The sequence below is a fragment of the Gorilla gorilla genome, chromosome 10, assembly GCF_029281585.2.
Source record: "Gorilla gorilla gorilla isolate KB3781 chromosome 10, NHGRI_mGorGor1-v2.1_pri, whole genome shotgun sequence".
In the NCBI taxonomy this organism is placed as follows: domain Eukaryota; kingdom Metazoa; phylum Chordata; class Mammalia; order Primates; family Hominidae; genus Gorilla; species Gorilla gorilla.
This window is the reverse complement of record NC_073234.2, coordinates 110,792,078-110,903,109: the sequence shown is the minus strand read 5'-3', so window position 1 is coordinate 110,903,109 and position 111,032 is coordinate 110,792,078. Positions and strand designations below refer to the sequence as shown.

General features: G+C 43.7%; 2 long non-coding RNA genes and 2 pseudogenes across 2 annotated transcripts; all 4 read left to right on the top strand.

Moving 5' to 3' along the window:
- Window positions 1-3,335: 3,335 nt before the first annotated feature.
- LOC101151629 (large ribosomal subunit protein eL29-like) lies at window positions 3,336-3,952 on the top strand (annotated as a pseudogene).
- Window positions 3,953-29,144: 25,192 nt separating this feature from the next.
- On the top strand, window positions 29,145-76,414 carry LOC115930228 (uncharacterized). Its single transcript, XR_008670224.1, has 7 exons — window positions 29,145-29,208; window positions 34,833-34,905; window positions 35,017-35,100; window positions 53,853-54,360; window positions 63,953-64,051; window positions 68,549-68,648; window positions 76,184-76,414. It is a non-coding gene; the product is annotated as an uncharacterized lncRNA (long non-coding RNA).
- LOC129526075 (uncharacterized) lies at window positions 32,810-32,910 on the top strand (annotated as a pseudogene).
- Window positions 76,415-78,850: 2,436 nt separating the features above from the next.
- Window positions 78,851-86,167, top strand: LOC129525759 (uncharacterized). Its single transcript, XR_008670223.2, has 3 exons — window positions 78,851-78,985; window positions 84,537-84,668; window positions 86,073-86,167. It is a non-coding gene; the product is annotated as an uncharacterized lncRNA (long non-coding RNA).
- The last annotated feature ends 24,865 nt before the right edge of the window (window positions 86,168-111,032 follow it).

The window sequence follows — 111,032 nt, the reverse complement described above, 5'->3', positions numbered from 1 at the left end:
GAGATGGAGTCTTGCTCTGTCACCCAGGCTGGAGTGCAGTGGTATGATCTCGGCTCACTGCAACCTCCGCCTCCCAGATTCAAGCAATTCTTCCACCTCAGCCTCCCGAGTAGCTGGGACTACAGGCACGTGCCACCACACCCAGTTAATTTTTGTATTTTTAGTAGAGATGGGGTTTCACCATGTTGGCCAGGCTGGTCTCAAACTCCTGGCCTCAGGTGATCCGCCCTCCTCAGCCTCCCAAAGTGCTGGGATTATAGGCATGAGCCACTGTGTCCAGCCCCCTTAAGTATTTTAATGGTGAGGAGACAGTTAACCTGATGAGATCTGCAATTAACATGATTAGATTTTTGAAAAGATCACCATGGCTGCAGTGTACAGAGTAGAGTTGAGGGTGGCCAGAATGAAAGCAGGGAGATCAGTTTAGAGGCTATTACATTCAATAGGTTATAGTGGCTTGAAAGGGAATGATGATGGGTATGACCAAAAAAAATGAATAGATTTAAGAGATATGTGGGAGATAAAATGGGCAAGACTTGGTGATGAATTGTATAAGGGATTTGAGAGAGAAGAAGATATCAAGGAAGCCCCTTCGGTGTGTGCTGGTGAAACTGGATTGACTGGTAATGTAATGTAAATAACAGAGATAGAAAAACATTTCAGATTTGAAAGGGAAGATTATGAGTTAGATGTGAGACATGCTGAGTCTGAGGTGTCTTGGGGCATTAAAGTGGAGCGTTGAAGAAGGTGGATAACTATAAGGAACTGGAGATCAAAAGAATAGTTGGAGCAGATATAAAAATTTGAGTCATCAACTAATAGATGGGAATTGGAACTTTGACACAGATAAGATCATCCAGCAAGTGGATCTAGACATGAGAGTCTACCTGTACTGCACAGCATGGTGGCCACCTACCACGTTGCCACTGAGCACTTAAAATGCTGCTAGTTCAGGCCGGGCGCGGTGGCTCACGTCTGTAATCCCAGCACTTTGGGAGGCCGAGGTGGGCGGAGCATGAGGTCAGGAGATCGAGACCATCCCAGCTAACAAGGTGAAACCCTGTCTCTACTAAAAATACAAAAAATTAGCCAGGCGTGGTGGTGTGCACCTGTAGTCCCAGCTACTCAGGAGGCTGAGGCAGGAGAATGGTGTGAACCCAGGAGATGGAGCTTGCAGTGAGCGGAAATGGTGCCACTGCACTCCAGCCTGGGCGACAGAGCAACACTCCATCTCAAAAAAAAAAAAAAAAAAAAAATGCTGCTAGTCCAAATTGAGTTATGCCATAATTTAGAATACGCACTGAATTACAAAAACTTAATACAAAAATACTAAAGTTTCTCAATGATGTTATATTTATTACTTGTTGAAATGATAATTTTTATATAGAGTTAAACAAAAACATCATTAAGATTGATTGTTACCTGTTTCTTTTTACTTTTTAAAAGGTGGCTACTAGAAAATTTAAAATTACGTGAGTGACTATTGGAAATGTAAATTGTCAACCTTAAAAAAAAGACACTAGAGGCTAGGCATGGTTTCTCACACCTGCAATCCCAGCACTCAAGGAAGATCACTTGAAGCCAGGAGTCAGAGACCAGCCTGGGTTACCAAGCAAGACCCCCTCTCTACAAGGAATTAAAAAATTATCTGGGCGTGGTGGCATGTGCCTGTAGTCCCAGCTACTTGGAGGCTAAGGTGGGAGGATTGCTTGACCCAGGGGAAGTCAAGGCTGCTATGAATTATGATCCCACTGTTACAGAAGGGCTGGGCTCCCAGCTAAGCCCCACCCTTAAGCCTGGAACCATGGCCCTAAGTGAAAACAGCTGACCCCATTTTTCTGCCCAAATGTTGCTTTTTTGGCCTGCCCCACCCCTATCCTGTGCCCATGAAAGACTTAAGCTGGCAAAGCAACATAAGCGGCTAAGCGTCGGGAACACGAGCGGCTGAGTGGCAAGCAAAGAAACAACTAAGTGTTAGAGAGTAGATGCAGCTAATTTTGGACGTGCAGCTTCCGAGAGGGGCCTAGCCAGAGATGGGTGGGCTTCAGGGAAAGATCACCTTCCCACCCCCTTTCCAGCCTCCCTTTCCGCTGAGAGCCACCCACCGCTCAATAAAGTTGTCTGAATTCATTACCTTTCAACCTGTTCATGTGACCTGATTCTTCCTGAACGCCAGACAAGAACCAGGAAGCCCCTGAGAGTATAGGGGCTGCCACCCTGACCCTCCACTGAGCTGGTTGGCACTTGGCCATCCCTGGAAGGCAGAGCGGACAGAGCATTGGCTGTAATATGCTTGGATGCTGCTGCAGGGCCCACATAGAGCCTGCTCCCACCAGAAAGGAGCAACTGGCTGGTTCCAGAATTCGTTCACTCCAATTCCCACACTCGCTCTCTCGCACACTCCCTCCCGTGAGGAGTGGCCAGCAGTGGGCTTAGTGAAACCAGTCACTCCACTTCCCACCCACCAAGGGGGTCAAGGGAACTATCCCATCTCATCACCACTGCACTCCAGTCTCGATGACAGAGTGAGAACTTGTCTCAAAAAAAAGAAAAAACGGCCAGGTGTGGTGGCTCACACCTGTAATCCTAGCAATTTAGGAGGCCGAGGCAGGTGGATCATTTGAGATCAGGAGTTCGAGACCAGCCTGGCCAACGTGGTGAAACCCTGTCTCTACTAAAAATACAAAAAATTAGCCGGGTGTGGTGGCACGTGCTTGTAGCTCCAGCTACTCGGGAGGCTGAGGCAGGAGAATCGCTTGAACCCGCAAGGCAGAGATTGCAGAGGGCCGAGATTGTACCACTGCACTCCAGCCTGGGTGGCAGAGTGAGACTGTGTCTCAAAAAAAAAAGCAAGAGAAAATTATCTCTAAACATGTTGGGTTTACTTGGGAATAGAAATAAGGATTATAATCCAGAATGCAGGAAATGGCAAGCCTCCAGTGCACTCAGTGAGGGAAGGGGAACTTTTATTAACAAAAAAGAGATTTATATAAGCTGCTTAGAAACAGATCATTGTTTCTAGAGGCTCAAAGCCAGAGTTGTCATTTCATTGGTGGAGACACCTTACTGGGTAAGTGTTCTGAGAACATTTTACCTGAATTACAGCAGTCCTAAAAAATGTCTAGTGATAAACCTTATCAAATCAGGAAATGCTTGAAGGATGCAGAGGAGCTTTTTGAACGTCCTTGGAAACAATTCTTAGACATATAAGCATAGGCCTCCTCTCCTTTCAACCTTCCTGGCCCTTTTTTGTCTGTGTCTGACAAAACCGATTTCATTTTGGCATCTGCAACCTTCACAAAGTCTAGAGTAAGAAGTATGGAAGTTGTCGGCTTAAGGTGCAGACATGGCCAAGTCCACAAACCACACCACACACAACCAGTCCCGAAAATGGCACAGAAATGGTATCAAGAAACCCTGATCACAAAGATACGAATCTCTTAAGGGAGTGGACCCCAAGTTCCTGAGGAACACGTGCTTTGCCAAGAAGCACAACAAGAAGGGCCTAAAGACGATGCAGGCCAACAATGCCAAGGCCATGAGTGCACGTGCCGAGGCTATCAAGGCCCTCGTAAAGCCCAAGGAGGTTAAGCCCAAGATCCCAAAGGGTGTCAGCCACAAGCCCGATTGACTTGCCTACATTGCCCACCCCAAGCTTGGGAAGCGTGCTTGTGCCCGTATTGCCAAAGGGCTCAGGCTGTGCCGGCCAAAGGCCAAGGCCAAGGATCAAACCAAGGCCCAGGCTGCAGCTCCAGCTTCAGTTCCAGCTCAGGCTCCCAAAGGTGCCCAGGCCCCTACAAAGGCTTCAGAGTAGATATCTCTGCCAACGTGAGGACAGAAGGACTGGTGCGACCCCCCACCCCCGCCCCTGGGCTACCATCTGCATGGGGCTGGAGTCCTCCTGTGCTATTTGTACAAATAAACCTGAGGCAGGAAAAAAAAAAAACAAGAAGTATGGAAGTTGTCAAAATCAAAATGGAGTCACTAGTGTTAGAAAACTCACACAAAAAGAGCTGAGGAAGGCTATAAAAAGAGGGTTCTCACACTTGTATGCCTAATAACAAAAACTATCACAAAAGACTCTGCAAAAACCACAACCTTGCATAAAGGCCATCCCAACTGTACACAAACAATACTTCTACAAGGACATCTACCCAGCAACTGCCTGTATGACTCTGGACTGGCATCACTTTTTTTATTGATCTTTGTAGCCAAGGATAATTATCTCAAAACAATGATCCTTCTCATTTTTCCTTTAAATACCTTTATCTTTTTTTAAACCTCCCTGGATATGCACATAATTTACCACATATCTTTTTCTTTTACAGAGACTGTCTCTGTTATTTAGGCTGACAGAAAAAAAGCGAACCTGAGACTAAGCCTTGGGGAACATTTAATGAATGAGTGGGGTAGATGAACCTTCAAAGAGGACTGACGAGGTAACCAGAGAGGGAGGAAATGATCAGGAGGCATTTATTATTAGAGAAGCCAAGGGAAGACCTTCTCAAGAAGGAGGGCATGATTAACTGTGTTAAGTGTAGCTATGAGGTCACGCAAGAGGACTGATGTACATAGTAATATGGATGCCATTGGTGACCTTAGCAAGAGCTATTTAGGTAGAGAGATGGAAACCAGACTAAAGAGTGTTGAGGAGGCTGGGCGCCGTGGCTCACGCCTGTAATCCCAGCATTTTGGGAGGCCAAGGTGGGTGGATCATGAGGTCAGGAGTTCAAGACCAGTCTGGCCAACATGGTGAAACCCCGCCTCTACTAAAAATACAAAAATTAGCCAGGCATGGTGGTGGGTGCCTGTAATCCCAGCTACTCGGGAGGCTGAGGCAGAGAATTGCTTGAACCCGGGAGGCGGAGGTTGCAGTGAGCCAGGATTGTGCCAAGGCACTATAGCCTGGGCAACAGAGCGAGACTCCATCACAAAAAAAAAAAAAAAAAAAAAAAGTGTTGAGGAATGAGTTGGAGGGGTGGGGAAATAGAGAACCTCCCCATCCTTTAAGTTTCAGCTTCAGTGCCACTTTTTCAGGGAATCCTTCCATAATTTTCTAAATCAGGTCCTCCTCTCACAACCTTTCATTGAATTCTTAACTTTTTTTCATGGTACTTATCACAATGTGTAATGAATTTATTTATGTGGTTATTTGTTTTATGGCTGTCTCCCCAGGAGCCCTGCATATTACATTTCCCTTTCCTTTTCTTTCTTTCTTTTTTTTTTTTTTTTTTTTTTGAGACAGGTAGTCTCACTCTGTCATCCAGGCTGCAGTGTAGTGGTACAATCACAGCTCACTACAGCCTCAACCTCCTAGGCTCAAGTGATTCCCACCTCAGCGTCCTGAGTACTGGGACTATAGGTACATGCCATCACACTTGGCTAATTTTTTTTTTTTTTTGTATTTGAGATGATGTTTCAACACATTGCCCAGGCTGGTATTGAACCCCTGAACTCAAGCAATCTGCCCACCTCGGCCTCCAAGTACTGGGATTACAGGTATGAGCCACTGCACCCAGCCCCTGTATATTTTCTACACTATCGCCAGCACCTGCCTCAAACCTAAGGCATAGTAGGAGCTCAGTAAATACTCACTATATAAATAGCACTCAAGCACCCAGCATATTACATTCATTATCTCATTTAATCCATTTTTGAGTTGAGGAAATTACAGAGAGAGTTTAGGCAACTTGCCCCAGGTCATACAGCAAGTGAATAGTGGAGTCAGAATCCAAAGCCAGGTTATCAGATACCAAAAGTTTAATGATTTTGAATTCTACCTTCCCAGTTGAAATTTCAAATCAATTCAGTAAATATTTATTGAGGTTGCAGTGAGCCGACATCACACCACTGCATTCCAGCCTGGGTGACAGAAACTCCATCTCAAAAAAAAAAAAAAAAAAAAATGCCAGGCGCGGTGGCTCACACCTGTAATCCCAGAAGTTCGGGAGGCCGAGGAGGGCGGATCACGAGGTCAGGAGATCGAGACCATCCTGGCTAACACAGCAAAACCCCGTCTCTACTAACAATACAAAAAATTAGCCGGGCATGGTGGCGGGCGCCTGTAGTCCCAGCTACTCGGGAGGCTGAGGCGGGAGAATGGCGTGAACCCGGGAGGCGGAGCTTGCGGTGAGCCGAGATCATGCCACTGCACTCCAGCCTGGGCGACAGAGCAAGACTCTGTCTCAAAAAAAAAAAAAAAAAAAAAAATGTTTCTTGCCTGTAGTCCCAGCTACTCAGGAGGCTGAAGCAGGAGAATTGCAGACTGGGAGTAATTTTGCTTGGTGAAAAACACAAAACTGAATAAGACAGAAATCTGTACGCTCAAGAAAGTTTAGAATTCAATGAGACTGATGTGTAAACAAATGAAATAAGATGCTAACACTTTCCTTATTTATTAATTCTTTTTTATTCTAAGATAGTCTATCACAAAGCTGAGGGATTTTTCCTTCCTTTTTTTTTTTTTTTTTTTTTGAGACGGAGTCTCGCATTGTCACCCAGGCTGGAGTGCAGTGGGTGCGATCTCAGCTCACTGCAACCTCTGCCTCCCAGGTTCAAGCAATTCTCATGCCTCAGCCTCCCAAGTAGCTGGGATTACAGACGTGAGCCATCGTGCCCGGTCAGCTGAGGAATTTCTCAAGGGATCTAAAAGATCTTTAGACTCAGGGCAAGGATGTGTCTGGTCAGCCTCAGGACAAATCTCAAAACTTTGGGGGGCTGAGGCAGGAGGATCACTTGAGCTCAAGAGTTCCAAACCAGGCTGGGCAACATAGTAGAGACCACATCTCTACTAAAAAAAAAAAAAGAAGAAGATGATGAAATTAACTAGGCATAGTGGTGGGTGCCTGTAGTCCCAGCTACTTGGGAGGCTGAGCTGGGAGAATGGCTTGAGCCTAGGAGATAGAGGCTGCAGTGAGCTATGATCATGCCACTGCACTCCAGCCTAGGCGATCCTGTCTCAAAAATAAAAGAAATAAAATAAAAAGGCAAATATATTTAAAGAACTGTCTTCTGAGAGTATGGTATTTTTTTATTTTTTGAAGTTAAACAGTCATTTTACATTATTATTATAAAATGACCGTGATAATAGATACTGTTTTTCAGTGCCTTGACAACATTTTTTAAAAGGCAAAACTATGTTAGTTCTCAAAACCACTTTTTAAACATTTCTTAATAGTGACATCCCTAAGTCCGATGGTCTCTATTCTAAAGAAATAATTGGAGATGGGAGAGCCTAGTGTTATGGGAGAACTGCCAAATTATTACTGATAACAATATTGATGGGAACTTATGCAAAGGCTGTGGTTAGGGGTCTAAGAGGAGAGGCTGCATCACAGAAACTTTTTTTTTTTTTTTTTGAGACAGAGTCTTGCTCTGTCGCCCAGGCTGGAGTACAGTGGCGTGATCTCAGCTCACTGCAACCTCTGCCTCCCGGGTTCAAGCAATTCTCCTGCCTCAGCCTCCTGAGTAGCTGGGACTACAGGCGAGAAACTTTTTTTTTTTTTTTTGAGATGGAGTCTCACTCTCTTGCCCAGGCCAGAGTGCAGTGCAGTGCAGTGCAGTGCTGCGATCTCAGCTCACTGCAACCTCTGCCTCCCGGGTTCAAGTGATTCTCCTGCCTCAGCCTCCCAAGTAGCTGGGATTACAGGCGCCCACCACCACGCATGGCTGATTTTTGTATTTTTAGTAGAGACAGGGTTTCACCATGTTGGCCAGGCTGGTCTGGAATTCCTGACTTCAAGTGATCCACTTGCCTTGGCCTCCCAAAGTGCTGGGATTATAGGCGTTAGCCACCGCACCCGGCCTCCACAGAAACATTTCTAAAGAGATATTAAGAGAACTTAATAGTGCATTGAGCACAGAGAGAGAGGAGTTGAGCATGAGACCCAGGTTTCTGGCTTGGGTTCCTGGGTGGAGACGGGTACCGCTCCCTAAGATAGAGAATGAAGGAGGAGGGGTAGGTTTTGGAAGAAGTGGAATGGAAGATAAGCTTTGGGTATTCTAAATTTGAGATGCCTGCAGGGCACCCAGGCAAAGATATCTGGTAGTCAGTTAGAAATATGCATCTAGAGATACAGACACGGGAGTAATTAGGCCCTCCGTGTGGCAGAGGCTATGAATGAGACCATTCAGGAAGACAGGAAGGGCACCAAAAAACAAAACACAACCCACAAGGACACTAATGTTTTGGAGATTTTGTTTGTTTGTGGGGAGAGTGGGACACTACAAGGGAATGGTAAGACAAGAAGGAGAAGATGCTGTAGAGAAAAATCACGTGAAGGTAAGGAGAGAAAACGTTTCATGAAATAGTTTGATCACCTATGTCAACTGTTGTAGAAAGATCAAGTAGTACAAAGTCTCACAATAGACTGTTAACTTCAGATACAGCAATTTTGTTAGGGGGCATCAAAACAGGCTACATAGGAGAGATTGTGATGTACTTTCCTGGACACCAACTCAAGGGACAAAGTGTGAAAGTTGTCAGAATCATAATGGAGTCACTTGTGTTAAAAACCCTTACAAGGCCGGGGATAGTGGTGCACATCTGTAATCCCAGCACTTTGGGAGGCCAAGGCGGGCATAACGTTTGAATCCAGGAGTTCAAGACCAGCCTAGGTAGCATGGTGAAACCCTATCTGTACAAAACATACAAAAATTAGCGGGCATGGTGGCCCATGCCTGTAGTCTCAGCTACTTGGGAGGCTGAGGAGGATGGTTTGAGCCTAGGAAGTGAAAGCTACAATGAGCTATGATCGTGCCACTGCACTTCAGCCTTGGGGACAAAGTAAGACTCTGTCTCAAAAAAAAAAAAAAAGCCAAACAACAAAACCCTGAAAAATAGAGCCTCAGAAAGCCATGAAGGGAGGATTCTCATGCCCAAAGTCTGATAACAAGAATTACGGTAAAAGACTGCAAAAATGACAGCCTTGCACAAAGGCCATAGCAATCTTGCAAAACTAAACAAAACAAAACATTTCTGTGAGGACACCTGCCCAGCAACTGCTTGTCCATACTCTGACTGGCTCCACCCTCGTTATTGATCCTTTTAGCCAGTGATCCTCCTCATTTTTCCTTTAAAAAACTTGTCTTCCTAGGCTGGGCACAGTGGCTCACACCTTAATCCCAGCACTTTGAGAGGCCAAGGCAGATGGATCACCTGAGGTCAGGAGTTCGAGACCAGCCTGGCCAACCTGGTGAAACCCCCGTCTCTACTAAAAATACAAAAAATAGCTGGGTGTGGTGGTGGGCACCTGTAATCCCAGCTTCTCGGGAGGCTGAGACAGGAGATTTGCTTGAACCCCAGAGGTGAAGTTTGCAGTGAGCTGAGATCGCGCCATTGCACTCCAGCCTGGGCAACAGAGCAAGACTGCGTGTCAAATAATAATAATAATAAAATAAAAAGTTTGTCTTCTTTTACTTCCTTGAAATACACATTCTTTCTCAATCATAGTTGTATCCAATAACATCCTAAATTACTTATTTTTTTTCTTTTCCATTCAAGGTGACAGAAGTGGAACTAAATTACTTATTAATCTTATAATTTATCTCCTTTTGTAGTTGGAATAAAGTTAGATACCTAATAGTAGAAATTTACCTTCTGTGGTGTCCACATATTGAGGCTTAGGCTTTGGGGAAAACATATATGGTTCAAAGCAGTATTCTTTTTTTTTTTTTTTTTTTAGTAGAGGCGGGGTTTCACCATGTTGGCCAGGCTTGTCTCGAACTCCTGATCTCAGGTGATCCACCCACCTTGGCCTCCCAAAGTGCTGCAATTACAGGCGTGAGTCACCGCGCCCAGCCCAAAGCAATATTCTTATGCCCAAGATGTCAGGAGTATCGTTACCCACATGAAAGTTTTCTTTTTTTCTTTTTCTTTTTTTTTTTTTTCTGAGACAAGCTCTTGCTCTGTTACCCAGGCTGAAGTGCAGTGGCACGATCTTGGCTCACTGCAGCCTCCACCTCTAGGTTTCAAGTGATCCTCATGCCTCAGCCTCCCAAGTAGCTAGTATTACAGGCATGTGCCACCACACCCAGTTAATTTTAGTATTTTTAGTAGAGACAGGGTTTCACCATGTTAGCCAGGCTAGTCTCTAACTGCTGACTTCAAGCGATCCTCCAGCCTCTGCCTCACAAGTTGCTGGGATTACAGGCGTGAGCCACCACACCCAGCCCTCATGCAAATTTTCAAGTGCTTATTGGCCAGGGCCGTGTAGGATTTAATATCAAGAGTTCATGAAAGAAAGCTTAGAGCTAGATGAAATACTTTGCCTAGACTCATGGAGTCTTTCCCCGAGCAGATTTCTGGAGTTCCTTCTCTCTATTTTTTTTTTTTTTTGAGACAGAATCTCACTCTATCACTCACTCTGTCACTGTAGTGCAGTAGCACAATCTTGACTCACTGCAGCCTCAGCCTCCCGGGCTCAAGCAATCTTCCCACCTCAGCCTCCTGAGTAGCTGGGATTACAGGCGCATGCCACTGCAATCGGCTACTTTTTTTTTTTTTTTTTGAGACGGAGTCTCACTCTGTCACCCAGGCTGGAGTACAGTGGTGTGATCTCAGCTCACTGCAACCTCCACCTCCCCGGTTCAAGCAATTCTCCGCCTTAGCCTTCTGAGTAGCTGGGATTACAGGTGAATGCTACCACACCTGGCTTATTTTCCTATTTTTAGTAGAGATGGGATTTCACTATGTTGGTCAGGTTGGTCTTGAACTCCTGACCTCAAGCAATGTGCCTGCCTTGACCTGCCAAAGTTCTGGGATTACAGGTGTGAGCCACTTCACCTGGCCTGGAGTTTCTTTTCTGTGCAGCTTCTTTCTCTCTGATATGTCTCCTCAGTTCAGAGATACCACCATGCAGGAAAGTGTTTCCACACAAAGAGCCGGGGTGATTGTGAATCTTGCGTCATTTCCCTGTCATCTGGTATCACAGTTCTGTGTTTCCTATTGATGGATGTCTAAAAGGACTTATTTCTTTTTCCAACTTTGACAGCTGCGTATAATGGGAAGTCTTGTCCGGTATCAGTCCTTTTCCTACATCAAGGCTGAAAGTGGAAGCACTTCCACATTGCAGGCTTTCTGTCAACATCTGATGGGCTTTGCTTGCCAGTTTTTATTTATATTTATTTATTTATTTATTTAGTGAGATGAAGTCTCACTCGGTCACCCAGGCTGCAGTGCAGTGGCACGATCTCAGCTCACTTCAACCTCTGCCTCCCGGGTTCAAGTGTTTCTCCCACCTCAGCCTCCCGAGTAGCTGGGACTACAGGTGCCCACCACCATGCCTGGCTAATTTTTCTATTTTTAGTAAAGACGTGGTTTCATCATCTTGGCCAGGCTGGTCTCAAACTCCTGACCTCAAGTGATCCACCCCTGCTTCAGCCTCCCAAAGTGCTGGGATTACAAGCACGAGTCACTACACCCAGCCCAGTTTTTTTGTTTTTAAATGATGCAGTAAAAAAACTGACTGGGAACTCAGTATTTTTAGGTAGAGCTTTGTCAATTAGGAGGCTTGCTTTAGTGTCAATGGATGAAAAGCAGACCATGTACTTTGGAAAATAGACATTGTTGGATGCTTACCCAGAATTCATTTTTAGTTTTTCCCTTGCTAACATAATCCTTCTTGGGTTCAGGTGTCCACGCTTTTCTGCCTAGCTAGGTGAACCTGTCCTTAACTCAAGGGTAAATCCTGATTTGGCTAAACTAATACATGAGAATTCCAATTCCTCTTGCCAGTGGTTTGTTTAGGCATCGGCTTGTGTTGCAATTTTGGTCAATGAAACATGGAGGGCCAGGCGTGGTGGCTCACACCTGTAATCCCAGTGCTTTGGGAGGCTGAGGTGGGAGGATCTCTTGAGCTCAGGCATTCGAGACCAGCCTGGGCAATATAGCGAGACCCAGGCTCTGCAAAAAAATACTTAAAAAATTAGCTGGGTAGTGGCACAAACCTGTAATCCCAGCTACTCAGGAGGCTGAGATGGGACGATCACTTGCACTCAGGAGGTAGAGGTTGCAGTGAGCCAAGATTGCACCACTGCACTCCGGCCTGGGTGACAAAGCGAGACACCCTGTCTCAAAAAACAAAAACAAAAACAAAAACAAAAACATGGAGGTAAAACCATTGGGAACTTCTGGAAAAAGTGCTTCAAATTAAAAAAAGAGACCAAAATATCCTTTCTTTTCTTCTTTAGATGTTTTCAAGTCTATGAATAATCCCTGGGGATATGAAGAGCACAGGACAGAGAGGTGGAATGATGCTGGGCCCTTGATGGTGTCATTCAGCCATTGAATTGGAAAATCCTAGTCACTCTACATTCAAACATGTAAGATATCACATCTCCACATTTTTAGAATTAGAGATTTCTGATACCTATAAATAAAGTCATCCTAAGTGATGCAAACTCCAGAATACACAGGACTTGGTGCTTAAATGTGAACTTCCTTTCTAATTTCCATAATGCTTCCAGATTATTTGTTAAATTTCTTAGAAGAGAACACTCTATTTTTTTTAGCTTTGTTGCTGTTGTTGTATTTTTTCCTAGAAGATGGAGAAACACCTAAACTGCAGACATTATGCTTGTAAGAGTAGACTTGCTGACTTAATTCTTGATATAAACTTTAAGTTAATTCTTCCTTTTTAAGCCCCAGGTCCCACTCTCTGGCCTGCTTAGTGTTTCCAAGTCCTGAATTTCTCAGAGGTTTTGCAGGGCTAATTGGGTCCCTTTTCAAAGCATCTTATTCTACTGACTTCTTGGCTGTGCTTCCTCCACACTATTTCATGACTTTTCTCTCCTTCATCAAATTTCAGTCAGAACTTTTATAACTCTCATCCCCGGAAGCCCTGCTCCTATCTTATGTGTTGTGGATTGATTTAAAAAAAAATTCCTTTAGTATCATTTTAATAAGGTCCTGGTGAGAGGTGAGGCCAGCTGGACTTCCTGGGTCGAGTGGGGACTTGGGGAACTTTCCTGTATTACAAGAGGTTTGTAAAATGCACCAATCAGCACTTTGTAAAATGCACCAATCAACGTTCTGTAAAACGCACCAATCAACATTCTGTAAAATGCACCAATCAGTGCTCTGTAAAATGCACCAATCAGCGCTCTGTAAAACACACCAATCAACAGGAGTCTAAAAGTAGCCAATCACGAGGAGGATTGAAAAAAGGGCACTCTGATAGGACAGAAATGGAACATGGGAGGTGACAAATAAAGGAATAAAAGCTGGCCACCCCAGCCAGCAGCAGCAACCTGCTCAGTTCCCCTTTCATGCTGTGGAAGCTTTGTCCTTTTGCTCTTCACAATAAATCTTGCTACCACTCACTGTTTGGGTCCATGCCATCTTTAAGAGCTGTAACACTCACCGCAAAGGTCCATGGCTTCATTACTGAAGTCAGCAAGACCACGAACCCACCGGCAGGAACCAGTTCCTTTCACATCTTGTGGGCTCGTCCAGGATATTGCCACGTGGTGAGTACCATCGGACCCCTTTCACTTGCTATTCTGTCCTATTTTTCCTTAGAATTCAGGGACTAAACACTGTGCATCTGTAGGCCAGTTAAAAGCAACTAGTGTGGCTGCTGGACTAAAGACACGGGTGTCAGGCTTTCTGGGAAAGGGCTCTCTAACAACCTCTGACTGTTTGGAATCGGAAGTGTTGGTTTGCCTGCAACCAGCTTCTGCTTTTCCTGCACTTCTGGGCTGAGCCAAGGGTCAACAGAGAGGAAAGCCATTCAGCTCCAGGGTCCTGACAAAAAGTGGTTGACCCTGCAGCCATGAGAGGAACTCTCAAAGTTATGTCACCCAAGCGAGACTTGCCCACCTATCCTATCTATCCTGACCCTTGCCTCCTGGGTCCTAATGCCTGTCAGACAAACTTCCTCCCACCTCTCTTTTCTGAGGCTAGCCCTGAGTCTAAAAACCACTCCCTGTCCTTGGTGCTCTTCTAGTTTCTCCTATAAGGATGATTTATAATATAAATTTCGGGATTCTGCTCCCTTCTTTAGGCACCTGGGCTCACCAATCAGAAAGACATAATTTTTGCCTGAAGCCCCGTCAGTGGGGGCACTATCTGGAATTTTAGGATCCCTCGTCAGACTAGCAGGCCTAACAAAGCCTATTCCCGAAGCTAGGATATGGGGAGCCTCAGAAATTACAGACTCCAAATTTGGGGGGATATCCTTCCTATTCATATGATGAGAAGTGAGGACAAAAGGCGTCACTCTTCCAACCCTGGAGATCCCTTCTCTCCCTCAGGGTATGGCCCTCCACTTCATTTTGAGGCATATCATCTTTATAGGACAAGGGTAAGGTCCCAATACCAACAGGAGAAATCGCTTAGGACTTTAACTAACAGGTTTTTGAGAATACATTGGTAAGGGCCACTAAATCCAAACTTTCTCAGTCCTCTTTGTGGTCTAAGAGGAAAGGCAAGGGTGCAGGTTTTCAAGATTGCATCAGTAAGGGCCACTAAATCCGACCTTCGTCAGTCCTCTTTGTGGTCTAGGAGGAAAACTAGTGTTTCCACTGCTGCTTTGGTGAGCACAACTACTCTGAATAGCAGGGTCTAGGGACTGTTGTGGGTTCTTGGGCGGGGAAAAAAAAGGCAGACCAAAACAGGGCAGTTTTTTCTTTCAGATGGGAAACACTCAGGCATCAACAAGCTCACCCTTGAGATGCATCCTAAGCCATTGGGACCAATTTGACCCGCAAACCTTGAAAAAGAAGGGCTTCTTTTTTTCTGCACTACGGTCTGGCCCCAACATTCTCTCTCTGATGGGGAAAAATGGCCACCTGAGGGAAATATAAATTACAATACTTTCCAACGAGAAACAAGCCACCCCCTCGCTCATGCCCACTATGCAAAGGCAATCACTGGAAGGCACACTGCCCCAGAGGACAAAGGTTCTCTGGGCTAGAAGCCCCCAGCCAGATGATCCAACAACAGGAATGAGGGTGCCTGGGGCAAGTGCCAGCTCATGCCGTCACCCTCACTGAGCCCCAGGTAAGCTTAACCACTGAGGGCCAGGAAATTGACTTCCTCCTGGACACTGGCGTGACCTTCTCAGTTTTAATCTCCTGCCCTGGATGGCTGTCCCCAAGGTCCGTTACCATCTGAGGAATCCTGGGACAGCCTGTAACCAGGTATTTCTCCTACCTCCTCAGCTTGACCTTTTCTGTAAGAGGGAAGGCAAATGGAGTGAAATACCTTACGTCCAAGCTTTCTTTTCATAGAAGGATAATCCAAAACTATGCAAAGCTTGCAATTTACGTTCCACAGGAGGGCCTCTCAGCTTACCTCCATATCCTAGCCTCCCTACAGCTCCCCTTCCTATTAATTGTAAGCCTCCTCTAACTTCCCCCACCCAGAAGGAAACAACCAAAGAAATCTCTAAGGGGCTACAAAACCCCTCAGGCTATCGGTTATGTCCCTTTCAAGCTGTAGGGGGAGGGGAATTTGGCCCAACCAGGGTACACATCTCCTTCTCTCTCTCTGATTTAAAGCAGATCAAGGTAGACCTGGGGAAGTTTTCAGGTGATCCTGATAGGTATATAGATGTCCTACAGGATCTAGGGCAAACCTTCAACCTCACTTGGAGAGATGTCATGCTATTGTTAGATCAAACCCTGGCCTTTAATGAAAAGAATGTGGCTTTAGCTGCAGCCCGAGAGTTTGGAGATATCTGGTATCTTAGCCAAGTAAATGATAGAATGACAGCTGAAGAAAGGGACAAATTCCCTACTGGTCAGCAAGCCATCCATAGTATGGATCCCCACTGGGACCTAGACTCAGATCATGGGGACTGGAGTTGCAAACATCTGTTGACCTGTGTTCTAGAAGGACTAAGGAGAATTAGGAAAGCCCATGAATTATTCAATGATGTCCTCAGGAAAAGGAAGAAAATCCTTCCGCCTTCCTCGAGTGACTACAGGAGGACTTAAGAAAATATACTCCCCTGTCACCCAACTCCCTCAAGGGTCAATTGATCCTAAAAGAGAAGTTTATTAACCAATCAGCCACAGATATCAGGAGAAAGCTCCAAAAGTTAGCCCTGGGCCCTGAACAAAATTTGGAGGCATTATTAAATCTGGCAACCTCAGTGTTCTATAATAGGCACCAAGAGGAACAGGCCGAAAAGGAAAAGCGAGATAAGAGAAAGGCCACAGCCTTAGTCATGGCCCTCAGGCAAACAAACCTTGGTGGTTCATAGAGGCCAGAAAATGGAGCAGGCCAATCACCTGGTAGGGCTTGTTATCAGTGTGGTTTGCAAGGACAATTTAAAAAAGATTGTCCAACGAGAAACAAGCTGCCCCCCCACCCCCGTCCACTATGCCAAGGCAATCACTGGAAGGTGCACTGCCCCAGAGGACAAAGGTTCTCTGGGCCAGGAGCCCCCAACCAGATGATCCAACAACAGGACTGAGGGTGCCTGGGGCAAGCGCCAGCTCATGCCATCACCCTCACTGAGCCCCAGGTAAGTTTAACCACTGAGGGCCAGGAAATTGACTTCCTCCTGGACACTGGCGTGACCTTCTCAGTTTTAATCTCCTGCCCCGGACGGCTGTCCCCAAGGTCCGTTACCACCTGAGGAATCCTGGGACAGCCTGTAACCAGGTATTTCTCCCACCTCCTCAGTTGTAATTGGGAGACTTTGCTCTTTTCACTTGCCTTTCTTGTTATGCCTGAAAGTCTTACACTCTTATTAGGGAGGGACATATTGGCCAAAGCTGGAGCTATTATCTATATGAATATGGGGAACAAGTTACCCATTTGTTGTCCCCTACTTGAGGAGGGAATTAACCCTGAAGTCTGGGCATTGGAAGGACAATTCAAAAGGGCAGAAAAATGCCCACTCAGTCCAAATCAGGCTACAAGACCCTACCACTTTTCCTTATCAAAGGCAATATCCCTTAAGGCCTGAAGCTCATAAAGGATTACAGGACATTGTTAGACATTTAAAAGTTCAAGGCTTAGTAAGGAAATGCTGCAGTCCCTGCCACACCTCAATTCTAGGAGTACAAAAACTGAACAGTCAGTGGAGACTAGTGCAAGATCTTAGACTCATCAATGAGGCAGTAATTCCTCTATATCCAGTTGTACCCAACCCTTATACCCTGCTCTCTCAAATACCAGAGGAAGCAGAATGATTCACTGTTCTGGACCTCAAGGATGCCATCTTCTGCATTTCCCTGCACTCTGACTCCCAGTTTCTGTTTCCCTTTGAGGATCCCATAGACCACACATCCCAATTTACATTGTCAGTCTTGCCTCAAGGGTTTAGGGATAGCCCTCATCTGTTTCGTCAGGCACTGGCCCAAGATTTAGGCCACTTCTCAAGTCCAGGCACTCTGGTCCTTCAGTATGTGGATGATTTACTTTTGGCGACCAGTTCAGAAGCCTCATGCCAGCAGGCTACTCTAGATCTCTTGAACTTTCTAGCTAAGCAAGGGTACAAGGCATCTAAATCGAAGGCCCAGATCTGCCTACAATAAGTCAAAAATCTAGGCCTAATCTTAGCCAGAGGAAGCCAGGGCCCTCAGCAAAGAACGAATACAGCCTATACTGGCTTGTCCTTGCCCTAAGACATTAAAACTGTTGCAGGGGTTCCTTGGGATCACCAGCTTTTGCTGACTATGGATCCCTGGATACAGTGAGATGGCCAGGCCACTCTATACTCTAATCAAGGAGACTCAGAAGGCAAATACTCATCTAATAGAATGGGAACCAGAGGCAGAAACAGCCTTCAAAACCTTAAAGTAGGCCCTAACACAAGCTCCAGCCTTAAGCTTTCCCACAAGACAAAACTTCTCTTTATACGTTACAGAGAGAGCAGGAATCACTCTTGGAGTCCTTACTCAGACTCATGGGACAACCTCACAACCAGTGGCCTACCTAAGTAAGGAAATTGATATACTAGCAAAAGGCTGGCCTCACTTTTTACAGGTAGTTGTGGCAGTGGCCAGCTTAGTATCAGAGGCTGTCAAAATAATACAAGGAAAGGATCTCACCGTCTGGACTACTCATAATGTAAATGGCATACTAGGTGCCAAAGGAAATTTATGGCTATCAGACAACTGCCTGCTTAGATACCAGGAGCTACTCCTTGAGGGACTGGTGCTTCAAATATGCATGTGTGCGGCCCTCAACCCTTTTCTCCCAGAGGATGGGGAACCAATCGGGCATGACTGCCAACAAATTGTAGCCCAGACTTATGCCACCCGAGAGGATCTCTTAGAAGTCCCCTTAGCCTATCCTGACCTTAACCTACATACCAATGAAAGTTCATTTGGGGAGAATGGGATAAAAAGGGCAGGTTATGCCACAGTTAGTGACAGTACTTGAAAGTAAGCCTCTTCCCCCAGGGACCAGCACCCAGTTAGCAGAACTAGTGGCACTTACCCAAGCCTTAGAACTGGGAAAGGAAAAAAGAATAAATGTGTATACAGATATCAAGTATGCATATCTAATCCTACATGCCCATGCTGCAATATGGAAAGAAAGGGAGTTCCTAACCTATGGGGGAACCCCCATTAAATACCACAAAGAAATCATGGAGTTATTGCATGCAATGCAAAAACCCAAGGATGTCACAATCTTACACTGCTGAAGCCATCAAAAAGATGAAGGAGAAAAGGCAGAAGGAAACTGTCAGGCAGATGCTGAGGCCAAAATTGCTGCCAGGCAGAACCTCCCATTAGAAATACCTATGGAAGGACCCTTGGTATGGAACAACCCTCTCCAAGAGATTAAGCCCTAGTATTCCCCAACCAAAACAGAATGGGGACTTTCACATGGGGCACTTTCATCGTTTTCTCCCCTTGGGGTGCTTAATGACAGAAGAGGGAAAGGTACTCATACCCAAAGCCAGCCAGTGGAAAATACTTAAGACCCTCCACCAAACTTTTCATATGGGTATTGCGAACACTCATCAAATGGCCAAATCCCTATTTACAGGGCCAAATCTCCTCTGGACCATCCGACAAGTAGTCAAAGCCTGTGAGGTGTGCCAAACGAATAATCCCTTGGTCCATTGTAAGGCCCCTCTTGGGGAACAAAGAATAGGGCACTATCCCAGAGAGGACTAGCAGTTAGACTTGACCCATATGCCTAAGTCAAGGGGATTTCAATACTTGTTGGTCTGTGTTGATACCTTTACAAATTGGACAGAAGCCTTCCCCTGCAAGACAGAGAAGGCTCAGGAAGTGGTTACAGTCCTAATTCATGAAATATAGATTTGGGCTTCCCTAAAGCTTACAAAGCAACAATGGTCTGACTTTTAAACCCATGGTAACTCAGGGAATTTCCAGGGTGCTAGGGATACAATATCACCTTCACTGCTCCTGGAGGCCACAACCCTCAGGGAAGGTCAAGAAGGCAAATGAAACACTCAAGAGGCACTTAAGGAAACTAATACAAGAAACTCAACTCCCATGGCCTACTCTTTTTCCCATGGCCTTGCTGAGAATCCGAAATTCTTCTCACAAAATATGGCTCAGTCCATATGAAATGCTGTATGGACGACCTTTTCTCACAGATGACCTCCTACTTGATCAGGAAACGGCCAGCTAGGTCAAGGATATAACTTCCTTGGCAAAATATCAACAAAACCCTAAAAACCTACCCGAAGGATGTCACAGAGACAGGGGAACAGAATTGTTCCAACCGGGAGATCTAGTGTTGGTCAAGTCTCTCTCCTCTACCTCCCCATCCATGAATTCCTTGTGGGAAGGACCAAACTCAGTAATCCTCTGTACCCCCACTGCAGTTAAGGTGGCAGGAGTGGAATCTTGGATTCACCACACCCAAGTTAAACTTTGGACACCCCCTGAAGAACCTGCGGGACCATCAGCTCAGGCGTCCCAAGTTCAGCCAGACCAGCCTCGATACACCTGTGAACCATGGAAGGATTTGCGTCTCCTATTTTGGAAGGAAACGTCCCAGATTAAAAAGGCTCCCTCAGCTGATCCTGAGGAAAAACCCCTTCCTACTTAAAAAGATAAGTGAAAACCTACATAATCTTTAACATCTCTCCTTTCCCCTTTAATGGAATCCTTTTACTGTTTCATCACGTTATTAAGCAGTATATTAACCATACTCTTTGCAGCAGGACTATATACTGTAGCTCCTGCTGGGACAAAAATCCTAATCACATCAATCTTCTTTCTATCGTCCTTCCCTCTAACAGCAATTTACTCCTACCTTTAACTCAGACTGAATAAAATGACCTCATCTTCCAGGGGACCCTCTTTATCTTCCTACTTACTCTTTGCCTATCTATCCCTCCTGCTTCCTTGGATACCCCACATAGTCGCCCCTCCCCTTCCACTAGCTCCTAATTACCTCTACAAGACTCTCAACTTAACCCACTCTCTGTTAAACCAGTCCAATCCTTCCCTGGCAAATTACTGTCAGCTTTGTATCTCTCTATCAGCCACTGCTTATGTTACCAGTCCATTCCTTCCCTGGCAAATTACTGTCAGCTTTGTATCTCTCTATCAGCCACTGCTTATGTTGCCACTCCCATTCCCGCAAAAAAAAAAAAAAAAGGGTTTTTACTAACATAACCTACCACCCCCATGAAAGAAGACATCCTTTCCAACTTCTAAATATATAATCATTAGCCGACTTCCTCATCTTTGATAGGACCAAAAATACCCTAACAGGATGCGTAATCCAGCTTTTATGTTCTTACGTTGCCAACCTCACATATTACACGAGCAATGAAAAGCCCATACACAGCCCTGTAACCACGAATATGTCTTAACTTTCCAAGCCCCCTTATGCATCCAACGCAACCCGTTATCAGGCCTGCCCCTGGAGCATCTACTATCCCATCAGTGTAATTACACCCTACAACTTCAAGCCCCAACTGATCATAGTAACTTCCGAGTCACCCAAACAGCTCCATTCAGATGGCTTGTCCGCTTCTCAGGGCCTCCAAAAATCATCACCTCCTCCCTGCTTAACAAACAGTCCAGGTTTTATAACGGCAAACATACTCCCTGCACGACCATTCACCCTTGGACCCCCTGCAGCAGCGCCCCCACCACTAGTGAATGTCTTCTCATCCCCTCTTTCAGCTACTCTCTTGAATGGTTCCTAGTAGATAACAAAATGGTTTTTTCTCCAATGGGAAAATAGAACACAGGGAGCCACTCAGTTTGCTCCCAACACCTCTTTCCAGCCGCTCACCAGAGCTACCTTGGCAAGTACTCTATGAGTATGGGAAAATGAAAACAACAAACTCACACACCTTTTTAACATACACAGTCATTTCTGTCTCCCCAGCCAAGGCATATTCTTCTTATGTGGAACTTCAACCTATATCTGCGTCCCCACCAGCTGGACAGACACCTGCACCTTAGTCTTCCTAAGTCCCAACATTGACATTGTCCCAGGAAATCAGACCCTATCTGTGCCCCTCAAAGCTCTAGTCTGTCAGCACAGGGTCATACAACTAATACCCCTACTTACAGGGTTAGAAATGGCCACAGCTACAGGAACTGGAATAGCCAGTTTATCTACTTCATTATCCTACTACCATACACTCTCAAAGGATTTCTCAGACAGTTGGCAAGAAATAACAAAATCTATCCTTACTCTACAATCCCAAATAGACTCTTTGGCAGCAGTGACTCTCCAAAACCACCGAGGTCTAGACCTCCTCACTACTGAGAAATGAGGACTTTGCATCTTCTTTTTTTTTTTTTTTTTTTTTTTTTGAGACGGAGTCTGGCTCTGTCGCCCAGGCTGGAGTGCAGTGGCGCAATCTCAGCTCACTGCAAGCTCCGCCTCCCGGGTTCACACCATTCTCCTGCCTCAGCCTCCCGAGTAGCTGGGACTACAGGCGCCCGCCACCACGCCCGGCTAATTTTTTTGTATTTTTAGTAGAGACGGGGTTTCACCATGTTAGCCAGGATGGTCTCGATCTCCTGACCTCGTGATCCGCCCGCCTCGGCCTCCCAAAGTGCTGGGATTACAGGCGTGAGCCACCGCGCCCGGCCGACTTTGCATCTTCTTAGGGGAAGAGTGTTGTTTTTACACTAATCAGTCAGGGATAGTATGAGACGCTGCCCAGTGTTTATAGGAAAAGGCTTCTGAAATCAGACAACGCCTTTCAAACTCTTATACCAACCTCTGGAGTTGGGTGACATGGCTTCTCCCCTTTTTAGGTCTCGTGACAGCCATCTTGCTTGGGTCCCGTATTTTTAACCTCCTTGTCAAAATTTGTCTCCTCCAGGATTGAGGCCATCAAACTATAGATGGTCTGACAAATGGAACCCCAAATAAGCTCAACTCACAGCTTCTACCAAGGACCCCTGTACTGACCCACTGGCTCTTTGACTGGCCTAGAGAGTTCCCCTCTGGAGGACACTACAAGTGCAGGGCCCCTTCTTTGCCCCTATCCAGCGGAAAGTAGCTAGAGCGGTCATTGCCCATTTCCCAACAGCAGTTGGGGTGTCCTGTTTAGAGGGGGCATTGAGAGGTGAGGCCAGCTGGACTTCCTGGGTCGAGTGGGGACTTCGGGAACTTTCCTGTCTTTTTTTTCTCTTTTTTTTTTTTTTTTGAGACAGAGTCTAACTGTCCCCCAGGCTGGAGTGCAGTGGCGCAAACTCGGCTCACTGCAACCTCCACCTCCTGGGTTCAAGCCATTCTCCTGCCTCAGGCTCCCAAGTAGCTGGGATTATAGGCACCCTTCACCACGCCCAGCTAATTTTTGTATTTTTAGTTAGAGATGGGGTTTCACTATGTTGGCCAGGCTGTTCTCAAACTCCTGACCTCAGGTAATCCGCCCACCTCAGCCTCCCTAAGTGTTGGGATTACAGGTGTGAGCCACCATGCCCGGCCATGAACTTTCCTGTCTTACAAGAGGTTTGCAAAACGCACCAATCAGGAACTTTCCTGTCTTATGAGAGGTTTGTAAAATGCACCAATCAGTGCTCTGTGAAACGCACCAATCAGCGCTCTGTAAAATGCACCAATCAGCAGGATTCTAAAAGTAGCCAATCATGGGGAGGACTGAAAAAAAGCACACTCTGATAGGACAGAAACGGAACATGGGAGGGGACAAATAACGGAATAAAAGCTGGCCACCCCAGCCAGTAGGAGCAACCCGCTCAGGTCCCCTTCCACAGTGTGGAAGCTTTGTCCTTTTGCTCTTCACAATAAATCTTGCTACCACTCACTCTTTGGGGCCACGCCATCATTAAGAGCTGTAACACTCACTGCAAAGGTCCGCAGCTTCATTCTTGAAGTCAGCAAGACCACGAACCCACTGGCAGGAACCAACTCTGGACACACTGGGAGCAACAAGAAAGTTACGTGTGCTCAGTTCAAGTTTCTCTCTCTCTCTTTTTGTAGAGATTGGGGTCTCGCTATATTGTCCAGGATGGTCTTGAACTCCTCACCTCAAGCAATCCTCCCCCCTTGGCCTCCCAAAGAGTTGGAATTACAAGCATGAGCCATGGCACCCGGCCTTCAAGTTTCTTTTTTTTTTTCTGAGATGGAGTCCTGTTGGGATTCGATCAGGCTAGTTGGGAAAATATTAGTTATGATAGCCACAAAATCCTTTTGGAAGGCCTGAGGGTTTTCATATGACTTTGGTAATAGACCAGGCTGAAGGCGGCCTGGTCCCATTACCTTTAGTTAAATAAATTAGAGTAGTCAACAACGGGATGTGGGGAAGTTATCTAGTTAACTTGTTTACTCACGTGGTCTTAAGCCTTAAGCCTTTGATGTATGCTTTTCACTCAGGAAGTCCACAATGTCAATTACCCTCTAATGGTGTTGACTCAAGTATTTGTTAACTATTCTTAATGAATTAATGCAAGCCTGCCCAGCTGAGGCCGGCCGCAGTGACAAACCTCTCTTGGTGTGCAGGTGGGTCGGACACTCAGCAGGACTGGCAACACAGAATATCTGTGTGTCAATGTACATGTTGTTCATCCATCGTTTGGGTCAGGGTCTACCCCCGCAGCTAACGCCCTCTTGTGAGGAGCAATACCTCAATTGGTGCCCCGTGTGAGGAAAGTCAGGGGTCTGCAGAAACAGACCCCCCACAGTTGGAGCCCCTCGTGAGGCAAGCTGTGAAGGAAGTGTGAAGAACGCGACAGACCCCCGAAAACGAAGGTGAAGAAGGACCACGTGGTCAAGTCAGTGAGTAATCAGTAAGTCGTCGGTGCCCACTCGAGGTTACTAAGTTCTGGGGGAAGTTGGTTGAAGCTGAGTTTTCATTATGAGACAACAGTTATCAGCGCAACAGAAACAGTATATAGAAGTGTTAAAACATTGTTGCTTAAGGCTAGTGGAGCATCAGTTTCGCAGGCTCAATTAAGGGACATAATAATACAAACTGCTGTAATCCCAAGACCATGGTTCCCAGAAGAAGAAACGAAAGATGTAGAACTCTGGAACAAGTGGGGAGAAATCTTAAGCAACATCATGCGCAAAGGCAACAGGTCCCAGTAAAATCTCTATAACGTTATGGGCTTTAATTAGAGCAACCCTGGCTCAGTTACCCACAGAAGAGCCTAAAAACGGGAAGGAGGAGGAAATGTCACCTGCCTTATCACCTCCTCTTCTTTCGGCCCTAGTATCACCCGGCCGGCCGAAATAACAAAGAGGAAACGGAGTAAAGTCTCCCTTTACCTGAGCCTCCTCCTCCAATAGACAAGAAAAAAAAAAAAAAAAAACCAGGGATACGCTACAGCTATCAGTCCCTATCTTAAGCAGGCGGAATTAAAAGGAGAGCTTTTAGCCCGCCCGGTAATGCAACATTAACGAGGTAATCAGGTACATAAAGAAATAAGAAAAAGCATTAGAGGCTGGAGCCGCGCGGCCAAGCGAGCAGTAGAGGGAAGGAAAGGCTCAGCAGCAAGGAAGCTCCCAAACATTGAGCTGGCGGATCCTCCTGGGAACTAGGCCTGTGCCTAGGCAGTAGTAGCGGGGAGCCAGGCCCAGTGCACCAGTGTTAGCCTGCTGGGGTGGGGCAGGAGGCGCGCACGCGCGCGAGTCCACCCAGCCGGGGACAGCCGCGCGTCGGCAGTGGGAGGGGGCGGCACAGGCGAAAGAAGTAGCACAAGCTGAAAGTGGCCGCTGCCCCAGGGCCCGCCCTCTCAGCTCTCTAGCTTCGCAGGCGGCCCAGGACAAAATTCTGTGTGTCCCTTGTATACAAAGGATGTCCCAGATTATAACTCTCTGCTAAGATTTAAGTAAAACGTAAGAATTTGAAAAACCTCTTTCTGATCATGGCAACTGTTATCTCTCTCCTACCCTTAACGTGATTTTCTCAAAAACCAATTTAAGTAAAACAGTAACCCCTAAAGGGAGAGACATTACAAAAGGCCCATGAGTTAGTTTAGGAGCAATTAAAAGCAAACTTTGCTCCCCAGTAGAAAAAAAGTTTTGTAATTTCAAGGTTATTCATTTTACAGGTAATATTCTACTACCAGCCCTTGGAATTTACCTATTTTCATAATTCCCAAAAAGTCTGGTAAATGTTTTACCTACAAAAATAGTTCAGTCCCCCATACCTAATGCTTTAACACTGTTGACTGATAGGTCTGGGAAACATGGAAAAGCGGCAATCTGGTGGAGACCACACAATTCAATCACTCTATTTGGATGTACTAGCACTCAGAGAGCTACGATTGGGGCTCTGATTTTGGCCTTAGAAACGTTTTCCACTCAGCCCATAAATATAGTTAGCGATTCTGCATACTCTATTTAATTTATTACAAAACTTTGAAATAGCTTTAATTAAGTCCACTTTGGAGCCAGCCCTGTTTACTCTTTTTCTCCGACTTCAGTAATTGCTAGATCAATGTACACATCCTATTTTTATTACACACATTCGAGCCCACAGCTCTGCCTGGCCCATTGGCTTATGGCAATGATCAAGCATACCTTCAGGTTATGACATCACTGCTAGACCAAGCCACCCAATCTCATCAATTTTTCCACCAAAATTAGAGAAACTTACCTAACAATTTTAACTCACCCAGAGGCTGGCTAAACAAATTATCCTACAATGTGCCCGGATTGCCAGCTCACAGGGATGTCCCCTCCTTCAACAGGTGTTAACCCTAGAGGATCAGAACCTAATCATTTGTGGCAAACAGATGTTACACACATCTCTGAATTTAGAAAACTAAGATATGTGCATGTATCCATTGATACTGAGAGGTGAAGCCAGCTGGACTTCCTGGGTCAAGTGGGGACTTAGAGAACTTTTCTGTCTTACAAGAGGATTGTAAAATGCACCAATCAGCACTCTGCAGCTAGGATTGTAAAACGCACCAATCAGTGCTCTGTAGCTAGCAAGAGGATTGTAAAATGCACCGATCAGTGCTCTGTAAAATGCACCAATCAGCACTCTGTAAAATGCACCAATCAGCAGGAGTCTAAAAGTAGCTAATCACGGGGAGGATTGAAGAAAGGGCACTCTGATGGGACAGAAACGGAACATGGGAGGGGACAAATAAGGGAATAAAGCTGGCTACCCCAGCCAGCAGTGGTAACCCACTCGGGTTCCCTTCCATGCCGTGGAAGCTTTGTTCTTTTGCTGTACGCGATAAACCTTGCTGCTGCTCACTCTTTGGGTCTGTGCCACCTTTAAGAGCTGTAACACTCACCGTGAAGGTCCGCAGCTTCATTCTTGAAGTCAGTGAGACCACCAACCCACCAGCAGGAATCAACTCCCGACACAATACCAACACTCATTTAATTAGTGCACATGCTTTGCCTAGAGAGTCTACTCGATATGTCACTAAACATCTTCTTTTAACTTTTGCATTTATGGGGCAACCCACAAAAATTAAGACTGATAATGGTCCAGCTTATACCAGCTCACAATTTCAACAATTTTGTCACGTGTGGAATATCCAGCATTCCACAGGCATCCCATATAACCCCCAAGGACAGGCCATAGTAGAATGAGCACATTTCACCCTTAAAAATATGCTCAAAAAAATGGAAAAAAGGAAATATAGGTAAGTACCCTGCAACACTACTGGCATAAGCTTTGTTTAACCTTAATTTTTAAAATTTATATGACAAATTTCAATCAGCTGCAGAAAAGCACTTTGCTAAAACTTCTCGAGGCATAAAACCTGCAATTTTATGGAAAGATGTGAACAGTAATAAATGGCGTGGTCCAAGTGAATTATTAACATGCGGAAGAAAGTATGCTTGTGTCCACAGCTAGAGAGAGAAATAAAAGGAAAGAATGAGTAAGAAAGAGACTAGAAAAGACAGAGATCAGAGAAAAACACAAAAAGAAGGACTAAGGACAGAAATAAAGCAGGAAGAAGGGAAAGGAAATATTAGGAAAGTTATAAGAATGCACCTTTAGTAAGGAAAGTTATAAAACATAGAAAGGTAAGGCACGTTGAAGACTGTCTGTGAAAGTCATGAAAAATGTTTTAAAAAGGAATTTATGCAGGAAATGTACGATTTTTGTTTTGAAGGTCTAAACAAGTTTTAAAATGTTAATTGTAAAAAAAATTCTGTGTGTAAACATATTGGCTAAAGTTTAAAAAGTATCATCCAGTTTTTCTGTAAACTAGACATTAAAATAAAGCACAACTAGTTTTTTTAAAGCACTAAACCTGCTCTTTAAAGAACGTAAAAGGTCTGTTAGCACAGGCACCACCCCTAGAATTTCCAGCACCAGCCTGGAGACTATGTCCTCATCAAGGGATGGAAAGAAGAAAACACTCAAGCCAGCCTAAGAAAAAGTCTACAGGACCCACAGCCTCAACAATGAGGCTTCCACGAACAACACAGGCCCCAGACATTATGCTGAAGAAGCAGAAAGCTAAACCAGATAATTTACTCATTTTTAATTCTCTCACTTTGCCTACTACCTATAGCTGCTACACTCTATTAAGCTCATCTCTTAAATCTGCCTTTTTTCAGCCCTGTTATCTAAGCAGACACTCCCTTTCCAGCTTCTAACAATGTAACTGCCTGGCTGGAAGGAGTTAACATACCCCCAGTGGGGTTCCTTAGTAATGGCACACATCAAACTAAGATGCCAAGTAACACTACATGTCACTCTTTGACTAGAAAAGAATGTTGCTAATTGTACTCATGATTGTTTTGTGTTATTTGCTAATCCTAGGATGCAAAGCCGGAATAAGAGCAGTGACCACCTCACCTGACAAACCTGTGGCTGCACATATCTGCGCTCTCCAATCAAAAAACTTGATGTAGCAAACAAAAAAGTGGGAGATGTTGGGATTCGATCAGGCTGGTGGGAAAAATATTAGTTATGATAGCCACAAAACCCTTTTGGAAGGCCTGAGGGTTTTCATATGACTTCAGTAATAGACCGGGCTGAAGGTGGCCTGGTCTCATTACCTTTAGTTAAATAAATTAGAGTAGTCAACAACGGGATGTGGGGAAGTTATCTAGTTAACTTGTTTACTAGATAAACTTGTTTACTAGATAAGCCTTAAGCCTTTGATGTATGCTTTTTACTCAGGAAGTCGACAATGTCAGTTACCCTCTAATGTTGTTGTCTCAAGTTTTTGTTAACTAATCTTAATGAATTAATGCAAGCCTCCAGAGCTGATCGAGGCTGGCCACAGTGACAAACCTCTCTTGGTGTGCAGGCGGTCAGACACTCAGCAGGATTGGCAACACAGAATATCTGTGTGTCAATGCTCGTGTTATTCATCTGTTGTTTGGGTCAGGGTCTGCAGGCAGACCCCCAGAGCTAATGCCCTCTTGTGAGGAGCAATACCTCAGAGTCTTGCTTTGTCACCCAGGCTGGAGTGCAGTGGTGGCATCTTAGCTCACTACAACCTCTGCCTCCCAGTTCAAGTGATTCTCCTGCCTCAGGCTCCTGAGTGCCTGGGATTACAGGCGTCTGCCACCATGCCTGGCTAATTTTTGTATTTTCAGTAGAGACAGGGTTTCACTATATTGGTCAGGCTGGTCTCGAACTCCTGACCTCAAGTGATCCACCCACCTTGGCCTTCCAAAGTGCTTGGATTACAGGTGTGAGCTACCACACCCTATCAAGTTTCTCTTGATCCAGAAATTCCAAGCTTACACTTTTGGATCACTAAGACAAAAGGCATGAACGGAATCAACTGGTCTTGAGGTTCTGCATGGAACTCTGGTATAAAGCAGTTTTGGGGTCAGAACCAACAGATCTCTAATATTCTTTGGTCTGAAAACTGGCAGCAGCTGGTGATCCAGAGGTAGGTAATTTTTAAGGTGCTCAGATGTTTTCGAGGAGCTGATCTTTGGCAGTTCATATCTCTAGATGGGTATGGGTGGAAGCTGGAACTGGCTGAGATTCTTCAGTACTCCTTTAAAACAATTATGATAATTCGCATGTAAGATTCACCATTTTAAAGTTTACATTTCTGTGGTTTCAGTATATTACAGGTCATACAACCGTCACTACTACTTAATTACACAACATTTTCATCAACCCAAAAAGAAACCCTTTACTGATTAGCAGTCATTCTCCATTTCTCCCTCCCTCAATCCCTGGAAACCACTTATTTACTTTCTGTCTCAATAGATTTGCCTATTCTGTATATTTCATATAAATGGAGCCATGCAATTTGTGGCTTTATGTCTGCTTCCTTTCACTTAGCATAATGTTTTCAAAGTTCATCTACATTGTAGCATATATCAATACTTCTTTCTGTTTTGAGGCTGAATATATTCTGCTGTGGCCAGGCATGGTGGCTCACGCCTATAATCCCAGCACCTTGGGAGGCCAAGGCAGGCAGATTGCTTGAGCTCAGGAGTTCAAGACCAGCATGGACAACATGGTGAGATCCTGTGTCTACAAAAAAAACACAAAAATTACCTGGGCATGGTGGCGCACGCCTATAGTTACAGCTACTCGGAGGGCTGAGTTGGGAGGATCACTTGAGGCTGGGAAATCGAGGCTGCAGTGAGCCGAGATTGTGCCACCACACTACAGCCTGGGGGACAGAGTGAGACCATATCTCAAAAAGAATTAAAAATATATATATTCAATTGTATGGATATGCCACATTTTGCTTATCCACTCATCAATTGGTGGACATTTGGGTTGTTTCTACTTTTTGACTGTTATGAATGATACTCCTGTGAACATTCCTGTGCAATTTTGTTGTGGACATCTTTTCATTTCTCTTGGATATCTATATAAGAGTACCATTGCTAGGTATCTTCGTCTGTTTGGGCTGCTGTTAACAAAATGCCTTAGACTGGGTAATATATAAAGAACAGAAATTCATTTTTTCACAGTTCTGGAAACTGGGAAGTCCACGGTCAATTCACCAGCAGATTCAATGTTTGATGAGGGCCGGGCACAGTGGCTCACACCTGTAATCCCAGCACTTTGGAAGGCTGAGGCGGGAGTTTGAAACCAGGCTGACCAACATGGTGAAACCCCATCTCTACCAAAAATACAAAAATTAGCCAGGAGTGGTGGTGCATGACTGTAATCTCAGCTACTCGGGAGGCTGAGGCAAGAGAATCGCTTGAATCCGGGAAGCAGAGGTTGCAGTGAGCTGAGATTGTGCCACTGCACTCCAGCCTGGTTGACAAAGTGAGACTCCAGCTCAAAAAAAAAAAAAAAGTTTGACGAGGGCTTACTCTGCTTCAAACGTGACACCTCTTGCTGTGTCCTCACATGGCAGAAAAGGCAAGGGGGATCCCCCAAGCCTCTTTTATAAGGCACTGATCCCCCTCATGATGGCTCTGCCCTAATGATTTAATCACCTCCTTAAGGCTCCAATCATACTATGACATTGGCAGTTAAATTTCAACATATGAATTTTGAAGGAACACATTCAGACTATAGCACAGTTGATAAACTGCCAGACTGTTTTCAAAAGGAACTGCACGATAACTACATTCTCACCAGCAGTGTATGAGGCTTCTAATTTCTCCATATCCTCATCAACACTGTTTCTTGTCTTTTTCATTATAACTATCCTACTGGATATGAAGTGGTATCTCATTGTGGTTTTGATTTGCATTTATCTGATGACTCATGCCATTGAGCATCTCTTCATGTGTTAGTGACCATTTGTATATATTCTTTTTTTTTTTTTTTTTTTTTTTTTGAGACAGAGTTTCACTCTTTTACCCAGGCTGGAGTGAAGTGATACGACCTCAGTTCACTGCAAACTCCGCCCTCCAGATTCAAGCAATTCTCCTGCCTCAGCCTCATGAGGAGATGGGATTACAGGCACCCACCAACATGACTGGCTGATTTTTGTACTTTTAGTAGAGACGGGGTTTCGCCCTGTTGACCAGGCTGGTCTTGAACTCCTGACCTCAGGTGATCTGGTCCACCCGCCTCGGCCTTTCAAAGTGCTAGGATTACAGGCGTGAGCCACCGTGCCTGGCCCATTTGTATATATTCTTGGTAGAAGTGTCTATCCAAATCATTTGCCCATTTTTACATTTTACATTGGCTTGTCTTTTTTTTTTTTTTTTTTTTTTTTTTGAGACAGGGTCTCATTCTGTTGCCCAGGCTGGAGTGCAGTGGTGCACACTGCTCACTGCAGCCTCTACGTCCCAAGGCTTAAGAGATCCTCCCACCTCAGCCTCCTGAGGAGCTGGGACAATAGGCATGCGCCACTATGCCTGGCTAATTTTTAATTTTTTTGTAGAGACAGGTGGTGGGAGGATGGGGGAGCTCTCACTATGTTTCCTAGGCTGATCTTGAACTCCTGGGCTCAAGTGATCCTCCCACTTCATCCTCCCAAAGTGCTGGGAGTAGAGACATGCACCATGGGGTCAACTCTTTTTTAAAAACTCAAACATTAAAAATGAGCACTAGTAGCAAAGCCTCCCTCCCCAGAATGGTGCACTCCCAGTCTTCCACGGCTCTCTGATTCTGGCAGGTTTCACTTCCTTCCCTGCCCACCTTAAAGCTGACCTCACTGGCAAGGAGCTCCACTTCCATCCACATTATCTCAGTACCCATCAGTTTGCATTTATACTCTGTTGATTTTTTTTTTTCGTATCTCCTGAAGCGGTCTCTGGCCACAACCGGCTGCCTGGACTATCTAAGTTTCTCCTGCCATACCAATTATTATTTTCCTTTTGTGCTCTGGTTACAAAGTGGCATAGGTTTTCCGTGGTCTGCCCTAACACTACTTTTCCTATAAGTCCTATTAATTTCAGTGCACACAATTTTGCAGGATGTGACGTTTTTCATGAATGCATACAGCATATTATAGCATAAATGCCTAAATTTACATTTTAATCAGGGATTTTGGAGATATGGGATTCATGCAAAGTGGAATCTTCAGTTACAGTGGCAAGACAATGAGATAGGGAACTTATTTATTTATTTGAGACAGTCTGGTTCTGTCACCCAGAGTGTAGTGCAGTGGTGCTATCTTGGCTCACTGCAACCTCTGCCTCCCAGGCTCAAGCCATCCTCCCATCTCAGCATCCTGAGTAGCTGAGACTACAGACATGTGCCACCATGCCTGTCTAATTTTTGTATTTTTTTTGTAGAGATGGGGTTTCACCATGTTGCTCAGGCTGGTTTTGAACTCCTGAACTCAAGTGATTTGCCCCCACTTGGCCTTCCAAAATGTTGGGATTACAGGTGTGAGCCACAGTGCCTGGCTGAGAAATTTATTTTTCCCTCTCTAGAGAGAAAAATTTAGATAAACAGAAGCTTTAGGTGTCCCTTAAATTTCATTTTAAAGCTCTTCCCAGGCCAGGCATGGTGGCTCATGTCTGTAATCACAGCATTTTGGGAGGCCAAGGCAGGAGGATAGCTTCAGGCCAAGATTTTGAGACCAGCCTGGGGAACAAATAGAGATTCTGTCTGTACAATGAGCACATATACTAAAATTGGAATGATACAGAGAAGATTAGCATGGGCCCTGCACAAGGATGACACACAAATTCATGAAGCGTTCCATTAAAAAATAAATAAATAAAAGAAAAAAATAAAGGTGTTCTCCTACTCCTCTTTAAGGAAGGGCTAGTTTAGTCTGAGCCTTAAAATTTTCTTTTTTTCTTTTTTTAAACTTTTTTGGTATATTCACAGGAAATGATTATTATTAATAATCAAATAATTATTTTTGGTTTGTTTCGTTTTTTGTTTTTGTTTTTGTTTTTGCTTTTTTGAGACAGATTCTTGCTCTGTTGCCCAGACTGGAGCGCAGTGGTGCGATCTTGGCTCACCACAGCCTCCACCTCCCAGGTTCAATCGATTTTCATACCTCAGCTTCCCGAATAGCTTACAGGCACGCACCACCATACCTGGTTAATTTTTTGTATTTTTAGTAGAGACGGGATTTCGCCATGTTGTCCAGGCTGGTCTCGAACTCCTGAGCTCAGGCGATCCGCCCACCTCAGCCTCCCAAAGTGCTAGGATTACAGGCATGAGCCACCACGCCTGGCCAATAATCACAATAGTTAATAAGCCTCAGTCCACCATGTGTCCCAGTCCTCATGTTGTTGCCGGTGCCCTGTCCTCCACTGTGTGGTCACTGCAAATCCCTGAGGCCATTTAGCTCTGGTTTAGCCAGCCCCGCAGTTCCTCTCCAATCACAGTCATGTGCTTTTCACAACCTGCTTAGTAAAATGTGTCCCTTTTTATTGTCTTTTTCATTATAACTATGCCAGTGGCTATGAAGTGCTTAGTAAAATGTGTCCCTTTGGTTAGGACTTTGCAAACTTGAGTGTTCTCAGAATCCCACGGAGGGCTTGCCCACACATAGATTCCAGGTGCCACCTGCAGAGATTCTAACATTAGGTCAGGGTAAGGCCTGAGGATTTGCATCTCTAACAAGGTCCCAGGTGATGCTGATGTTGCTGGTCCAGGGACCACATTTTGAGTGTCACTGCTTTAATGACCCTGCCATCATCAGTGCCACCCATCCTCACAGACAACAGTTCCTCTTTTCACAAACCTTTTTTTTTTTTTTTTTTTTTTTTTTGGCCATTGCGCAGTGTTCTCAACCAGGGGTGATTTTGACCCCCAGGGAACCATCGGCAATGTCAGGAGACATTTTTTGTTGTCACAACTGGGTGAGAGGTTATATTATGGCATCTGACGAGGTAAAAGATAAGGTTGCTGCTAAACATTCTGCAATGCACAAAGCAGCTCTTTGCCACAGAGAATTATCTGGTCCAAATGGCAGTAGTGCTGAGGTTGAGAAAGTCTCTATTAATACGCCATTATTGCTTTGTTTGCCAATAGCTTTCAGTTCTGATTGTATCTATGTCAAGTCAATAGCGTATGAAACAAAGATGGAGATAAAGGAACAGTGGCGTCCCTCTCCCCCCAGTGTTTTTATACTTCGATGAAAATAAAACATCTGTCTGGACATGGTGGCTCATGCCTGTAATCCCAGTGTTTGGGAGGCTGAGGTGGGAGGATTGTTTGAGGCCAGAAATTTGAGATCAGCCTGGGCAACATAGTGAGACCTCATTTTTTTTGAGACAGGGTCTCACTCTGTCACCCAGGCTGGAGTGCAGTGGCACAATCGCAGCTCACTGAAGCCTCGGCAACCTCCCAGGCTCAATTGATCCCCCACCTCAGTCTCATGAGTAGCTGGGAATACAGGTGTGCGCCACCACGTCAGGCTAATTTTTGTATTTTTTGTGGAGACAGGGTCTCACTGTGTTGCCCAGGCTGGTCTTGAACTCCTGGTGTCAAGCAATCAGCCTGCCTTAGCCTCCCAAAATGCTGAGATTACAGGCATGAGCCTTGGCACCTGCTGAGACCTCATCTATATTTTAAAAAAAAATGAAGAGTTAAACTTTAAAACCATAAAGTACTTTGAAATATCATCCACGAACGTGATCATTTGTCTTCAGATTTTTAATTGCTCTGTCTCAGGTCTCATGGCAGAATGAAGGAATTTACCAAAGCTAAGCCCTTGGACACTGGGCCTATCTATTTCTTTGATCAGGTAATAATACTGCTCCTTCTCATCAAATTATAATTTACTTTTTAAAAATCAATTCACTTTTGACCAGTGTTTCCCGCTACATTTTACTCAGAACATTTTATTTTATTTTAGTTGAAACCTGAATGGAAAGATGGGAAAAGATAACCTGTGAAGAAAGTTATCCCACCCAAAATGCACCTCAAGAGCTAAGTATAGGTAAAACATTTGGAATTTTTCTTTAATTGTTGGTGTCACTTTACATCTTTAGAGGCTCGTAAGATGCTCAAGACCAATGGTTTCCCATTCCCTCATCCGCTGAAAAACTATACCAAGGAGTTGCCATTTCAGATTTGACCATGCAGTCATTCAGAGAGCTTTATTTAAGTCAGGCCAGTGGTTACTTTAAACATAATTGTTCATATTAACCAGTCATCCTGGTTTCCCAGCTATTTTGCAACAAACCCAGCTCTGCTCATGCCTTAGGGAGTTTGCACTAATGTTCCTTCTGCTTTCTGCACAACTTTCTCCCTATTCCCTTTAACTCTTTTCTTAAATATTACTGTTGCAGTAAGACTCTATTTTAGATTTCTTTTTTTTGAGACAGAGTCTTGTTCTGTCACCCCAGCTAGAGTGCAGTGGTGCGATCTCGGCTCACTGTAGCCTCCGTCTCCTGGGTTCAAGGAATTCTCCTGCCTCAGCCTCCCGAGTAGCTGGGACTACAGGTGCACACCACCACGCCTGGCTAATTTTTTGCATTTTTAGTAGAGATGGGGTTTCACCATGTTGGCCAGGCTGGTCTCAAACTCCTGGCCTCAAGTGATCCACCCACCTCAGCCTCCCAAAGTGCTGGAATTACAGGCGTGAGCCACTGCACCTGGCCTCTATTTTAGATTTCCATCCTGCTCCATCGTGGCACTCCCATCTCTCTTCCCAACTTAATTTTTCTATTGCACTTATCACTTTCTAGTATTCTAAATGATATACGCATTTATTTGTTTACCCTCTCTCCTCTTATGAGAGTATAAGTTCCACAAGGGCAGGATATATATATACTTTTAATGTACTTGATCACTTCTCTATCCCTAGTCCCCAAAAACAGTGCTTGGCATATAGAATGCGCTTAATAAAGATTCTTTATTAACCACCATAGAATTGTGTCAAGCGCACAAAAATGAATGAAATAGTGAGTCATTCCACATTTTTTTAACCCTCTAGTTACTATTAGGTTGGTGCAAAAGTAATTGCAGTTTCAGACCATGAATTTTAAAACATTATAACTAGGCTCACACACATCTTTATTAATCAAAATAGGAACCATTACAATGAACACATTTTTGCCAACAAGAAATAAGTTTGTTTAATCTTGTAGCGTAAAAATCTGTGCTTTGGGATTTGATGAACTCTTGGAAAGCATTTTCTGCATCCTGCTGGTTGTGAAAGCATTTTCCCTGCAAAAAGTTCTCGAGATGCTTGAAGAAGTCTGTTGGCTAGAGGTCAGGTGAATATGGCGGATGAGGCAAAACTTCCGTAGCCCAGTTCATTCAACTTTTGAAGCATTGGTTGTACAACATGCGGTCGGGTGCTGTCGTGAAGAAGAATTGGGCCCTTTCAGTTGACCAGTGCCGGCTGCAGGCACTGCAGTTTTCTGTGCATCACATCGATTTGCTGAGAATACTTCTCGAATGTAACGATTTCGCCAGGATTCAGAAAGCTGTAGTGGATCAGACCGGCAGCAGACCACCAAACAGTGACCATGACGTTTTCTCGGTGCAAATTTGGCTTTGGGAAGTGCTTTGGAGCTTCTTTGTGGTCCAACCACTGACCTGGTCATCGCCGGTTGCCGTATACAATCCACTTTTCATCGCATATCTCAATCCGATCTAGAAATGGTTTGTCGTTGTTGTGTAGAATAAGAGAATGCGACACTTCAAAACGATGATTTTTAAATTTTCACTCAGCTCATGAGACATCTACTTATCAAAGCTTTTTCACCTTTCCAATCTGCTTCAAAAGCTGAACAACCATAGAATCGTAGACACTGAGTTTTTTGGCAATTTCTCGTGTACTTGCAAGAGGACCAGCTTCATTGATTTTTCTCAGTTAGTCGCTGTCAGCTTCCAATGGCTGGCCGCTATACTCCTCATCCTTAAGGCTCTCTTCTCCTTTGCAAAGCTTCTTGAACCCTCGCTGCACTATATATTCATTAGCGTTCCTGGGCTAAATGCATTGTTGATATTTCAAGTTGTCTCCGCTGCTTTAGGACCCACTTTGAACTTGAATATGAAAATCACTCAAATTTGCTTTTTGTGTAACTTCATTTCCATAGTCTAAAATAAACATAAAATAAATGGCAAGTAATAAGTCATTAGCAAAAAAAAACAAAAACAAAAAGCAAGAAATACCCATTAAAATGATGTATAACATAACCACATTTATTTAAGAATGTATTCCAATGTGAAATGGTAATTTCCAACTGCCAACACTGCAATTACTTTTGCACTCACTCATACAATTTCTTTTTCTTTTCGGTTTTTTTTTTTTTTTTTGAGGCAAGTCTCGCTCTGTCGCCCAGGCTGGAGTGCAGTGGCCTGATCTCAGCTCACTGCAAGCTCCGTCTCCCGGGTTCACGCCATTCTCCTGTCTCAGCCTCCCGAGGAGCTGGGACTACAGGCGCCCGCCACCACGCCCGGCTAATTTTTTTGTATTTTTAGTAGAGACGGGGTTTCACCGCGTTAGGCAGGATGGTTTCGAGCTCCTGACCTTATGATCCTCCCGCCTCGGCCTCCCAAAGTGTTGGGATTACAGGCGTGAGCCACCGCGCCCAGCCCACTCATAGAATTTCTTTGCTTGTGAAGGGAAAATTAAAATACTCAAGCCTGTCTTAGAACATATATCACAAAAGTATATTAGATTAAATGTTGTCGATTGTATCAGTGAATTATCCAACAGAGGCGATTTTGCCCCACAAGGGACATTTGGCAATGCCTGCAGACATTTTTGGTAGTCACAACTGCTGGTTGCTATTGTCATCATAGGTAGAGACCAAGGATGCTGCTACACATCCTACAATGCACAGGATAGCACCCCACAATTGTGTGGTCCAAATGTCAATAGTGCCAGGGTTGACAAACCCTGCTTTACACTAATCTGTATTTGGGTTTTTTGGAACCTGCCATACCTTTCCTCAACATCACTGCAAGGATGGGCATGGTGGCTCGTACCCGTAGTCCCAGTGCTTTGGGAAGCTGAGACAGGAGGATGGCTTGAGACCAGCCTGAGTAACATAGAAAGACCCCATCACTATTAAAAAAAAAAATGAAAACCACTGCAATTTGCTTCTGTTTTTATTTTCATTTATTTTTTTGAGATGCAGTCTCCCTCTTTCGCCCAGCCTGGACTGAGGTGGCGCGATCTCAGCTCACTGCAAACTCTCTCCCCTGGGTTCAAGTGATTCTCCTGCCTCAACCTCCTGAGTAGCTGAGATTACAGGTGCCCGCCACCCTGCCGGGCTAATTTTTATATTTTTAGTAAAGACAGGGTTTCGCCGTGTTGGCCAGGCTGGTCTCTAACTCCTGACCTCAGGTGATCCACCCGCCTCGGCCTCTCAAAGTGCAAGGATTATAGGCATGAGCCACTGCACCCAGCCTGCTTCTGTTTTTAAAAGTCCACTATCTCCTTTCCCACTTTCTTTTTCATGTCTGTTTGTTTGTTTGTTTGTTTGTTTGTTTTGAGATCAAGTCACACTCTGTCATCCAGACTGGAGTGCAATGGCATGATCTCAGCTCACTACAACCTCCACCTCCTGGGTTCAAGCGATTCTCCTGCCTCAGCCTCCCGAGTAACTGGGATTACAGGTGCTTGCCACCACATCTTGCTAATTTTTGTATTTTTAGTAGAGACAGGGTATTGCCATGTTGACCAGGCTGGTCTTGAACTCCTGACCTCAAGTGATCTGCCGGACTCAGCCTCCCAAAGTGCTGGGATTACAGGCATGAGCCGCCATGCCCAGCCCCCAATTTCTTTTTAAAAAACAATTCAGCATAATTATCTCCATCATTTTGTGTTTACATTGCTTGGCTTATCATTGGCCCTCAATCAATGGGGTCCGCTTATAATATGAGCAGTATGCAGCTATGTGTATCCTAGAGCTCCAGGGGCGTGCTGGCTGCCACGTTTCTCATTTGATGCCCTCCTTAGGTCTTGAGCGTTGCTTCTGCCCGCTCTGCTTGGAGACACCCCATTTCTTGCACCGATTGTCCTGCCGTTGCTATTGCACCGAGAATAAAATCCACACTTTTTTTTTTTTTTTTTTTTTTGAGACGGAGTCTCGCTCTGTCGCCCAGGCCAGAGTGCAGTGGAGCTATCTCGGCTCACTGCAAGCTCCGCCTCCCGGGTTTACGCCATTCTCCTGCCTCAGCCTCTCGAGTAGCTGGGACTATAGGCGCCCGCCACCGCGCCTGGCTAATTTTTTGTATTTTTAGTAGAGACGGGGTTTCACCATGTTTGCCAGGATGGTCTTGATCTCCTGACCTTGTGATCCGCCCGCCTCGGCCTCCCAAAGTGCTGGGATTACAGGCGTGAGCCACCGCGCCCTGCCAAATCCACACTTCTTACCTTGATCTGCAAGCCCTTCTTAGATTTCCTCTCCGTGCCTGCCTTCTGACTTCCTCGCAGGCAGTTTTCCCTTCCACTCCCTGCTCCCCAGCTGTTCTGGCCTCTCTGTTTTTTTTGTTTTGTTTTGTTTTTTTAACCAACCAAGCTCATTGCTGCCTCAGATTCTTCTTCTTCTTCTTCTTCTTCTTCTTCTTCTTCTTCTTCTTCTTCTTCTTCTTCTTCTTCTTCTTCTTCTTCTTCTTTCTTCTCCTCCTCCTCCTCCCCCTCCCCCTCCTCCTCCCCCTCCCCCCCTCCTCCTCCTCCTCCTCCTTCTTCTTCTTCTTTTTTTTTTTTTTATAATAGAGACAGGGTCTCACTATGTTGCCCAAGTTGGTCTCAAACTCCTGGGCTTAAGTGATCCTCCAGCCTCGGCCTCCCAAAGTGTTGGGATTATAGGTGTGAGCCACCATGCCCAGGCTGCTTCACGTTCTTTACATTTGCTGTGCACTCTGCTTTGGATGTTTTCCACTGTTTTATGGTTGGCTTCTCCTCATCATCATCATTTGGGTCTCAGCTCAAATGTGGGCTCCTCAGAGAGGGTGTCCCTGACCCCCAGTCCAAAGAAGCCCGACATTCATACCCCCATCACTGTTACGGTGGCCTGTTTTATTTTCATCATTGCAGTTATCACTATCTGTAATTTTTTATTTTCCTTTCTTTTCTTCTCCCTCTCTCTCCCTCCATGCTTTTCTTCCTGTCTTTCCCTAACTGGTCCATGTAGGCAGAGATCTGCCCTCTTCACTCTGTCTCCACAAAAGCTAGAACTGTGCCTGATGAATATTCGTGGAATGAATGAATCATTCCTCTATATGTGCTAAGCCTAGAGAAGTGAGGCTACTTTAAGACTGGGCCAGTCTTCGTTCTTCTTCAAGTCCTTCATTGGTGATTATCTCTTGTTAAGATTGTTAAGTCTGGTTTTGAACTGGACAGTCCATTATTTGAGCACCCTATCTGAAAAAGTAGCCGGCATATAAATATTATTTTTAAAAGTGCACATTAAATTTCCTAACCTTAAAACCCTCTGAAGGAGGTATACTTATTGGCCCCATTTTACATATGATAAAAGTAAGGCAATTGGCCAGACACAGTGGCTCATGCCTGTAATTCTAGCACTTTGGTAAGCCAAAGAGGAAGGATTGCTTGAGCCCAGGAGTTCAAGACCAGCCTGGGCAACATAGTGAGACCTTGTCTCTACCAAAAATAAGAATTAAAAATAAAAAAAATTAGCCAGGCATGATGGTGCCCGCCTGTAGTCCCAGCTATTTGGGAGGATCACTTGAGCCCAGGAGGTCGAGGCTGCAGTGATCTGAGATCACACCACTGCACTCCGGCCTGGATGACAGTGAGACCGTGTCTCAAAAAACAAACAAACAACAAAAAGAAAACAAGACAGAGGCAATTAATAAATAGTATCTGTTACTATTACTATTGTAAAAAGCACAGCCTTTATCATTGTATCTGAGTAATAGTTATACATGCATATTTTCAGAATGTTACAAAGAATATACCATAAAATGGAGATAACACAATAAATGCCACATGGCATTAGCATTAGGGTTTGGTGAAATGATATTCATGAGGGCAACTTTCTAACCTATAAAGAGATATACAGGCTGGGTGCAGTGGCTCATGCCTGTAATCCCAGCACTTTGGGAGGCCAAGGTGGGTGGATCATATATGGCATGTGGCCAGGAGTCCGAGACCAGCCTGGCCAACGTGGTGAAACCTCGTCTCTACTAAAAATACAAAAATTAGCGTGTAATCCTAGCTACTGGTGTGGCTGAGGCACGAGAATCACTTGAACCCAGGAGGCAGAGGTTGCAATGAGCCATGATCATGCCACTGCACACCAGCCTGCACAACAGACCTAGGCCCAGTCTCAAAAAAAAAAAAAAAAAAAAAAAGAGACAGCAAGAATTTTTCATCTCTATAAATTTTTCATCTCTATAAAAAATTTTAAAACTTAGCCAGGTGTGGTGGCATGCACCTGTAGTCCAACTAGTCTGGAGGCTGAGATGGAAGGATCACTTGAGCCCCAGAGTCTGAGGTTACAGTGAGCTATGATTGCACCACTGCACTCCAGCCTGGGCAGCAGAGCAAGAGCCTGTCTCTAAATAAATAAATAAATAAATAAGTACAAATAAATAAATATTTCTTAAATGGGCTTTCTGTCTTTTAAATGTCAACATGAATATATAACCAATGCCCAATTGTCAAAGATTTGAGATTTACATTTAGAATTCCTTTTTTTATTTTAGAGATGGGGTCTTGCTATGTTCCCCAGGCTGAATTCAAACTCTGGGGCTCAAGCAGTCCTCCTACCTCAGCCTCCTGAATAGCTGGGACTACAGGCACATGCCACTGCACCCAGCTGTCATTTAGACTTCTTATGCTAACTCAAATACTTTTTGTTCTTTAAAAATGTTCTCTTTTATTTCACATTAAACACTTACTGGAAAACCAGTGTTATTTTTCAAAATATGCTAATGGAGCCATCATTTAGAAGAAAAAGACAAGTAGCTCTTTAGTGGTGTGTGCCATTTTATAAAAATTTTATTCAGGTGAAACTCCATCAAATTTCTATATGTTTCACCACATTGGCTTGTGAAAGAAAACACTGAAATAGTGATGACGGGGGCAGCTGCCTTACTTAGAATTCTTTGAACAACTGGTTTGGAGAACATTTCAGAGGAGAGTTCATTTAAAGTTCTCTTGTTCATGCCTCGGGCAGCGCAGTGAAATCTGTTTTGGTTCCTTGTGCAATAGACATTTGTTGAATGAATGAATGATGACAGTCATCAGATTATGAATTTTAAGCTCCAGATAGAGAAGGACTGGCCGGGCGCGGTGGCACATGCCTGTAATCTCAGCACTTTGGGAGGCCGAGGTAGGCAGATCACTTGAAGTCAGGAGTTTGAGACCAGCCTGGCCAATACGGTGAAACCTCATCTCTACTAAAAATACAAAAATTAGCTGGGCGAGCTGGCCCATGCCTGTAGTCCCAGCTACTCGGGAGGCTGAGGCAGGAGACTCGCTTGAGCCTGGAAGGCGGAGATTGCAGTGAGCTAAGATTGCGCCACTGCACTCCAGCCTGGGTGACAGAGCTAGACTCTATCTCAAAAATAAATAAATAAATAAAAGAGAGAAGGACTGTGTTGTCCTCTCCTTGTAATCCATGTAGTGCAGTGCCCCCACCATGCTATCTTGATGACCGCTATAGTTTAGATATTTGTCCCCTCCAAACTTCATGTTAAAATTGATCTCCAGTGTCAGAGATGGGACCTAATGGGAGGTGTTTGGGTCATGGGGGCAGATCCTTCATGAATAGACTAATGCCCTCCCTCGGGGATGAGTGTGTTCTCACCCGATTAGTTCCTAGGAGAGCTGGCTGTTAAAAACAGCCTGACACCTCCCCACTCTCTCTCTCTCTCTCTCTCTCTCTCTCTCTCTCTCTCGCTTCCTCTCTCATCATGTGATCTCTGCGTACACAGGCTTCCCTTTGCCTTCTGCCAGGAGAGGAAGCAGCCTTCGGTTCTCACCAGATGAAAGTGCCCAATTGTAAACTTTCCAGCCATCAGAATTATGAGCAAATAAACCTTTATTCTATATAAATTACCCAGCCTCTGGTATTCCTTTATAGCAACACAAAATGAACTAAGATGATTACCTTCCTAGATTTTATTTATTCATTTATTTATTGAGACAGAGTCACTCTGTCACGCAGGCTGGAGTGCAGTGGTGCTATCTCAGCTCACTGCAACCTCCGCCTCCTGGGTTCAAGCAATTGTCTTGCCTCAGCCTACCGAGTAGCTGGGATTACAGGTGCCTGCCACCATGCCTGGCTAATTTTTGTGTTTTTTGTAGAGACAGGGTTTTGCCACGTTGGCCAGGCTGGTCTCGAACTCCTGACCTCAAGCGATCTTCCCACCTTGACCTCCCAAAGTGCTGGGATTACAGGTGTGAGCTACCGTGCCCGGCACCTTCCTAGATTTTATTGTGTCAACTATCTACAGGCTTGGAGACACCATTGATGCTGTTCAGTAAAATATATGCTTGGGATATAAATGTTCTGTATCCAACTCATGGCTCTTGTCTTGAAGGAGAATTCTATCAGAGCAAGGCTTGAACTCACTCAATTCAGCTATCTGGTCCTAAATGATTCATTCTTTCCAATACTTTTTTTTTTTCTGCCAACACTTGAAAATGTAAGACTATTCTACTACTTGTTGAGCAAATATGTACTAGAGAAACAGCAGTGAACAAGATAAAGTCTCTGCTTCGTGGAGACTTCATTGGAGTAGAGGGAAACAAATAAAAAAGTAAATATAGGACAACAAATAATGGTATGTGCAGTGCAATAAAGCAGGATTAAGGAAATGGGACTGATGCTTTTTTATATACAGTGTTCAAATGGCCTTATTCTACAGTAATATTTGAATGAAACTTGGTGGATATGAGGGCCTATGGGATGTGTAGGAAGGACATATCCTTGGTATGTTTGAGGACAGCAAGGGGGCCAAGTGTGACTGAAGCATAATGTATTGAGAGAGGATAGTAGGATATATAATAAAAATCAGAGGAAGGGGAGAGGGTCAGATTATGAAAGACCTCGGAGGCCACTGTTATACAAGTTTTTTTTTGTTGTTTTTTGAGACAGAGTCTCACTCTGTCACCCAGGCTGGAGTGCAGTGACAGTCTCGGCTCACTGCAACTTCCACCTCCCAGGTTCAAGCGATTCTCCTGCCTCAGCCTCCTGAGTAGCTGGGATTACAGGCACATGCCACCATGCCCGGCTAATTTTTGTATTTTTAGTGGAGATGAGGTTTCACCATGATGGCCGGGCTGGTCTTGAACTCCTGACCTCAAGTGATCCACCCACCTCAGCCTCCCAAAATGCTGGGATTACAAGCTTTTACACTGAGTGGGATTAGAGTCTGAGCAAAGAGGGGCATGACTTAATCTGAGTAAAGACCTGGCTCCTGTGTTGAGATTCCATTTTAAAGAGTGGAGAAATGGTCAGAAAAAAGACCAGGTATGAGGTTATCTATAGTAATGATCCTTGAGGGATGATGGTAGGTCAGCCAATAGTGAAAGAAGGTAATGAGATTGCATTTCAGATATAGTTTACTGATTTGACTAGGGGATGGATACAGGGTGTGAGAAAGAGAGGAGTCAAAGAAAACTCCAGAGCTTTTGGCCTGAGCAATTGGAAGAATGGAGATTCCATTTATTGAAATAAATAAGAACTAAAGGAAAACTCATTTGGAGAGGAAAACCAAGAGTTCAGTTTTGAACATGTTGGATTATTTAAATATGAGATACCTATAAGATACATTATATAGGAAGTAAGATATTTAAGTCTGGAGTGCAGATGAGATGTCAAAGCTGGAAATACACATTTGTGAGTTGTCAGATGGTTTTTAAAACCAGTGAATTGGCTGGGCACAGTGATTCATGCCCATAATCCCAGCACTTTGGGAGGCCGAGGCGGGTGGATGGCTTGAGGCCAGGATGCCGAGACCAGTCTGACCAACATGGTGAAACCCTGTCTCTACTAAAAATACAAAAATTACCCAGGCGTGGTGGTGCACATCTGTAATCCCAGCTACTCGGGAGGCTGAGACAGGAGAATCGCTTGAACCTGGGAGGTGAAGGTTGCAGTGAGCCAAGATCACGCCACTGCACTCAAACCTGGTTGACAGAGTGAGACTCCATCTCAAAAAAAAAAAAAAAAAAAAAACACCACTGAATTGGAGAAGATCATCCAGGGAGTATAGGTAGAGAAGAAAACAAAAGAGGCCTGACAGGGAGATGTCGACCCATGGGTGAAACCAGTGAAGAGCTGGAGAAGGAATAACCAGTGAGGGAAGAAAAACAAGAGAAAGTGGTGTCCCGGAAACCAAGTGAGGAAAGAATTTCGATTGTGTCAAATGCTATATGGGGATTGTATTATGAGTTGGGGGCTGAATAGTGACCTTTGGATGATGCGTTATGAAAGACTCCAGTGACCTTAAAAGAGGTTTATCTGTGAAGTGGTAGAAAAGTAGACTGGGTTGAATAGAGAAGGAAATCAACTTTCAGAGTTTTCTCGTATACCACTTCACACTCGTTAGGATGGCTATTATTTTAAAACAAAACAAAACAACAAGTATTGGTGAGGATGTGGGGAAGTTGGAACGCTTGAGCATTGCTGGTGGGAATTTAAAATGGTGCAGATGATGTGGAAAATGATATGGCAGACCCTCAAAAAATTCAACATAGAGGCTGGGCACAGTGGCTCACGCCTGTAATGCCAGCACTTTGGGAGGCCAAGGCGGGCATCACTTGAGGTCAGGAGTTTGAGACCAGCCTGGTCAACATGGCAAAACTCTGTCTCCACTAAAAATTAAAAATACAAAAATTAGCCAGGTGTGGTGGTGGACATCGATAATCCCAGCTACTCGGGAGGCTGAGGCAAGAGAATTGCTTGAACCCGGGAAGCAGAGGTTCCAGTGAGCCAAGATCATGCCACTGCACTCAAGCCTGGGCAAAAGAGTGAGACTCCATCTCAAAAAGAAAAAAAAAAATTAAACATAGAATTACCATATGATCTATCAACTTCACTTCTAGGTATAAACTCAAAAGAAGTGAAAGCAAAGACTCAAAACAGATGTTGTACACCCATGTTCACAGCAGCTTATTCACAGTAGCCAAAAGGTGGAAGCAACCCAGGGTCCATTGACAGTTGAATAGATAAACAAAATGTGGTATATCCATACAATGGATGATTACTCACTTTTAAAAAGGAAGGAAATTTTACAGCATGCTACAACATGGGTGAACCTTGAAGACATGCTAAGCAAAATAAGCCAGTCACAAATGGACAAATATCATATGATTCCTCTTATATGAAGTCCATAGAGTAGTTAAATTCATAGAGACAGGAAGTAGAATGGCGATTGTCAGAGAGGCTGGAGGAAGCGAGGAATGGAGAGTTAGTATTTAATGGGTGCAGAGTTTACATTTCACAAGATGAAAATGGTCTGGGGGTGGATGGCAGTGATGGTTGTTCAACAATATGGATGGACTTAATGCTATAGAAATGTGTATTTTAAAATGGTTAACATGGTAAACTTACTGTTGTGTATATTTGACCACAATTTTTTTTTTTTTAAAAAAAGAGTTTTAAAAAAGAGGGAGCAAACAGCCTGGCCAACATGGTGAAACCCCATCTCTACCAGAAGTACAAAAATTAGCTGGGTGTGGTGGCAGGTGCCTGTAATTCCAGCTACTCGGGAGGCCGAGGCATGAGAGTCACTTGAACTCGGGAGGCGGAGGTTGCAGTGAGCCGAGATCGTGCCACTGCACTCCAGCCTGGGCCACAAGAGTGAGACTCTGTCTCAAAAAAAAAAAAAAAAAAAAAAAAAAGGTCCTAAAAGGTTATGGAGGAAGGAACTGAAGAAATTTGTAGAAGGAGATTGCTGGTAACGCATCTAAGGGAGGGTCAGCTGGAGTCTCACCTTCCTTTAGCCTCTGCATTCCAGATTCACACGCTGTGCTTCCAAGGGCCCAGAGATGGCTCTTATCAAAGACTAAGGTAATCAGGACCTGAGATATGGACTCGAGCCAAGCAAAATATTTGTGAGACTGGGAAGGCCTGTGGGTGCCAAGTCATGAATTAATTTCTAATTGTTTTGAAAAAAGTCTCTAGGGAGGCACAGTACTTACATACTCCTGGGTCAGCAGCGCATTCTATCTCCCGGAGTAGGCCAGATCTTCATTGCAATCACTTTGGTAGCAGAGTTAAACATTCAGAATTCAGTGGGCCATATCAAAAGTGAACCGCTTTGGCACAAGGAGCGCCAAAACAATCCCTTGACTGGAACTCTCAGGATAGCAGTGGCCATGGAGTCTGTTCCCTTTTATAGAAATTTCACACTCGTATAAATACTAGTGTGAAGTACTAGTATAGATACAGCATAGCTCTTTATCTCTCTAGATGTGTTAATACCACTGCCCTGTCACAGCCTTAACATAATGACGGGAGGAACCAACTTAAATGATATTTCTACTGTACAGCAATGCAGCCCATCCTTTTTTTTTTTTTTTTTTTGAGACAGAGTCTCACTCTGTCACCCAGGCTGGAGTGGAGTGGCATGATCTCCACTCACTGCAACCTCTGCCTCCTGGGTTCAAGCGATTCTCCTGTCTCAGCCTCTCGAGTAGCTGGGACTACAGGCCCACGCTGCCACGCCCAGCTAATTTTTTTATTTTTAGTAGAGATGAGGTTTCACCATGTTGGCCAGGATTATCTCGATCTCTTGACCTAGTGATCCACCCATCTCGGCCCCCCAAAGTGCTGGGATTACAGGTGCAGCCCATACTTTTTAAAAATAAAACCTTCTTTAAAAATTTTTTTGAGACAAGGTATTGCTCTGTCACCCAGGCTGGAGTACAGTGGCATGATCATAGTTCACTGTAACCTAGAACTCCTGGGCTCAAGCAATCCTCCCACCTCAGCCTCCCCAGTAGCTGAGACTACAGGCGCACACCACCACACCCAGCTAATTAAAAAAATTTTTTTTTGTAGAGATGAGATCTTGCTATGTTGCCCAGGCTGGTCTTGAACTCCTGGGCTCAAGCAATCCTCCCACTTCAGCCTCCTAAAGTGCTAGAATTACAGGCATGAGCCACTACGCCCGGACCCATTTTTTAAGAGAAACCTGGAATATAAATGTTTGCAGCATACTCCTAGTCCTCAAATGCTGGCAATAAATCCAATTTTTTTTTTTTTTTTTTTTTTTGAGACAGACTCTTGCTCTGTTGCCCAGGCTGGAGAGCAGTGGCTCGATCTCGGCTCACTGCAAGCTCTGCCTTCGGGGTTCACGCCATTCTCCTGCCTCAGCCTCCCTAGTAGCTGGGACTACAGGCACCCACCACCGTGCCCAGCTAATTTTTTGTATTTTTAGTAGAGACGGGGTTTCACCGTGGTCTCAATCTCCTGACCTCGTGATTCACCCGCCTCGGCCTCCCAAAGTGCTAGGATTATAGGCATGCACCACAGCACCCTGCCCTAAATCCAATTTTTAAAAAAATACTGTGTACACTTCACTAGACAGGCCAAACAAAATATACCTCAAGCGCCAGGTGTAGTAGCTCATGCCTGTAATCACAGTACTTTGGGAGGCCAAGGCAGGAGGATTGCTTGAGCCCAGGAGCTTAAGACCAGCCTGTGCAATGCAGTGAGCTTTTCTCTCTATGAAAAAGTAAAAATTAGCTGGGCATGGTGGCCTGTGCCTTTAGTCCCAGCTACTCAAGAGGCTGAGGTGGGAGGATCGCTTGAGCCCAGGAGTTTGAGGCTATGAGTCATGATCTCACTACTGCACTCCAGCCTGGGCGACAGAGCCAGATCCTGTTTCGAATATGTCCAATTATATATATAAAAAATATCAGGGATGGGTCTTGCCCTGGGGCTACCAGTTGCTGAACTCTGGCCTAGAGCTACCCAGTTGATAGGATAGACAAAAACCTGTCTACTGTCACAAGACCCTAGTGTTTAGGCTGGTATTTTTCTAAATTCATTTGACAACCTGAGTCCATTTTTCATATTTAACTACGCTCTAGAAAAATGCTAAGAAAATTGAAGAGGCCCAGATCAGTGTCCCTCACTGAGATGGTATTTTTTTTTAAATTAGTTTTGCTGAAAGTGAAAAGTCTTTATCCTAGAAATAAATATAACATTTCCTCTTCAATAAAAAGAGAGATCAAAAGATTTACCATATGGGTTTGTTGAAACACCTTGTCCAATGACAAACAGTCGTTATTAAACATTTTAGATCAATCACAGTTATTTAAGTAATACACAACTGAGTTTTGCACTCACATATATAGAATACTATGTAATGGAGATAATGCAATACTATCTAAAAGGGTTATTTGGAGGGTTAGATAAGGTAGTATATGTGAAAATTCTTTGTAAGTATAAAGTGATAAATACATTTACTGTGTTATTATGGTGGTTAACAAGGATTGCCTGTCTTTTAAAAACCAGTATATAGCCAGGTTTGGTGGCTCATACCTATAATCCTAGCACTTTAGGAGGCTGAGGCAGGAGGATCGCTTGAGGCCAGGAGTTCAAGACAGCATGAGTAACGTAGTGAGGTCCTGTCTCTACAAAAAAAGTTTTTTTTCAATCAGCCAGGTGTGGTGGCACGTGCCTGTAGTTCCAGCTTCTTGGGCGGCTGAGGTGGGAGGATTGCTTGAGCCTGAGAGGTCAAGGCTGCAGTGAGCTATGATCACGCCACTGCACTCCAGCCTGGGTGAAAGGGCAAGACCTTGTTTCAAAAAAAACAAAACAAACAAAAAAAAAACCCAAACGGTATATAAAATTATATATGCGCACATACAGATGTATAACATCTATATGAATGTGTGTGTGTATGAATATATGGAGTAGGTCAAATAATATGTATATTTTAATTCATCAGAATGATTTTCCTTCATTTTGTCCTTTTATCATTTTAAATTAATAGTGAGTTTTGAAAGCAATAAACAGATGATATGTTATAACCTCACTTCTGCTCAATTTTTCTTTCCATTCTTCATTATAAAGATTTTCTTCTGACTTTCTTTTCTTTTCTTTTTTTTTTGAGGCAGGGTCTCACTCTGTCGTCCAGGCTGGAGTACAGTGGTACAATCATGGCTCCCTGCAGCCTTAACCTCCCAGGCTCAGTTGATCCTCCCACCTCAGCCTCCTGAGTAGCTGGGGCTACAGGTATGTGCCAGCACACCCTGTAGATTCTCCTGCCTCAGCCTCCCAAGTAGCTGGGATTACAGGCACCCACTGCCACACCTGGCTAATTTTTTTTGTATTTTAGTAGAGATGGGGTTTTACCATGTTGGTCAGGCTGAGGTCTGGAACTCCTGACCTCAGGTAATCCACCTGCCTCAGCCTCCCAAAGTGCTGGGATTATAGGGGTGAGCCACCACACCTGGCCAATTTTTTATTTTGTATAGAGACAGGATCTCACTATATTGCCCAGGCTGATCTTGAACTCCTGGACTCAAGTGATCCTCCCACCTTGGCCTCTCAAAGTGCTAGGATTACAAGCGTGAGCCACCACACCAGACAAACACACGTATTTTGAATTCTGTGTCTGAAAGGTCACATATCTCTGTCTCTCTAGGATTGGTCCCTGGTGCATTCTTTAGTTTAGGTAGTGAGGTCAAGTTTTCCTGGATGGCCTTGATGCTTGTGGATATTTGTTGTCTGGGCATTAAAGAGTTGGGTATTTATTTCAGTATTCTCAGTCTGGGCTTATTTGTACTCGTCCTCCTTCTTGGGAAGGCTTTCCAGGTATTCAAAGGGACTTGGGTGTTGTGATCTAAGTTTTTGGTCACTGCAGCCATATCTGCTTTAGGGGGCACTCCATGCCCAGTAACACTGTGGCTCTTGCAGACTTATAGAGGTACCACCTTGGTGGTCTTGGATAAGATCTGGGAGAATTATCTGGGTTACCAGGCAGACACTCTTGTTCTCTTGCCTTACTTTCTCCCAAACAAATGGAGTCTCTCTCTCTCTATGCTGAGCTTCCTAGAGCTTGGGGAGGGGTAAACACAATCATCCCTGTGGCCACCACCACTGAGACTGTGCTGGGTCAGACCTGAAGCCAGCACAGCACTGGGTCTTGACTAAGACCCACTGTAATCACTACCTGGCTACCATCTATGTTCACTCAAGGCCCTAGGGCTCTATAATCAGCAGGTGGCAAAGCCAGCTAAGCGTGTGTCCTTCCTTTCAGGGCAGTAAATTTCCCTGGGCCCCAGGTGGCTCCAGAAATGCCATCTAGTAGACAGTGCCTGGAGTTGAAAATCTTAGAAATCTACCTGGTGCTCAAGTCTACTGCAGCTGGGCTGGCACCAAAACCACAAGACAAAGTCCTTCTCACTCTACCCTCCCCTTTCCATGGTCAGAAGAGTCTCTCTCTGTAGCCACCACTGTCACAGGCTGCGGGGAGTAGTGCCAGGTTACCACCAGTATTCGCTTAAGGCCCAGAGGCTCTTCAGTCAGCTTATGGTGAATGCTGCCAGGCGTGGGACTCACCCTTCAGGGCAGTGGGCTTCCCTCTGGCCCACAGCAGGTTCAGCAATGCTGTCTAAGAGCCAAGGCCTAGAATCAGGGACCCCAAGAGCCCAGTTGGTGCTCTACCCGACTGTGGCCAAGCTGGTACCTAAGCTGCAAGACAAAGTTCTGTTTCCTCTTCCCTCTGCTTTTCTTAAGTAGAGTCTGGTCTCATAGCCACCACAACTGGGAATGTGCTGGGTCACACCTGAAGACAGCATTTCTCAGAATCTCACCCAATGCCCATGGTGTGTACTATCTGGCTACTGCTATTGATTATTCAGGGCCCTAGGGCTCTTTAGTCAGCAGGTGATGAATCTTGCAAGGACTGGGTCCTTCCCTTTAAGGCAGTAGGTTCCCTTCTGGCTCAGGATGTGTCTAGAAATGTCACCCAGTAGCTAGGGCCTGGAATGGGGCCCTCGTTACCCTGTCTGGTGCCCTCTCCTACTGTGGCTGAGATGGTATCCAAGTTGCATGGCAAAGTCTTCCTTACTCTTCTCTTTCCTCTCAGATGGAAAGAGGGAGTCTCTCCTGGAGCTGTAAGCTGTGCTGCCTGGGTTTGGGGTAGGGGTGGTACAAGCACTCCCCTGGCTACCCTGGCTATCGTCTCACTAGATCGAGTGCCCCCCAATTCCACTGGCTATGAGACCAGCACAGCACTAGGATTTGCCTAGGAGTTGCAGTCCTTGTGGTCTAGACTGCATTTCAAATTTATTTAGTACCCCAGAGAACTTTAGCCTGTAGTAGTGAGCCTTGCCAGAATTCAAATTCCACCTGCTGGGATGGACAATTCCTCTCTCGCTAGGGCTGGTCTAAATGCTCCCTCCATGGTCATTGGCTGAGGTCTGCCCAATGTTGTATTCAGCTATGACAGGGCAGCACTAAGTTCCAATGCAAAGTCCCACAGTCATTGCACTCTCCCTCCCCCAAGTGCACAGGTTCTCTGGGCCACATGACCACTGCCAGGGGATGGAGTAGGGGCAGCATTGGTGATTCGACTCTTTCTGATGCTCTTTAGTGTCTCTTTCAGTGATATGAAGTTAAAACCAGGTACTGTGATTGCTCATCTGATTTTTTGATTCTTACGAAGGTGCTTTTTTTTTTTTTTTTTTTTTTTTTTTGACAGAGTCTCACTCTGTTGCCAGGCTGGAGCACAGTGGTGAGATCTTGGCTCACTACAACCCTCACCTCCTGGGTTCAGGTGATTCTCCTGCCTCAGCCTCCAGCGTAGCTGGAACTACAGGCACATGCCACCACGCCCAGCTAATTTTTGTATTTTTAGTAGAGATGGGGTTTCACCATGTTGACCAGGATGGTCTTGATCTCTTGACCTCATGATCCACCCACCTCTGCCTCCCAGAGTGCTGGGATTACAGGCATGAGCCATAGGCACGAGCCACCACGCCCAGCCTGAAGGTGCTTTTTTATTTAGATAGTCGTTAAATATGGTGTTCCTGTGGGGAAGACAATCAGTGGAGATTTCTATTTGGCCATCCTTCTTCACCTCCTAGCCAAGTTAGCTTTTTGGTAGACATTTGCTTAGTATTTTTACTACCAGGTATACATATATATCATTTGAGATCATTCCACATACACAATTGTGTCTACTTTTTTTTTTGAGATGGAGTCTCACTCTGTTGCCCAAGCTAAAGTGCAATGGCACAATTTTGGCTCACTGCAACCTCCACTTTTCTGGGTTCAAGCAATTCTCCTGCCTCAGCCTCCAGAGCAGCTAGGATTAAGGATTACAGGCACATGCCACCATGCCCGGCTAATTTTTGTATTTTTAGTAGAGATGGGGTTTCACCATGTTGGCCAAGCTGGTCTTGAACTCCTGACCTCAAGTGATCCACCCACCTCAGCCTCCCAAAGTGCTGGGATTACAGGCGTGAGCCACCATGCTCAGTTGTAATTGTGTATACTTTTTATATAATATTATAACATGAACATGTTCTCGAATTATTAAAAGCAATTTTTTAAATAATTTTTTATGACTACCCATTGTATGGGTATGGTATTATTTACTTAACTATATCCCTATGCACTATTAGGTTCTTTTAAATTTTTTCTCATATCAAAATATAATGTTACAGTAAGCAATTTTATGCATAGATGTTATAAATCTTTTTGTTATATTTTAAGATGAATTCCTAGAAGTTGCATTACTAGGTTAAAGAGTATAAAATATCTTTAAAGCTCATATTTTGTTTTACAGTAATAAAAAGAAAACAGAGTTAAAAGAACTAAAGAAAGCAAGACTAACTACAGTAGCCGCATCTATGAAAGAAGATGAATTCCACTCACCAAGCATCTCACAACCTCCTAGTGTGTCCAAGCTTCCTTCAAAACTTAGATTCTCCAAAAGATGCCTGTAAAAATAACCTATTTTAAGAATACGAACTCATTGCTCCCAAAACACTGTGTGAACCTGGGGAGACATTGCAGCAATGCTGAGCTTGACTTTACTTTCCCTGAGGGAATTGTAAATCTCATAAATAACAGTTGGAAAGATCTTACTGAAGATGCTTATATGCATGCATCCAAAAATTCAATGTGGATGCAAGACCATGCTCTGCAAGGAGGTTGCAATTCCATGACCATAGTTAACTTACTAGAACACAAAATGAGCAGGGGTTCAAGAGAAGAATGTCATCAGCAAAATCATCTAGTTAAAGCAAAAGAAGACCACCATGTTGCATCAACTAAATCTATGGAAAAAATAGGTAAGTAGAAGTTACTGGTTAGATTTATAAATAAGGCTTCAGGATGAATGAATAAAAGCAGCAAGTAAGTGAGATATTGATAAAACATTATATTAGTGCTATTTGGCTTGTGTTGATCACTTTATTAAGTCATTCGTGAATATTAGAAGAAAGATACCAGAATTCATAGTGCTTTCAGTTAGATAAAGCATCAGTTAGGCTTTTACTAGATTCCATGTGGTATGAAGTTTCTGCCTCAGGGTATCCTTGAGATTGTCTTACAGTAGTATGGTCCAACAGAAATACAATGCTGGCTATGTATATATATTTTTTTGAGGCAGGGTCTTGCTCTGTTGCCCAGTCTGGAGTGAAGTGACCTGATCACAGGTCACTGCAGCCTCAACCCCCAGGCTCAAGTGATCCTCCCACCTCAGCCTTCTGAGTAGCTGGGACCACAAGAGCATGTCACCACACCTGGTTAATTTTTGTATTTTTAGTAGAGACACGAGTTTACCATGTTGCCCAGGCTGGTCTCAAACTCCTGGACTCAAGCAATCCTCCCACTTCAGCCTCCCAAAGTGCTGGGATTACAGGCATGCACCACCATGCTTGGTCTCTATATAATTTTTTTAATTAAGCTTTTTAATTTTAAAATAATTGTAGATCCACATGAAGTTGTAAGAAGTAATAGAGAGAGAAAAATGGACATTTTACCCATTTTCTCTATATGGCAACATCATATCTCACAAAGCTGTAGTAAAACATCACAACCAGGATATTGACACTGATACAGTCAAGATTCGAAACACTTCCACCACCACAGGGATCCCTCGTGGTATCCTTCTGCAGCCTGACCCACTTCCTTCCTGCCCCTACCTTCTCTTTAACCCTAGCAACACCAAGGTGTTCTCCATTTCTATATTTCTATCATTTCAAGAGTTTTATATAAATGGAATCATATAATATGGAACTTTTGATGACTGCCTTTTCAGTCAGTTTCATTCTCTACAGATTCATCCAGACTGTTGTGTATATCAGTAGTTTCTTCCTTTTTGTTGTTGAGTAGTGTTCCATGGTATGGATGTACCACAGTTTGACTACTCACCTTTGGGAAGACATCTGGGTTTTTGTTGTTGTTGTTGTTGTTTTGTTTTGTTTCAGTGTTTGGCTATTATGAAAGTTGCTAAAGGCCAGGTGCAGTGGCTCACGCCTGTAATCCCAGCACTTTGGGAGGCCAAGGCGGGTGGATCACGAGGTCAGGGGATGGAGACCATCCTGGCTAACACGGTGAAACCCCGTCTCTACTAAAAAAAAAATACAAAAAATTAGCCAGGCATGGTGGTGGGCACCTGTAGTCCCAGCTACTCGGGAGGCTGAGAAAGGAAAATGGCATCAACCTGGGAGGTGGAGCTTGCAGTGAGCTGAGATCGCACCACTGCACTCCAGCCTGGGTGACAGAGTGAGACTCCGTCTCAAAAAAAAAAAAAAAAGAGAAAGTTGCTAAAACATTCAGGTATAGGTTTTTCTTTCCTTTTCTCCGCCTCTTCCTCCTCCTCCTCCTTCTTCTTCTTTTTCTTCTTGTTTTTTGTTTTTTATTTTTTGTAGAAATGCAGTCTTGCTATGTTGCCCAGGCTGGTCTCAAACTCCCGGGCTTGAGTGTTTCTCTTGCTTGGCCTCCTAAAATGCTGAGATTATAAGCATGAGGCACTGCACCTGGTCAATCTTGAAGGTTTTAATTTACATTTTTTTCTAAAAGTTTTACAGTTCTAGAAGAGGCCTAGGATGAAGTTAATTTCAACTGAAGTAGATTGAAAGCAGGGGCTCAGATATTTGTACACCAATGTTTATAGTAGCATTATTCACAATAGGCAAAAGGTGGAAACAACCCAAATGTCCATCAATGAATGAATGGATAAACAAAGTGTGGCGTATATATACAGTGGAATACTATTCAGCCCTAAAAAGAATTGATGTTTTGATACATGCTACAACATAGATGAATCCTGAAGACATTATTCTAAGTGAAATAAGCCAGACACAAAAGGACAAATATTACACTGAGAACTCCAATTATATAATTCTGCTTATAGAATAGTGGCTCACAGGGGCTGAGGAAGGGGGAATAAGAAGTTGTTGTTAAATGGGCACAGAGGTTCAATTGGGGAACTACTGATATTCACAACAGTCTGGATGAATCTGCAGAGAAGGAAACTGACTGAAAAAGGCAGTCATCAAAAGTTACATGTTATATGATTCCATTTATATAAAACTCTTGAAATGATAGAAATATGGAAATGGAGAACACATTGAAAAAGTTCTGGCGATGGTGGTAGTGTTTGTACAAGGTGCGTGAACTTAATACTACAGAACTATACACTTAAAAATAATTGAAATAGTAAATTTTGTTATGGATATTTAACCACAATAAAAAATACTGTCTGGGTGTGGTGGCTCACACTTGTAATGCCAGCACTTTGGGAGGCCAAAGGGGGAAGATTGCTTGAGCCTAGGAGTTCAAGACCCACCTGGGCAACAGAGCAAGACCCTATCTCAATTAAAAACAATTTCTTTTTGAAAGAAACATTTTCCCGGGCCCCTGGAAGTATCACAGACCCTATACACTATGCCTAATGGAGAAGTCGGCTCTGTAGTCTTCTTCCCTTGCCTCTAATGTCTGTTCTTCTCTCTCAAAATGTTCCATCCTTTTAAATGTGTGTGATCTTTGCCTGATCTTAGCCTCTAGGTGTTTGTTGTTGTTGTTGTTTGTTGTTTTGTTGTTGTTATTACTGTTTTCAGACAGAGTCTTGCTCTATCACCCAGGCTGGAGTGCAGTGGCATGATCTCGGCTCACTGAAACCTCTGCCTCCCAGGTTCAAGTGATTCTCCTGCCTCAGCCTCCTGAGTAGCTGGGATTACAGGCTCCCACCACCACACCTGGCTAATTTTTGTATTTTTTTTAGTAGTGACGGGGCTTCACCATGTTGGCCAGGTTGGTCTCGAACTCCTGACCTCAAGTGATACACCGCCTTGGACTCCCAAAGTGCTGGGATTACAGGACAGAGCCACTGCTCCTGGCTGCCTCTAGGTTTTTTACAGTTAAAATTAAGTTTACTATTTTTCTCTCCAAAAATTGATGCCATTCTCAGATGCTAGAAACATTTGCAAATACCAACCCCAGGAATATAAATAAAGGCTTAGTAATCTGAAATCTTTACTGATTGTAACTTCAGAAAACTTGATAGTTTCCAGGAAAAATGAGTGAGTGAAGCAGCTCTGTGCAATTAAAGAAGGATGAAGAACCTCATATGAGATTAGCACTATGCAATGAAGAGCCCTGGGAGACCCAGCTTTTCTCCCAAGAATGAAACTTTATATTCAGGACTTGAAGATTAAAAGAACTGACATTTTCAATAATAAAATCATATTCACTTATAGTATTCCACAGATCATAGGGAGCTTTCTAGCTATTGTCTAGTTTAGTCATCCTGATATCACTGTGGGATGATAATAGAATTTAGAATTTCTTTTCTTTTTTTTTTTTTTTTGAGACAGTCTTGCTCTGTTGGCCAAGCTGGAGTGCAGTGGTGCAACCCCAGCTCATTGCAACCTTCGCCTCCCAAGTTCAACCAATTCTTGTGCCTTAGCCTCCCAAGTAGCTGGGATTACAGGCATGAGCCACTATGCCTGGCTTTTTTTTTTTTTATTCCAGGCTGGAGTGCAGTAGCACAATCTTGGCTCACTGCAGCCTCGAACTCCTGGGCTCAAGTGATCCTCCCACCTCAGCCTCCCAAGGAGCTGGGACCAGAGATATGTGCCACCATGTCTGGCTAATTTTTAAATGTTTTGTAGAAACAGTGTCTTGCCATGTTGCCTAGGCTGGATTTCCATTTCATTGAGGAAGAAAACTGAGATTCCAAGGGGCTGAGTAACTTTCCCAAAGTCATATGATTGCTGATAGAGCCACGACCTCAACCCTGGTCTCCTGACTCCCGGGATAATGTTCTTTCTGTAACTTTATCCCTAATTCTCATTCTGCTTGCATATAATGAAAATAATATTAGCAATAATAAATGGTAGTTGTAGTTTTCCCTACAACAACCCCTCTGAGATATGGAAGTAACCTCATCAGTGGTTAAGCCTTTGCTTTTAGAATTCCTGGACTCAAATCCTGGCCTTGGCACTTGCTAGTGATACAATTTTGAACATGTTACTTAGCCTTTCTTTGTCCCAGTGTCATTGTCTGTAACATGGTGCTACGAATGGTGCTTCCTCCAGGGTTGTTCTGAATATTAAGTAAGTCAACACTAAGGCATTTGCAAAAGTATGTGAACATAGCGGATATTACATGTGTTTATTGTTACTATTATCCCCATTGTCTCATATGACCCTCATTGTTACCCTTGGTTATATAGGTATTAATATTGGTTCCTGACGGCTCATGAGGCCCATTACATTTGCTTTTACAAGATAATTTCAGCAATAAGTTTTTTACTTTAAAGAACAAGCTGGCCAGGCGTGGTGGCTCACGTCTGTAATCCCAACACTCTGGGAGGTTGAGGCAGGCAGATGGCTTGAGGTCAGGAGTTTGAAACAAGCCTGGGCAACATGGTGAAACTCCATCTCTACAAAAAATACAAAAATTAGCTGGGCATGGTGGTGTGCACCTGTAGTCCCAGCTACTCAGGAGGCTGAGGCAAGAGGATCAGTTGAGTCCAGGAGATTGAGGCTACAGTGAGCTATAATTGTGCCACTGCACTCCAGCCTCGATGACAGAGAGAGACTCTGTCTCAAAAAATAAAAAAATAAAAATAAAACAATTTTACTGTCACAGAAAGTTTTAGGAGATAACATATTTGTAAAACAGTTAGGTCCACCGTCAAATAACTAGTAGATAAATTAAGCTTAAAAATTAAGACACATTTACTAGAATGGCTATAATTGGAAAGATAGGCAATAATAAGTGTTAGACAAGATATGGAGAAATTGGGGCCCTCATACATTGCTGATAGGAATGTAAAATAGTACAGCTGTTTTGGAAAACAGTTTGGCAGTTCCTCAGAAAATTAAACAGAGAGCACATGACCTAGCAATTCTGCTTCCAGGTTCATATCCAAGAAAATTAAAAACATGTCCAGATGAAATCTTTTTTTTTTTTTTTTTTTTGAGATAGAGTTTCGCTCTTGTTGCCCAGGCTGGAGTGCAATGGCTCGATCTCAGCTCACTGCAACCTCTGCCTCCCGGGTTCAAGCAGTTCTCCTGCCTCAGCCTCCCAAGTACCTGGGATTAACGGGTATGCACTACAACGCCCAGCTAATTTTGTATTTTTAGTAGAGACAGAGTTTCTCCATGTTGGTCAGGCTGGTCTTGAACTCCTGGACTCAGGTGATCCGCCAGCCTTGGCCTCCCTAAGTGCTAGGATTACAGGCGTGAGCTACTGTATCTGGCCACATGAAATCTTATAAACAAATGTTTATAACACCATCATTCATGGTAACCAAAATGTGGAAATAACCAAAATGCCTGTCAATTGAAAAATGGATAAACAAAATGTGGTATACCCATGCAATAGAATATTATTCGCTCATAAAAGGGAATGAATGAGGCCAGGCACAGTGGCTCATGCCTATAATTTCAGTACTTTGGGAGCCCAAGATGGGAAGATTGCTTGAGACCAGGAATTCAGGACTAACCTGGGAAACATGGTCAGATCCTGTCTCTACAAAAAAAAAAAAAAAAGCCAGGTGTGGTGGCATTGCCTGTAGTCGCAGATACTCAGGAGGCTGAGGTGGGAGGATCAATTGAGCCCAGGAGTTTAAGGCTACAATGAGCCATGATCATGCAACTGCACTCCAGCATTGGCCACAGAGTGAGACCCTTTCTCAAAAAACGAAAAGGAATGAATGAAATACTGATATATGCTACAACATAGATGAACATTGAAAACATTATGCTAAGTGGAAAAGGCAAGTCACAAAAGGACACATATTGTATGATTGCATTTCTTTTTTCTTTTCTTTTCTTTTTTTTTTTTTGAGACGGAGTCCCGCTCCGTCTCCCAGGCTGGAGTGCAGTGGCGCAATCTCAGCTCACTGCAACCTCTACCTCCCAGGTTCAAGCGATTCTCTTGCCTCAGCCTCCCAAGTAACTGGGACTACAGGCACCTACCACTATGCCTGGCTAATTTTGTATTTTTAGTAGAGAAGGGGTTTTGCCATGTTGGCTAGGCTGGTCTCGAACTCCTGACCTCAGGTGATCCGCCTGCCCCAGCCTCCCAAAGTGCTGGGATTACAGGCACGAGCCACCACGCCCAGCGTATGATTGCATTTCTATGAACTTTCCAAAAAAGGCAAATCCATAGAAACAGAATGTGGATTAGTGGTTTCTAGGATTTGGGGTGAGAGGGAATTGAGGAGTTACTGCTAATAGGTATGGGGTTTATTTGGGGGGTAATAGAAATATTCTGGAATTAGATAGTGGTGATGGTTATACAACTTTGTGAATGTACTAAAAAACCACTGAATACTTTAAAAGGGTGACTGTCAGGCAGGCACAGTGGCTCATGCCTGTAATCTCAGTACTTTGGCAGACAGAGGTAGGAGGATTGCTTGAATCTAGGAGTTTGAGACCAGCCTGGGCAACATAGTGAGACCCTGTCTCTATAAATAAATCAATAAAAATAAATAAGTAACGGATGCCATGGCTCACACATATAATCCCAGCAGTTTGGGAGGCCAAGATGGGAGGATCACTTGAGCCCAGGAGTTAGAGACCAGTCTGGGCAACATAGTGAGACCCCTGTCTCTCTTTAAAAAAAAAAAATTAATTAAAAAAAAGTGGAGAAGCTCTGTAATCCTTAAAATAAATAAATAAATAAATAAATAAATAAATAAATAAATAAATAAAATGGTGAGCTTACAGTATGTGAATTATAACCCAAGTTTTAAAGTATGAGAAAAAAAGGAAAAAGAATAAAAGCCTATGAAAACAAAATAAACTGTGGTATTCCAATTCAAATAGACAGCATTTATAATAAAAACTTTTTCCATCCTGGCTAACATAGTGAAACCTTGTCTCTACCAAAATACAAAAATTAGCCGGGTGTGGTGGCGGGTGCCTGTAGTCCCAGCTACTCAGGAGGCTGAGGCAGGAGAATGGCCTGAACCCGGGAGGCGGAGCTTGTAGTGAGCCGAGATCGCGCCACTGCACTCCAGCCTGGGCGACAGAGCGAGACTCTGTCTCAAAATAAATAAATAAATAAAAATAAAAACTTTTTAAGCCAAGAGACAGAATTCATAATCTCTAAAACTCCAGGCTCTGGAGGTGTTTTGGAATCTGTAGCGAGCATATAAGGGGGTGGCTGTTCCAGCCTGACCAACATGGAGAAACCCCGTCTCTACTAAAAATACAAAATTAGCCCGGTGTGGTGGCACATGCCTGTAATCCCAGCTACTCGGGAGGCTGAGGCAGGAATCGCTTGAACCAGGGAGGCGGAGGTTGCAGTGAGCCGAGATCGTGCCATTGCACTCCAGCCTGGGCAACAAGAGCGAAACTCCGTCTCAAAAAAAAAAAAAAAAGGGGCGGGGGGTGGTGGCTGTTGCTTAAACCAAGAACCTTAGTGATTCTTGCAGAGTTTGAATGGAACATGGGCTTTTAGACTCCAAACCCTAGGCTAAATATATTCCATTCTTTTTGCTTCCCTTTATCCAGTGTGTGTGATTACAACAGCTGGCGATGGTTTAGGTTTCTGTAAAAGGGGAGCGAGGGAGAGAAAGAGAAAAACAGCCTTCCTGGAGGAATAGTCTTACCCCGCCTGTTGAGTTTTCTGTGGCCAGCTCTGCCCCTGCAACAATACTGTGACTGTGAGTTGGGAGAGGAGTTTATTTTTGTCCTCATGATCTCTCAGGACCTGGCTTCTTGGCATTCTATCAGTGACTAAAAACAGGCTCAGCAGTGCATAAGAAGTCCCAGGAATAGGAAATTTAGATGTTTTTGTTTGTTTGTTTTATTGGTTGGCTGGTGCTTTCTTACATTTCTAATTTAGTGTTTTCCTTTTATAGATCCATGCTCTCTTTCTTCTCTCTGTCTCTCTTTTTTTCTGTTTGTTTGTTTTTTTGGGACAGTCTCGCTCTGTTGCCCAGGTTGTAATGCAGAGGCACCATCTCGGCTCACTGCAACCTCCACCTTCCGGGTTCAAGCAATTCCCCTGCTTCAGCCTCACAAGTAGCTGGGATTACAGCACACACCACCATGCCCTGCTAATTTTTGTATTTTTGTAAAGACGGGGTTTCACCATGTTGGCCTGGCTGGTCTCAAACTGCTGACCTCGAATAATCTACCTGACTCAGCCTCCCAGAGTGCTGGGATTACAGGCATGGGCCACTGTGCCCGGCCGACTAATCACTTTCTTCATGGCAATGATGAACTTGATAGTTATGAGCACCAGGGGGCTAAGGAAGCACTGAATATTGTCTCTGGGTATATTTTTAACTTTTATAACAGCCAGTATAGAGGGCATGGTGGGTAGAACCACATTATTGGAGCTAGAAAGACTCTAAAAGTTTTCGAATGTCAGCTCTACTGCCAACCAGTTCTGTGAATGTGGGGAAATCTAAAACTTGATTTCATCATCTGTAAAGTAAGGATGACTAAGGGTAGAATGTTGTTGGGAGAATTAAATGATATCATGCGTATAATTTTCTTGTATTATTTCTTTTGATGCAACCTATTTGTTATGGGAATCTGGACTTATGGACCTCCTAATTCATTTCTAAACTTTAAGAGGCTCTCACGAGTTTTGCTTTCTCTTCAAATGTGTCTTTTTTTTCTTTTATACAGCTTATAAAATATTTTTTTTCTCCATAGGATGAACTCGTTCTACTTCATAGATTTAATATAGTTTCTTGCTTTAGATTTATAGTTTAGCACAAAACTTAATAATGACACAGAGGGGCATTGTGCCCTGGAAGCCTTTATGTGGGTGTGTGTGTGTGCTTTTACTGTTACTCAATTGCTAAAAGAAGGAATGAAAATAATACATGAATCCTTTATGAGTAGCGTCATGTGGAAGGGCAGTTCTTAGAACAAAAGCATAAACAAACAGTCTTTTAATAAATCAAGAAATTATGCAGCCAAGTTTTTAGTTTAGAAGGCAGATTCATTTCCAGAGCAAATAATACACATTTTTTCTTTTTGAGATGGAGATATGCTGTGTCGCCAGGCTGGAGTGCAGTGGCATGATCTAAGCTCACTGCAGGCTCCGCCTCCTGGGTTCAAGTGATTCTCCTGCCTCGGCCTCCCAAGTAGCTGGGACTATGGGCACGTGCCACCACATCCAGCTAATTTTTGTATTTTTAGTAGAGACGGGGTTTAACCATGTTGGCTGGGTGGTCTCAATCTCCTGAAATTGTGATCTGCCCGCCTCAGCCTCCCAAAGTGCTAGGATTACAAGCATGAGCCACCAGACCTGGCCAATACACATATTTCATGGGTTATTGTTGATATTTATGGAAAACTTTGCTGATGCCCTGATAAGAATATTAAACTACTGGCAATTGGAGTTTCTGTTGATGATGCTCTTTTTCTCTCTTTGTTCATGTTCCTCCTTTTTGCCTAGCTCTTGTCAACCACAACCACAGTTCCCAGATCTCCCAGGAGAGCAGTTTACCTGTTGTCACCCACTTTTCACTGTCATCCAAGATCTGTTTAGAAAATGGTAAGATCCCTTTACCCACCCAAATCAGGCACCACTCTGATGAGTAAACCAGAGTGAGAGTCACTTCCCTTCCCTGAATTTGGAATCTTCCCCCAGCCATCCTCTTGCTGTAACCTCAATCAGAGCCAGACATTCAAGCTCATGGATTCCAAGTCATACTTTTCAAAGGCATCTCCCTCTGACCCAGCCCTCCCTCATTTCTCCATTGTATACCTTCTCAAGGTCTTGAGAAGCCAGGACCATGGCTTTGGTGACAATGACATTCCTGTGCTTGGAAGAGGGTCCCAGGGCCCTTCTATCACAAAAACAACCCACTGTGTTTTGGGAACCGAGGTTTCTGTGTTCAAAGGCAAAAATATGTTCTTATATTTTTAAAATGTTATAAAGGAGACTTCCTAGGGAAGATTATGGTTGCACAAATCTAGAAAGAATATTGTCTATCCCTGAATGAGGTAATAAAGGTAATAATATATGGGCTTGTAGAAAAAGAGAACCTTGCCCTCCTTTGGAGCACGGGCATAAGAGAGCTAACTGCTGTATGGCTCAGGGAATGAGTGGGAGGTAGGGCTAACTGCTGTGGGTCTCATGGACTTGCTTTTCAGGACCTTTTCATCATAGATCTAACACTTTAAGAACTGTTGAAGGGTTCTTGCTTTTAGAGAATGTGCTTGGGTGTCAAGTGTTCCTTCCATACCTCCCCATCCCCAACATATACTTTTGGACTTGATGTAATGAGGGATCAGAATTTAGGACTGGATCTGTCTCACTGGGGCGGGCCAGATATTGAGGAAATAGACCCAGGTGCATATGCTAAGAACAAGCCCGGTAGACACAGCAAAATAGCAAGTAGGAGTGAAGTAAACCAGAAGGTATCCAGAGGACCCAGCATGCAAATGCCCGGGAACTTAAATAGGTGGTCCGGGGACAGGAAGTCTCTTAGCAGCCAATCAAGTGGCAAGCAGCTGGTTGGCCCAGCAGGTAGTCTGTGAGCAATGAGGCAGGCCTTTGTCATTGACAGGCAGGACTCACTCCCAGGCTGGGAGGTTGGGAACAATTAGGACATTATCCAATTCTAAGGAAACCAGGATGGACCTTGTTCAGTCTTCCAGTCTAAGGCTAGGATGGTTCTCATGATCCAGTGGGAGTGAGCCTGAATGTGATCAGGATCGTTAGCCAGGGTTCTCTTGGTGGTAAGTAACAAGAACTCAACTCACATTAGCTGAAGTGACAGGATAATTATTTGTTCATGTCCTGTGGGATGGATTACAAGATTAAAAGAAGAACTGCAGCCCGGCCAGCCACCCCATCCGGGAGGGAGGTCGGGGGCAGCCCCCACCCGGCCACTGCCCCGTCTGGGAGGTGGGGGGCGCCTCTGCCCCGCCGCCCCGTCTGGGAAGTGAGGAGCCCCTCTGCCCGGCCGCCACCCCGTCTGGGAGGTGTACCCAACAGCTCATTGAGAACGGGCCATGATGACGATGGCGGTTTTGTCGAATAGAAAAGGGGGAAATGTGGGGAAAAGAAAGAGAGATCAGATTGTTACTGTGTCTGTGTAGAAAGAAGTAGACATGGGAGACTCCATTTTGTTCTGTACTAAGAAAAATTCTTCTGCCTTGGGATGCTGTTAATCTATAACTTTACCCCCAACCCCGTGCTCTCTAAAACATGTGCTGTGTCCACTCAGGGTTAAATGGATTAAGGGCGGTGAAAGATGTGCTTTGTTAAACAGATGCTTGAAGGCAGCATGCTCGTTAAGAGTCATCACCACTCCCTAATCTCAAGTACCCAGGGACACAAACACTGCGGAAGGCCGCAGGGTCCTCTGCGTAGGAAAACCAGAGACCCTTGTTCACATGTTTATCTGCTGACCTTCCCTCCACTATCGTCCTATGACCATGCCAAATCCCCCTCTCCGAGAAACACCCAAGAATGATCAATAAATACTAAAATAAAATAAATAAAATAAAATAAAATAAAATAAAATAAAGAAGAACTGCAAGTACAGGGTCCAGGGCAGGATGTGGGGACTAAAGACTGCAGGGTCTCTTCTCTGTCCATCTCCGTGTGGCTGCATGCTGCAGACAGGCTCTCTCCACATGTTGAAGAGATGGTCACTGCCATCCCCAGATTTGTGTGTCCCTTTCTTAGGAGGAAAGCGATTATTTTCTCCCAAAGTCATGTGTCAATCCCAGCTAATGACTGATTATGATTAGCTTTCTTTGAATTAAGTACTGACTCTAGGCTGGGTGCAGTGGCTCATGCCTGTAATCTCAGCACTTTGGGAGGCCCAGGTGGGTGGATCACTTGAGGCCAGGAGTTTGAGACCAGCCTGGGCAATATGGTGAAACCCCATCTCTACAAAAAATACAAAAATTAGACAGGCATGATGGCATTTGCCTGCAGTCCCAGCTACTTGGGAGGCTGAGGTGGGAGGATCACCTAAGCTTGGTGAGGTCAAGGCTGTAGTGAGCTGTGATCACGCCACTACACTCCAGCCTGGGTGACAAACCACGGTCGTGTCTCAAAACAACAAGAAAACAATAGTAAGTACCCACTGTATGGGCCAATAATGGTTGCCTGGAAGATGGGTGATGGGTAATATTAGTCAAACCTGGGCCATTGGCTGATGGACGCAAGGGAGTGTAATTATCAGCTCAACGTGAGCCACATGGAATGGGGTGTGATAATACCCCAAAGGAAGGGAAGTCAAGTATTTCCATAGTTTCAGAAATGAAGATAAAGCCTGGTTTGTTTTTTTTTTTGGAGACAAGGTCTTACCTTGTTGCCCAGGCTGGAGTACATTGGCGCAAACACAGCTCACCGCAGCCTCAACCTCTTGTGCTCAAGCAATTCTCCTGCCTCAGCCCCTCAAGTAGCTGGAACTACAGGTGCACAACACCACACCTATCTAATTTTTCTGGTTTTTGTAAAGACAGGGTTTTACCACCTTGCCCAGGCTGCTCTCAAACTCCTGAGCCTAAGGGATCTATCCACCTTGGCCTCCCAAAGTGCTGAGATTACAGGTGTGAGCCACCACACCCAGCCAAAGCCTGTTCTTAATCTAGGGCTAAGGTGGGAAATAGAGGTAAGAAAAAAAGAGAGGAGCCACAATGCCCTGATTTAAAGCTTCACCTGGAGTTGTGGCTAAAATGAAGAGCTTATGGCAAAGGCAAAAGACCTGGACATGGAATACCAGTTACCCTTTGTAATTACAACTAATGTTTTCCCTGCACATAGGGCAAAAATTCCGGAAGGAGATACCTCAAAATATTAACAGTGTTTGTGTGGTAGGATTCCATATTCTTTTTTCTGTGTTTCATTTCATTATCTTCCAAATTTTCTTCTATATGTAACTTACTGGTTTATTGAATGGACTAGACTAGATGGGATGAAATAAAGAAATAGCAGGTTTTCCTCTTCTCCTAAATTCCTGAAAGCTGTCTTTGGATCTTTCCATATGTTCACTATAAGGTAGGATTCTTACAAGAGAAGAATGTGAAAGCTGAGAGGGCCTTATAGATCATCTTGTTTAGTTCGCTTATTTTACAGATGAGAAAACTGAAGCCCAGAGATGATGTTCTTTTTTTATTTTTTTGTTTTTTGTGTTTTTTTTTTTTTGACAGGGTCTCCCTCTGTCGCCCAGGCTGGAGTTCAGTAGCATGATCTTGGCTCACTACAGTCGCCGCCTCCCAGGTGTGATCCTCCCACCACAGCCTCCTGAGTAGCTGGGGCTACAGATGTGTGCCACCACGCCTGGCTAATTTTTGTATTTTTGTAGAGACAGGGTTTCATCATGTTGGCCAGGCTGGTCTCAAACTCCTGACCTCAAGTGATCCTCCTGCCTCGGCCTCCCAAAGTGCTGGGATTACAGGCATGAGCCACTGTGCCCGGCCTCAGAGATGCTAAGTACTCAGGCTGGTTAATGGGAGAGTCAAAAACAGAACTCAAGTCTATTGACTGCTGAGAAAGTGTTTTCTCTGGTAGATGGGAATCTGTCTGAAACTGGGAGAAGCTGAAGAGCCTTATCTGTAGGTCCACACGGTACGTAGGGATTCTTGAAAGGCCTCCAGTACTTGAGATGCCATCATAAAGTTGTTTTTTTTATTCTAAGAGATGGGATCTCACTATGTTGCCCAGGCTGGTCTCAAACTCCTGGGCTCAAGCAATCTGCCACCTTGGCCTCTTGAAGTGCTGGGATTACAGGCGTGAGCCACTGGGCTCAGCCCACCATCATAGAGACTTAATTACTTAAGGTTAAAGCTTCGATCCCATTTCAGTGCAAATCCCCTTGAGAAGAGGTTATTCTTAGGCTGATGATTTGCATACTTTGACACAAATGGATTTTGGTTCCTTTTACACATAGGCTTTGGTAGACTGATGGCTGGGCAGGATTTACACAGTGAGTACTGAACTGGTATAAATTTTGAAATATCCCTTTTCTGTTTGTTTGTTTGTTTATTTTTTTTTTTTGTATTTAATATGTGTGTCTTCTTTTTTAAGGTTGGATCTTTCAACATCCTTACTCAAAATGGGAAATTTTGAAGTGGAAGACAGTCCCCAGTATAGCTGTGAAGAGACTACAAGTAGCCATAATTCAAATGTAGGAAGCCCTCCAGAGTCTTTATAATCATAGACTTTTATAAAGCATATGGTTTGATGGGCAAGAAGAAACTTAGAGCATGTGGCCCCCCAGACAAGTCACCTTAACGTGAAACCTGCCTATTGTATCTGTAATATGAAAACATATATACACAGCTGCACGCACAAACTCTTGTCTTCCTGGTAACTTATGGGAAATTCACTATATGGCACATGAACTTATCAGTGCATCAGCCTTGTTAGGTGACTGGTACAGGATTATATGTGAAAATAGTGGGGAGTAAAAACAAACAAACAAAAAAGGAAAGTAGTGGGGAGGAGGGAAGGAAGAAAAGAGGAAGCCAGGGAAAGAAAAGTCAGTTGTAGGCAAAGCACCATTCTAAGAAAACATAAATCCAGTCCCTATATTCAAGGAACTTATCTCCTAGAATGGGAAACTAAGCATTTCAGCAAGCTAACAATCAACAGAGGACAAATCAAATAATCAGGAGGTAACAATAGAAACCACTGACAAAATATCTAGTCTGTGCTAGACAGCAGACCTGATGCTTTAAATAGGTCATCTATACTCCTCACAAAAACTCCATGAGACAGGTATGATGACCCCACTTTACAGATGGTACCGATGTACCATAAAGTGTGGCCATTTGTTCACAGTGATACAGCTAGAAAAAGGCAGAGCCAGGGGTAAAACCCAGCTTTATATGACTCCTAAGTCCATTTATTTATTTTTCTTTTTTATTTATATTATTATTTTTAGAAACAGAGTCCTGCTCTGTCCCCCAGGCTGGAGTGCAGTGGCACAACATGGCTTACTGTAACCTAAAACTACTGGGCTCTAGTGATCCTCCTGCCTCAGCCGCCTGGGTAGCTGGGACTACAGGTGTGTGCCATTATACCCAGTTAATTTTAAAATTTTTTATAGAGATAGGGTCTTGCTATGTTGCCCAGGCTGGTCACAAACCCCTGGGCTCAAGCGATCTTCCTGCCTTGGCCTCCCAGGGTGTTGGGATTACAGGTGTGAGCCACTTTGCCCGGCCCATTTTTCACCATGAATTGTTTCTACTCCAGTTCTTCACCTAGCATCTGGTGTGAAAAAAACCACTTATTGCTTTTCAGGGTGTATTTTAAACATAATACATGCTTGGTATTTAAATTTTTCAAAAATTTAGAAAGGTGTCAGAAAGAAATTAAAATCACACAATATTATCACCAAGAGAATACCATTTCAACATTTTGGCATATTTTCTTCCAAACTTTTCTCCAATATACATACACACACACCCCATGCATACATATAGTGAATATATACTATGTATTTGTGTGTGTGTGTGTGTGTATATATATATATATATAATATACTTATTTTTTGAATACCATTTTTGTCCTGCTTTTTTTCTTTCACTTGATCATTAGCATTTTCCTGTGATATTAAGTTCTTCAGAAAAAAGATTTTGAATGGCTGCTTTGAATTCCATTGCATGGATGGTCTATGATTTTTTGGAACCCTTCTCCTATTATTGAACATTTATGTTTGTACAACTGTCCTACATTTTTTTGTTTCTTTGGGTCCTTCCTAAAGCTAGATTTCTCAAAGTGAAATTTGATGAAGGATATGAACATTTTTAAGGCTCTAGAGATGTACCACAAAATCGCTTTTCAAACAAAAATGCCAGCTAACTTTTCATAGCAAAGTACGAGAGATCCCATTGCAGCATTCTTTTTTTTTTTTTTTTTTTTAAGAAATGGGGTCTTGCTGTGTCCCACGCTGGTCTCGAACTCCTGGCCTTAGGCCATCCTCCTGCTTCAGCCTCCCAAAGTACTGAGATGACAGGCATGAGCCGCCGCGTGCAGCTCCATCACAGCATTCTTAGCACTGAACAGAATTAACATGCTTGTTCAACTTTGCAAAATTGACAGGCAAAAAATACTCTTTTAAGTATCTATTTCTTTAATAATTAGAGAGATTTAACTTTGTATTTCTTGATCTTTTAAGAAATTTCTGTCTGGGCACAGTGGCTCACACCTGTAATCCTAGCCCTTTAGGAGTAGGTAGCATATTTTAATGGAAAGAAAACCAAACTTGCAGGGAGTGTACAGGAAGTGTGTGTGTTTTCTGCTTAATTTTGCTATGAACCTAAAACTGTTCTGAATAATGAAGCATTTTTTTTTATTTGAAAGAATGTAAAACCCCAGTTGAGGTCAGAACACTCAGGTTCCTTAGTCAATGGGTGTGGGATCTTGTGTAAGTTTCTTGGACTCCCTGAACCTCAATGTCTTCAGTCAGTTAGGGAAAATAACATGTCTCTGTTTAGTACTGCAGGTTATAAAGCTGAAATCAACACAATATACATAAACATGTTTTGTAGACACTAAAGCACTAAGCAAGTAAAAGGTATTTTAAAAATAATAACGTAATACCATCAGAGGTTGTTTCTTTTTTTTTTTTTTTTTTTTTTTGAGACGGAGTCTCGCTCTGTCACCCAGGCTGGAGTGCAGTGGCATGATCTTGGCTCACTGCAACGTCCCCCTCCCAGGTTCAAGCAATTCTCCTGCCTCAGTCTCCCAAGTAGCTAGGATTATAGGCATGCATCACCATGCCCAGCTAATTTTTGAATTTTTAGTAGAGACAGGGTTTCACCATGTTGGCCAGGCTGGTCTTGAACTCCTGACCTCAAGTGATCCACCCCCCTCACCCTCCCAAAGTGCTGGGATTACAGGCATGAGGCACTGTGCCCGGCCCAGAGGAGCTTTCTTGAAACAAGTGGGTTTAGAACCAAGAAGAGATGGCTTGACAGAGATGATAGAGGAGCAGAGTTTAGCTGGCACACAGCGGTAGGGATGAGTAAGAGGCCATTATACATGACCCATAATAACAAACTCTCACGGCAGTGGTTTTTTAATGAGATTTGCTGAAGTTGCTAGAATTCATTCCCAAGGGATCTGTCCAAGCTTTAAAAACAGCACATGTAATTTTATGTGTATGATGAAACATTTCTGTAAGAAAAGCAGCAAAATCTTAACATCCCCAGGTTACTGGCATTAGAAATACCATGGAGATTAAATTAATACTTGCTGGATGAATTGCAATTTTAGGCAAATCAGAACTTTCAGCCTAGTTACCCTACCAAATTTCTATGTTTGCTCAACATGGAACATTATAGAACTTTACTATTAAGTCAGGCCCAGGGAGATTAAGGGCAGGAAAAAAGACAGCAGCTTCTCTAACTCCAGGGGCAAGTCTACCCTGGGATAGACTCTGTGGATTTACCACAAGAAGTCTGGTCTGACAAACAGTGAAACTATCCCAGACCAGTTCCCAAGGTACTTCTGAAAGCAGAGCTCATTCCCCAGGAAGGGTCTATGTGGACCTTCTGTCTGGTGCTGAATCAGATCTCTGGTCTGTAATTGATGACACTCAAGTTCTCTGATTTTAGTCATATTCACTGTTGCAGCATGGCGGTGCAAAGCAGGGGAATTCTGGGCTTGCTTCTAATCCTGATCCTACTATTCTTTAGCTGTGCGACCAGGGATATAAGAGTCAATATAGCATAAAGGTTTAGAACCCAGGCTCTGGAGTCCACATGACTCTCATTTGCCAATCATGGGATTTGAGACATTTAGCTTCTCAAAGCTCTACTTTCCTCATGTAAAATGGGAATCCTAATAGAATCTACCTCATAGGGTTATTGAAAGCATTAAATGAAATCATAAGCTAAATACCTTAGCACAGTCTCTAGAGTATAGCAAATGTTTGATAAGCAGTTAACTATTATGTTGCAATTATTGTTCCCTTTTCTGCATTTGGCTCCCTCATCTGTAAAATGGGATTAGATATTCTCCAAGCATCCTTCAGCTCTTACATTCAACGAGTGCCCCTACCATATTGAATTTAGCTTACTATTAGATTAGAGCCTATCTGAGATAAAGATTGGCTTTGAGATGTAGTTTGAGATTTGAGATATAGTTCCTTTTTGAGATGTAGTTCCCTTTTATTCCAGCCTCTGTCTTAGAGGGCTAGAACAATTGGGTAACTTGTGAGTTAGAGAATGACTGTTCCGTAAGACCTGAAAATGGCTTTCCCTGGGAATGACCAGCTGCCTGAAACTTCCAAGAAACCATTTTGTGCAAGTATTAGGGTACCTTTGACAAATGAATAAACTTGGTGATAATTATCACCTGTTGGAGAATCCAGGGATCAACTTCTGGCCCTCAGGCAAGAGGAAGGCAGGACAACTACCACTGTCAACCTTGAGAAAAGGCAGAGAAAAGGCCGTCTTTGTTGGCATGCCAGGCTGATTGGCCTTGACACAATGACTAAAAGACTCTTTGTCTAGGGCATGTTAAAGGGATTAGGAAAGGAAGCACTGCTTTTAAAAACGTAATGGGGAACTTTCCCAAATTACAGCTGCCTACTCAACGTATTTGATTAATGTGGCATTTATAGAATGTGAGAGATTTTGCCTGGGGTTTTTTTTTGCACAAGGGCTTTTGTATCTGAATTTTTGGCCCTGTTAGTAGGGAGGGGAAGTGTGCCTTTTTTCTCCCAATGATTATAGGTACTCATACTTTAGAGTACTTAGCTTTCTTTTAAGAATAATCCAAAAGGTCCATTTGTAGAAAGTCAGAAAAATAGAATCCCGTATAGGCACTGAATGAAAGGGCTGAGGTGTGGGCTTGGAAAGTGGTCATTAGGCTTGGGCTTATAAATACGTGTTGTTAGGCTGACATTCTGCCAGCCTTTGGTGCTTTTCAATGGAGTGGCATGCGTGTGTTCTGGGGTGGGGAAGAGTAGCAATCTATAAGTGCTTTGCTTTTGTCACATTGTTCAAAAGTTCTGCCCACTCACCTCATTTTTGACAGTGGGATACATTTTTCATGAGAATATGGGAAAGAAAGGAAGGAGAGTCAGGAGGAGGGAAGCAAGAGAAGAGACAAAAGGGAAGGGAGAGGGGGCAGTTGTTTTAACCAAGCATTTCTATTTTCCAACTACTCAGTGAGTGGCAGATCTGGCCCTTATCCACCCTTCTGGCTCTAGTTCCTTCCCCAACAATGGTGTGGCTATTATACTTTTCCCTGCATTCTTAATCAGCTATATTATTTCCAAGTACTTATTCTTAATCCTTTAAAAAGTTTCCTTTCAGCATAGCTCTTCCCACTCCCCAAGCCCCACACCCATCCAGTAAATGTGCCACACGTATACACACACACACAAAACACAGAGACCAATTCTCCTCAACACTCCAAAGCCATCTTGACATATATAAGCTCAATTTTAGGAAATTTTAAGCATGCCTTAAAAATGAAAACTACTGGGGATTCCCAGTGGAATCTGCTCTGAATCTGAAGGAACTCTCCAAGGGTGGCTTCAGAGATTTGTCTTCACGCTGTTGCTGAGATCTAGTTGTTTGTTTTGAGCTTTACTCTATGTCCACATTGGAAATGCACAAACTGCTGACTTCTTTGAGAAGAAGGCTCCCACGTCTCCTAACTTCTCCTAACTAGGGTCCTGGCACTTCTGGCTGTTCTCAAGGGTTGGTCTTCATTCTGTCCAGTTACATCCCCACACTGTGTTTTTGTTTTGTTTTGTTTTGTTTTGTTTTAGACGGAGTCTCTCTCTGTCACCCAGGCCGGAGGGCAGTGGTGTGATCTCAGCTCACTGCAATCTCCCCATCTCGGGTTCAAGCAATTCTCCTGCTTCAGCCTCTCAAGTAGCTGGGATTACAGGCGTGCACCACCATGCCCGGCTAATTTGTGTATTTTTAGTACAGACAGGGTTTCACCATGTTGGCCAGGCTGCTCTCGAACTCTTGGCCTCAAGTCATCTGCCTGCCTTAGCCTCCCAAAATGCTGGGATTACAGGTGTGAGCCACTGCACCCAGCCCCCACATCTGTTTCAATGAGTGAGAAGCCCAGCAGCCTGCCTTTGGCTGCTGGGGCCAAGGAGTAGAGGCAAGCCAGCCAGTTTATGCAGATATTAAACAGGTGATGCTGGTGTCCAAGAGAGCTAAGCATGTCTCTCCGGTACATGACCTCTGCTTTGCCAGCTTGACTCTTGGAGGCTTCTCCTTTTAATTTTTATTATTACTATTATTTTTAGAGACGTGGTCTTGCCGTGCTACTCAGGCTGGTCTTGAACTTGTGGCCTCAAGCAATCCTCCTGCCTCGGCCTCCCAGTGTGTTGGGATTACAGGTGTGAGCCACTGCACCTGACTGAGGCTTCTAATGGAATGTTGCTAACAGCTACTGTTTGGCATGCTTGGGTACAGGAGTGTCTGTGGTTGTGTTTATAAGTATGTGCATACACACACGTGCACGTGTGTGCATGTGTGTTGGGATTGAAAAGCTGGGCTGGGCAAGAACTAGGAAGGTCTACTTCATCAGCTTTATCCTCGGATACAGAGCCCAGGGAGGTCTAGTAATGAGTTTGGAATTGGGGTATGCATGACATTGAATCCTGGCTTTACCACGCGGCCACGTAGCCGTATAACTCAGGCACTTCTTTTGTTATGAGTCTTGCCTGTGGAAGAAACCTAATGAATATTTGTGAATGATACATGAATATTCTAAGATGCTACCTTCATATCAGGGTCTCAGTGTAAAACCTAGAAATGACAGGTATTTTTTCCTTTACCACGTTATTATTAACAAATGTGTATGTTCCTCACCAAATTGTAACCATAACGACTAGGATTTGTAGGATGCATACTAAAGGCGGGGGTCTATGCGCAGAGGTTTGTATTCATTAATCAGAGAATTCTTACATTTCCAATAGGTATTAGCGTCCCCATTTTACAGACGAAGAAACCAAGACTCAGAGGAGTTTAGTAGTCTGTCCTCATTCCCGTGGTGCCAAGTGGCAGAGTCAGGATTCACATTTAGTTTATTTTTTATTATTATTTTTTTAGATAGAGTCTTGCTCTGTTGCCCAGGCTGGAGTGCAGTGGTGTGATCTTGGCTCACTGCAGCCTCTGCCTCCCAAGTTTCAAGCAATTCTTGTGCCTCAGCCTCCTGAGTAGCTGGGATTGCAGGCGCATGCCACCATGCCCAGATAATTTTTTTTTTTTTTTTTTGTATTTTTAGTAAAGACAGGATTTCACCACGTTGGCGAGGCTGGTCTCAAACTTCTGGCTTCAAGTGATCCACCCAACCTCAGCCTTCCGAAATGCTGGGATTACAGGCATGAGACACCATGCCCGGCCTCACACTTTGTTTTTATCCAGAGCCTGTACTGCTCCATGCTGCTCCTGTGAGCACAGGGACGATGCACTATTCCTTATATTTCCTACAGCCTCTGGTACAGTGCTGCACGCACAGGAGGTGCTCAATAACTGTTTAAAAATTGGAAGCACTCAATACACACTAGCTAGGGACTCAGGATGAATCTTGAAATCCAGCTCTTCCGACTTAAAGGAAGCTTATTACATCCATGTAAAGGTGAGGCTCCAGGGGCCTCAAACAGAGCACCTGGCCCTCCTGCAGACCTTGATAAGACCAAGAAGCAAGCCATGTCTTGAATTCTCTTCTTTTGAACAGAAAAATAGAAGAAGCAAAGCAAAAAAAAAAAGGGCATCAACAAACAACTTATCCGGCGCCGCTATGAGGACCTGGAAGGCGTGGAGGAGAGCAGGGATCAGCAGTGCTCACAGAGTTTCTGGCTGGAGCTGCTGGAGAAGAAGACCCAGATGCCAATTGTCAGAAAGGCTGACCCCAACATGAAAAAATTCCATTACGCTCTGGTGGATGGCTCCTCTCTGACCTAATATCCTTGTGAAAATCCCAGGCGGGAAGGAGGATGAAGGGGGCAGGTCGTGATGGAAGGGGCTGACAGCTGGGGGTTTCCATTTCAGCAGAAAAAACCCAGGAAGGATTGGGAAAAGAGGTCTCAGACCTTGAGTTTGTTAATCCCTTTTTACCAATGGTCCACATCCCCACAATCTGGGGGCAAGAGAAATCAACCCAAAAAAGAAGTTGGGGCAAGTTCCTCACTTTACAACCTTCTTCCCCCACCCCCCCCACCCCCCCCACAGGATCCTGCTCTGTTGCCTAGGCTGGAATGCAATGGCACAATCTTGGTTCACTGCAGCCTCGGCCTCCCAGTCTCAAGCCATCCTCCCATCTCAGCCTCCTGAGTAGCTGGGATTACAGGCAAATGCCACCATGCTCGGCTAATTTTTGTATATTTTGTACAGACAGGGTTTTACCATGTTGTCCAGGCTGGTCTCAAACTCCTGGCCTCAATTGATCCTCCTGCCTCGGCCTCCCAGAGTGCTGGGATTAAAGGCGTGAGCCACTGCACTCAGCCCAAGCTTCCTTCTTTTTAAGGGAAGCTCTGGTCATCGTGCATATATTTTTTTGCACGTTTTTGTTTGTTTTTCAGTTCTAATTTTTTAAACTTAATGTTTTAATATTACATTAAAATAGAGACTGTGTCTCACTATATTGCTCAGGCTGCTCTCAAACTGCTGGCCTCAAGTGATCCTTCTGCCTCAGCCTCCCAAAATGTTGGGATTACACATGTGAGCCACTGCACCCAGCCGTGTAGCTGATATTTGTGTGAAGTGCTTGAGGGCTCAGGTGGTTCTGAGAAAACAAGTTGTCCTTGGCTTATTTTCCTGCTTAGACAGAATGCCATGGGGATTTAGCATCTAGAGAATCTAGCTAAGAAAGAAGAGAACTTTTATAATCAGCTCCTACAAATCCAAAATGAAAAAGGCCTCAAGAGTCCATTGCAGACAGTTTTGGAGAGGTCGGTACAGGTAGGTTTTGTGAAATTGTTCGCATATCTGTAATCATCCTCAGCCCCTCTTTACCCCTCCCTATCCACAGATGTTGTCAGGACAACTGATCCTCCTGCTCTATGCTGGAACGAGCTTGTTGAGAAATACTAGGTCACAATGCACAGCTTTGGTTTCCAGCACTCTAGCCATTAACAGGACCAGTCTAACCAGACTCCCTTGTTATTATTCACAGATTGGCTTCAAAGAATTTAGGATTAAAATGAGGGTGCAGAAATACGTATGGATGGGAAGAACATGCTGCTGAAAGTCATGAAGCCTGTGTGCTGGTCTGGCACTACCGTTATCACGCTCAGAGACTATGGGAGTGAGAGGCACCCTCTCTGGCCCTCCCATTGCCTTATCTGTAAATTGCTGATTTTTTTTTTTTCCCGAGATGGAGTCTTGCTCTGTCACCCAGGCTGGAGTGCAGTGGCGAGATCTTGGCTCACTGCAACCTCTGCCTCCCGGGTTCTAGCAATTCTCCTGCCTCAGCCTCCCAAGTAGCTGGGATTACAGGTGCCCACCACCACACCCGGCTAATTTTTGTATTTTTAGTAGAGACAGGGTTTCACCGTGTTAGCCAGGCTGATCTCGAACTCCAGACCTCATGATCCGCCCACCTCAGCCTCCCAAAGTGCTGGGATTATAGGATTGAGCCACCGTGCCTGGTCTGATTTTTTCTCTTTTTTTTTGAGATGGAGTCTCACTGTGTCACACAGGCTGGAATGCAATAGTGCGATCTCGGCTCACTGCAATCTGCACTTCCCAGGTTCAAGCCTTTCTCCTGCCTCAGCCTCCCAAGTAACTGGGATTACAGGCATGTGCCACCATGCCCAGCTAGTTTTGTATTTTTAGTAGAGATGGGGTTTCAACATGTTGGCCAGGCTGGTCTTGAACTCTTAACCTCAAGTGATCCACCTGCCTTTGTCTCCCAAAGTTCTGGGATTACAGGCATGAGCCACGGTGACTGGCTTGTAAATTGCTGATTAAAAAATAAAATAGGCCGGGTGCGGTGGCTTACGCTTGTAATCCCGGCACTTTGGGAGGCCAAGGCAGGTGGATCACCTGAGGTCAGGAGTTCGAGACCAGCCCAGCCAACATGGTAAAACCCTGTCTCCACTCAACATACCAAAAAATTAACTGGGCATGGTGGCACACACCTGTAATTCCAGCTACTTGGGAAGCTGAGGCAGGAGAATTGCTTGAACCAGGGAGGTGGAGGTTGCAGTGAGCCGAGATCACACCACTGTACTCCAGCCTGGGTGACAGAGCAAGACTCCATCTCAATAAATAAATAAATAAATAAATAAATAAATAAATAAATAAGGACATGTGTATGACAGCTAACATCTTTCTATATAAGAATTATTATTGTTAATGAATATCAATTCCTTAACCTGGATTGTATCTATCCTTCTGGGCACCTAGCTGTCTGTCAGAGCTATTCTGACCTCCCTTCAGGTGGTGTGTACACCAACGTATTCAGTGACTTGCCAAATCCAGTTATCCTTGGAACATTTACACCTTTTGGATGTGGCAGCATTTCTTTTCCTAAGAGGTACATGAGATTCCAGACAAACTAGAACTTTGGGGTAAGGTAAGGGGGTGGGTATGGGTGGGGGGTGGCAAGGGGTTGGGGGTGGGGCAGAAGAAAAGCTAACTCCTGACAAAAGGGAAGCAATCCTTCTAATTCTCACTCTAATTGGGAAAGCAGGTAAGGAAAAGGAAACGTACACACGTGCCCAAGGCTGTTCCTTGTACGGATTTGCATTAGCTTAGGTTGGAAGACCATGGGTCTCAATCCAGTTGCACCACCTGTGTGGAGATCTGTGGCTCTCTAGAGCAGAGGGACCTGCACAAAGGCAAGACCCTAGGAAAGCACAGGCTGGGAGCTGAACAGGGAGGCTGTCATTTCAGAGAGCCAGGTATCAGCCGGGCCTCTCTAACCCTTAAGAACTAGATAACACTGGCAGGACCCCCATTCCCTGCCCCAAGGATAGTCTCATATCCTCCTTGAGATTTTTGAACTGGGCGTGGTGCTCATGCCTGTAATCCCAGCACTTTGAGAGGCTGAAGCAGGAAGCCTGCTTGAGCCCAAGAGCTCGAGACCAGCCTGGGCAAAGTAGTGAGATGCCCATCTCTACAAAAAAATTAAAAATTTTAGCTGGGTGTGGTGGTGCATACCTGCAGTCCTAGCTACTAAGGAGACTGAGGTGGGAGGATTCTTTGAGCCCAGGAGTTAGGGGTTGCAGTGAGCTGTGAACTGCACCATTGTGCTCCACTCTGGGTGACAGAGCGAGGCCCTGTCTCAAGTAAAAATAGATAGATAGATATAAATGATAGAGATAGATAGATGATAGATAATAGATAGATAGATAGATAGATAGATAGATAGATAGATAGATAGATAGATAGATAGATAGATAGATGATACATACATACATACATACATAGAACATTTCTGCAAAGTTCTTAGGGATTATGATCTCATGGTCTCCTCTGGCTTTGACATCCCGCCTCCTTGGAATCTGTTTCTCTTGTCTGTGCCTTGTATCTGTAGGTTTATTTTGGCTCCTTTTTGATTTAAGCCAATTGGGAAATTTGCTCCTTCTCTTAATTTTCACACATAAAAACCGTTCACCCAAGGCCTGTGAGGGTAGCCGAATATCTTGATGTTTGGGTCATGGGGAATTTACAGTAGAGTAATACAAGTAATTTCCTTGGAGTGTAAAATGTACCGAAGTGTTCATTTTGTCCTAAAATGTTGCCCAATATTTCATGTTTTCCTCTCCTGGATCCTCTTTTTTCTCTTTTCTGTTCTAAGAGCCCTCTTTTTTTTCCCCCCCTCTCATGCCACCCCTCCTCTCCAAGCTTTTCCATTTTCTTATGGAAGATATATTCAACTCATTATAGCTGTACACCCAAATCAGCTAACTTTTACTTGGTGAACAATTTGGATGAGCCATCCTGAGGTGGGGGGTGGCAGTGAAAAATCAAGGAAGAGGGGTGGAGTTACTTTACCATCTCACCCTGCTCTCAGCCATAACATTACTATATGTTTTATTCATTTGCTTACATATCTCTTCTTTCTTCCCTTCCTGTAGTAAATATTTATTGAGCATCTATTACATTCCAGACACTCAGAATAAAGAGTAGTGTAAGATGCAGTTCCTGTTTGTCAAGAGCTGTCTTATCAGGAGCCTAAAGGCAATATTTAAAAAGAAAAAAAGGCCAGGCATGGTGGCTCACACCTGTAATCCCAGCACTTTGGGGGGTCAAGGCAGGTAGATCACTTGAGGTCGGGAGTTCAAGACCAGCCTGGCCAACATGGAGAAATCCTGTCACTACTAAAAATACAAAAATTAGCTGGGTGTGGTGGCGCACCTGTAGTCCCAGCTACTGGGGAGGCTGAGGCAGGAGAATCGCTTGAACCCCGGAGGCAGAGGTTGCAGTGAGCCGAGATGGCACCACTGTACTCCAGCCTGGGTGACAGACCAAGACTCCATCTCAAAAAATAAATAAATAAATAAAAAGAAAAAATACAGAAAATTGAAACAAAAAGCTATCTGTGGAAGATATTTATATACATTGATTCAACAAATAATTGCAAAGTACCTAATAATGTGGGTACTGTTTAAGCACTGGGGAGATAGCAGGGAACAAGATAAAGTCTCTGCCCTTGTATAGCTTACGTTTTAGTGAAGGGAGGCTGAGTAAATAAATATATTCCATATCGGGTGGAGAAAAGTGCTGTAAAGAAAAATAAAGCAGGAAAGAGGGACAAGAGGATAGTGGGAATGGGGAGATGCTATTTTGGGAGTGGCCAAGGAAGGCCTGTTTGATATGGGGACATCTAAGCAGAACCTGTGGAAGTGAGGGGCAGACATGCTGTTGTAGGCGAACTGTTCCAGGCAGAAGGAAATGTCAGAGCAAAGCCTTCCGGTAAGAGCACGCTTTACATATCCAAACAAAACCATGACCTCTAGAATGCTGGCTCCTGGAAAATATCACCCAAATATCAACCTGTTGACAAGACAAAAGTGAGTTTATTCATACTAAGGGAAGGGAAAGCACTACCTTGCCACGGTCTTGGTATTGGTAGCTTCCCGTGAGTAGGGAGGACAACCTAAGTATCTACCAGCTAAGGAATGGCTGAGTAAGCTACAAGGTACTGTTGTCATGGATACAAATCTCCATCCACACATCCAGGTGAGCAGGAAAAACAACTTTTTTTTTTTTTTTTAATTGAGACAGGGTCTTGCTCTGTTGCCCAGACTGGAGGGCAGGCCACTACACCTGGCTAATTTTTGTGTTTTTTGTAGAGATGGGGTTTCAGGATTTCTGCTATGTTACTTAGGCTGATCTTGAACTCTTGAGCTCAAATGATCCTTTCACCTCCCAAAGTGATGGTATTACAGGTGTGAGCCATCACGGCCGGCCAAAAGCAACTTGGAAAAAAAAATTCTTCCACTCAACTTAATTTCTAGGTAAGGCCCTACCAGTAGGTAGCAGAAACTTGCAGCCCTGGAATCCTTTCTCTATGAGTTCATCTCAGCTCCAGGGAGCTGAAGAAATGACAAGGCATTGGCGGTTGGGGGATTGACATCTGATACTCAGGCATTTTCATTCCAAATGGTCTGCAGTGATTGGTCCCTGAAGCTCACGGCTGTGTCCCCTGGACCCCAGTTTCCCTGGCCTCTCAGGGCAAGCTCTCTCTCGGCTGCTTCCACATCCTTAGCACAAGAGAAACACTTGTTTGCTCCTGTCCTGGGCGGAACGTGGGGAAATGGAGACTGTCTTGCACACAACCATCTGTTCTCCTTCTCTTGAGTTATGTTGGGCCTGAGGTCAGCTTCCAGGCTTTCCGACCTGGGGCCTCTATTGAGTTCCCCCATCCTACAACTTGGCCTAAGGAGGACAGCACAGGGCTGTTTCTCAGGGAGCCTCTCACACCTGGATCTCATCCTCCCACACTGCTTCCCATCCCCTACTCCTCTGGGGTGGAAAAACCTGCTCCTGATATTATATATTCTTCCACATCCCCTTTGCCATGTGTCTAGATCTCAACTTCTTAAACTCAAAAGCCAAGAATTTGACACTTCTGTTCTCATAACCCTTTCCAGAAGGCTTAGGTGATGTCTAATATCTTAGTTGAGCAGGAGAAAGTCATGGGTAAAAAGGAAAGACTGGGAAGAGAAAATATGGCAAATTTCTCCCACTACATTACATAGCATGCCCAAGTGTTAATACTTGGAATATACATATATGTGTATATAAACATATATATCTCCAAAATAAATTTAATTAATTATTTTATGTATATGTTACAATAAAGAACATGTAAGAGTCTACACACTGTGTTTATAGTCAGTTAATAAGGAGTGCATAGGTATCATTGCATTTATAATCAGAAAAACCTAAATATTATTTTTAAAATTCATATTTTTTATATATGTGTATATATATATATATACATTGTACCTATCCTGTAGTATGATTGTAAGATCTAAACAAGACAAATTACCATGGAAGTTTTTAGTGTGTTATAAGATAAGAGATACATAACTTTTGGAGATGATAGATATGTTTATAGCATAGATTGTGGTGATGGTTTCATGGGTAAGTACTTACCTCCAAATTAATCAAATTGTCGACATTATATACTAGAGCTTTTTGTATGTTGTTCATACCTCAATAAAGTAATTTTAAAAAGATAGACAATAGGTAGATGATAGACAATAGATAGACAATGGGGAGATAGGTAGGTAAGTAGATAGATAGATAGATAGATAGATAGATAGATAGATAGATAGATAGATGTATAGATACACAGATACATAGATACACAGATACATAGGTAGTAGGTAGATAAATGATAGATACATAAATACATTCACAAGTAGACAGATAGATATGGAGATAGATAGGTAAGTAGATGATAGATAGACAGATGTATGGATACACAGATACATAGATACATAGGTAGGTAGGTAGATAAATGATAGATACATACATACATTCATAGGTAGACAGATAGATATGGAGATAGGTAGGTAAGTAGATGATAGATGTATAGATACACAGATACATAGATACACAGATACATAGGTAGGTAGGTAGATAAATGATAGATACATACACACATTCATAGGTAGACAGATAGATATGGAGATAGGTAGGTAGGTAAAGACCTGAAAACTCCATGAAGCAGTGATTCTGAATGGCAGGAAGAGAAGGCAGAGGGTGGTTGGGTGCAGTAGCTCACACCTGTAATCTCAACACTTTGGAAGACCAAGGCAGGAGGATTGCTTGAGGCCAGGAATTCAAAATCAGACTGGCCAATATAATGAGATCCTCATTTCAAAAGAGAGAGAGAGAGCAAGAGAGAGAGAGGGAGAAGGCAGAGGGTGTGTGGAATGGGGAGGTTTGAGAATCCCCAAGCGCAATGGGAAACACCAAGGCTGAGAATGTGCCCTTGGCAGTGCACAGGCAGGGACGAGATGAAGGGATACTGCCATAGAAGCATGAAAGTTGGTGTTTCAAGGTACTACAGCTTTATCGTGCTTTAGGAAATGTGCCATAGCATAAGTGTTTCTTTGTGAAACCAGAGATGGCTGGGTGTACACTGCCCAAGAGCGGCGACTGACCAGGGAGACCTCTCCTGTTCTCTATCATACCAGGGCATTTTCTGCATCCTTGGGGATTGCTCATGAGGCTGTTTCTGGAGGCAAAGACTGGGAAGCAGTGGGCAGCTCCCCCACAGCAGGAGCATGTCAGTGGCCCAGGAGGAGAGTTTTCTATGATTGCTGTAACAGACTACCACAAACTTAGTGACTTCACACAAATTCATCCTTGTATGGTTCTGGATGTTGGAGGTCCAAACTGAGTCTCACTGGGCAAAACCAAGGTATCAGCCAGGCCACATTCCTTGGGAGGCTCTGAGGGAGACTCACACCCTTGCCTTTTCCGAGAGAGTGAGTCTAGAGATGGCCTACATTGCTGGGCTCCTGGCCCCTTCCTCCACCTTCAAAAAAGCAGCATAGAATCTTCAAATTCCTCTCTCTGCTTCTGTTACTACATTTTCTTTCTTTCTTTTTTTTTTTTATAAGGTCTTGTTGCTGAGACTGGAGTGCAGTGGCACAATCACAGCTCACCTGCAGCCTTGACCTCCTGGGTTCAAGCGATCCTCCTGCCTCAGCCTCCTGAGTAGCTAGGACTACAGGCATGCACCACCACACCCGGTAATTTTTAAATTTTTTGTAGAGATGGGGTCTCCCTATGTCACCCAGCCTTGGTGAGCTCAAGCAATCCTCTTGCCTCAGCCTCCCAAAGTGTTGGGATTACAGGTGTGAGCCACTGCACCCAGCCAATAATACTTTATAGTGTTGTTGTAGTTTGTTTGTTTTTGACAGGGTGTCATCCTGCACCCATGCTGGAGTGAGTGGCCTGATCATAGCTTACTGCAGCCTCAGACTCCTGGGCTCAAGTGATTCTCCTGCCTCAGCCTCCCAAGTAGCTGGGATGACAGGTGTGTGCCACCACACCCAGCTAATTTTTTTTTTTTTTTTTTAGTAGTGAGAGGGTCTCACTATGTTGCCAGGCTGGTCTCAAACTCCTGGGCTCAAGCAATCCTCCCACTCAGCCTCCCATAGTGCTGGGATTATAGACGTGAGCAACCACACCCGACCACATCTCCTTTTCTGACTGATTCTCCTATCTCCTTTTCAGAAGGACCCTTGTGATTACACTGGGCCCATTCAGGTAGTCCAGGATAATTTCCCCATCTCAAAATCTTTAGCTTGAGAGGCATTCGCAAAGTCCCTTTTGCCATGTAAAGACATATTCACAGATTCTGGAGATTAGGGAATGGACATATTTGAGGGACCATTATTCTACCTACTACATCAAATGAAGGCTATCAGATGTTTGTGTTGCAAAGCCTGCCCTTCTGACCATTATTTTTGGCTTTTAAAAATAGTACCAGTCTGTCTGCGCCACAGTATCTCACACCTGTAATCCCAGCACTTTGGGAGGCTAAGGTGGGAGGATCACTTGAGCTCAGGATTTCAAGACCAGCCTAGGCAACATAATGAAACCCCTGATTTCACAAAATATTTAAAAAAAAATAGCCCAACATTGTGGCGCACACCCGTGGTCCCAGCTACTTGGTAGGGAGAGAGATGGGAGGGTGGCTTGAGCCTGGGATGTCGAGGCTGCACTGAGCCATGATTGCACCGCTATACTCCAGGCTGGGTGACAGAGCAAGACCCTGTCTCAAAAAAAAGAAAAAAAATTCCCAATCAATGTGTGCCCACATAGGCTCATCCAATGCTTGACCTTGATCCTTTAACCAGTCCCAGCCTTGACTAACTCATGCCTTATCCAAAGTTCCTCCTGACATACACAATATCCCACAGCCTCCCTGACTCCAATCCCTCCCCATGTCATACTGCAGAGGCTCAGAAAGAGGAGGAAAAGAGATGGCATTTAATGTTAGTGAGGGTCAGGATAAGGTCCGAGGTGGGCTGAAGGAATCAGTTAAGAATGTCAGAGTGTCCACAGACAACAAAGTGCAGGTGGCAGAGGCTGCCGGACTCTTCAAGACTACCTGCAGCAGGTGTTAATTTACTGTATTTGTTTTGCAGGGCCGACATGACAAATTACCATAAATTGGGCGGCTTAAAACAACAGAAATATATTCTCTTACAGTTCAGGAGGCTAGAAGTGAGAAACCAAGGTGTTGACGGGATTGGTTTCTTCTGGAGGCTCTGAGAGAGAGACTCTTCCATGCCTCTCTCCTAGCTTCTGCTGTTGCCAGCAATGTGTGGCATTTCTTGGTTTGCAGATGCTTCACTTCCATTTGCTTCTCTCTTCATTCACATTGCGACTTCCTCTGTGGGATCTCTGCTCTGGTCATAAGCACTCCAGTCATTGGATTTAGGACCCACCCTAAATCCAGGATGATTTCATCTCAAGATCCTTAACTAATTACATCTGCAAGGGCCCTATTTTGTTTTATTTTTTAACTTTATTTTTAGAGATGGGGTCTCGCCATGTTGCCCAGGCTGATCTCAAACTCCTGGGCTCAGGCAATCCTCTGACCTCGGACTCCCAACGTGCTGGGACTACAGCATGTTTCAAATAAGATCACATTCTGAGGTTTAGGGTGGACATGCATGGGAAGAACCAGTGTTCAACTCACTGTAATTACTGCTTCTCTGTATTTACTTTTCCTTAGGATATTACTTACCCCATACCTCTGCCTAATCCTCTTCCATGCGCTCGCTTTCAATTTAGTAGATGATTCATATTTAAAGCTCCTTAGATGAAAAATGTAAAACAAAGACACCTCAAGCATATAAATGCAGCAAATGAAAAAAAGCATGAAATGGGGGTTTAGAAAAACATGCTCTGGCCCTTGGATCTTTAGGAAGAGATTGACATTATAACTTATTCACAAGGCAGCCTCTCAGTAAAATAAAGCACCATGAGGATAAATCCACCCTCCAGATTTGCTGAATTTGAATTTATTGATTGAGTTCCAATCACATATTTCCCAACCCCTATATTTTGACTTAAGTCTTCAAGATGAAGGCAGTTGAGAATCAGGTCATCCAGAGAGCAAGAACCTTTTTTTTTAAAACCAGTTCATAAATATCCTTTTGTGTGTTTCTACCACGTTCAGCATTTCATATGTGCTGACCATGCTCCTGGTGAAGCCCCTTCTCACCGTTTCCCTTCCCTGGCTGTTTTTATGAGCCAAGTCACCTGTCAAAATGTGTCAGCAGCTTGCCAGCAAAGAGTACAGACCAGCAAAAAGCTAAAAGAAACAAAAGACTAACACTTGATTCTGAAGATCCAAATATATAGAGAGAGACAGATTAATAGGGTAGCAAAGTACCTGGATGAGCTGCATGTAAACACCTGCCCTTGGTGTCAAAGAGTCTTTCCCAGCTTAGATGTTGAAATGAAAGGAACATGACAGAATCTGGAAGCATTTCAAAAGTTGAGAAAGCATTTACTTTCAAAAAGTCTTTTCATCTCCCAACTCTAGTCATTCAACAGTTTCGAAAGACAGATGAGCAAGCATGATGTAATTTTATGGCATTTTAATTGAACATCTTATTCTGTGACACTACAGACAAGATGGAAAAGTAATCATGGCTTTCACGAAGAAAAAATGGATTTCACTTGATATTCCAGGGATTGTTAAAGTTAGGTTCTTCTGACACTGTTTCTGGTGAGCTTGATTCATATTTCACCCTTGTTATTTGCTGATATATATCACTTTAGAGAGCACTTTTGCAAGTTATCTAATTTTCCCAGGAACGCTATGACTAGGTGTAATTCCCAGAGGAGGAAACTGAGGCTTGGAGAAGATGGATACCTTTTCCAAAGCTCAGAGAAGGGCACTGAAGTCATTTTTCAGATCCCAATTCCAGTGCTTTTTTACCTTCCAACCCTGAACATGTTGAGAGAAAGAGAAGCCTGGAGCTGAGTACACACCAGATGAGCAATACTAGGAGATTCCTTGGCCAGGTGCAGTGGCTCACACCTGCAATCCTAGCACTTTGGGAGGCTGAGGCAGGAGGATCACTTGAGGCTGGGTGTTTGAGACCAGCCTGAGCAACATAGTGAGTTTTTTAAAAGTTTTTTAAAAACTAGCTAGGCAAGGTGGCATGTGCCTGTGTTCCCAGTTACTTGGGAGGCTGTGGTGGGAGGATCACTTGAGCCCAGGAATTTGAGGCTGCATTGAGCCGTGTTCATGTAGGTTAGGCTGGGCACTTTAGGTTGCACTTTAGGCTGGGCAACAGAGCAAGACTGTCTCAAAAAAAAAAAAAAAAAGAGCCCTCTGATAGTAACGATGGATAGAAAACTTACTCATGTATCTGGCTATTGGCTAGAGAAACAAGGTAGCTGGGCCATGTGTCTCCAGTGTCTAGCAGGCTAGCTCAGGCTTTTTCACATGGTGCCTGGGTTCCAAAAGCAGCAAGAGAGAAGAAGAAGCCCAATGCATGAGCATTTTTCAAGCCTTCTCTAGCATCATGTTTGCTAATGCCCCATCAGTTAAAGCAAGTCACATGGCCAAACCTAGATTCGGGAAGTGGAGAAATAGACTCCTGCTTTTCTTCAGAAAGCACTAAAATAGTGCAGTCATTTTTGGCAATCAACCAGAAGGGAAACAATTGAATCTAAATTATTCTCTGTCTACTTCACTGCCTTTTTCCACCTCCAATACTGTTAGAGGTTGGATGATACATGCATAGGGGAATTTGAGAAGTGTAAATACCTATAAGATGGATGACCAGGCCAGTATTAGTGTGTTTATCAAGGATGTTGATGAAAACTTGTAAGGATTGGTTATCTTCCCTTTCCTGGATATTCATATATTCTCACTTGGAATTCTGTTTCATCCTCTGATCCCTTTCTATGTCCCATGCTGGTGCAACCTGGATTGATCTCCTCCTTTTATCTCAGGTCTCAGATCTGTCACCCACAGCTACTCACAAAGTTCAGATACTATGAAGTCTGTATTTATATCACTTTATTGATTTCTGTTCCTGTTTGGTGTTCTATAGGATCCAACACATTAACAACCTTCTAGAGATGTGAATTCTTTATGAGCTGGCTACAGAAATTGATCTTTATGACAATGGTGGGAGTAATTTAATGAACTTCCCTGGTTATAGGCTAAGTGTTGTTTTAAATATTTTCCCTTTTAAAATTTGATGATACCTCTTTTCTCCACAGTCAGGTGTTTTGCAGCTGTAGAATTTGGGGTTAACAGCTTTTCACTTGCTGTCCCATCCATGGGTTTTGCTGTTAACATATTTCATGTTGACTTCCATATGAATGATACTGTCTGATTATAGTTTGTGTCTAAATGGAACGTGGTGACCTGGAAAGTTTCAGAAGACGCTGCCTGCTCTGGCCCCTTTCCAACCTTGTCTACGATCTGCCCCTTCTTTATGAGCCTTCTTTCTCTCTCTCTCTCTTTATTTTTTTGACACGGAGTCTCACTCTATCACGTATGCTGGAGTGCAGTGGCAAAATCTTGGCTCACTGCAACCTCTTCCTCCCCGGCTCAAGTGATTCTCCTGCCTCAGCCTCCCGAGTAGCTGGGATTACAGGTGCACGCCACCATGCCCAGCTAATTTTTGTATTTTTAGTAGAGACAGGGTTTTGCCATGTTGGCCAGGCTGGTCTTGAACTCCTGATCTCAAGTGATCCTCCCAACTTGGCCTCCCAAAATGCTGGGATTACAGGCATGAGCCAGCACACCTGGCCCTTCTTTCTCTCTTTATGACCATTGCACACATTGTGCCCTGTGCCTGAAAGCTCTTGTCCCCACTCTTTGCATGACTGGTTTCTTCTTATCTTTCAGGTCCGAGTTTAAGTATCACCTTCTTGGAGAAAACTTTTCTTTTTTCCTTTGTATTTTAAACAGCTTATTGAAACATAATTTACATTCCATTAAATTCACTCATTTAAAGCACACAACTCAATAGCTTTTAGTATGTTTACAGAGTTTGGCAGCCATCATCATCATCTAATTTGAGAACATTTTCATTATCCTAAAAAGAAAACTTGTACCAATTAGCAGTCACTCATCATTCCCCATCCTATCTCCAACCTTAGGCAGCCACTAACCTACCTTCTGCCTTTAGAGATTTGTTTCTTCTGAACATTTCATACAAATAGAATTATACAACATAGGGTCTTTTGTGACTGGCTTCTTTCACTTAGGATAATGCTTTTGAGGTGCATCCAGGCTGGGCACAGGCATAGGAACTCATGCCTGTAATCCCAGGACTTTTGGGAGGCCAGGTCGGGAGGATCACTTGACCCCAGGAGGTCAAGACCAGCCTGGGCAACATAGGGAGACCCTGTCTCTACAAAAAAAAAAGAAAGCCAGGCACGGTGGCATGTGCCTGTCGTCCCAGCTACTTGGGAGGCTGAGGCAGAAGGAGAGCTTGAGCCCAGGAGTTCAAGGCTACAGTGAGCCATGATTGTACCACTGTACTCCAGCCTGAGTGATACAGCAAAACCATATCTCAAAAAAAAGGTATATCCCTGTTGCAGCATGTATCAGTACTTCATTTCTTCTTATGGCTGAATAATATTTCATTGTATGGATATATCGCACATTATTTTTCTGTCCATCAGTTAATGAACATTTGTATTTCTACTTTTTGGCAGCTGTGAATAATGCTACTACATTCTTGTACAAGTTTTTGTGTGGATTTATGTTTCCATTTCCATTTCTAAGGCTGGAATTGCTGGGTCACATGATAACTCTATTTTTAACCTCTGAGCAACTTCCAGATAGTTTCTCAAAAGAGATTTTCCGATCATCTTAAGAAGCCCTGTCCTGTCCTTTCCTTTACTCTTGCCCATCACTTTATTCATTTCCTCTTAGCACTATTCACAATCTGAAATTAAATTTTCATTTATTGAGTTTAGTTTGTGCAACTAGAATGTGAGCTGTGTAGTGCGAGGGAGTCAAAGCCCTGTAACTCAGTCACAAGAAATTTAAAAGCACATACAGGAAGCTATATGGATGTAATAACCTTAGTTAAAAAAATTTTTTATATGTTGGTTTTTTTCCTAAGCAAACCAAAACTTAATATGACAACCTGATCATTTAAAAGTTTTTGGATTTTTAAAAAATATTAATCCTCTTATTGTGACTTATACCAACCATTCATGACATGCTTGGACTTTCTAGTTTGTCCTGAACATCCCCCCTTCTTAAACAACTAGTCATTTTATTTTAGGACTAAATTTACCATACAAGATTCTTCCGCATATGAAATTATTTCTCTTTAAGCTTTCTTACCAATAAAGAATACCTCTTTATTTCTGTAACTGTCTTTGGCTGAGCACAGTGGCTCATGCCTATAATCCCAGCACTTTGGGAGGCCAAGGTGGGTGGATCACCTGAGGTTAGGTGTTCGAGACCAGCCTGGCCAACATGGCGAAACCCTGTCTCTCCTAAAAATACAAAAATTAGCCAGGTGTGGTGGCATGCGCCTGTAGTCCCAGCTACTCGAGAGGCTGAGGCAGGAGAATCGCTTGAACCTGGGAGGCAGAGGTTGCAGTGAGCCGAGATCAGGCCACTGCACTCCAGCCTCGGTGACAGAGCGAGACTCCATCTCAAAAAAAAAACAAAACGGTCTTTATATCTCTTTTATTTCCTGGTTCCTTTTACCTTGTTTTACACATGATCTTTAAATAAGCTTTGAATTAGAAAAAAACTGTTCAACTTTTTTAATAGGAAACACTTTTTTTTAGAAAGAATGTTTTCCTACAATTATATTTTTATTGGAAAATACCCAAATAATGAAATTTCTATTATTTAATTTAATAAAACTTTATATTCTAAATTATGATGAATTTGTCTGCAAGTATCCTAGTACATTTACCTAATTATTTTGTTTTAATATATTGTTTACCTAGATTATTTATGAAAACTGCAATAGTCATTTAAAGTTATGGAACTACTGTTGCAAAACTGTAACCGAGACAGTGAAAAAGATATCACCTAACTAACTCCATTTGCTTCTAACCTCCAAGGTGTCCTTGTTCATTCCTGGACTTTGGGAGAAATTTAATTTATAGTTGAGCTTTGAAACAAAGGCAATAACAATCCTTTCCCAAAACAGACCTCCTTACTCCATGTGGACTAGACTGCCTGAAGCCACAAGATTAGAAGTTATGGTAATTATACTAAATAATTCAAGATGTAGCTATTTTCATTAAGCCAATATCAATGTCTTATTTATTAAAGATTACACAAGCAAAGATCATTCTGTCTTGAGATGGGCTTATAGTTTTGTAACCTCTGTGACAAATTTTGACACCTTATAGTATTTGGCCCAGATAAGTATGAAATTGCTTGATTAATAAATGCAAACAAAAATGTATTCTGGTAATTCTTGAGACATTTCTAATATTACTTTACCAATAATTTTAAAGCTAGCTTATTTATTAATTTTACTTGTTACATAACTTGAAAAAGCATTTGACTAGTCTTTTCTTTTTTAGTATCTGACTTGTGTTTTTATTTTATTTTTTAAGCTGATTAATTCAAACTCTTTTATATATTTTTAGGAATGAAACATTGTATATGCAAAACACAAATACATAGACATACTAGGCATGCCAATGGAAATACATCTTATAGAGTCATAAAAACCTTTTATTTTCCTATGTTAGACTTTCAGATTCTTGATGACTTGTTTCACAACCCTCGGTAGTTGTCAGCTAAATAGCCTTATATTTGTATATTAAAGGAAGCAACTCAGGTGAAAGTCAAATAGCAAATTTTACATTATAAGGTGCAGAGAGAAAAAGTTTGGTGTGCTGGTGGGAAATTAAAATGGATTTAATTGCCAATTAAACAAATTATAGGAATTATAAAGGCCTTTGAAATATATATGCACACACATACACACACACACACACACACACACAAAGTTCCTATAGCTTTTACTTCAGAACTTTTAGCCATGAGATAAACACAAATTCACCAACTTGCAAAAAGAACTTGTTGGATCTAAACAGTGGTATTTATCTTAATACAAAAATAACAGCAGATTTAGAGTAGGCAGAAAAGAAAAAATAGAGAAAAAGAGGACTTAGGAACATTGTAGTTTGCAGATCGACCTTAGGGCTCTTTTTCCTTAAGTAAATGTGTATAAAGACCATATTATTTCCATTTTACATAATCTTTGGCAGGTAGATGTGTCGGAAAATCCACAGAGTGCTCCAAAGGGGGTCATTCTCCTTGCTTTCTCATCATTCTTAGATTATTTGTTTCCCACTTTCTTTTTTCCTTAAAAGGAGGAACTGAGCTGTGGCCTAGGGTTTTGTGTGGTGGATCAATATGTGCCGCTTGTGAACAGGACTCCACAGTGTGTTACCACTGAGTTGTTTCCACCCTCTTATGTGTCTTAGTTTCTCTCTCTAGAGGTCTATGACCTCAGAGAGGGCTCAAAACATTGGGTGATCAGCCCTTACATGCATTTCTTGGATGAGCCATTTAAAAAAATTGTTTTTGGGTGATTTCCCTGCAGGGCCACTGCACATCGAGGGGGGTCAACCCCCAGACACTCCCACAAGGCCCCTGGTCACCCAGGGGGCAACTTTCAACTCAGAGGAGCAAATGCCTTTTCTCTTTGAAGCTGAGAAAACTCAGTCTCTCATTAACGTATGAAAACAACATGCTGGCCAACATGGTGAAACCCCATCTCTACTAAAAAGACAAAAATTAGCTGGGCGTGGTGGCATGCGCCTGTAGTCCCAGTTACTCAGGAGGCTGAGGCAGGAGAATTGAACCCAGGAGGTGGAGGTTGCAGTGAGCCGAGATCATGCCACTGCACTCCAGCCTGGAGACAGAGCCAGACTCCGTCTCAAAAAAAAAAAAAAAAAGAAAAGAAAATAACAGTTCAGTTCCTCATGCAAATGCACACACAAACCGAATTAAGATTAAATTTGCAAGTGAAAGCAATACAGAAGACCCTTTAGAATGCATCTCTGAACTAGAATTAGGAACCTTAAACAACAGCTTCCTAGGAGAGAAAAGAAAAATAAACAGCCAAGACCACTTCCTGTAAACTGTGCTCAACCACCTGTAACTTCACAGCTCTCATTTGCCACTGTACATGTCAAGGGCAAATCATCTCACAGTGCAAAGTCATCTCTGGTACCCCAAAGCCAAAAAAGTCAGGTCATGCAATCCAGGAAAACAGAGCTTTAGACCTAAAAAGAATCTGCCCATGACTCTCGAAACTCCACAAAGAAGACAGAACATCCTAAAAGGGGGTGAGAGCACCTTTGTTCTGAATTCTTTAAAAGGGGTTCAAGGTTCAAGTCATTAGACGCCTTCTCTAGATTTTTTGGTACTGCAAATGGCAAAAGGGGGAAGGAGGTATAGGGTGGAAGAAAAGTAGATGAAAGGACGAGTTTTTGTTTGTTTGTTTGTTTGTTTTAAGACAGGCTGCAAACACAGAAACCAAACACGTTTTTTTCGTTTGTTTGTTTTTTGCAGCTGCAAGGAATTTTAGCCAAATTAGAGAGGCCATGTAACCCATAATTTGGAATTCTCACTCAGATTTGACCAAGTCAGGTAGAGTTGGTCAAATCCAATGGGAGAAAGACTGGAACAAACAACAACAAAAAATCCCAACCTTATGATCACTGAGCACGCTAATGGTAAGGGGAAATTAAGACCAGCTGTTTGTTAATCTTAACTTTAGCCAAGACAAACACCAATTCAGTTACTTACCTAGGGATGGGTCTCAGGCTGAGGACTGCTCTCTACCAGCCTAGAAGCAGGAAAAAGTAAACTGATCTTCCCTGTTGGATGCGCGCTCAAATTCCATAAAGGAGTTATTTGTCTTACATCGTCATGGAGGCAGGAAAAACTTGCCTTCCTTGTGTTGGAAGCAAGTAAAACTCCAAAAAAAAAAAAAAAAAAAAAAAAAAGCAGGAATTGTACAGCAAAATAAACTTTAGATCTCGACCAAATTTTGGGAGATCAGGGACTTTCTGGAGGGCGTGCTCTCAGACCTCAGCAAATTGTCCTATTGGTTTGAGACATAAAGTTAGCTCATGCTGGTACCAGGCACCAATAGGAGATTTGTCAAAGGCAGGGGCATCTCTGCTCAGAATCCCTTTGTGGTTACCAAAATGTGAACGCTGAAAATTTGAGACAGGTCTCAGTTAATTTAGACCATTTATTTTGCCAAGGTTAAGGATGCATGCCTGTGACACAGCCTCAGGAAGTCCTGACAACATGTCCCCAAGGTGGTCAGGGCACAGCTTGGTTTTATACATTTTAGGGAGACATGAGACATCAATCAATATATGTAAGATGTACAATGGTTCCATCCAGAAAGGCAGGGACAACTCAAAGCAGGGAGGGGGCTTCCAGGTCACAGGTAGGTGAGAGACAAATGGTTGCATTCTTTGGGGTTTTTGATAAGCCTTTCCAAAGGAGGCAATCAGAATATGCATCTATCTCAGTGAGCAGAGGGATGACTTCATAGAATGGGAGGCAGGTTTTGCCCTGAGAAGTTTCCCAGCTTCACTTTATTCTTCAGCTTAGTAATTTGGGGGCCTCAAGATTTTCCTTTCACAGGGTCCATCTAATTGAGATGTCAATATGTAATGACACTTGGGACAGTGTAGAGATTGTAAAGAATTGGTTGAGAAGATCTAAGCCTATAAACTATAGTGATAAACTCCATATTATAGGTACTGATATGAAGTGAACTGCCAAGGATGTTCAGAAGCATCTGAGATCAGTGTTCAGTTTCATCTGTAGCAGGACGAGCTACAGACAAAACCCCTCAGACACCGAGTTAAAGAAGGAAGGACTTTATTCAGCCGAGAGCTTCGGCAAGACTCAGGTCTCCAACAACCGAGCTCCCCGAGTGAGCAATTTCTGTCCCTTTTAAGGGCTCACAACTCTAAGGGAGTCTGCGTGAGAGGGTCGTGATCAATGGAGCAAGCAGGGGGTACATGACTGGGGGCTGCATGCACCGGTAATTAGAACGGAACAGAACAGGACAGGGATTTTCACAGTGCTTTTCCATACAATGTCTGGAATCTATAGATAACATAACTGATTAGGTCGGGGGTCGGTCTTTAACTACCAGGCCCAGGGTGTGGTGCCAGGCTGTCTGCCTGTGGATTTCATTTCTGCCTTTTAGTTTTTACTTCTTCTTTCTTTGGAGGCAGAAATTGGGCATAAGACAATATAAGGGGTGGTCTCCTCCCTTTATCCAGCTAAGAAGGTGAAAACATATCCCTGGCAGGACTGAAGCCTGAGTTCAGTGCAAACTGTGTCCTACCACACTCAACTCTGGAGAATCAGACTCTGCTGAGATGCCTCTTCTTGTGGCACCATCCTTATAATTGGGTCTAAATCTTCGCTTAAGTATCATTTATTAAAGTTGAGTCCTTATGAATTGATTCCTGTGTGATCCTCAACATTCCTCTGACCTGTTGCAAATGCTGGCTCTGACTAAGGGCTGCTACAGCTTTCTGCTTCTCTAACCAGAGAATTTACTGTTTATAACTTCTCAGTGAGAAAGCCCACTCTGACACAGGGGTGAAGGTATACTGATTTTTGTATACATGTATTTTAATAAAAGTAATTCATGCATGTGGTAAAAAATTAAACTACAGAGTATTACCCGGAAATTAAAATTTTCTCTTCCTCTCAACCTCTTAGCCATTCTGCAAATATATCCATGGCAAAGAGTATGTTGGGCCAGGCATTATGGCTCACGCCTGTAATCCCAGCACTTTGGGAGGCCAAGGTGGGTGGATCACTTGAGGTCAGGAGATCGGGACCAGCCTGGCCAACATGGTGAAACCCCATCTCTACTAAAAATACAAAAATTAGCCAGGCATGGTGGCCTGTGCCTGTAATCCCAGCTACTTGGAAGGCTGAGGCAGGAAAATCACTTGAACCCCGGAGGCAGAGGTTGCAGCGAGCCAAGATCATGCCCAGTGTACTCCAGCCTGGGTGACAGAGTGGGACTCTGTCTCAAAAAAAAAAAAAAAAAAAGTATTTTATATAGTCTTAAAAATACGGTGAGTTTATATCCACATACCCACATCTATATACGCATATGTTTGCTTACTTTTCTCTCTCTTTCTTTTAAATTCCCGATGAAAAAAAGTACTTCTTGTCCTGAAGTCTGAGCTAAAAACAGAGTCACCATTTGTGAGGCCCTATGATAATTTCATTACAGTACCATTAACACATCCTCAAAAGGAGCACTCAACTGACAAATAACTGATAACTAAAATTGGTATAGCCATACAAGGAAATATTATTTCATTCATAACACAGAATGAAGTATTGATACATGTTACAACGTAGATTAATCTTGAATGCATTGTGCTAAGTAAAAGCATAGTCACAAAATACCACATATTGTATGATTCCATTTGCATGAAATATCTAGATTAAGCAAATCTATACAGAAAGCAAATAGATCAGTGGCTGCCCAGAGGCCAAGGAGAGGGAGCGATGCGGGTCACTGCTAGTGGACACATGGTTTCTTTTTGGGGTGATAAAAAATGTTCTAAAATTGATTATCATGATTGTTGCACAACTCTGTAAATATTCTAGAAACCATTGAACTCTGTACTTCAAATGGTGACTAGTATGATGTGAGAACTATATTTCAGTAAAGCTATTATATAAAAAAGGGAGATATTTTTTAAAACTACTGTTGTTCACACGTGTAATCCCAGCACTTTGCGAGGCCGAAGTGGGCGGATCACCTGAGGTCAGGAGTTAGAGACCACCCTGGCCGACATGGTGAAACCCCATCTCTACCAAAAACACAAAATTAGCTGGCCATGGTGGTGCATGCCTGTAATCCCAGCTATATGGGAGGCTGAGGCAAGAGAGTCACTGGAACCTGGGAAGTGGAGGTTGCAGTGAACCGAGATCACACCATTGCACTCCAGCCTGGGCAACGAGAGCAAAACTCCGTCTCAAAAAATAAATAAATAAATAAATAAATAAATGTATTTTAAAAATAAAGAGAGACACAGCTCAATAAATTAATATATAATTTGCTGTCTTGTATTGCATGATTAAAGTAGGTGTCATTATTTCCCTTTCACCTAATAAGAAAATTGGACCTGCACTTGGCATTTCTTGTTCACTCCAATTTTATGAAATGTAAAAGAATTATCATTCCAGGAATACTAAATTAAAAATAAAAGCTATACATGAAAAAAGGTAGTGGTTGATGCAAGAGTTGAGCAACATGATTCCTGAGATGTCCTTTATGACTAATTGACAGTCTTAGAGAATTAGAAGTCAACAACGTTAAAATGGAAACAAAAATACATCATAAATCTTCACTTTCTAGGCAGAAGCTAGAATGTTCAGTGCCCTGATCAGACTTTTCCCAACAGTTAAATTTACACTGGGAAATTGTTCCCTTTATTTGACACATAAAATTAAATGCCCAAGATGAGAATTATATCCGTGAAATAAACAGGAGATGAAAAAATTTTCTCCACTCGCCCCTCCGGGGTGGTTGCCTTCCTCATCCTCCCCCTGTCTTCTTTGATAATAGCATCTAAGCAGATAAATGCAACACCATCTGCTGACGGTATTTTGGGAACTTCACACAAGTCCAAAACACTAAGCCAAAACGCTAAGTCCTGCCCCTGTGTAATGTTATCCGAGCCTCATAGCCCATTTCTTGGCAGAGAGTAATGTCTACTTTCAGCAGAACTGAAGACTCTGAAAGAGACAAGGCAAAACAAAAAGAAAGTTGCCTTTAAAGGGATTTCAGTATTTCACTATTAACGATCTTTTAAAAGAATCCTCCTTTTGGGCATCTGCCCTCCCACCAAAGGGGGTCTTGGTGAGAAGGCTCAGCAGCCCATGCAGGTAGGAAGAGGAATAAAAGAGGGGTGTGGAGTGAGACCCCTGTTACTGGGATTCAGCGGATAGGGAAACACCGTGTGGACAGGAAGACAGCTGCTTTAGCCAAAGCTCCTACCGAAATGCACCGTGGATGGGTAGGGTCTTTCCTGAGGCTTCTGGCAGGAATGAGAACAGCTGAAGGCTAGACCGCTCAGGGTGAGTGAAAGGGTAGGCTGTTCAAGAAAGGAATGTACTCTAGGTGGCCAGGACTTGGCACTGCTATTTCTGCTTTTTTTTTTTTTTCCACTGGCTAGGTCGCTTTGCTCCTCCAGCCCAGCTTGCAGGCTCCTTGGTTAAGCCCAAAGTGCTCCTTTTATACTATGCACTATTCTCATCCTTCTGGTAGAGGGTGAGCCTATCAAACTTTATATTAGGCTGCAGGTAGTTTATTAACTAACCTCTCTCAGCCTCTGTTTTCTCGTCTATGAAATGGGACTCATAATACCTACAGATGGGATTGTGAGGACTTAATCATGAAAGCCAACATTTTTATAGAACTTACAAGGTGCCTGGCTCTGAAGTGTTTTACATGTATTAACTCATTTAGCTCTCACAACAGCCCTATGAGGTAGGTGCTATTGTTATCATCACTTTTAAGGCAAGGGAACTGAGCCACAAAAAGGTTGAGAAATATGTCCAAGTCAGGCTGAGCATAGTGGTTCATGCCTCTAATCCTAGCACTTCGGGAGGGTGAGGCAGGAGGATCACTTGACCCCAGGAGTTCAAGACCAGCCTGGGAAACATAGTGAGAGCGTCTCTATAAAAAATAAACAAAATTAGCCAAGCATGGTGGCATGCCCCTGTAGTCCCAAATACTCAGGAGGCTGAGGCAGGAGGGTCACCTTAGCTTGGGAAGTCAAGGCTGCAGTGAGCCATGATCATGCCACTGCACTCCAGCCTGGGCAACAGATCAAGAAAAAAAAAGGAAGGAAGGAAGGGAGGAAGGAAGAAAGGAAGGAGGGAAAGAAAAAGAAAGAAGAGAAGAGAATGGAGGGAAATCCAAATCTACAAAAATAGGATGTGGCAGACTGCCATGGTTACTACTTGAGACCGTCACTACGACAGTTACTACTGTTACTACTTGAGACCATCATTACGAGACCGAACGAAGGGGGATGAACGTAGAAATGAAAACTTAAGAAAAAAGAAGCTGTTTTAAAGGAAAGGGCCAGGGGAAGAAGAAAAGGGCTCCCTGCTTCTAGTGAGCAAAGGCAGCAGCCACCCTGAGTTTCTACAGCCCTTCGTATTTATTGGGTAGCAAGAGCAGGGAGGAGGAGGTAACGACTGGTCAGCTGCTTAATTGATCACAGGTTCACATTATTGGTAACAGGCTTCAGATGCACCTAATCACAAGAAACTGTGCTTGGGGCTTGACTGCCCTCAGCATTCCTTCTGGGCAGCAGACGCAGTTTGTCAGTTTGCCAACATCCCGCTTTCATGAGAACAGTTTGCTGTTTACTCATACAGCCTCCAGTGGTATACTGAGTTGATCACAACCCTCACTCAGCCTTCAACAATAGCACACAGACGAACCAGATTCAATATCATACCAGTCTGGCTGTATAGGGTTTGGAACCATTAAGCAACACTACCTACTAAAAGCCTGTAGTTAAGGCTCTCATACAACACTCAGAGCTTAGTAGGCGCTATAATAAATGTTGTCTATCAAAATAATTATTACCTCAAGACAGAAAATGTCCTAAGTGTAGAGAGAGAACTGCAATCAGGGCATCCCTGGAATGCCTAAACAGTGTCCTGCGTCTAATAATTATTCAAAATATATTGGCTTAACTGAATCCATTTTGTCAACGTGATTCAACAGACTTTCTTTAAGCTTCTTCTCTGTGCCAGGGGCTCTGCCCAAAAGAGAGAAGGCCCAAAGATGATTTGGACAAGGACTCATAGTGTGATGCTACTGATCCTGAAACTAATAAAATGCTTGGCTGCATTCACAGACCGAGAGAGTATAGTGGAGATAACATCAACACATTCCTCTTATTCACCACCCAAATCCCATCCATCCAAACCCTAGATGGTTCTTGAATCCATATATGTGTCTCCACCTTTCTCACCTGTGCTCGCATCCAAGCTGCCATCTTCCCTGGACCACTCAGCTAGTCATGACCTCTTAACTGGTCTCCCAGCATGTACTGTGGTCCCTCCCCAATCCACTTGATCATGTAGCCTCCTTGCTTAGTTATTAAAACCCTTCTATTATTTTTTGCTCTTTTTTCTTTTTATCATTATTATTATTATTGAAATAGAGACGAGGTCTTGCTTTGTTGCCCAGGCTGGTCCTGAACTCCTGGCTTCACGCAGTCTTCCCACCTAGGCCTCCTGAAGTGTTGGGATTACAGGCATGAGCCATTGCACCCAGCCTGGTTTTTTGCCCTTAAGATAAAACTTATGCTATGGCCAAGGATTCCTGCATATCTGACCACTGCCTGCCAATCACTCCCATCTAATTTACGCCACTCTTGACCCTAGTCATGCTGTCTTCCTTTCAGTCCTTTGAATGCACTATGCCCACCTCCTCTCCTAAGTCCCTTTACACATATGGGTGTATCCATTTGGAACACAGCTGTGGGTTAAATGTCCACCCCTGATTCAATCAGCCATAGCCAAGGTAGCAGGCCCACATGGTATGACAATTGTGGCTGGCAGGATCCATTCCTATGACCCTATAGATGCAAGGGGAGGGAGAAGGCATGTCTCAGAGAAGGGACATCTAATCAGCTGAGCAGGTATGTATCAAGCTTCCTTCCAGAAAGATATTCAGGCAGAGAGAGTTACTATCCTCCAGGAATGTGACAGGAGCGATTCCCATGCTCTTAAAAGCTGTATCTTGGTGACTTCCATCACCTCAGCCAAATCAATGAGTGCATGAATTTTTCTTGTTCTAAATGGGTCAATTTCTGTCTTTTTTGTAGACAAACAGTAGCAGTGATGTTTAATCAGGACGGAGGCCTGGTGATCAGCAGAAAAGGAAATATCATAAGGGAATGGACCTGGCCTTCAAAGGGAAAACTTGATAATCCAGTGGAAATTTGGGTATTATTTTACAATTAGCATTCTCATGGTTATTTTTATGTTGCAACAGTAATTTACTTTGGGTATCTAAAATATACTATTATGGGACTAGGCACAGTAGCTCACACCTGTAATCCCAGCACTTTGGGAGGCTGAGGCAGGCGGATCACCTGAGGTCAGGAGTTCAAGACCAGCCTGGCCAACATGGTGAAACTCCATGTCTACTAAAAGTACAAAAATTAGCTGGGCATGGTGGCGCACGCCTGTAATCTCAGCTACTTGGGAAGCTGGGGCAGAAGAATCACTCGAACCTAGGAGGCAGAGGTTGCAGTGAGCCAAGATTGCACCACTGCACTCCAGCCTGGACAACAGAGTAAGACTCCATCTCAAAAAAACAACAAAATAAAAAATAAAATAAAAATATGCTATTAAGGGAAAACAAGGTTGAGAAGACTGAATTAGTTTGCTGGCTATAAATTTTTTTATTTGTACAAATTTATTACATGTATATTTATTACATGTACAACTTTGTTACATGTATATAATATGTAGTGGTCAAGTCAGGGTATTTGGGGTGTCCGTCACCTGAGTAAAAAACAGTTTTGGGGTTTTCTGTTTCTTTGTTTTTTAATAGAGTCAAGATTTCAATATGTTGCCCAGGCTGGTCTCAAACTCCTGGGCTCAAGCAGTCCTCCAGCCTTAGTCTCCCAAAGTGCTGTGATTACAGGCATAAGTCACCATGCCCAGCCCAAGTACAAAACATTTTTGTTAAGTATAGTCACCCTACTGTGCTGTCAAACATTTTATGTATTCCTTCTGTCTGTGTGTTTTTACCGTTTAACCCGCTTCTCTTCATCCTCCCCTTACCCCTGCCCCACCCCTCCCCTCCCAGTCTCTGTTCTCTATTTTCCACTCTTTACCTCCACGTGATCACATTTTTTAGCTCCCACATGTAAGTGAGGACATGCGATATTTGTCTTTTTGTGCCTGGCTTATTTCACTTCAGATAATAACCAGTTCCTGGATGTGATACATTTTTACTTCAGTTCTTCATTTCACTTGGCAAACTATACTTGGCCCTTTCTTAATGGATTTATCTTTGCTAAATAGCAGTTGCTTTAAACAGCAATTTTTAAAAATTGTTATTAGAAAAGCAGTTCATGCCTACTGTAAAAACATTTCTAAAATAGGAAAGTATAGTGTTCAAAGTGAAAGTCTCCTCCTCCTCAATTTCACTCTGCAGAAATCAACCATATTCATAGCTTGGTATGTATCTCCATAGGATCAAAGATTCCAAATTGAGATAATATAAGAGTGAGTCTGAAAGTAGGAACGGCAGTGAACTGGAAGCGTCCCACCTGAGGGCGACAGCCTCTACTCAGGGCCAGAAGATTGTTGCCACATGGGAATATGGGCCTGGGGTTACTACATTTTACGGTTTTTTCCAGCTAGAAACTCAGTCTTTTATGTGAAATATCCTGAAATTTAACTGCTGACAATTAATTCAAACTTTGACAGGATTAATTCAAATACTTCTGAGCTGCCAGTCTGAAACTGTGTCCGGAATTGGTGGGTTCTCGGTCTCACTGACTTCAAGAATGAAGCCGTGGACCCTCGCGGTGAGTGTTACAGCTCTTAAGGTGGCGCGTCTGGAGTCTGTCCCTTCTGATGTTCAGATGTGTTAGGAGTTTTTTCCTTCTGGTGGGTTCTTGGTCTCGCTGGCTCAGGAGTGAAGCTGCAGACCCTCGCAGTGAGCATTACAGCTCTTAAGGCAGGGCATCTGGAGTTGTTCGTTCCTCCCAGTGGGCTCGTGGTCTCTCTGGGCTCAGGAGTGAAGCTGCAGATCTTCACGGTGAGTGTTACAGCTCATAAAATCATCGTGGACCCAAAGAGTGAGCAGTAGCAAAATTTATTGCAAAGAAGCGAAAGAACAAAGCTTCCACAGTGTGGAAGGGGACCCCCCAGCGGGTTGCCAACGCTGGCTCCGGCAGCCTGCGGAGCCAGATAAGATAATAATATCTTATCTGGCCCCACCCACATCCTGCTGATTGGTAGAGCCGAGTGGCCTGTTTTGTCAGGGCACTGATTGGTACGTTTACAATCCCTGAGCTAGATACAAAGGTTCTCCACGTCCCCATCAGATTAGTTAGATACAGAGTTTCCACACACAGGTTCTCCAAGGCCTCCAAGGCCCCACCAGAGTAGCTAGATACAGAGTGTCGATTGGTGCATTCACAAACCTTGAGCTAAACACAGGGTGCTGATTGGTGTGTTTACAAACCTTGAGCTAGATACAGAGTGCCGATTGGTGTATTTACAATCCCTGAGCTAGACATAAAGGTTCTCCAAGACCCCAGCAGAGCAGCTAGATACAGAGTGTCCATTGGTGCACTCACAAACCTTGAGCTAAACACAGGGTGCTGATTGGTGTATTTACAATCCCTGAGCTAGATATAAAGACTCTCCACCTCCCCACCAGACTCAGGAGCCCAGCTGGCTTCACTTACTGGATCCCGCACGGAGGCTGCAGGTGGAGCTGCCTGCCAGTCCTGCGCCGTGGGCTCGCATTCCTCAGCCCTTCGGTGGTCGATGGGACTGGGCGCCGTGGAGCAGGGGGTGGTGCTCGTTGGGGAGGCTCCGGCCGCACAGGAGCCCATGGAGTGGGTGGGAGGCTCAGGCATGGCGGGCTGCAGGTCCCGAGCCCTGCCCCGCGGGAAGGCAGCTAAGGCCCGGTGAGAAATCGAGCGCAGCGCCGGTGGGCTGGCACTGCTGGGGGACCCAGTACACCGTTCGCAGCCACTGGCCCGGGTGCTAAGTCCCTCATTGCCCGGGGACAGCAGGGCTGGCCGGCTGCTCCGAGTGCAGGGGCCCGCCAAGACCACGCCCACCTGGAACTCCAGCTGGCCCGCAAGCGCGGCACGCAGCCCTGGTTCCCGCTCGCGCTTCTCCCTCCACACCTCCCTGCAAGCTGAGGGAGTGGGCTCCAGCCTTGGCCAGCCCAGAAAGGGGCTCCCACAGTGCAGTGGGGGGCTGAAGGGCTCCTCAAATGCCACCAAAGTGGGAGCCCAGGCAGGGGAGGTGCCGAGAGCAAGGGAGGGCTCTGAGGACTGCCAGAATGCTGTCACCTCTCAAAACCTCTGCGCTAGATTTTCTCACTTTGTATATAGTTACCTCAAGTGTGTGTGTGCGCACGTGCGCACACACACATGCATGTTTATATGTACAAAATGGGATGCATTAGTCCAGGCTCACTGTATACAGATGTGCAGGTGCCTCACTGCACAACCAACCTTCAGGGCACCATTTATATAGAGAGCTATGCTATCCAATATGGCAGCCACTAGGCATCCATGGTTATTGAAGCATTGAAATATGCTGTAAGGATAAAATACACACCAGATGTCGAAGACTTAGTACAAAGAGAATAGAAACTATCATATTAATAATTTTTATATGTAGTACATGTCAAAATGCTAATACTTGGAGATATTTGGTTATAAAAAAAGTTATTCATTTCACCTGCTTTTTATTCTAACCTGTCTACTAGAAAATTTAAAATTAGGCCAGACATGGTGGCTCACACCTGTAATCTCAGCACTTTGGAAAGCCAGGGTGGGAGAAGCATTTAAGCCCAGTAGTTTGAGATCAGCCTGGGAAACATAGCAAGACCCCATCTCTACAAAAAACTTTAAAATGAGCTTGGTGGTGTGCATCTGTAGTCCCAGCTACTTGGGAGGCTGAAGTGGGAGGATCACTTAGGCCAGGAGTTCAAGGCTGTGGTGAGCTATGATTGTGCCACTGCACTCCAGGCTGGGCGACAGAGTGAGACCTTGTCTCTTAAAAAAAATAAAGGGCCGGGCGCAGTGGCTCACAGTTGTAATCCCAGTGCTTTGGGAGGTCGAGGCGGGTGGATCACGAGGTCAGGAGATCAAGACCATCCTGGCTAACATGGTGAAACCCCGTCTCTACTAAAAATACAAAAAGAAATTAGCCAGGCGTGGTGGTGGGCGCCTGTAGTCCCAGCTACTGAGGCAGGAGAATGGCGTGAACCCGGGAGGTAGAGCTTGCACTCCAGCCTGGGCGACAGAGCAAGACTCCATCTCAAAAAGAAAAAGAAAGAAAGAGAGAGAGAGAGAGAGAGGGAGGGAGGGAGGAAGGAAGTAAGGAAGGAAGGTTGGTTAAAAATTACTCGCTTGCCTTACCTTTGTGGCTTGCATTCTATTTTGACTGGACTGCACCATTATAGGCTACTGGATAGGGAATAACCTCTAGGTCTCTGTTCTATACGACTTACAAAATCATCTGTGGTAGCCACATGCTCTGCATGGACTATTTAGATGGTAAGTTTTAAAGAAGTACTGTTTAAGTCTGGAGGCTTAGGGAAGTAGAGTAGATAAAAAGGCTGTACCAGGATTCCATATGCAAATTTCCTGACACTTTAAAGTCAGAATTTCCTCACCTATCATCTAAAAAACAATCAGGATCACCAATGAAGTAGGTTATTTAGCTCAGATTACTTCAGCTAGTAGCCTTCAGGAAGCAAGGGAATGTAAACTATAACCAAACCAAGAGTCTTTGCCTGCTTAGAGCAGCTGATTTAATTAAGATGCTTTATTTACTGAAAGCCTTTTAAATATGCTCTACAAATCTGCCGATGTTCAAAGTTGTTCGTTTATTGTTACTTTCCCATTCTTGTCCTTTGTAAAATCTCTCCAACTTTAATGGGTTTCACAGGAAGATTAAGGCTTGTAAAACATCTAAGCACTTGGCAGCCATTGACTTTTCTCAACACCAAGGGAGTCAGATGTTGTCAATTGGATTTTACAGGTGAGACTGACTATGTCTCAGGGGCTAGAATTAGGGCTCAGAAGTGCCTGTAGGTTGACCTAGCATTTTTTCAATCTAAAATGGACCTGATCTTCTTTACCAGACATGACTACATTACTTGCAAAATAGTTTCTCCTCCCTTGTCTTTTTCCCTCCCCAAGTCATAACAACACACGAAATTGCAGCACAAAGCCCAAAAGTCAAAAATGTAATAGTATTAAATCAAGAGACTGCAGCTGTCTGTGAATGTCAGTCCCAAATTTCCGTCCACATGTCATGCAAATACATGATTTCCATCTGAATTATGAGAATGAGGATTCCACGCAGGAAATGACCCTCCTTTCTGCTACCCCCAGGTAAATAGGTTCATCACTGTGAAGATTTCTGGACGTTCTGCCACCACCTTGGTCTACAAGTGGCATTCCCAAAGCCTGAAGCTATCTTTGGCACCTGTAAAACGCCAGCCTTTCCCTCCATGCCTACCCAAAGTGGTAGGTCCAGAGATGTCTTGATCATCTTCATGCCACCACTTTGGCCAGACAGAGCGGGAGCAATGTTGACTGATGTCATATTCTTAACTTTTAGTATCACCTGGTAATTTCTACAATAAGGATGCTGGAGTCTTGCCTAGTTAGAAATCCTACCAGGGCTGTTTATGAACCTTACTCGTGAAACAACTAAAAGTTTAGAAAGAGGAGAGGTTAGAAGGTAAAGGTAGAATTGGGAAAAAAATGAATACCTAGTTTATTCTAAGGCTGTGATTCCTAAGCTTTTAGAGAAAGGTTAGGAATCTTCTGGCCGGGCATGGTGGCTCATGCCTGTAATCCCAGCACTTTCAAAGGCTGAGGCGGGTGGATTGCTTGAGTTCAGGAGTTTTGGATCAGACTGGGCAACATGGCGAAATCCCATCTCTACAAAAAATACAAAAATTGGCTGGGTGCGGTGGCTCACGCCTGTAATCCCAGAATTTTGGGAGGCCGAGGTGGGTGGATCACCTGCAGTCAGGAGTTGGAGACCAGCCTAGCCAACATGGTGAAACCCCGTCTCTACTAAAAATACAAAAAAAAAAAAATGAGCCGGGCGTGGTGGTGCATGCCTGTAGTCCCAGCTACTCAGGAGTCTGAGGCAGGAGAATCTCTTGAATCTAAGAGGTGGAGGTTGCAGTGAGCCGAGATCACGCCACTGCACTCTAGCCTGGGCAACAGAGCAATACTCTGTCTCAAAAAAAAAAAAAAAATTACAAAAATACAAAAATTAGCCAGGCATGGTGGTGTGCCTATAGTCCCAGCTATTCGGGAGGCTGAGGTGGGAGGATCACCTGAGCCTGGGGAGGTCAAGGCTGCAGTGAGTTGTGATAGGACCACTGCACTCCAGCCTGGGTGACAGAGTGAGGCCTTGTCTCAAAAACAAAACAAAACAAAAAAACCCAAGAACTTAGTAAACATTAGCTAGTAATATTTTTTAAAAGAGAGAATTAATTTCTTCTGTGCTACTTGGTTGAATTGTTTGCATTATATAATCTCTCTTAAAAATAGAAACAGCATAGGGCTTACATATTGTTTTATAAGTCAGATGAAATTAAATCAATTTAAAGTTACTCTTTTAAGACATTAGTAACATTCCAAAAAAACATGGAGATGTTAGAGCATTGTTAAAATTGTGGCCCAAAATAACTTCTCTAAATAATCATTTCACACTCACTAAACCTCTGTTGAGGAAGTCTAGGCTAAAACCTTTGTTTGTCAAGAGGTGAAACACTTAACATGGATATCTCTACTTTCATGTAGATAAGTAGTGAGCTAGCTTGATTGATTTTGATCAAACTTTTGAAACTTTTTTTTTTTTTTGAGACAGAGTCTCAGTCTGTCACCCAGGCTGGAGTGCAGTGGAGTGATCTTGCCTCACTGCAACCTTTGCCTCCTGGGTTCAGGTGATTCTCGTGTCTCAGCCTTCTGAGTAGCTGGGATTACAAGCGTGAGCCACCATGCCCAGCTAATTTTTTTTTTTTTTTTTTGTATTTTTAGTAGAGATGGAGTGTCACCCTGTTAGCCAGGCTGGTCTTGAACTCCTGACCTTGGGTGATCCACTGGCCTCGGCCTCCTGAAGTCCTGGGATTACAGGCATTAGCGACCACACCTGGCCAAACTTTTGAAACTTTTCCAAATGTTGAGTGCATTTATGTGAATGTGACACAAAATACAGAAAGAATATGAGCACATATGAGATTTGTATTTTTAGGGACTGACATCAAAACTGTGTTACTCTTTAGAATTACTATGGTTATTTTGAATATGCTGAAGTTATATACTTTTTGCCATGATTAGCGTCTTTATGTCAAGCTGTCTTGCCTCTGGGTTTTTATGAACGATGTCATCTGAAAAGACCTTACACTCTCTCTCATTCATTCCCCGATATCAATTCCATCTCCGGAGAAGCCAGGGAGTTGTTCAAGGCCTATAAAATGAAGTACAAGCGACTGAGATTCACCACACAGAACTAAAACATGTGAAATATTTTGATACTGCAGGCAAAGGAGGGTTGTAGTTTTCATGTTACTCTAGAAATGGTTTTCTCTTCCAACGTAAGCTGGATTTGTTTTCGAGAGCCAAAGAGCCACGCTATTGAACACAGGTAGGCCCATGTATGTACTCACAGAAAGGAGCATTGGCTGACTTCTGTTTGTTTGGTTTTTGTTTGTTTGTTTGTTCTTGATATTTCACTTTTTCCCACTAACCATTGTAACAATTTTTAAGTGTATAATTCAATAGTATTACATACGTTCACATTGTCATGCAACCATCACTATCAATCTCTAGAACTTTTTCCTCTTGTAAAACTGAAACTCTGTGCCCATCGATTAAACACTAACTCTCCATTTTCCCCTTCCTCCAGCCTCTAGTCATCATGATTCTTCATTTATTTATTTATTTATTTGAAACGGAGTCTCGCTCACTCTGTTGCCCAGGCTAGAGTACAGTAGCATGATCTTGGCTCACTGCAGCCTCCACTTCCTGGGCTCAAGCGAGCCTCCCACCCACCGCAGCCTCCCAAGTAGCTGGGACTACAGGCGCACACCAACACACCCGACTATTTTTTTTTAATTTTTTTTTTTTTTTTTTTTTAGTGATGGGATCTAACTGTGTTGCCTAGGCTGGTCTCGAGCTTCTGGACTCGAGCAGTCCACTCACCTCGGCCTCCCAAAGTGTTGGGATTACAGGCATGAGGCACCATGCCTGGCCTTCATTTCGTTTTTCACTGGGCTTTTTTGAGTTGAATTCCTATCACTTACTTGATCTGTACTATACTTTCCCAACCCCCTTCTTTTTATTATTATTATTATTATTATACTTTAAGTTTTAGGGTACATGTGCACAATGTGCAGGTTAGTTACATATATATACATGTGCCATGCTGGTGTGCTGCACCCATTAACTCGTCATTTAGCATTAGGTATATCTCCTAATGCTATCCCTCCCCTCCTCCCCCCACCTCACAACAGTCCCCAGAGTGTGATGTTCCCCTTCCTGTGTCCATGTGTTCTCATTGTTCAATTCCCATCTATGAGTGAGAACATGCGGTGTTTGGTTTTTTGTCCTTGCGATAGTTTACTGAGAATGATGATTTCCAATTTCATCCATGTCCCTACAAAGGACATGAACTCATCATTTTTTATGGCTGCATAGTATTCCATGGTGTATATGTGCCACATTTTCTTAATCCGGTCTATCATTGTTGGACATTTTTCCCAACCCCCTTCTTGACTTCATGATTGGCTTAATTTACAAACATATTGGGTAGAGTGAGGGGTCTGTGAAAGGTAATGAATTTGGAAAGTAGCTTGCCTTTCACATTGGGCTGCAAAGAAAGTAGGTTGAAAGAAATGTTTGGGCCAGATGCAATGGCTCATGCCTATAATCTCAGCACTTTGGGAGGCCAAGACAGGAGGATCACTTGAGGTCAGGAGTTCGAGACCAGCCTGGCCAACATGGTGAAACTCCATCTATACTAAAAATACAAAAATTCGCTGGGCATGGTGGCACATGCCTGTAATCCCAGCCACTCAGGAGGCTGAGGCAAGAGAATCACTTGAACCTGGCAGGCAGAGGTTGCAGTGAAGCGAGATCACGCTATTGCGCTGCAGCCTGGATGACAAAGCGAGACTCCGTCTCAAAAAAAAAAGAAAGAAAGAAATGTTTGGCATGAAAAACCGTTTCCTAAGTGTCAGACATCTATCTGTGAATTATGTGTATGGCTCCAAAAGTAGAAGACTCAGTGG